The sequence below is a fragment of the Neomonachus schauinslandi genome, chromosome 4, assembly GCF_002201575.2.
Source record: "Neomonachus schauinslandi chromosome 4, ASM220157v2, whole genome shotgun sequence".
NCBI classification, from domain to species: domain Eukaryota; kingdom Metazoa; phylum Chordata; class Mammalia; order Carnivora; family Phocidae; genus Neomonachus; species Neomonachus schauinslandi.
In genome coordinates, this window is record NC_058406.1 from 26,520,077 (window position 1) to 26,641,972 (window position 121,896).

The 121,896-nt window shown below is 36.6% G+C and overlaps 1 protein-coding gene and 1 non-coding gene across 2 annotated transcripts; one reads left to right on the forward strand and one right to left on the reverse strand.

Annotated features, from left to right (window-relative positions):
- The first annotated feature begins 36,619 nt into the window (after positions 1 to 36,619).
- On the forward strand, positions 36,620 to 121,511 carry ZMYM4 (zinc finger MYM-type containing 4). Its single transcript, XM_021683687.2, has 29 exons — positions 36,620 to 36,653; positions 59,214 to 59,738; positions 61,422 to 61,483; positions 61,835 to 62,005; positions 68,827 to 68,911; positions 69,161 to 69,416; positions 75,042 to 75,216; positions 75,330 to 75,542; positions 78,165 to 78,315; positions 78,814 to 78,929; positions 79,496 to 79,771; positions 79,946 to 80,096; positions 81,058 to 81,230; positions 82,208 to 82,358; positions 82,903 to 83,043; positions 83,374 to 83,411; positions 84,551 to 84,695; positions 88,481 to 88,599; positions 89,288 to 89,459; positions 97,206 to 97,259; positions 98,021 to 98,200; positions 98,572 to 98,666; positions 102,924 to 103,095; positions 103,272 to 103,367; positions 105,428 to 105,579; positions 113,504 to 113,615; positions 115,089 to 115,337; positions 117,564 to 117,693; positions 118,790 to 121,511. The coding sequence occupies exons 2-29, from the start codon at positions 59,225 to 59,227 to the stop codon at positions 118,995 to 118,997; spliced, it is 4,557 nt and encodes a 1,518-aa protein (XP_021539362.1). The 5' UTR covers positions 36,620 to 36,653; positions 59,214 to 59,224; the 3' UTR covers positions 118,998 to 121,511.
- LOC123324766 lies at positions 42,862 to 42,945 on the reverse strand. The gene has a single exon (XR_006540032.1). It is a non-coding gene; the product is annotated as a small nucleolar RNA SNORA1 (small nucleolar RNA).
- Positions 121,512 to 121,896: the final 385 nt, after the last annotated feature.

A 121,896-nucleotide genomic window follows, 5' to 3' on the forward strand; every position in this document is an offset into this window, starting at 1 on the left:
AGGATTGCAGAGTAGGAACCACTATCATTGTAGGTTTTGGCCTTGGTTCTTACCATTAACATGGTTTTTGTTTCCTTACAGATAAAATAGAAATAAAGGTCTATCTAACTTAGTAGGTTTCAGTAGGTTACTGCACAAGAAATATTAGCATACACTAGGTGGTGATTTCTAGAAGCAAAGGGGAGAGATTGGGTAGTGTCATGGAAGCCTTGGAAGTCATTGTTGGGAAGTGAATGTGAACATTACTTTTTTCTTGCCTTCCATTCTGTGTGACACTTGAATTATTTAAGAAGCAAATGTTTGCTCCAATTATTCCTTTCATTCAACCCTTTTGTTCCCCTGAAATTGACTGATGTTTTCTTTTCTTGAATTCCATTATATCATAGTAAGTTTCTTTTTTATATGATCTTCACATGGTTTTTCATAGAATTTATGTCAGAGTTGAAATATTTCTTTAAAGATAGTTACAGAAAATATGCATGCTTACTGTCCTTCAGTTTTTCTTCATGTTTGATGTCTTAACATGTAAGAGAAGTAGATATGTTCCTCACTAATTTTTATATATGGAAAATAAATTTTAATGAAACAATATCTGATCATTATGAAGAAGAAAAAAAGGGTGTCGTATCTAGTAACAAAGGAAGATTTATTTTATTTGTTTAGTTGTCATTTGTTGGAAGAAAAGAATACAGAAAGACCCCAAAATAGTTATTTTCAGGGTTGTTGTAAGTGATAAGTTATATAGAAAAAAAGCTGCTTGTTTTGTGTGAGGAGTATAACTCTGCATTTAAGAGGTTTCTAGTTGGTTACTACCTTTTTAAAACCTTTGTTACGGAAATTTAAACTATAATGTAGAACAAATAGTTCAACTAATGGTCATGTATTTGTTATTTGTTTTCTTTAACAGTCATCAACTTTCTGCCTTTTATTTTTTCATCTCAGATGTCTTTCCCTGTAATATTTTAAAGCAAATTGTAGACATATTTCATTTCACCTATTAATACTCAAAGCATGAATCTCTAACAAATGCTGTCTCTTTTTTAAAAAAATCATACTGTTACCACACTGAACAAAATCAACATGATTCCTTAATGTCACCTAATATTTGTACAACTTTGTTTCACAAAGTTAGTAGCTAAAACAAGGTTTGTGGGTTATGTCTTTTAAGCCTCTTTTAATCAGTAAATCTCCCCATTTTAAACACTGCCATTTATTTTTATTTATTTTTTTAAAAAGATTTTATTTATTTATTTGAGAGAGAGAATGAGATAGAGAGAGCATGAGAGGGGGGAGGGTCAGAGGGAGAAGCAGACTCCCTGCTGAGCAGGGAGCCCTATGCGGGACTCGATCCTGGGACTCCAGGATCATGACCTGAGCCGAAGGCAGTCGCTTAGCCAACTGAGCCACCCAGGCGCCCCACTGCCATTTATTTTTAGAAGACACTGGATGATTTGTTTTGCAGCATTTCCCACATCCTGGGCTTTGCTGCTTATATTCTAGTGTCATTGAACATGTTCCTCTACATGTTTCCTGTAACTTGTAGAAGTGTGATTAGATTCAGGTTCAATTTTTTTTTTGAAAGAATTCTTCATAGGTGGTGCTGTATTCTTCCTGTGATACCACTAGTGAATCATGTTCGTCCTTGTTCAGGTGATGTCAGCTTAATCTGTATATTTAAAAGTTCCTGTTCAGTTTTTTTTTTAAAGATTATTTATTTGAGAGAAGGAGATAGAGTGTGCAAGAGTGTGAGTGAGCGGGGGAGGGGCAGAGGAAGAGGGAGAGAGAATCTTTTTTTTTTTTTTAAGATTTTACTTACTTATTTTTCAGAGAAAGCGAGCACAAGAGCACGCATACAAGCAGGGGGAGCAGCAGGCAGAGGGAGAAGCAGTCTCCCCACTGAGCAGGGAGCCCAATGGGGGACTTGATCCCAGGACTCTGGGATCATGACCTAAGCTGAAAGCAGACACCTAACCAACTGAGCCACCCAGACTTCCCAGGAGAATCTTTTTTTTTTTTTTTTTAAGATTTTATTTATTTATCTTAGATGGATAGATAGAGCATAAGCAGGGGGAACAGCAGAGGGAGAGGGAGAAGCAGACTTTCTGCTGAGCAGGGAGCCCAATGTGGGGCTCGATCCCAGCACCCTGGGATCATGACCTGAGTTGAAGGCAGACGCTTAACTGACTGAGCCACCTAAGGCCCCCTCCCCCGCAGGAGAGAGAATCTTAAGCAGACTCCATGGTGAGCATGGAGCCTGATGTAGGGCCTAATCTCACATCCCTGAGATCAGGACCTGAGCCGAAACCAAGAGTCGGACGCTTATCCTACTGAGTTATACAGGTGCCCCTCCCCTTCAGTTTTTTACCTGAGTGGTTTTAGCGTTCATTGGTAGTTATTTCTTTTTTTTTTTTTTAAGATTATATTCCCTAAGTAACCTCTATATCCCGTGTGGGGTTTGAACCCACAACCCTGAGATCAAGAGTCGCAGGCTCCACTGAGTGAGCCAGCCACGCACCCCGATAATTATTTCTTGATTCACTATTTTATTAGGTATTATAAAATAATGGTTTCCTAAATCTTTTATTTTTCCAGTGTCTGTTATGATTATTTTGTAGAGAGCTTTCCCTTATCAACGAACAGTTGGTTTCTTTATTGCCTTGAAATATGTTAATACAACATAAAGACAAGACAGACGGAAAAAAAGGTAAATGCTTGATTCTTTTGTCATTTTTTTTTGAAGATTTTATTTATTTGAGAGAGAGTGAGAGATCCTGAGCAGTGGGGAGGGGCAGTGGGAGAAGCAGACTCCCTGCTGAGCAGGGATCCTGATGTTGGGCTCGATCTCGGGATCCTGAGCCAATAAACCCCGACTGAGCCACCCAGGTGCCCCCTCTTTTGTCATTTTTAAGAATGAGTTGAAGACTTGGAGGCCTCCACAAATGACCAATGAGGATTGTTTTTTGGAGTAAGGGGAATAAAGGTGGTATCATGATAAATCATTACAAATAGATTTTTATATTTATTGTATGTCAGTCTGTTATGCCATGTTTGGTGGGTAAAAGCCTCTTTACGTTAGCTCTTGAGTCATTTTGTCATGACTCCAGTAGTCTTTGATAACTTCCTTGTTTTCTGGTGCAGGATGAATCAGGCTCATCAGTATAATTCCTACTCCAGACCTGAAATCAGCCATTTTTCCCAGAAAGTCTGGTTCCTTTTAGTGGGAAATGGTATTTAGAGACCCTAACACTTGATCACTTTTTAGAGTCGTATCATCTTAAATTTTAGATTTAGAAGGGTTCTTTGAAATTTCTACCCGGTGTAGGAATCTGTGTCCTCTAAGTGTTTTTCACATTCATAATTAGATTCATTTGAAGACCATTTAAAAAGGTTAAATGACAAAGACTCTCATGTTGAGTATCATCTCTACTTTATGTTACTTAGAAATCTAAAATGAAACTAATAAAAGTTAAAAATAAGCTATTCATGGCAAAAGTAATTAACTGTCAGAAATCTCTGACTTTGTTTCTAGAAGCTATAATTCATACTGAGGATGTAACTGCCAAGAATCATGTATCAAAAAATCTTGTATGGGCAGATACAAAACAAAAGTTTTAACAGTTTAGAGGAACTGAAGTTCAGTTGAACTTGGTACACTTCTAGAAAAACATTATCATCTTTTACACTTTCATGGAACATTTATGGAATTTAATCATAATTGACACATAATTCATACTTCCAGAAAAAAATGTAGATTTTAAAACCTTAAAATTTAGAGACTGCATTCTTGATCACAATGCAATAAAGCTGAAATGAGTAAAGTCAATTAAAACAACCCAACCATTTGGAAATTTTAAGAACTTGTAAATAATTTTTGGGTTAAACAAGTTGAAGCTGACTTTAATTACAAACTGTTGAGAATATAAGTGAGTATGTCAGTTATACCTCAATAATCATAGTAAGAGAATGTAACAGAGCAAACCATATCACAACTTGGAATGAGAGCAGGCTATAAAGAATATATTTTGTATTAAGTGCTTTAACGTTAAAAAGAAAAGAATTGCTATTTAACTGTATGTGTTAGAACAATGAAATAAACCTGAGGAAAGCACAAGGGAATTAATAAAGTTGAAAATAAAGTGTGGGAAAAAATGAATTAAGTAGAAAATGTATGGACTGATAAAACTAGGAGCTGATTCCTTGTGAAGTGACCAATAGAGTAAACAAGTTACTGACAAGTCTAATTGAGGAAAAGAAAGGAAAACAAATAGTGTTAAGGAGAAGAAAAGCTATAATAACCATAAATAGTTTGGGGGTAATATGTTGGACTTTTTGAGGTATAATTAACTCAGTCCTTTAGATGAAATGGAAGATTTTCTGAAATAAGTTACTAAAATTGATTCAAGAGGTAGAAAACCTGGAAAGGCCAATACCATTTAAGAAATGGCCATTAATGTCAAAGAACAGTCCAAGTTTCTAATTTTTCTTTGTACCATTGAGGAATATCCATTTTCATGTTTTTAATAATATTTGCCAAAATAGAAAAGATCTTACATCAAGATGTTAATAAGACCTTGATATATTTAATATTCATTTTCTGTTAATAAAGTTTCTTTTTATAAAACTAAGAATAGAGGGTCTTTCACATAATAAAACGTGTTAGAATCCAGCAGTCACCCTTGAAATTTAGGAAGGATGCCTGCTATTATCATAATTATTTATTACTGTACTGGAAGTTCTAGGGCACAATATAGTTAGATGAGGAAAAGAAACGAGAGTTGTAAATCTTGGAAAGTTGGAGAACAAAATTATGATTATTTTTTCTGATGATACATTTATTTGCCTGGCAATCTCAAGAGTATCAGTAGAAAATATTTTAGGGCTCAGAAGTAAAAATTCAAAAATGAAAGCAATCTGGCGGAGAAGAAGAAAAATGTACTAGGATTATAACGGGATAGTAAAATGTCTAGTTACAATATTAAAATATTTTTAAAAATCCTATAAAATTTAATAACTTTGACTATAAGTAGTTGGAAAATAAAAGATTGATTCACAAAGTAATACAAAACTAAATTCCTTGGGATAAAACTAATAAATATGAGACTTGACAAGAGTTTACCTAAGGACATGGTAATTAATAATAATAATAATAGTTACAACAACAACTAATCTTTATGAGCATTGTTTTAAGTACATGTCTTGACTCCAGAAAATGACTTTATAATACAGTGTTATGCCTGAGGGTAACAGAGAGGTAAAGTACCTTGTCAAAGGTATATAGGTGCTAGAATAAGGGATAAGGGATTGGAACCCACTCAGGCTGTGTGACTCCAAACTCCAAAGAATCTGTAACCATTATGCTTTGATGGCTCTTAAAAAAAAATAAGTGATATGCCATATTCCTGGATCGGAAAATCCAATATAATAAAAATACACGTCCCATAACATTAATATTGTATCAGTCAGTAACCCAACAGGATTTTCTTTTTCTTTTTCTTTTTGATGGTGAGGAGGGTAGACTTTGAGAAAACTGATGAAGTTCATTAGGATTTATAACTATGTGAAAGCTAGCCAAAACAGTTTTGAATTAGAAGACTAATGGGAGGGGCGCCTGGGTGGATCATTCGTTAAGCGTCTGCCTTTGGCTCAGGTCGTGATCCCAGGGTCCTGGGATCGAGCCCCGCATCGGGCTTCCTGCTCGGCGGTAGGCCTGCTTCTCCCTCTCCTGTTCCCCCTGCTTGTGTTCCTGCTCTCGCTGTCTCTCTCTCTGTCAAATAAATAAAATCTTTAAAAAAAAAAAAAGAAGAAGAAGAATGGGAGAGTGGAGGAGTAGGGGAATGGTTGGGTACCTTGTTCTACAGGATCTTGAATATAATACTGCTATAGGAACACTTAAATTATTACAAATAGATTCATGTCTGTATATAAGAATATATAGAATAAAGTTATTCTTTAAATTGTGTTTGGACAGTTTCCTGGTCATTTGGGCAAAAAATAAAGTTAAATCTTTTCCTCCAGATACCAAAACAAATTTATAGGGATTGAATATATGGATATAAGAAAATGAAGCTATTCCCCAAAGGATGGGGCACCTGGGTGGCTCAGTTGATTAATTGACTGCCTTTGGCTCGGGACATGATCCCCTGTCCCAGAGCCTGCTTCTCCCTCTCCCTCTGCCTGCTGCTCCCCCTGCTTGTGTTCTCTCTCTCTCTCTCTCTGTCCAAATAAGTAAAATCTTCAAAAACAAAACAAAACAAAACCATTCCCCAAAGGAAATATAGGTGAATATAACAAACATCTTACACGGGGAATGCCTTTTTGAGCATAAACCAAAAAAAGATAATTCAAAAGAATAATAGATTTGCCTACATTGAAAATATTGTCACATTTTTAAAGAGCAAATGTGTTTGAACTATCTGATGATCAGAAGTGACTTTTCAGAAGAATGGGGTACTGGGCAGATAAAAGCAGATAACCACTTTAGGAGTCATCTTAGAATTCCTCAGGGCTCCACATCCCTAATTTCCCTCCAGTCACAATTCATGCTTCCATTCAACAAATGTTTGAGTGTCTGTTATGTACAAGGAACCATTGTAGGAACTGAGGATACAGTAATGAATAAAATGGAGAGCATTTCTGTTCTTACAGAGTTTATATTCTGTTGATGGGAAAGAGAACTGTTAAATAATGAATGTAGAGCATTTAAAATGGAACACTACTATAGAGAAACATAAAGCAGAGAAAGAGGATACATTGTGCTATGGTGGAAGGGGCATTGCCATTTTAAATAGGGTCATTTAAGCAGAAATCTGAAGGAAATGAGAAAGCCATCATGTGGGTATCTAAGAGTAGGCAAATCCCAGGTAGAGGTAACAACAAGGCTAATGGTTGTAAGGCAGGTGAATGCTGTGTATATTTTATGAACAGCAAAGAGGTGGTAGCTGAAGGTGGGTGAGCAAGGTAGTGAGTGGTAGGAGATGCGATCAGGGAGATAACAAAATAGAGAGGGTCTTTTAAGCTGTTGTAGTGACTGTAGTATACATTGTTGGATGTTTCACAGCATCCCTGGCCTCTACCCACTAGATGTCAGTGCAGCTCCCCAGTTGTGATAACCAAAAATACCTCCAGATACCACCAGATTTTCTAGATTTGGGGGGCAGAATTGCCCCTGCTTGAAAGCCACTGTTCTACCTTATAGCTGTAGTCCCTTTTGGGAAGGCTTGGAGAAAGATTTATGGTGTGTACTTGTGGTAATGGTGCAGAGCCCTCCTTCAGGTGGACTCAGCCTCTCCTCCATCACAAGAGGCCGTGGGTCTGTGACTTGACCAGGTCTGGAAACTGGGCAAATGTCTGTGACTTTCACTGTGATGACTCAAATCGGTTTTGGGCCACCAGATTTAGACATTTTCTGTTATATAGATTAAACTGCCCATCTATTTCATTCCTAGGAACATCGTGATCAATTAGCCACTGCCAAAGATCCCTGCGGGCCAAAGCATTCTGATTGCCGGTACGTCCCTGCTGCCCTTATCTCTGGAGTGAAGTGCTGCCCCTTGGCCTCTGCTGCTTTGGGATCCCATCATCCTCAGTGAAATCAGGGAACCCACCTCAGTGGTGAAATTCCCTGCAGTCATAACTGACTTAAAAAAGAGAGCAGCCACACAGCTTTCCAATATGTGGTGCTTCCCTCACTAATTATAGTGTCTTCTGGGCCTTCTCAGGGAATGCAGTTGGGTAGTAGGTGTATAGTTTGCGGAGGATAAATCCACTTAATATTCCTGTCTCCCTGAGCCTTTGGATTTCCTCTTCCACATAATGCCTGTGAAACTTTAGTATCTTAACCTCATTAAATATTCACTGTCATTGTTAGAATAATTTTGATTTGCATTTCCTTAATGATTACAGCTATATTGTTGAGTATGTTTCCGTCAACAAGTGTGCTATTAGAGGTTCAGCAACTTCAGCTGCATAAGTTATCACATCAAATTCAGAATCTGTAGAAGCTCACTCATATTAATGAATTCTAACCTCCTTGGTCTAATACCTGTATTAGCATCTGTTTTCAACACACATCCCCCAGGTTTTTTCCTTTACATATTAACACAATTTTGGCATATTTTAGTGTATAAGCTGTTTTCTCTTGGGTCCTCTGTGTACCTGTTCCTCTATAACATGCTGAAATTTGAACCTAGTTAGGGGTCTAGCGTCAATAGGGTTGATTGTAGTTGGTCTTGAGGAGAATGAGCATCCTCCTTCAAGTCATTTGCTGAACATACAATATTACAGGACTTTCAAGCAAAGGAAAGTTTCTGTCTTTAGATACAGAAGGGTAGGTTACTGCCACTGGAGGTTTGAAATTATTTTTTTCATTCTGATTCAACCACATGTTCCCATTTCAAGTTTCAGGGTCCCATATATTTTCCTAGTCATTGCTCTTACTTTCACATGAGAAACTTGGTGAAACTATGAATTCATCTAATGTTATCATTCAGCTATTTGCACAATAAAATTTTGCCTTTGATTTTTAGCAATATCAACCTGTAGTTATAAGAATTAAGAGATTTTTTTTTTTTTTTTTTTATATGACAGAGATAGACACAGCGAGAGAGGGAACACAAGCAGGGGGAGTGGAGGAGGGAGAAGCAGGCTTCCTGCGGAGCAGGGAGCCCGATGCGGGGCTCGATCCCAGGACCCTGGGATCATGACCCAAGCTGAAGGCAGACATTTAACCATCTGAGCCACCCAGGCGCCCCAAGAGATTTTTTTAATACCGCATAAAAGTGGTTTTTTTCAGACTGTGATTTAATCTGATAGTTCATGGATTTGAACTTGTTTTCCTGTGTACTTGTTCAAGAGCACACAGAGAATCCATCTCATGTAACAGACCTTATAGTTATCACTGCTGCCTTAACAGTCAAGTACAACAGCCACTTGGGGTCCCAAGGCACTTGCTTCAGTTGGCACTTTATCACCGTCAACCACATCAACCATAGCTTGATAATTGCGATGCCACTGCATGCCAGGGATTACTAGTATCCTATTTCCTGTGTAAGCCAGAGGGCACAACCAAGCCAATATCCAGATCCCATCTTTGTAGGTCTGTTTACTGTGACCACTACCAGTATCAATTCTATATCAGTCAGATGTCAGAAACCACACAGTAATTTGAACAGGGTAAGTTTTAATAGAGTTTTTTTTTTTTTTTAAAGATTTTATTTATTTATTTGAGAGAGAGAATGAGATAGAGAGCATGAGAGGGGGGAGGGTCAGAGGGAGAAGCAGACTCCCTGCTGAGCAGGGAGCCCGATGCAGGACTCGATCCTGGGACTCCAGGATCATGACCTGAGCCGAAGGCAGTCGCCCAACCAACTGAGCCACCCAGGCGCCCTGAACAGGGTAAGTTTAATATAAAGAATTATTGGGCGCCTGGGTGGCTCAGTTGGTTAGGCGACTGCCTTCGGCTCGGGTCGTGATCCTGGAGTCCCGGGATCGAGTCCCGCATCGGGCTCCCTGCTCGGCAGGGAATCTGCTTCTGCCTCTGACCCTCCTCCCTCTCATGCTCTCTGTCTCTCATTCTCTCTGTCTCAAATAAATAAATAAAATCTTTAAAAAAAAAAAAAAAAGAATTATTAACCAGTAACAGAGAAGTAACCCTAAGGGGGAAAGAGAACTGACCCTCTTTTTTTTTTTTTTTTTTTTTTTTAAAAATTTTATTTATTTATTTGAGACAGAGAGAATGAGATACAGAGAGCATGAGAGGGAGGAGGGTCAGAGGGAGAAGCAGACTCCCTGCCGAGCAGGGAGCCCGATGCGGGACTCGATCCAGGGACTCCAGGATCATGACCTGAGCCGAAGGCAGTCGCTTAACCAACTGAGCCACCCAGGCGCCCGGGAAAGAGAACTTTAAAGCATACACAGTAGTAGGTAGAGGGAGCAGCTACTACTTCTAGGGCTGAGGCACAGTAGCAGGGATAGAACAGATTTGGAAGATGCCCCATTTTCTAACTTCAAGGCTGAAATTCAGATCTTGTTGAAGAGGGTTGGGTCACACTGGATGATGGAGAAGTTTGAGGTGCCACAGATTTTTGCTGTCAAGCAGGAAACCCCCTTTTGGGGTGCTGAGAAAAGTCACTAGGCAGCTTTTTTCTGAACCTGGCTGAGAAGCCAGCTGGGACCGTGGCATAATTCTCTGGGAAGTGTCTGGCCTGTAGGAGTGCTGCTGAAACTTGGTGAGCTGCCCTCAGGGGTGCTGACAGAATTTCTGGGAAACTACCCATGGGGTTGTGTATGTGTCACTGAGACTTGATGGGAAATTGGTGCCTGGGGAGAGGGCCACTGGATCTTTTGCACACCTCTGTCCTCCACTGAAACCAGCAGATTAGAGCACACTAATGGGAAGAGAACTCACTTCTGTCTGGAGTATTCATCCAGTGCCATCTGCTGACAAAGGTTAACATTTTGTCAGCTGGCAGAGAAGAAATGTTTATAGGTACCAGCTTCATTAACACAAAGCAGGGTAGAGAGAAGTGGATTTGGAGTTGAGAGGCAATATGTTTATAATTGCTACATTCAGATATTTACATTTCTAGTACTCTTCATTCTTTTGGGTAGACCCTGATTTCCATGTGGTGTCATTTTTTTTCTTGACAAATATACCTTCAATATTTGTTTGATGGTGATGAATTCTTCCATCTGAAGAAGGTACATCTGAAAAATCCTTTATTTTGCCTCTTAACCAGTAACAGAGAAGTAACCCTAAGGGGGAAAGAGATAAATAAAATAGTTGTAGAAAATACATAAACTTATCATCTTAAAAAATAAAATAGTTGTAGAAAATACATAAACTTACCATCTTATAAGTGCACAGTTTAGTGATAATAAATACATTTGTAATGTTGTGCAGCCATCTGCACTTTTCTTGTAAAATTGAAACACTATACCCATTAAGTGATAATCCATATTCCCACCTACCCCCAATCTTTGGCAACTACCATTCTACTTTCTGTCTCTCTTTCATTTAGTATAATCTCCTCAAGTTGCATCTGTGTTGTACCATGTTAGTGTTTTTATCATGAGAGGGTGTTATATTTTGTCACATGCTTTTTCTGCATCAGGTGTGAGACAATCATGTATTTTTTTTCCCTTCATTCTGTTAATGTGTATTGTGTTGATTCATTTTCATATGTTGAAACATCCTTGCATTCTAGGAATAAATTCTACTTGATCATGGGGTGTAAGTTTGAGAAAGATTGGTATTTTTCTTTATTTTGTAGTGCCAATGAAGCTGTCAAGTCCAGGACTTTTCTTTTTCAAAGAGAATTTTGTTTACTGATTCAGTCTTCTTACTAGTTACAGGTCTATTCAGGCTTTCTATATCTTCATTATCTTTTTATTTATTTAAGGATTTATTTATTTGAGAGAGAGAGAGAGAATGAGCATGGGGAGGGGGAGAGGCCGAGGGGGAGGGACAGGGACAGGCAGACTCCCTCCTGAACTCAGAGCCCCACGAGGGGTTGATCCCAGGACCCTGAGATCATGACTTGCGCTGAAGTCAGATGCTTAACTGACTGAGCCACCCAGGTGCCCCTATTTCTTCATAATTTAGTTTTGGTAGGTTTTGTGTTTCTAGGAAATTGTCCATTTCATCTAGGTTATCCAATTTGGTGGTGTAAAATTATTCATAGTACTCTATTATAGTTCTCTTCATTTCTGTAGAACCAGTAATGTCTTCGCTTTTGTTTTTTATTTTAGTAATTCAAGCATTTTCTTCTCTTTTTTCTTAGTCTCTACAGAGCTAAAGTTTTATCAATTTTGTTGATATTTAAAAATACCAGCTTTTGGTTCCATTAATTTTTCTTTGTTCTTTTTCTGTTCTCTATTTTTATAATTTCTTATACAATCTTTTTTATTTCCTTTCCGCTGCCTGCTTTGGGTTTAGTTATTTTTCTCGTTCCATAAGTTGTAATGTTACATTGTTGATAGGAGATCTTCTTTATTTTCCCTCTTCTTTATTTATGGTAGGTAAGTGTTATAGCTGTAAATTTTTTCCTTAGCATTGCTTTTGCTGCATCCCATAAGTTTTGTTATGTTGTATTTTTGCTTTCATTTGTCTCAAGTGTTTTCTGATTTGCCTTGTGATTTCTGTTTTGGTCCTTTGCTTGCTTAAGAGGGTATTAATTTACACAAATTTGTGAATTTTCCCATTTTACTTCTATTACTGATTTTTAATTTCATCCTGTTGTGGTTGGAGAGGATATTTTGTATGATATCTGTGTTTTTAAGTCTGTTGAGACTTTTTTTTTAAAGATTTTTAAAATTTATTTATTTGACAGAAAGCGAGCACAGATAGGCAGAGTAGCAGGCAGAGGGAGAGGCAGGCTCCCCACTGAGCAAGGAGCCAGATGTGGGGCTCCATCCCAGGACCCTGGGATCATGACCTGAGCCGAAGGCAGTTTCTTTTTTTTTAAAGATTTTATTTATTTATTTGAGAGAGAGAGAATGAGAGACAGAGAGCACGAGAAGGAAGAGGGCAGAGGGAGAAGCAGACCCCCTGCTGAGCAGAGAGCCCGATGCGGGACTCGATCCTGGACTCCAGGATCATGACCTGAGCCGAAGGCAGTCGCTTAACCAACTGAGCCACCCAGGCGCCCCCGAAGGCAGTTTCTTAACCAACTGAGCCACCCAGGCGCCCCGAGACCTTTTTTTCTTTTTAAATATTTATTTATTTCAGAGAAAGCAAGGGGGAGTGAGCATGAGTGGGAGGGGCAGAGAGAGGGAGAGAGACGTTCAACCAGACTTCACGCTGAGCACAAGAGCCCTACTCGGGGCTCGATCCTATGACCCTGAGATCACGACCTGAGCTGAAACCAAGAGTCAGACACTTAACCGACTGTGCCACCCAGGCAGTCCAGTCTGTTGAGACTTAATTGTGGCCTAACATATGGTCTGTCCTGGAAAATATCCCACATGCACTTGAAAAGAATATATATGCTGATGTCATTCGGTAGAGTGTTTTGTATATGTCTATTAGGTCTAGTTGGTTTATTGTGTTGTTAAATTCTTCATTTTCTTATCTGTCTCCTGTATGGTTGTTCTATCCAATATCGAGAGTGGGGTATTGAAGTATCTAATTATTGTAGAACTATTTCTGTCCTTAATTCTGTCAGTTTTAGCTTAATATATTTAATATATTTTGATGGTTTGTCATTAGGTATGTAAATGTTTATATTTGCTATATCTTGCTGTATCAGACTGTTTTATTCATATATAATGTCATTTGGCAACCTTTGAGGTTCAGGCTATCTTGAACAATGTTAGTGTAGCCAGCTCTGCTCTCTTTTGGTTAGTATTTGCATGGAATATCTTCTCCTGTTCTTTTACTTTCATCTTATCTATCTTTGGATCTAAAGTGATTCTCTTGAAGACAGCATAAGTTGGATTATGCCTTTTTTTGTTTTGTTTTTAAAGATTTCATTTATTTATCAGAGAGAGAGAGAGAGAGCGTGCTAGAGAGCACAAGCAGGGGGAGAGTAGGCAGAGGGAGAAGCAGGCTCCCCACCTAGCAAGGAGCCCAGTATGGGACTCCATCCCAGGACCCTGGGATCATGACCTGAGCCAAAGGCAGACGTTTAACCAACTGAGCCACCCAGGCATCCCTGGATTATGTCTTTTTATTAATTCTGCTGATCTGTGTTTTGATTGGAGAGTTTTAAGAACTTTAATTACTGATAAGGAGGGACTTCTGTCATTTTGCTAATTGTTTTCTATATGTTTTATAGCTTTTTTGTTCCTCATTTCATGCATTACTTTTTTGTTAGATATTTTTTGTAGTGAGATGTTTAAACTCCTTTCTCATTTTATACTCTGTATATTCTAGAGCTATATTCTTTGTGGTTACCCTGGGGATTGCATTTAACATCTGAAAGTTACAACACTAATTTGAATTTATACCAGCTTAATGTCAGTAACATAGAGTAACTGCTTTTTTCTAACTCCAACCCTACCCTTTTGGTTATTGATATCACAGACTTAAATCTTTATACATTGTATGCCCCAAAACATGAGGTAGGCGTTCTTTAGATTGCATTAGTCTCTTAAATCCTGTAGAAAACAACATTTGGAATTACAAAACAAAGTTAGAATAATACTAGCTTTCATTTTTTGATTTTTTGGGAAAGTTTTTATTTATTAGAGAGAGCTTATGAATCAGGGAGGGGGCAGAGGAAGTGGCAGAGGGAGAGGAAGACTCCCCACTGAGCAAGGAGCCTGAGATCATGACCTGAGCTGAAGGCAGATGCTTAACCAGTTGAGCCACCCAGGTGCCCCAGTACTAGCTTTTACAGTTGCCATGTATTTACCTTCACTGAGATCCTCTTTTCTTCATATGGCTTTGAATTACTGTTTACTGTCTTTTCATTTCACACTGCTGGACACCCTTGAGCATTCTTTATCTGAGAATGTCTTAACTTCTCCCTAACTTTTGAGGGACAGTTTTGCCAGATATTGGAATCTTGTTTGACTATTCCTTTTTTTTTTAAGATTTTACTTATTTATGAGAGAGAGAGAAAACAAGCAGGGGGAAGGGGCAGAGGGAGAGGGTGAAGCAGGCTCCCTGCTGAGCAGGGAGCCCAACACGGGGCTCGATCCCAGGACTCTGGGATCAAGACCTGAGTTGAAGGCAGATGCTTAACTGACTGAGCCACCCAGGCACCCCTGATTATTTCTTCTTTTAGTACTTTGAATATATTAGCTCACTGGTTTTTGGCTTCCAGCATTTCTGATGAGAAACCTGCGCATATACTTCTTGAGGATCCATTTTATGTGAATCATTGCTTTCTTGCTACTTTCAAGATTTTTTGTCTGTGGCTATCCAAAGTGTCTGTGTGAATTTCTTTGAATTCGTCTTATGTGAGGTTTGTGGATATTTATATTCATGTCTTTCATCAAGTTTGGGGAAGTTTTCAGTTTATTATTTTTTTAAAATATTCTCCCTGCCCCTTTCTCTCTCTCTTCTTCTGGGACTCCCACGATGTGTATGTTGGTCTGCTTGTTTGTGTCCCTCGGGTACCTAACTCTGTTAATTTTGTTTCTGTCATTTTTCTTTTTGTTCCTTAAACTTGGTAATTTTCATTGTCCTATCTTCAAGTTTGCTGATTATTTCTTCTGCCTGCTCCTATCTGTCTTTAAATCTCTCTAGTGAATTTTTCATTTCAGTTACTGTACTTTTCATCTCCAGAATTTCTTTTTGGTTGCCTTATAGGCTTTTTTTAATCTGTGGATATTTCTACTTTGTTTATTATTATTATTTTTTATATCTATATTACATCTTTTATTTCAGATTATGAGGAATTTACATTTTTTGAAAAGATTTTATTTTATCCACTTGACACAGAGAGAGAGAGAGAGAGAGAGAGAGAAGGCACAAGCAGGGAGAGTGGCAGAGGGAGAGGGAGAAGCAGGCTCCCCACTCAGGCTCCCAACATGGGGTTTGATCCCAGGACTCTGGGATCATGACCTGAGCTGAAGTAAGATGTTTAACTGACTGAGCCACTCAGACGCCCCTCTACTTTGTTTATACATTGTTTTCTTGACTTTCTGTGTATCTTCCTTTACTTCTTCGAGCATCTTTTTTTTTTTTTTTTAAAGATTTCATTTATTTATTTATTTGACAGAGAGAGACACATCAAGAGAGGGAACACAAGCAGGGGGAGTGGGAGAGGGAGAAGCAGGCTTCCTGCCAAGCAGGGAGCCCGGGCAGACGCTTAACTGACTGAGCCACCCAGGCGTCCCTTCTTTGAGCATCTTTAAGACAGTTACTCTAATGTCTTTGTTTAGTAGGTCTACCATCAGGTCTTTTTCAGGAATAGTTCCTGTTTATGTTTTTCCTTTGTATGGGCCGTGTTTTCCTGTTATTTGTGATTTTTGTTGTTGTTGAAAACTGGACATTTCAGTCTAATAATCAGAATCTCCCCTTCTTCAGAATTTTAAAAAATATTTCGTTATTTTGATTGTTGTAGACTGTCTTTGTAGTTAGGATCAGCCTGAGGTGTCAATTTAAGTTCTTCTCAGATCTTTTCTCAGTCACTGCTTTTCCCTGGATATGGATGGTGAGTTTCTAATTTCTTCTGTATGTGCAGTTGCTTTTGAATGTCCTACTCTTTTTAATGTCTGGCTCCCAAAGGGGACAAAAGAAAAAAAATGAAAGGGAGGGGAAGGATACTGGGCAGAAGGGGAGGGGCCTGTAGCAATGGGGGTTGGTGCAACCAAAATGGCCACTGTGATCAGAAGCAGCAATGAGGAATTAGGGCACAGATCCCCAATACTTGGAGGACCAGATCATTTTTGCCCACCCTAGCTCTCACAAGCTGCTTCTGGAAGGTATGTTCAGCTGCCTGCCCTGTAGTTGGAGATGGAGGATGGATAGCTGCTACCCTGCTAAGAGCTGAAATTGACCCAAAATTTCCCTTACAAACCTACCCCCTAGAAGTTGCATGCTTTCAATGGACTCTAGAGTTCCAAAAACAGTTATGTAAGATAGATTATGCCTGTGTCATTGTGGTCTAGATGGGGAGACAGAATCCTGGTGCTTTCCTACTCTTCCGTCATCTCAGAATCTTAATAAAGTTGACCTTTGAACAACATGGGTTTGAACTTCATGGGTCCACTTATACTCAGGTGTTTTTTTTTGTAAGATTTTATTTATTTTTGAGGGAGAGAGCATGCGAGTGCAAGCACATGAGTGGGGGGGAGGGGCAGAGGGAGAAGCAGACACCCACAGAGTAGGGAGCCTGATGCAAACTTGATCCCAGGACCCTACGATCATGATCTGAGCTGAAGGCAGTTGCTTAACTGAGCCACTCGGGTGCCCTATACTCAGATTTTATCTGATAACACTGTACAGTACTGTAAATGAAATTTCTTTTCCTAATTTTCTTAGTAATGTTTTATCTAGCTTACTTCACTGTAAGAATATATAGTATATAATACATTTAATATACAAAATATGTATTAATGGACTGTTAATGTTTTCTGTAAGGCTTGCAGTATAGTCAGCTATTCGTAGTTAAGTTTTTGGGGAGTCAGAAGGTATGCGTGTGTGTGTGTTTTAAGCTTTATCTATTTTGAGAGAGAGAGAGCACGTGTGGGAGTAGGAGCAGAGGGAGAGAATCTTTCAGGCAGACTCCCCGCTGAGCAAGGAGCCCATGTAAGGCCATCCCACAGCCCATAAGATCATGACCCAAACCGAAACCAAGAGTTGGATGGTTTTAACAAACTGAGCCACCCAGGTGCCCCTATCTGTGGATTTTTGACTGGGGGTGGGGTCAGTGCCCCAACCCCCATGTTGTTCAAGAGTCAGCTGTATTTGTTAGTAAATTTTGAGAGAGATTGGTTGTGAGAGAGAGTTGGGGAAGGGGATTGCAGCTGCCTGCTATTATGATTAACTTTACACTTGGAAATCTCAGAATACTCTGCAATGTTCTCATTTACTCATTTCCACATAGTACTATTAGAGAACTGTATTGGAGTGGCATATTTTTAGCTTAATTAAGTATATTGTGGTTATTTTTGAATATTTTATTTTTATTCTAAAGACAACAGTCATTGTAGATGATTTGAAAGATTTAAAAAAGTATAAAGATAAAACTCTTGTAATATTATTACTCAGTGTATTTATAATTATGTGTATATTTATCTTTCATGCGTATATGTATTTTATTTTAGAGATGAACACATGGTAGCTTAAATTCTTTTGTTCATGTTTGGTGTATAGTTGTATATAAACACAAGTATCGATTCCTATAAGCACCACCACAAATAGGATTAATAACAATTCTGTTGCTCCAAGAAATTCCTACATGTTATCCCTTTGTTGTCATATTCTCCATTCCCTCCTAACCACTGGCAACCACAGTTTTATTTTCTGTCACTGTAGTTTTGTCTTTTTGAGAATGTCATAAATGGACTCAATGGTATTTTTAACATTTTGAGACTGGCTTCTTAGAATCAATACTTTATCACTTCTTGGAACTTTGGATCCCACCGTATAGGTTGTTATACCCTTTCCCTTTATGTTGTTGCCATCTCATATATACACAACAAATCTGTATCATATAATGTTTTTACATTCAGCTGTCAGACATATAAAATAAAGGGTATAAGAATGGATTGTATTTATAAATAGTTATATTTATTTATTTATTTTAAAGATTTTTTTTTTAAAAGATTTTATTTATTTATTTGAGAGAGAGAGAATGAGAGAGAGCACATGAGAGGGGGGAGGGTCAGAGATAGAAGCAGGCTCCTCGCTGAGCAGGGAGCCCGATGCGGGACTCGATCCAGGGACTCCAGGATCATGACCTGAGCCGAAGGCAGTCGCTTAACCAACTGAGTCACCCAGGCGCCCCTCTTTTAAAGATTTTATTTATTTATTTGACAGAGAGAGATACAGTGAGAGAGGGAACACAAGCAGGGGGAGTGGGAGAGGGAGAAGCAGGCTTCCCGCTGAGCAGGGAGCCCGATGTGGGGCTCGATCCCAGGACCCTGGGATCATGACCTGAGCCGAAGGCAGACGCTTAACGACTGAGCCACCCAGGCGCTCCAATAGTTATATTTATTTAGATCGTTATCAATTCTTTAAGAAAGGTTTTTTATAAGAAAATTTAGAATATTCTAAATTTCAAATGTTCACTAAAGGGTATTTTCATTGTATGTAGCTGTGTGGGTTGACATTTCTTTCAGCACTTTAAAAGTGTTTTCTTCTGGGGCACCTGGGTGGCTCATTCAGTTGGGCGTCTGGCTGTTGATTTTGGCTCAGGTCATGATCTCAGGGTCATGGGATCGACCTTTGTGTTGGGCTGTGCCCTCAATACGGAGTTGGCTTATCCCTGTCCTCTTCCTTGCCCCACTTGCACGTGCTCTCACAAATTTTCTCTCAAAGAAAAAAAGAAAGAAAATCTTAAAAAAAATGTTTTTTTCTTTCTTTTGTGGCATCCAAGATTTCTGATGAGAAACCTGCAATGATAAGTAATACGTCATTTTTCTCTGGCTGTTTTAAAGATTTTTTCTTTGTCTTTAGTTTTCAGCAATTTCATTATGAGTACCTTGGTTTGGATGTGTTTAGATTTATCCTATTTGGGAATTTGCTTAGCTTGTATTTGCAGATATGTATCTTTTTTCCAAATTTGGAAAGTTTTTGGCCATTCTTTCTTTTTTTTTTTTTTTAAAGATTTTATTTATTTATTTGAGAGAGAGAGAGCACAAGAGGGGGGAGCGGGAGAGGGAGAAGTAGACTCCCTGCCGAGCAGGGAGCCCGATGTGGGACTCGATCCAGGGACTCCAGGATCATGACCTGAGCCGAAGGCAGTCGCTTAACCAACTGAGCCACCTAGGCGCCCGGCCATTATTTCTTTAAGTACTTTTTCCACACTACAGTTTTTCTCTCCTTTTGGGACTCTGCTTACATGAATGTTACTCTTTTTGATATTGTCATGTGGGTTTCTGAGGCTCCGTTCATTTTCTTTTTTTGAGATTTATTTATTTATTTTAGAGAGAGAGAGCATGAGTGGGAGGGGCAGAGAGAAAGAATCTCAAGCAGATTCTGCACCAAGCATGGAGCCCAATGTGTGATCACAACCTGAGCTGAAACTAAGAGCTGGGGCTCAACCGACATTGCCACCCAGGTGCCTCTCATTTTTTTTTTAAATATTTTTTTTCTCTTGTTCAGATTAGGTAGTTTCTATTACTGTATTTTCACAATTCTTTCCTCTCTATCTCTGTTTTGCTCTTGAACCCATGACTGAGTTTTCTTTAGTTTATTACCATTTTTTAAAAAAGATTTTATGTATTTGAGAGACAGAGACAGAGATAGCAACAGAGAGCACAAACGGGGAGGAGAGGGAGAAGCAGCCTCCACGCTGAGCAGGGAGCCTCACGTGGGGCTCGATCCCAGGACTCTGGGATCATGACCTGAGTTGAAGGCAGATGCTTAACTGACTGAGCTACCCAGGTGCCCCACCTTTTTTTTTTTTTTTTATTGTAAAATATACATAACATAAAATTCACTTTGACCTTTTTTAAGTGCGTAGTTTATTTTTTTATTTTTTATTTTTTTTTTTAAAGATTTTTATTTATTTATTTGAGAGAGAGAGAATGAGAGAGAGCAAGCACATGAGAGGGGGGAGGGTCAGAGGGAGAAGCAGACTCCCCGCCGAGCAGGGAGCCTGACGCGGAACTCGATCCAGGGACTCCAGGATCATGACGTGAGCCGAAGGCAGTCGCTTAACCAACTGAGCCACCCAGGCGCCCTAAGTGCGTAGTTTATTGCATTAATCGCTTCCAATTATTATAGAGCCACTGTCATCTCAAAGACTATTTCAGGGGTGCCTGGGTGGCTCAGTCAGTTATGTTTCTGCCTTCAGCTCAGGTCATGATCCCAGGGTCCTGGGATCAAACCCCATGTCTGGCTCCCTGCTTAGCAGGGAGTCTGCTTCTCCTGCCCCTCTCCCTGTTCATACTCTCTCTCAAATAAATAAATAAAATCTTTAAAAAAAGAAGACCATTTCATCATCCAGACTGAACTATGTGCCTGTTAAATAATAACTACCCATTATCCCATGACCCCAGCCCTTGGTAACCATTCATTGATTTTTTTCTTTTTCTTCTTTGGTGTTTTAATTTTTTAGTTCTAAAATTTCGGTCTGGTTCTTGATTCTATTTTTTTGTTGCGACTTTGTCTATTAGCTTTTTTTTTTTTTTTTTAAAGATTTTATTCATTTATTTGACAGAGAGAGACACAGCGAGAGAGGGGACACAAGCAGGGGGAGTGGGAGAGGGAGAAGCAGGCTTCCCGCTGAGCAAGGAGCCCGATGTGGGACTCGATCCCAGGACCCCGGGACCATGACCTGAGCCGAAGGCAGACGCTTAAGGACTGAGCCACTCAGGCGCCCAGTTTTTTTTTTTTTAAGAGTTACTGATTTATTTTAGAGAAAGAGCACGAGAGTGATGGACAGAGGGAAAGGGAGAAAGGGAATCTCAAGCAGACTCTGTGCAAAGCCTGACGTAGGGCTCGATCTCATGACTCTGAGATCATGACCTGAGCTGAAATCAAGAGTCGGACGCTTAACTGACTGAGTCACCCAGGTGCCCCAACATCTGCCATTTTAATCATTATTAAGTTTATAGTTCAGAGGCATTAAGTATATTCATATTGTTGTGCAAAGATCACCACCATCTCCAGAACTTTCTACCTTATTCTTTGTAAAGTCTGCATAGAATTCTATAGTATAATGTGTATTAATAAATCATTTAATCATTTCTCTGTAGAGGGACTTTTTTCTAATATTTCATTGTTGAAAATAATGTGGCAGTTGATGTCCATCCTGTGTTTTAAAGGCACAGGAACAATTCTAGAGGTTAGATCTGTAAAGATGATGTGTGTGGGGGTGCTTGGGTGGCTCAGTTGGTTAAGTGTCTGCTTTGTGGTCAGGTCATGATCCCAGGGTCCTGGGATCGAGTTGCACATCGGGCTCCCCACTCAGCAAGTTTGCTTCTCCCTCTACCCTTCCCCCCGCTCATGCTTTCTCTCTCTCTATCTCAAATAAATAAAATCTTTTTAAAAAAAGGTGTGTGTGCTTAAGATAAAAAAGCTTTACTATATTATCACTTGTTGCCATTTCCTTTTTAAAAAGTTATATTAAAAATGTATGTTAGGGGCGCTTGGGTGGCTCATTCGTTAAGCGTCTGCCTTCGGCTCAGGTCATGATCCCGGGGTCCTGGGATCGAGCCCCGCATTGTGCTCCCTGCTCCGTGGGGAAGCCTGCTTCTCCCTCTCCCACTCTGCTTGTGTTCCCGCTCTCACTGTGTCTCTCTCTGTCAAATAAATAAAATCTTATTTATTTATTTGACAGAGAGAGAGAACGAGAGCAGGAACACAAGCAAGGGGAGAAGAAGCAGGCTTCCCCGCGGAGCAGGGAGCCCGGAGCAGGGAGCCCGATGCGGGGCTTGATCCCAGGATCCCAGGATCATGACCTGAGCCGAAGGCAGGCGCTTAACGACTGAGCCACCCAGGCGCCCCATATAAATAAAAATCTTAAAAAAAAAAAAGTATGTTATATATTAAATGTACATATAATTTATCAAGGCTTAAAATTTTATTTTCTGTTTATTAAAGTGATACATGATTATTTAAGAATTTGAATATTGTAGAACTATTTATGATTCAGATTGTATATATTAATTCTTATGTATATATATGTGCAATTTAGGTATATATAATTGGTCTATTCTTGGTTTCAAGAGGTATGTTTCAGGTCTGTGTGGATCCTTTAAGAAAATGAGCAGCTAATCTTTAAATAATTCCAAAATAGCAGTTGTAAACATTTCATCAGTTAAGCATTTAGAGATATATATTTGAGTGTATCCAGTTTCTATACCTAGGAAAGCAATTTACTAGATTGCTTATAACTAATTTATATGTATTATGCCTTTTCCTGTCCTTTAGAAAGAGATAGCATGTATGTATTCAGTAAAATGTTCATTCAAAAAGATGAATAACTCTTGTATAAAGTACATGATCCAGGAATACTAAATTTTCATATTTGTTAGATATTTTTTAATTGCTTTCCTGTTTGTTGGTATGTTAGATTATCTGGGGTTAATGTAACATGACGCTATAAATCAGGTTGAAAACTAAGAACTATGAAAATTTAGTTAGGAATTATTTTTTAGTGACAATTTTTTTTAAGCTTTTATTTTTTTCAGGTAATCTCTACACCCAGTGTGGGATTTGAAACTCACAACCCTGAGATCAAGAGTTTTATGCTTTACTGACTGAGTCAGCCAAGTGCCTCTATGTTTTATTTTATTTTTATTAGAGAGAGGGAGAGAGAGAGAAGGGAGGGGCTGAAGGATCGGGAGAGAGAGAAATCTAAGCAGGCTCTCCACTCACAGCACAGAGCCCAACATGGGGCTCAGTCTCACAACCCTGAGATCATGACCTAATCTGAAATGAATCAAACGCTTAACCGAATGAGCCACCCAGGCACCCCTAGGTGTCCCTATTTTTTAGTGACATTTTAAGTTTGATCTTTCTGGCCTCTACCTATATTATCTTGTGTAATGTATTAAATGTTATACTAAAATACAATTACATACAATCTTACTACTACACATTAATTGTAGTTTGGAAAAAAAAATCACAGAATTTAGATTTTGATACTGTCTTCCATGATCAGAAAAGTTAATGGGATATCTCTAAGGGAATAAATATTTTAATTACAATTAAGACTGAACTGACTGGGCTTGCTTTTAAGTTATTCTTTAAATAGAAGTACTTTTTGATTTTTGGTTACTTCTACAAGACACACTCTCTTAAGAAATTTTAAATACTTAAATTGTATTTTCTCTCAATATATATCCACAACAGTCATTATTGGACAGTGATGAATACATTGACTACTAGTATAGTAGGGTGCCACTGCCTAAGGGACCAGAATTGATTTTGCACCCTTAGTGCAAATGTCAGCACAGTAAAAATACAAATAATGTCTTAGTATTATGGCAAAAATAGTTTTCACTTTGGTAACTCCTGAAACGGTCATGGGACCCCTAAGGAACAACTATTTCTGGGTTTTTCTTCTTTTTTAAATGTTTCTTACATGGTTGCAGATCTTTACAGGCTGAGTAATCTTTGCTTTCTGTCTTTATTTCATAGATATTTTGAAGCTAGATATCAGTTGGCTCTTCAACTTTTTGTCAGTATATATGATTTTGGGGATTTCTTTGGATTGATTTTTGTGTTTTTGGTTTCTGGCACTTTGCCTCTTGATTAAAGTCAGGGTTATGAGGTTTTTATTTTTACCTTAGATAATTGAAGAAACCCTTTATTTGTTGTAAGTTTTATAATTTACAAGTTCATATTTGCTGTAGATTTTAGGAAGAACTGAAAATATTTGCCTTGAGTAACATAGATTTTTTTGAATTTTATTTATTTTTTTCATCATAGATTTTATTATAAATGTTTCTGGTTTTCCAAACTTATAACAAATTTATACATTATGTTGGAGTATTAAACTTGGTGATAAAAGTGCAGTTTAATTGTTCCAGACTTATTATAAAGAATCATGGGAACACATGTTTTCCTCCTTCATAAGTTCATGTGTAAGGGTAAATATAGCATTCTGTACATTCACATTGAAAGGGAGACATTATCCACTTATTCCAAATGACTTTTTCCATTTTAAGTCTGGATAGCTTAATTTTCCTCTTAGTTGTTATGAAAAGAAGTCATGAAAGAAGTCATTTTAAGGTGATAGCTTTTCACAATTGAATATGATTTTGTTTGAAGCTGTTTTCACAGCAGTGACTAAAAATCTATATTTGGTAATAGATTTTGACTTTTATTTCTTTTATTTTTAATAGGTTTTTATAGCTATGTGAACAGATTATTTCCATAAAAATATTAAACGTAAATTTAACACTCAAATGATACATTCTGTGATTTCTTTTTTTTTTTTTTTACCCTAGAAGTTTGCACCTCTTAGTCCTCTTCAGGTATTTTGTCCCCCGTCTAGCCTCTCCCCACTCTGGTAACCAGCAGTTTCCTATATCTGTGAGGCTGTTTCTCTTTTATTTTGTTTGTTTTGATTTTTAGATTCCACATCATACAGTATTTGTCTTTTTCTGTCTGACTTACTTCACTTAGTGTAATACCCTCTAGGTCCATCCATGTTATCACAGTTGACAGAATTTCAGTCTTTTTTGGGTGGGAGGGGTTAAAGATTATTTATTTATTTATTTATTTTAGGGAGAGAGAGAGAGAGAGAGTGAGCCTGAGAGTGGGGAGAGAGGGGGGGAAAGAATCTCAGGCAGACTCCACGTTGAGGGCAGAGCCTGCAGTCCTGACCCTGAGATCATGACCTGAGCTGAAATCAAGAGTCAGACCCTTAGCTGACTGAGCCATGGAGGCACCCCAAGATTTCATTCTTTTTATGGCTGTGTGATATTCCAGTGTGTATATGTGTGTGTATATTTAATGTATTCACACACACACCCACATCTTTATCCATATTCATCTGTCAGTGGACATTAGGTTGCTTCCGTGTCTTGGCTATTGTAAATAATGCTGCAGTAAACATAGGCGTGCATATATTTCTTTGGAGTTGTGTTCTCATTTTCTTTGGGTAAATACCCAGAAGTAGAATTGCTGAATTATATGGTATTTCTACTTTGAATTTTTTGAGGAACCTCCATATTTTAATTCCAGTGTAGTTAATGTATTCATTTCAGGTATACATTGTAGTGACCAACAATTCCATATATTACTCAGTGTTTATCAAGATTAAGTGTACTCTTAATCCCATTCAGATATTTTACGCATCCTGCACCCACTTCCCTTCTGGTAACCATCTGTTTGTTCTCTGTAGTTAAGTCTATTTTTTGGCTTCTTGCTCCCCCCCCTTTCTTTTTTTTTTCATTTGTTTTGTTTCTTAAGTTCCACGTATCTGTGAAATTACACGATATTTGTCTTTCTCTGATTAGCTTATTTTGCTTAGCATTATACTCTCTATATCCATTTATGTTGTTGCCGATGGCAAGATTCCATTCTTTTTTATGGCTGAATAATATTCCATTGTGTTCATCTATATAGATTTAGATATAGGTACATATATAGATACACACAAACACATACCACATCTTTATCCATTCATCTATTGATGGATGCTTAGGTTGCCTCCATAATTTGGCTATTGTAAATAATGCTGCAATAAACATAGGGGTGTATATATTCTTCTGAATTTGTATTTTTGTAAGAGCCGCCATACTTTTTTTCATAATGGTTGTATCAATTTCCATTTCTTTTTTTTCTTCCATTTCCATTTCTTTTTTTTTTTTTTTAAAGATTTTTATTTGTTTATTTGACAGAGAGAGACACAGCGAGAGAGGTAACAAGCAGGGGGAGTGGGAGAGGGAGAAGCAGGTTTCCCACTGAGCAGGGAGCCTGATGCGGGGCTTGATCCCAGGACCCTGGGATCATGACCTGAGCCGAAGGCAGATGCTTAACCACTGAGCCACCCAGGTGCCCCTTCCATTTACATTTCTACTGACAGTGTACAAGGGTTCTTTTTTCTCTGTGTCCTTGCCATCACTTGTTATTTTCTGTATTTTGGTAATAACAAATCTGACAGATATGAGGTGATATATTGTGGTTTTGATTTGCATTTCCCTGATGATTGGTGGTGTTGACCATGTTTTCATGTGTCTGTTGGCCATCTGTATGTGTTCTTTCAAGAAGTATCTATTCATGTCTTCTGCCTATTTTTAAATTTTTTCTTTTTTCATATTAGGTCGTGTAAGACCTATATATATTTTAGATGTTAACTCTTTGTCAGATGTATGATTTGCAAATATCTTCTCCCATTTGGTAGGTTGCCTTTTCATTTTGTTGATGGTTTCCTTTGCTTTGCAAATGCTTTTTAGTTTGATGTATATCCATTTATTTTACCTTTCGTTGCCCCTGTCTGAGGAGACTGACCCCCAAAAATATTGCTAAGACTGATGTCAAAGAGCTTACTCTCTATTTTCCTTCTAGTAGTTTTAGGTCTTACATTCAAGTCTTTAATGCATTTTGAATATGGTATAAGATAGTGGTCCGGTTTAATTCTTTTACATGTAGTTGTCTACTTTTCCCAACACCACTAATTGGTAAGTGTGAATCTTTAATAATACATTTCTTCTTTCTTTTTTTAGATTTTGTTTATTTATTAGAGAGAGAGAGAGAGAGCGAGCAAGCATGAGGGAGAGCATGAGCAGGGGAGAAGGGCAAAGAGAGAGGGAGAAGCAGACTCCCTGCTGAACAGGGAGCCTGACACAGGGCTCAATCCCATGACCCTGGATCATGACCTGAGCTAAGGCAGAAGCTTAACCGACTGAGCCACCTAGGCTCTTTCCTTTTTCTTTTTTTTAAAGCTGTATTATTTATTTACTTTTACTTTTACTTTTTTTTTAAAGTAAGCTCTATACCCAACATGGGGCTTGAACTCGCAACTCTGAGATCAGGAGTTGCATGCTCTGCTGACTGAGGGAGCCAGGCACTCCTAATAATACCTTTTTTTTTTTTTTTTTTTTAAGAGGTAGGGAGGGGCAGAGAGAGAGAATCCTAAGCACGGAGTCTGACGTGGGGCTTGATCTCACAACCTGAGATCATGACCTGAGCTGAAATCAAGAGTTGGACACTTAACTGACTGAACCACCCAGGTGCCCTACCTAATAAAACATTTCTTTTTTTTTTTTTTTAAGATTTTATTTATTTATTTGAGAGAGAAAGTGAGAGACAGAGAGAAGAGAGCGCCCGAGCAGGGGAATCAGTGGGCAGAGGGAGAGGGAGAAGCAGGCTCTCCACTGAGTGCGGAGCCCAATGTGGGACTCGATCCTGGGACCCTGGGATTATGACCTGAGTTGAAGGCAGACGCTTAACCGACTGAGCCACCCAGGTGCCCTAATAAAACATTTCTAATGGCTGAGTTCAGTATATTTCTGAACTTAAAATTGATTCAGTTGCTTCATTTTATAGCAACTGATAGCATTTAAGAAACGTTTCTAAACCAGAGCACCTGGGTGACTCAGTTGGTTAAGTGTCTGCCTTTGGCTCAGGTCATGATCCCGGCTGGGGTCCTGGGTTCGAGCCCCACATCAGGCTCCCTACTTAGTAGGGAGCCTGCTTGTCCCTCTCCCTCTGCCTACTTCTGCTTGTGCTCTCTCTGTCAAATAAAGTCTTAAAAAAAAAAAAGAAACATTACTAATAAAGAATGCTGACAGCACATGAAATATGAATCAGAAATGCTAGGTATACCTACTGTAAGTTGATAATCTTGTTTTGATGGAGAAATCAAGCCTATTTAATTCTTAGTTCCTGTCAAAGTAATTTCAGTGGGAATAATTACTTTAATTAACTTTACATAAATTTTGCAATGAACAGAAATGTTAAAAGTAGATGGATATGATTCCTTTTTAAATTTTTATTTATTTTAAAAGATTTATTTTTTTTAGAGAGAGAGGGCTCAAGCATGAGCACATTTGAGTTGGGGGAGGAGCAGCAGGAGAGAATCATCAAGCAGCCTCCCCCCTGAGTGGGGAGCCCAATACAGGGCTTGATCCCAAGACCCATGAGATAATGACCTGAGCCAAAACCAGGAGTCGGACCCTTAACCGACTGAGCAACCTAGGCACCCCTGATAAGATTCCATTTTAAAAGAAGAGTTGTTAACGTCTTAAAAAATCAGTTAGTTAGGAAATGCCCTTATGGAGAGAGAATGAGATCTAATTTTATTGTATCTTTATCAAGTTTTCATTCTCCATTACACCAATTTGAGTTCTTAGTTTATGCCTCACTTGAAGTGAATTGTGAGCATCAAGTTTCAAAGTTTGGAGAGAACTTTTAAGAGTTATAGACCAATTTCGGGCGCCTGGGTGGCTCAGTCGATTAAGCGTCTGCCTTCGGCTCAGGTCATGATCCCAGGGTCCTGGGATCGAGTCCCGCATCGGGCTCCCTGCTCGGCGGGGAGCCTGCTTCTCCCTCTCCCACTCCCCCTGCTTGTGTTCCCTCTCTTGCTGTATCTCTCTCTGTTAAATATAAAAAAAAAAAAATTATAGACCAATTTCATTAATTATATGGGTTGAAGAATTTGAGACCCCAAAGAGTTAAGTTTCTTGCTTAAGGTCTATTAGTAAATTAGTAGCAGATCAGTGACTAGAATGGAAAAATACTGATGTTTATGGTCTTTTTTGAGACCTATCACATATTTGACAGCAAATATTTTCCACATTTAAGTACTTTTTTCTTTGTGTAGTCAGTCCTCACTTTGCTTGAAGTTCTGTTGCCACGGTTTTGTTAAGTAATACCAGTCCCTTAACAACACATTTCAGATGTCATTTACTATGGTATGTGAACTCTCAGTTATTGTGTAGTGCATAAACTTCTATGCTAGCTCTTCAGTTCACAAATCAGTAGGTAATTAATAGATGTCCATTATGGTCAATGACTGGTCATGTTACTCCTCTCAAAGTCTGTTGGAGATTGGTCACTGTGTGTCTGTTATTCAGTTCTTGCATAGACAGCAAAGGATGTAGTTGTGTTACTTCCTTGTCTTCTAATGGTAAATCTGTGTGGCATTTTACAAAACTGGGAAATCAAAGCGGAGAGTTGACCAACCAAGATGGAAGTGCAGCAAAGAAATGAAAAGTGATAACAGTAGATTTGAAAATTTGGATGTCATAGATGATTTGAAAACAGTGACAGGTAAGTGAAGATAGGATAAGAGCTAGTCCTATATGAAGGTATAGTATGAACTGTATTGGAAGAATATAAAAAACAAGGTAAAATCGCTTTAACATCATTAAGTTTAAATTGTAATAGGAACTTAATCAGTTTGGCTAACATTCATTAGTGTTGAAGTTACTTGCTGCATGAAAGAAAACTTAGTACAAGGAGACTGAAGAACTTTTTATTGCCAGTGAAGGATGGTTTCTTTTCAGAGTCAGCAGGGATTAAGCTTCTAGAGCAAATAGGGATGATGTGCAAACTTCACACCCAGATTCCAAAGATGAATTGAGCGAGTAATTATGATCATCAACAATTTAATATGGGATAGGTCTGTTTTGGAATGCAAGCCCATCAATAACAATGTGATGAAAGATAACAGTGGTCATAAAGGGAACATTATTCAAATGAAGCCCAAGGAACTTACAGTAAAGGTGAATTTATCAGCATGAATGAGGAAAGTCATTGTGATAGAAAGGATGAAGATGTTCCAGGGGAAGTGACTCCAGCAAAAATTCCACATTAAAGAAATTCTTGGAAATACTTGACAAGACTGAAAGGACAAAGAGGTAAAATGTAAGCTGAACCAAACTTTGAACAGATGAAGAGAGTTTGCCAAGGCATAGAAAACATCCTTATTCTGTGTCATAAGTTATATGAGAAAAATGAGAAGGCAAGAACTCCCTACTCTTGGTAAGTATTTTTAGAAAAAAATAGAACACTCTGATTTTCAATGTTTCTTCTGTTTTAAATTATAAAATAGTAAATATTAATCACAGAATACTTACCATTTTCCTATGCATTTATAATTGACAGTTAAAAAGTCTTAAATGTTTTTAAATGTTATGATAGAAATTTTAAAGTTCACAGAACAATTGTGGGGTTTTTTCCGTTTGATTAATGAGATTGCTCAGTTTCAGCTTGCAGGGTCTTTTTCATGGTTCTGCACTGCAGTTCAAAGTGAGTACTGCCTTTATAAATGTTTTTTCCATTACAGATTTGTTACATTTTCTAACTTGATAAAATGACTAAAAAGATCATTGGTATGAACAAATTTGAAAGTATAAGTAAGGGATATTTAAATTGGAATAATAATGGGGAAAGACAAGCATTACCGTTTGGGGTTGAAGGAAAGAGATTAGACATTTAATTTCGAGTGGTCTGTTGCAAGCATAAAAAGCATTTTGAAGTTTCTGCTTAATCTTTGAGATGCTTGTAATTTTTATTTTTATTTTAAAGATCTTATTTGAGAGAGAGTGAGAGAGCATGTGCATGCACAGAGGGGGAGGGAGAGGGACAAGCAGACTCTGTGCTGAGCGCAGAGCCCGATGTGGGCCAGATCCCGGGATCCTGAGATCATGACCTGAGCCAAAACCAAGAATTGGACGCTGAACTGACTGAGCTACCCAGGCACACTTATTCTTGTAATTTTTAAAGTTACATTCTTTGGATGTTCAAGTTTTTATTATAAAAAAGCTTTAAATTACTTTATTTTTTTAAAGATTTTATTTACTTATTTGAGACAGAGAGAGAAAGAGAGCGTGCACAAGTTGGGGGGAGGGGCAGAGGAAGAGGGAGAAGCAGACCTCCCCTCTGAGCAGGGAGCCTCATGTGAGGCTGTATCCCAGGACCCGGAGATCATGATCTGGGCCGAAGGTAGTCGCTCAACCAACTGAGCCACCCAGGCACCCCAGTAAATAGAATCTTTATTGATCCAGGATCCAAGAAATTTCTAATTGTAATTTTTTTTATTTTCAGGTGGGTGTGGGTGGTAGTGCTCACCAATTCACAGTATATTTGGATTTTTTCCCTCCTTCCAGGGTTAGGGAACTTGAGTATTTTGTTTTATAACTAAAAATGTACTTTATCCCCAGTGCTTAATTTTTGGAATGCAGGGGGCTGAGTCATTTGCCTAGAAGCTTTCCTCTTATTCTAAGCAGTGAATATATTTTTACAAATGAAATGTTGTAGTGAACCCTGATTTTTATTTTTTATTTATTTTTTATTTATTTTTATTTTTAAAGATTTTGTTTATTTGAGAGAGAGCATGAGAGAGGGGAAGTCAGAGGGAGAAGCAGACTCCCTGCTGAGCAGGGAGCCCGATGCGGGACTCGATCCTGGGACTCCAGGATCATGACCTGAGCCGAAGGCAGTCGCTTAACCAACTGAGCCACCCAGGCACCCGTGAACCCTGATTTTTAAAGCAAGGGAAGATAACTTTTAGTAGTGTGGTAATAATAGCTTGCATTTATTGTGTATTTATAGTTTGCTAAGCACCATGCTTAGTACTTTCATTTAATCATCCTGGCAATCCTGGGAAGTAGGTATCACTATTTTCATATGTTACTGATGAGGAAATTTAAGGCTAAAAGTTGCATAGCTGGTAAGTGGCAGAGTTGGATTCAAACTCAGGTGATCTGAGACTGGAGCCCATGCTCTTAACTAATTTGTTGTCATACTTCTTAAAGTTATAACAATTATAAGTTTATGTATGTAACAGTTACATGTTTTGAAGTTAATGGGTGGAACCCATGAGACTGTTTTGACAAAAATGAACTGGTATGTTTTGTCTATGAGAGTGTTTTGACAATTAAAAATGAACTGATATGTTTTGTCTTAAATCAGTATCCACACTTGTTTATTTTAAAAATCTTTACTTTTGGTTTCATAATATTGAGAAAATCCCTGCATATACTAATAGTTATTACAGACTCTTAAAAATTAAATTGGGTTGGCTTTTAAATTCAGTTAAATCTTTTTTTTTTTTTTTAAAGATTTTATTTATTTATTTGACAGAGAGACACAGCGAGAGAGGGAACACAAGCAGGGGGAGTGGGAGAGGGAGAAGCAGGCTTCCTGCCGAGCAGGGAGCCCGATGTGGGGCTCGATCCCAGGACCCTGGGATCATGACCTGAGCCGAAGGCAGACGCTTAACGACTGAGCCACCCAGGCGCCCCAAATTCAGTTAAATCTTTATGAAACTTGAGGGATGACTAGTAAGACATTAATTTCATAGCTAAATTTGTAACTGCTTATACTCATTTCTTACTTATAAATGTCCAAAAGGTTGGACAAGAAGCACTCAGACATGTTTAGTAAAACCATTATATTATCACCAAACTAAGTGTTACTTATAAATTTTTGTCACCCAATGGTTGAGATTATAGGCCACACAGGTGTTCTGGAGTGTTGCCTGTCATTTAATTGAGAGCATTGTTAGTGTTACCTGCTTGCACATTGTTGAGCAGCCACACAATTCAGTAGTTTTTAGTATTTTATAGTTGTGCAACCACAGTTTTAGAACATTTTCATCACCTGAGAAAGAAGTCCTGTACCCAGATCTAGTACAAAATTATAATAAGAAAGTATGGGACTGGCACAGAAATAGAAACATAGATCAATAGAGCAGAAGAGAGAGCCCAGAAATAAGCCCATGCTTATATGGTCAATTAATCTACAACAAAGGAGGCAAGAAGGGAAAAAACAGTCTCTTCAGTAAGTGGTAGGAAAACTGGACAGCTACATACAAAAAATGAAACTGGACCACTTTCTTATACCATACACAAAAAATAATTTCAAAATGCATTAAGGACCTGAATGTGAGACCTGAAACCATAAAACTCCTAGAAGAAAATATAAACAGTAATCTCTTTGGCTTTGACCTTAGCAGCATTTTTCTGGATGTGTCTCTTCAGGCAAGGGAAATAAAAGCAAAAATAGAATACACCAAAATGAAAAGTTTTTGCACAGTGAAGAAACCAAAAAAATGAAAAGGCAACCTAATGAATGGGAGAAGGCATTTGCAAATGATAAACCTGATAAAAGGGTTAATATCTCAAATATGTAATGAACTTACACAACAACATGAAAAAGAACCAAATAATTCGATTAAAAATGGATAGAGGACCTGAACATACATTTTTCCAAAGAAGACATACAAATGGCTAACCAGACCCATGAAAAAATGTGCAATATCACTAATCATCATGGAGATAGAAATCAAGATCACAATGAGAAATCACCTCACATCTGTCAGAATGGCTGAAGTAAAGAACACAAGAAACGAGTGTTGGTGAGGATGTGGAGAAAAAAGAACCCTTGTTCACTGTTGGGAATGTAAATTGGTACAGCCACAGGAAATCATCTGTATAGAGGTTCCTCAAAAAATTAAAAATAGAAATACCATGTGATCCAGTAATTCCACTACTGGGTCTTTACCCAGAGAAAATGAAAACACTAATTTGAGAAGATATATGCACCCTTGTTTATTGTGGCATTATTTACAGGAGCAACCTTAATGTCCATGACTAGATGAATGGATAAAGAAAATGTATATATACACAATGGAATGTTATTCAGTCATAGAAAAGAATGAGATCTTGCCATTTGTGACAACATGGATGACCCTAGAGAGTATTATGCTAAGTGAAATAAGTCAGAAAAAGACAAAAACAAAATGATTTCACTTGTATGTGGAATCTCATAAAACAAATGAACAAGCAAAAAGGAGAACCAGACCCATAAGTACAGAGAACAAACTGGTGGTTGTCAGAGGGGTGGTGGTGGGCATAAAGCAGTCAAGGGAAATGGGAGGTACAGGCTTCCAGTAATGAGTAAGTCATGGGGATGAAAAGTACAGCATAGGGAATATAGTCAATGGTATTTCAATAGTGTCATATTAGTGACATATGGTAGCAACACTTCCGGTGAGCGTAGCGTAATGTATAACATACAGAGTTGTTGAATCACTATGTTGTACACCTGAAACTAATATAACATTGTGTGTCAACTATACTTCAATTAAAAAAAAAAAAAAAAGCATTCCTACTCATTAGCAATCCTCCTGTCTTTCTTTTCAGCTTTAGGCAAACAAATCCATTTTGTCCCTATGGTTTTGAAATGTTTATCAGTCTCAAAAAAAAGGGACTTGGTGGATGATACTGTATATTGTAAACAAACTTGTTAGTTGTTTGGCATCAGTGGCAGTATTTTCAGTCTTTGTTTTTTTGTTTGCTGTATGGGAGGGAGGGAAGGAGAGGTAAGAAAACAAAGGTTTTGTTTTTGAACCATAGAGAAGAAAATTGTAGAATTTTTGCCAAACAAGTGTCTTCTGAAGTGTCTTCTCATGTTCTTCCCATCTAGGTTTTTTCATTTCTTCTGAGTCATAATCAGTTGCTATTGTTTCTTGTGCCCAGTATAATTTTAATTAATGTATTTCATTTCCATTTTGTTAAGTATTTTTCATAATAAAATTTGTGTGGTCTAAGTTCTTTTTTTTCTTTTTGAACATGAAAATCATTGATCTTTTGTGTCCCATCTTGCAGAGAAGTGTGATGTCAGCCTGATTCTTGTTTCTTATAGAACAGAGAAACTGTTAGGAGACTAAATCACAATACTATATTATCCCGTCAGTTTTATAATCAGCTCACAAAGTGAAATGGTACATAATCCAAATTACCTTAGAAAATCTTAAGTTACCCATAAAGTATAGACATGTCACCATGGGTAATGTCACTACTATGTTTTATCTTTTCTTACATCATTGAGCAAGATTGTACTTTGGTTGTGCATGCAAAGTGTACAGGGGTAGTAGTGTACAAAATGTATCTTATCTTTAAACATTTGGATCCCCTTCGGTGCACACAAGTACTTTCGTTGTTTGGCTTGCCGAGTCATATGTCCCATTTCTGTTTTATTTTGGGGCATAACTCATTGGGTAGTTGGTAGGTGGAGTGGCCTTTACTATTTCTTTCCTTTCTTTTTCACGTTTATATAGTTGAGTTCAGTTATGTTAAATGTGTTTTATGAGTCACCTACACTATAATTCTTTTTACTCCTCTGCTCTTTTCTTTTGGAATTCTGATATTTCACCAGGATGTATCTTTTTCCATCTCCTCTTTGGTATTTAGTAGGCCCATTCAATCTCAAATATTTGTATTTTCTGTTCGGGAAAATTTTCTTCTATTATTTCACCTTTCCATTATTCTCCCTTTTGGGGATGCCTTTGAGTTTGCTCTTAGACCTACTGCTTCAGTCTTTCCATGTCATCATGTAGGCTGTCTTTTCTAGCTCTTTGACTTTATGTTGTTTTTGAAACAGAACTTTATCACTAGGCTTTCCAATAAAATTTTAATTTTGCAGTCATTTTCTTGTTTCCAAATATTCCCTCGTCTCCTTTTCGTGGTTGTTTTTAGTTTTTTTATGTCATAGAAGTTTCCTTTCTGTAAATTAATTGTTTTCCTTCTAGGGTGGTGGTTCTGTTTATTCACCTTGAGCCTTCTCCTTCACATAGTTATTTCAGAAACCTGGGATCATTGGTTGTCTCTTCACATTTATACATATCAGATACTATTGATTACTACAGCCAGCTGTTGTCTTTCCTCTGTAGTTGCATAAGTATCTAGGTAGTTCTTTTTTTCTGCAAAGTTTCTCACTTGAATGGGGAGACACACTCTGGGTTTTATTGGGCAAGGTTTATCAAAAGCAGCCTTCCTTGTGTTCTTGCCTCATTGATGAATAGTAGGAAGAAAAACAAGAGGCTGGAATGCTCATAGTTGCCAAAAGGAGGAGACCTTTACAGACTAAAGTGGACCATGCGAGTGTCTTTAGCTTCTGGGTAGAGTTGTCTTTGCTGTGGTTCGCCCCTCACCCCGGTCTCTGTTAGTTATTTTTATATATATCCCTTTGTAAAAAAAAAATTTCTACACCCAACATGGGGCTGGAACTCACAACCCGGAGATCAAGAGTTGCATGCTTCACCCTTGAGTGAGCCCCACCCCTTGCATCTCTGTCTTAAAGATCCAAAATTACCTCAGACTTGGCTCTGCTTCTGTCTTAGGCCCTAACATACTGAAATAGGAGCATCCCTGTAACATGGCTAACTCATCTGCAGAGCAGCAGATTTCTGGCCAAGCAAAACCTATTTGATGCTGATTGTTCTGTTTAATTTTGGTTAGAGGTTTTAAGTAGTTATCAGTGTTAGTTAGTTCTCCATAAGTGTGGCTGTCATTATAACTGTACACGACTGTATGTATCTTGTGACTTAAAAGTAATTTAAAAACAAGTTTTTTATATGAGGGCATGTATTTATCTATTTTTGGTTTGGGGGTTTTCACATGAGGATTTCTTTTATTAGTTCTAAATTATATTTTACTCTGGCAGCGTTTTGTTTATGTTGTGAATTTGTATACTTTGTATTGAAAATTACAGCTTTTGGGGGAGTGAGGAGGGATACCAGAAAGTATGATAGAATGTGACAATAATGTTATTTTTCTCTTTCCTTTTTTGCTTTTTCAGTTTGAGCAGAAAACTGGTGCAGTTTTTGATGAAATTGTAGAGAACTGTAAGTACCACTTTAGAAAAAAACCAGTCATGTCTTTAAATAGATAATAATTGAGTCTAGATAGAGCATTTATCTGTAACAGTGTTTAGTTAGGGCCTGTTAATATGATGGTACAATTTGATTTAGTTTAGATCTCATCACCCTGTTAGTATCTTCAGCAAATTAATCTTAATTATAAGAGTTATACTTTTTTTTAGTAAGCATTTTGTTCTCACGGTTATTAATGTTGAAATAAAGCCATGCTTTGTGTATGTATGAATCATATAGAAGCTTATACTTACTATTCAGTAAAGGTTTCTACTTTGTTTACAGGGTCTCTTAATTTTCTGTTTATATTCTTTCTGCATTACATGATTCTCTTAGGAAAAAAACCCAACTTTGTTTTTTAGGATTATAAAAGTAATACATTCAATTTTACAGTATAAAAATGAAAAAAGCAGAAAATGAAAGCCTTTGTCTTTATTATTCTCTAAAAATAATCAGTTTTAAAAGTTTAAATATATCTTTCCAGACTTTTTTTCTGTGAATATATATAGATCTATATATGGTGGATGGGGATTTTTATATGTCTGTAGGGATCATATGGTAGGTACTGTTCTTGCTTTTTTCATTCAACTGCCTAAACGTCTTTCTATGTTGGTGGATTTTGGCCTATTCTATCCTTTCTGATGGCTACTTGGTATTTTATTGTATGGCTGTATTATAATTTAACCAACTTACTCTTTTATGTATGTGTATTTTATTTTCAGTTTTTCATTATTACAAACAATATTGAGTATATGTATTCCTATACACATTTTTGTCTACTTGTTGAAGTAGACAAAGGGAGTGTATCCTTTTCTGTAGAATAAATTCTTTTTTTTTTTTTTTAAGATTTTTACTTACTTATTTGAGAGAGAGAGAATGAGAGAGCACATGAGAGGGGGGAGGGTCAGAGGGAGAAGCAGGCTCCCCGCCGAGCAGGGAGCCCGATGCGGGACTCGATCCAGGGACTCCAGGATCATGACCTGAGCCGAAGGCAGTCGCTTAACCAACTGAGCCACCCAGGCGCCCTGTAGAATAAATTCTAAGAATAGAACTCATGAATCATCAAAGGATGTTTGTGTTCTTATGAGGATAAATTTTGTTATCTAGAGTTACTGAGTCAAGGAGAATATGCATTTTTTTTTTCTGAAGGTAACTTCCATTAGTAGGATCTGTGAGTACCTTCTTTCTCTTTGGAATTAGTTTGTTAATATTTTTGAGAGATAAGCATTTTTTAAGACTACATAGTGAGAGGTAACTAACTCTCCGGATCTTTAGTGGTTTTGGAATAATCTGGAAGCTCATTCATTCATGTCTAGTCTGGGCTTTGAGGGCACAAAAACTGGGACTGCCAGCTTGAGCACCTGTACATGCTCTCCCTGTTGCCTTGCCTTCCTCATAGCATGGCAGCCTCAGGGTAGTCAGCCTTTTTTTCATGGTGGCTCAGGCTCCAAGCAGGAGTAATTCATTGAATAAGGCAAAAGCTGCATCTTCTCTGACCTATGTTCAAAAGTCACACAGCATCACTTCCACCACATTCTTTTGGCTACGAGGGAGTCAGTCACAAGCCTGCTCAGATTTAGGAGAAAAGTATATTCAGACCTCACTTCTTGATAGAAGGGTCAAAGTCACATTGTAGACCACCATGTAGATGGGAGATACTGTTGCAGCCATATTTGGAAAATACAGTCTGCCTTCACAGCATATAATGCTGTCATAGGATATTTTATTGTGTATCACAAGATGGCTTTAAAAAAATTCATCCTTTAGGTCTGTATTTGGATCTTCATAACATTAACTACTTCCTGTAATACAGAAACAGACTGATGAATCTGATCATATATGATTTTTTACAAGTAACGTTTTGTCTTTTCACTTAGTCTTTCCTTTTTTTTTTTAATGCTTTTTCAAAAAAATATTTTATTTTATTGGAGAGAAAGAGCACGAAAGAGAGCACAAGTGGAGGGAGGGGGCAGAGGGAGAGGGAGAAGCAGATGCCCTGCTGAGCAGGGAGCCTGATGGGGTGCTCCATCCCAGGACCCTGGGATCTTGACCTGAGCCAAAGGCAGACGGTTAATCGACTGAGCCACCCAGGTGCCCCAGTCTTTCATATCATTGTCCCTATCCCCGCACCCCACCTACAGCTTTGTAGGTAGTCTTCCATTTTTTTCTCCACTGCTTCTAAAATCATTATATGCATAAATGTATACAGATATATATATATATGTAAGGGTTTTGAAGCTTTTTTATTTTTTGTTCAACAGGTAGGATCATCATATACCTAAGATTTTTCTACCTAGCTTCACTCATTCAGGAGTACTTCATGATATTCTTCCACCTCAACTGGGATAGCTCCAATATAGTATAATGTCCCATGGTTTAGATGTACAAGTCATCATTTGCCCTGTTAGGCATTGATATTATTTTAGTTTTTTACCATGATAAACGATGATACATTAAAAATCCCTTAAGAATGTCCTTAAATGGAGCGCCTGGGTGGCTCAGTCGGTTAAGCGTCTGCCTTCGGCTCAGGTCATGATCCCAGGGTCCTGGGATCGAGCCCCGCATCAGGCTCCCTGCTTGGCAGGAAGCCTGCTTCTCCCTCTCCCACTCCCCCTGCTGTGTTCCCTCTCTCGCTGTGTCTCTCTCTGTCAAATAAATAAATCTTAAAAGAAAAAATAATAATGTCCTTATATGGATTAAAAAAAAATGTCCTTATATACTAGTAGTTTTATATGTATACGTAGATTACAACGAGTGGGTATTGTTCAGTAAAGGGTATGTGTAATTTTAATAGATGTTGCTAGCCTACTTTTCAAAATTTGAATGCCTTACATTTCCATCAGAAATGTATAAGAATACCCCGTCATCCCATTAATGTATATTGTAGCTCTTCTTCAGGTTTGGCAATCTGATGGATATGAAATAGCACAGTGTTAACTTTATCCTGCATTTTCTTAACTCCTATTGAATTTGAATTTAAGCAGTTTTTAATAAGTTCAACATTTGGACTGGCTCCTCTGTATTGTCTAGTTATAAATATTTTTTAAATGAATACTCTTTTCCCATTTCTTAAAGTTTTTTCATGACAATTTGTAGGCTTTTAAATTTTATTTTTAAAAATATTCTTTTTTGGGCGCCTGGGTGGCTCAGTTGGTTAGGCGACTGCCTTCGGCTCAGATCATGATCCTGGAGTCCCTGGATCGAGTCCCGCATCGGGCTTCCTGCTCAGCGGGGGGTCTGCTTCTCCCTCTGACCCTCTTCCCCCTCGTGCTGTCTCTCATTCTCTCTTTCTCAAATAAATAAATAAAATCTTTAAAAAAAAAAAAAGCCTGGTGCACCTGGGTGGCTCAGTCAGTTGAGCGTCTGACTCTTGATTTCAGCTAAGGTCATGATCTCAGGGTCCTGAGATCAAGCCCCACATCATCAGGGCTCCATGCTCAGCATGGAGTCCGCTTGAGAATCCCTCACTCCCTCTCCCTTTGCCCCTGCCCCTGCTTGTATGTGCACACGTGCGCTCTAAATACATAAAATCTTTTTAAAAAAATAAAATTTAGGGATGCCTGGATGGCTCAGTCGGTTGGGCGTCTGCCTTCAGCTTGGGTCATGATCCCAGGGTCCTGGGGATCAAATCCTACATCAAGCTCCTTGCTCAGTGGGGAGTCTGCTTCTCCCTCTGCCTGCTGTTACACCCGTTTGTTTTCTCTCTCTGACAAATAAAGAAAATCTTAAAAAAAAAAGAATTTTTTTTTTAAAGATTTATTATTTATTTGAGAGAGAATGAGAGAGAGCCAAGCACATGAGAGGGGGGAGGGTCAGAGGGAGAAGCTTTTTAAATTCTGTAATAGTAGTTGCTAAGGTGAGTCATAGTAGGCATAGTAAAGGATAAATCTGAAAGAAGATTCAGGTATACTTTTAAAAAGATAAGACAATCATTCATTCAGAAAATTTAACTTTTAAAATATATGATCTAATGTTCTTTTAATAATGGAGTAGGGGTTTTTGATTTCCTTTGTTTCCTTTTGTTTGTGTCAGCTTTTCCTAAACAAATGTATTTTTAAAAATATTTATTTATTTATCTATTTATTTATTTATGAGCTAGAGCATGCAAAAGAGAGAGCGAACACAAGCAGGGGGGAGGGGATAGAGGGAGAAGCAGACTTCCTGCCGAGCAGGGAGCCGGATGTGGGACTTGATCCCAGGACCCTGGGATCATGACCCGAGCTGAAGTTGGCTCAACTGACTGAGCCACCCAGGTGCCCCTAAACAAATGTTTTTAATATAAAAAATTTGGTTTTTTTACCATCACAGTTTTCAGTCTTGGTTAAAAAAGTTTTCCTTACCCTTTGAATATATGCTATCCTAGTTTCTTGGAGTATTTAGAAAAAATTTTTTTTTTAAAGATTTTATTTATTTTTTAGAGAGCGAGCGAGAGAGAAACAGCGTGAGAGGGGAGAGGGTCAGAGGGAGAAGCAGGCTCCCCGCTGAGCGGGGAGCCCGATGTGGGACTCAATCCCAGGACCCTGGGATCATGACCTGAGCCGAAGGCAGACGCTTAACCATCTGAGCCACCCAGGCGCCCTAGAAAATATTTTTATAAAATATTAAATACAAAAGTATTTATAACATGTGAACTATATTAAAAATAAAACCCTTGGCTTCACCACCCAGCTTTTATTTATTTTTTTATTATTTATTATTTATTTATTTATATTTAAAGATTCTATTTATTTATTTGACAGAGACACAGCGAGAGAGGGAACACAAGCAGGGGGAATGGGAGAGGGAGAAGCAGGCTTCCTGCTGAGCAGGGAGCCCGATGCGGGGCTCGATCCCAGGACCCTGGGATCATGACCTGAGCCGAAGGCAGACGCTTAACGACTGAGGCACCCAGGCGCCCCACCACCCAGCTTTTAAAAAATGTGCCACATCGTGCCTTTCATGCCAATCCCTCAGTCCCATTTTGTTCTCTCCAAATAGCTATTATCCTGGATTTTGCTTATTTCCTCGATTTTCTTATACTTTTTACCACCTCTGCATTATTAATCAAGATATTCTTTAGTTTTGCTTGTTTATGGACTTTGTATTGTTTTTGAATTAAACTGTATATGTTACCACTTTCTTTTTATTATATATTCCTGATACTTGACTATACTGTTGCATGTAGCTCTCATTCATTTATCACTGATGTGTATTTATTCATTAAATACATTACAATTTTTATTTATTTTTATTTTTATTTTATATTTTTTCCTAAACAGCTTTTCCTAAACAATTATAATTGTTTAGGAAATAAATAAATAAATAAATAAAGATTTTATTTATTTATTTGACAGAGAGATAGAGCCAGAGAATACAAGCGGGAGGAATGGCAGAGGGAGAAGGAGAAGGAGAAGCAGGTTCCCCGCTGAGCAGGGAGCCCGATGTGGGGCTCGATCCCAGGTCCCTGGGATCATGACCCAAGCTGAAGGCAGACGCTTAACCGACTGAGCCACCCAGACGGCCCAATTTTTATTTATTTTTAAAAAGTTGTGGTAAAAAAACCATAATATAAAATTTACCATCTTAATTCTTTAAAGATTTATTTATTTATTTATTTATTTATTTATTTATTTATTTATTTATTTAGGGAGAGAGAAAGAGAGCATGTGTGTGAGTGGCCGGGGGTGGCTGGGAGGGGCAGAGGGAGAGTGAGAGACAGAATCCTCAAGCAGGCTCCCCGCTGTGTGCAGAGCCAGAGGTGGGGCTCAGTCCCAGGACCCTGAGATCATGACCAGAGCTGAAGCCAAGAGTCACCAAGAGTTGGCTCTTGGTGGCTGCTCAACCAAGCGAGCCACCCAGGCGCCACTCATCTTAATTATTTTTAAATGTATAATTCAGTATTTTAAGACTGAGCCACCCAGGCACCTTTAAAATAGCCCCTTCAAAAAGAACTTTTGTTCAAACCACAGTTGTAAAAGTCGGTCTAGTTCTTTCGGTTGGGTTTCTTTGATCTCCACTCAAATATGAACATACTTAAAGATTGCCCACCTGTAATATTTGGGATCCAATTTCTTTATTTTAGGACTCGAAGTCAAATTGTAGGAAGTACATTGATTGCTATTTTAGGCAAGTGGTCTAAAATTATTATTCTTTGTTTCTGATATTGAAAGGTCTTGTTACTCTACTCCATTAGCATAGCAGAAAATATTACAGGTCTCATTGTTACCACTGCAATAAATTTGCTGTGATGGAAGCATAACCTGTGTCTCAGTGTAGTCATAGGTCATCCTGTTTCTATTGCAACAACTTAGCTGTGCATTCCTGGCAGGTATGTAAAGGAATTAATGTGTTTGTCTCTAATAAAACTGTGGACACTGAATTTTGAATTTCACATAATTTTCCATGTGTCAGGAAATTTTCTTTTTCTTTTTTTTTTTTAAACCATTTAAAAATGTGAAAAGCATTCTTAGCTCATAGGTTGAACAGAAATACTCCCCCCAAAAAACAGGTGGCTTCTGGATTTGGCATGCAGACACAGTTTACCTACTCTTGCTCTAGAGTATATATGGGAAGGTGATTTCTCAGGCCTAGGCTGTGTATGTTGTGTATAGTCTCAACTTTATCAGAAATGCAAAATTTATTTTCCTAAGTAGTTTATCTATTTACACTTACACCATTGTGGTTAGAGTTTTTTTCACTGTACATCTGGCCAACACGTGATATTATCAGACTTTTAAATTTTGTCAATATGGTAGGTATAACATGGAATCAATAATTTTTAAAAATCTGCATTTCCATGATTAATAATTTAGTTGAATTTTTTCATGTTTATTAGCTGTTTCTGATTCCTCTTTGGCAAAATGTCTGTTTAATTAAATCTGTTGCCCACTTGCTATTCGGTTGTTGTCTTTTCTTAACTGAATTGTAGAAGTTTTCTAAATATCCTTAAGAAAAATTCATCACTTATAGTTATTGCAAATAACTTCTAATTCATAACTTGTCTTTTAAAGTTTTTGCATAAGCAGAAGTTAATTTTAATATAGTTGAATCATAGTAAATGTATGAGTCTTTTCCTTTATGTTTGCTTTTTAAAAAAAGTTTTCTTTAGGAAAAGCTTATCTAGGCTGAGATCAGAAAGACCTTATATATTATTTCCTGAAATGTTCATTGATTTTATCTTTCACATGTAGCTCTTGAATTATCTTAGATTTAATTGTTTATATAGCTTGGGTTACGGATCTTACTTTGTTTTTTTTCATAATGCTAACAAATTGTCTCACCACCATTTATCAAGTAGTATTTCCTTTTCCTGGTGATCTAAACCTACTCTGTAACGTGTATCTGGGCTTTTTTCCACATTTTCAGTTGGGCTATTTGTTTATTTCTGGGCCAGTACCATGTTGTTTTAATTAATTTGATGTACAGTGAGTCTTGATAATCTGATAGTTCACATCCCAGAAAATTGTTCTTTAGGAATATTTTGCCTATTCTTGCCAGTGTTCATTTTAGAAGTACTTTGCCAAGTTCCTAACAAAACAAAATAAAATAACAAAATCTTGTTGGGAATTGATTAGAATTTTCCTGAGTCTATAGATCAACAGAGAATTTGTATGTATGTAATATTGAATCTTCTATCTATGAACTTGGTATGTCTTCCATTTATTTAAATCTTTAATGCTTTTCAGTAACATTTTATGATCTATAAAGGATTTTCTTGTAAGCTTTTTATGTTTTAGCATTTAATGAAATTTATTTTTGGATGTAGGATAAGATTAGGGTTCATTTTTTTTCCAGATGAGTATCTTATGCTACCGCATGTTAAAAAATTCATCTTTTCATCTAAATAGTTGATGTTTTTGTCACTGAACTGAATTGGCACTGAGATATATTTAAGTTCTATATATGTGGGAGTCTCTTTTTGGAAATTGTTTAAAATTCTGTTAATATTTGTATATTTACAAAATTATATATTACTAAATATTAATATTTCTATACCAGTGTCATTGGTTTTATTTGTATGTATTTTTTTTTTTTTAAGATTTTATTTGTCAGAGAGATAGAGAGCACAATCAGGGGGAGTGGCAGGCAGAGGGAGAGGGAGAAGCAGGCTCCCCGCTGAGCATGGAGCCCGATGTGGGACTCGATCCCAGGACCCTGGGATCATGACCTGAGCCGAAGGCAGTCGCTTAACCGACTGAGCCACCCAGGCGCCCCTATTTGTATGTATTATTATAAGAAATATTTTATTACTATATTATTACTATGTATGTATTAGCTTTTGGGTATATACGTTTTTCTACTATGTTAAGCCATTGCCTTAGTTTTATCTTTTTTTAATTTAATTTAATTTTATTTATTTTTGTAAGTAGGTTCCATGCCCATTGTGGAGCCCAAGGAGGGGCTTGCCTCATGACCCCGAGATCAGTACTTGAGCTGAAACCAAGAGTGGGATGCTTAACCAAGTGAGCCACCCAAGTGCCCCATCTTTTGTGTTATTTTAATTTTTTTTAAAGGGGGAGGTTAGAGGAAGAGGGAAAGAGAATCTCAAGCAAGCTCTATGGCTAGCACTGAGCCCAAAGTGGGTCTCCATCTCATGAACCTGAAATCATGACCTGAGCAGAAACCAAGAGTTGGCTGCTTAGCCAACTGCACCACCCAGGAACCCCTAAAAATCTAATAGTCTTTTAAAATTTGAGTATGTAGTTATCCGTACATGAAACCATATCAACTAAAAATATTTCATTTCTTTTTCCCAGTGACTGCTCAAATTATATAATTTATTATTTTTGCTAAAACTTGTAGGATTACATTAAATGATAATCATGGTAGTTGTCATCATTGATTAATTTGTGAGTCCCAGTTAATTAGTTCTCATATTTTGTTATTTAGGGCTAATTATTGTTAGTTTTTGTCACATAGGCTTAGGCTTTATTACATTTTTTTTTTTTTTTTTAAAGATTTTATTTATTTATTTGAGAGAGAGAATGAGAGAGAGCACATGAGAGGGGGGAGGGTCAGAGGGAGAAGCAGACTCCCTGCGGAGCAGGGAGCCCGATGCGGGACTCGATCCTGGGACTCCAGGATCACGACCTGAGCCGAAGGCAGTCGCTTAACCGACTGAGCCACCCAGGCGCGCTACATTTTTTTATATATTCCCAGTTTACCTTGTGGAATGGCTGAAGAATATTGGTATTTATATATTCCTGGATTCCATTTGTTAATATTTTGTTAAAATGGATAAAGTTTGTTTACACGTGGAGTTACAGCTTTATTAAATGTTTTCTAGAATTCAGGTAAATATTTAGGCTTGGAGATTTCTTGGTGTGAGATTTTAAGTTATGAATTAAATTTTTCAAACAGAATGTAAAGTTTTTCTTTTATGTTTCATCTTTTGTCAGTTCTGGTAAGTTTTATTTTTCAAGTAGTTTGTCCATTTCATTTAAGTGGTCTTTTTGTCTTTCAATTTGAGGCAGTTTAGTGGGAAGGACAGTGGCTTCTAATTGTGGTTTTAATTTGCATTTCCCTGCTAATGATGTGGCACATCTTTTTAATGTGTGTATCGGTCATTCTTAAATGTTCTTTTGTGAAGTGTCTGTTCAAATCATTGCCCATTTTTAAGTTTGGTTGTCTTTTTGTTATTAGGTTGTAAGGATTCTTATATATTTTGGATGCACATCTCCTGTTGTATAGATCAATAGACTGAAATAGATGGGGCTATCTATGTCCATCTATCTGTAGCTGTCTATAAATCTCTTCATATCCATCCATCCATCCATTCTGTGGCTTGGCTTTTCATGATCTGAGTGGTGTCCTTGAAAAGCAGTTTTTAATTTTGATGAAAAAACTCCTCATTTTATTATTATTACTATATTTTTGTGGTCTGTGTTCTTTGTGTTCTAAGAAACCTATCCAAGATCATGAATATTTATACTTTTTTTTCCCTAGAAACTTGATGGTTTTAGCCTTAGCTTTTATAATTAGGTTCATCATCCACTTCAACTTAGTTTTTGTATATAGTGTAATGTAAGAGTCAAATATATAATTTTGTGTGTGGATATCTAGCTGAATCAACACCATTTATTGAAAAAGATTATTCTTTCTGATTGATTTACCTTGGTACTTTTGTTGAAAATCAGTTGATCTGCATGTTGGGTCAATTTCTGGACTCATTATGTTCTGTGGATCTGTATGTCTATTCTTAGGGTGATACCACACTGTCTTGATTACTTTAATTTTATATTAAATCAGGTATTCTAAGTCATATTTTTCAAAGTTTTACTGTTCTAGATCTTTTTTTTTTTTTTAAAGATTTTATTTGTTTATTTGAGAGAGAGAGAGCATGAACAGGGGGAGGGGTGGGGGGAGGGGGAAAGGCGGGCTCCCTGCTCAGATCATGACCTGAGCGAAGTAAGCGACTGAGCCATTCAGGCATGCCCCATTCCAGCTCTATTCTTAAACATTGTTTTGTCTGTGGAAGTCCTTTGCATTTACATATATATTTTGGAATTAACATATAAATTTATACAGATAAGCCACTGGGACTTTGATTGGAATTACATTATCTGTAGATTAATTTGGGGGAGAATTGACATCTTAAATATATTCAATCTTCTTACTTAGGTCTTCTCTAAATGTCTAAATAATTTCTAGATTATTAATTAAGTTTCTAAATAATCTTGTACTTTTTAGTCTATAGATTTTGCACATATTTTATAAAATTTAATATCCCTTTATATATTTTTCTGTCTTTCCAGTATTTTGCCTGGATATTTTGTTTGTGGATAAATTTATGGACAGCTTTCCCCCACGGAGATAGCCTTCCTTCCTAAGTCAGTGAATAATCATCCTTTCTTTGCTTACTTGAAATGTATTATAATGATGGAAAATTCTTTTTTCTGATTTCCAAATGACCTTTATTATCTTTGTAGATATATTACCTCCGTTTGAGGACTTTCTCTTCTCTTTATTGTTTGCTCATTTTGTCAAATGATTTCTCTTTACTGAGATGGTCATGTTTTTTTCTTTTATTGTGTTATGTGGTGAACTGACTTATTTCAGTACTAAACCCACCTTGCATTCATGGGATAAATCCTACTTTGTTGTGATCTATTATTTGTTTTATATATTTTATATATGTTCTATATATTTTCAGTTTGCTAATATTTTAAGTATATTAGTCTTGTAAGCACCTATGTTTATGAAGGATATTGGTATAAAGTTCTTTTTTTTTTTTTTTTAAGATTTTATTTATTGAGAGAGAGAGATTGTGAGCTGGGGAGGAGCAGAGGGAGAGGGACAAGCAGACTCCATGCTGAGCGTGGAGCCCCATGCAGCACTTGATCCCACAGTGCTGAGATCATGACTTGAGCCGAAATCAAGAGTCAGATGCTTAACCGACTGAGCCACCCAGGCTCTGTAAGTTCTCTTTTGTAATGTCTTTCTTTGGTTCTGGTTGCAGAGTAATACTGGCCTCATAAAATTAGTTAGGAAGTATTCCTTTCTCTTATCTTTACTGGAAGAATTTCATGTAAGATGGGTATTATATTTCTTTAAATGTTTAATTTACTAGTAAAGTTATTTGGGCCTGGTGCTATTTGGATTTTCTTTTTCTTCTGTTTCTAGTTTGGCAGTTTGCACCATTCAGGGCATTTCCTATAAGTCAGCATAGTTGAATAGAACTTTGCATGATGAGGGAAATGTTCTGTATGTACACTATTAGAGTATCCACTAGCTACTCGTGACAGTTGAGATTTGAAATGTCATGAGTGCAAAACTGAAGTTTTAATTTAATTTAAATGGACATAGGTGGCTGGTGGCTTCCTCTATTGGACAGTGAAGATCTAAGCTGGCGAATTTATTTCCATAAAGTTCTTAATTTTTAAATGTGTTGTCATTCAGTTCATAGCATTTTAAAATTTATTCTTAATTAAGTTGTTTATAATATATTTTTAGAGATTTTATTTGAGAGAGTGTGTGCGAGAGCATGAGCAGGGGGAGGGGCAGAGGGAGAAGCAGACTCCTCCCTGAGCAGGGAGCCCACTGCAGAACTCCATCCCAGGACCCTCGGATCATAACCTGAGCCGAAGGCAGATGCTTAACCAACTGTGACACCCAGGTGCCCCTGTTTATAATATTTTCTCACTTTATTTTTAGTCTCTATGAAATCTTCACTACTGTACCTTTCATTCCTGATACTAGTAATTTTGTGTTCTCTGTCTCTCAACTTTCTTCATATTAATTTTTTATTAACATTTAATTGTGAAATACACATAAACTGAAATTTACCATCTTAGTTTTGTTTTTTGTTTTGTTTTGTTTTTTGAGAGAGAGAGAGAATCTTAAGCAGGCTCCATTCTCAGCACGCGAACCTGATGTGGGGCTCGATCTCACAACCCTGAGATCATCACCTGAGCCGAAATCAAGAGTTGGATGCTTTACCGACTGAGCCACCCAGGCACCCCTACCTAGATCTTAGCCATTTTTAAGTGTACAATTCAATAACGTTAAGTACGCTGGCATTGTTGTGCAACCAATCTCCATAATATTTTCCATCTTGCAAAACTGAAACGATACCTGTTAAATAATAACTCCCCATTCCTCTTGCCTCCAGCTGTGTCACCCACTCTTCTCCTTTCAGTCTATGACTTTGACTACTCCGGGTACCTCATATAAATGGAATCATACTATGTATATGTTTTTATGACTGGCTTGTTTCACTTAACTTAATTTCCTCAAGGTTCATCCACGTTGTAGCTTGTGCCAGAATTTCCTTCTTTTGCAATTAGTAGAATTGGTGTCTCTTGTGTTTAATGAGTTCATAAGAGTAACAGAGTGAAATTATTATAATTTTACTGATGCCATTGAGGTAAAAAAATGGAAGTTACTCTGTACAGTTTTATAGTTCTTAAAATGATTATTTTAACATTGTAATTTTTTCTGGCTATAAGGGGTAGGAGAAAAAATGAGGTTCAGGACCTGAACAGATCCTTGTTTATCTCAATATAAAGGGATATCAGCTGATTCTGGTGTGGCAAGAAGGGAGAGAAGATGAATAATATAACCATGTTGCAGAAGTTTTGGAATTAGAAGGAAGAATAGCAGGAATGTATAACTATAGAATGGAACACAGCTGGATCTCTTTCCTCATATCTCTGTGGCATTGTGCTTCTGGTATTATTGGCATAAATTACTTTTATTATTTTTTAAAAATTTCATTTTATTCTGCTTCCAAAAATAATATGCTCTGAAATACTGAAATATTATAAAAACATGTAAGCGTTTTACTTCATTAAAATGTATGATATTCTGTTATAGTGATGTGTTTTAGTTTTTTTTTTTTTTTTTAAGATTTTATTTATTTATTTGACAGAGACAGAGATAGCAACAGCAGTAACACAAGCAGGGGGAGTGGGAGAGAGAGAAACAGGCTTCCTGCCGGGCAGGGAACCTGATGCAGGGGCTCAATTCCAGGACCCTGGGATCATGACCTGAGCCATAGGCAGATGCTTACCTGACTGAACCAACCCGGCGCCTCAATTTTTTTTTAAAGAGAGAGAGTGTGTGAGGGTGGGGAGGGGCAGAGAGAGAGAGAAAGAATCTTTAGCAAACTGTGTTGAGTGGGAGCCTGATGCGAGGCTCGATCTCACTACCCTGAGATCATGACCTGAGCCGAAATCAAGATTCAGTCATTCAGTGGACAGAGCCACCCACGCACCCCTGAATGTATCAATTTGTAGATATTGCTGCTTTCTTGATCATTATTTTTAGAGCACTATAAATATCCATGAACATTCAAAAAGTAGTCTATTGTCTTTAGTTGTCCTTAGTGAAGAAGAAATGGTTGTTTTATAAGGTGTTTTATAATGTGCTTTAAAATCACATTTTTTTTACCTTAATACTGTACAGAGTAGACTATTTGATAATATGTAACTAATTTCTCTCAGAAGTATTTCAAATGTCAGCATTTTTTAGTCACCTTTTAGTAATAAAATCTTTTAATTATAAAATCAAATTGTTCTGAATATTCCCCTGGTTCAAACTATTTTTTTTTCCTATGGGAACAAATAAAAGCAAAAGTTAGTGAAAGTAAGTTCTGTGAATCTCACCTACGAGTCTCCTTATTGAATGTTTAGAGGTTACAATGGCATACTTGAATAGTTCCACAATAACAACACATAATCAAATGAAAACAAGAAAAGAGAGCTGTAATCTTTAGTTGGGACTTCTTGAGGAAACTCATTCATCTTCATTAGGACTTAACGTAGATTGTTGGTGATTGATCTGGCTTCAGTAAATGGTTCATATCTGGTATGGTAGGACATTCATTGGTTCATCTTTGTTGGTAGAAGATTCAGTGGGCTGGGTACTAGTGGGGTGTTTTGTGGAAGAAATTTAACCATCTGATAAGAAGTTTGACTTGATGAATCTAAAGATTGCTTTCAACCTCTGGGTGCAGTGATTTATTATCTGCATAGTTTGTTTATGCCTGGTCCATAAAAAAACTAGAGCCTGTTACTCAAAGTGTGGTCTCTGGATCAACAATATTAGCATCACCAGGGAGTATGTTAGAACTCAAATTCTGGCTCTCATCCTTGACCTACAGAACCAGAATCTTTGGGGGGTGATGTGGAACTCAGGTGTTGTGGAACTCAGGTATCTATTTCCAATAAGCTCACCAAGAGATTCTGATGGCCAGTAATCATTGATTAAACATTGTTTTAGCTCAGTGATCCTCAAGCATTACTCTGCATTAGAAGCAAAATTTTCTAGGGGTGCTTGTTTTTATTTTGTTTTTAAATTCTTTAAAGAGAGAGAAAATTTACATATAACATTGCATTAGTTTTAGATGTACAACATATTGTTTTGCTTTATGTATGTATTGTAAAATGATTACAGCAATAAGTTAACATCCATTGCCAGTTATTTATTTGAAACACCGATAGAAATATATTTTACATGGAGACCTACGTGTGTACAAGCGTTTTTTATAGTATTACTTACTGTCACTCTGAATGTTGTACTTTATTTTCTATTCTAGCCTTTTTTTTTTTTTTTTTAAGTCATCTCCACGCCCAACATGGGGCTTGAACTCACAACCCTGACATCAAGAGTCATATGCTCTACTCACTGAGCCAGCCAGGTGCTTCTTCTATCCTAGCCTATTAAAAAACAATTTCCTGGCTCTGGTTCACTAATGGGCAATAGTGGGGCAATACCTGCAGGTTGAAAGAACACTGGATTGTTGTATTCTAATTATTATCCCATGTCCATGGAAAGTTTTCTGTTGGTTACCGGTCTGTTAATAGCCAAGATTGGTTTTCAGCTTAGGATCATATATATGAATTACCATTCTTTCTATTACTGTAAGTGTACCCTAATGAGAATCAGGATCTGTCAATAAGGGCAGAAGCTAGAATGACTGTTGAAAAGCAGCTAGTAGTTTCAGACAAAGCCACATAAATTCAGCTGTTGATGAATTGCATGTTTACGAAGAGTCAGTTATTTCCAAACCCATTTCTTTTAGTTGTACTTGTCATTGTAATTATATGATTTTAATTGTTTTTACACTAATGAAATTTACTCTGAAAAGCGAGTTGTTTCTGTGAATAATTTGAATACTTTGGAAAAACTTAGTTGGTAAGTCAGTAAAAATATGGAAGTGCAAATGTCTTTATTTTGTTATTCCACTTTAAAGAAACCAAAATTGCAATCATGAACTTTGTGTTATGGGTGGGACTTGCAAGAAGGAACTCAAATTTACATGCACCTTTTGCAAGTCTTGGTTGATCATCAAATGATTGGCCAATGTGTCTTTATAGATCCCAAATAAAAATAATTGTTTTATTTTTTAATGATTCCTGGCTTTATTGGATTTTAACTGTTAAACTACATTCTTGATCTTATAGTTCAGTAAGGCTTTTATTACTAAGGAAATTGTATTTTATTGAGTAACAATCATCTCTTAGAAATATCTCAGTGACAAAATGCTAATTTAACCTTTTATTTAAAATGAACCAAGATTACCTCGTTTTAACCTTTTGTTACCTGTTTTACATTCTTCAGTTTGTTTTGTTTTCTTTTGATTTTTTTTAATATAAGAGAGAAAAGCAACCTCAGAATTGTTAGAGAACCATGATTTCTAAAGTTAAAATTATAATTAATCTTACTTTATTTCTGAAAATTATGCTTTGATTAAAAGCAAAAATATATGAAGGCATTAAGTAATACATTGGCAAAGAAAGTAACAGCCCTTTTGTAATGTTCATTTATGTGTTTATTGGATTTCTTAGTTCATTTTAAGGTACGTTGATTCTTAGGTAGAAATATCAGTATACCTCTTAAAGCAGAGATTAAGCAGGAAGACCAGGAATAAAAACTGACCTGGCATCATGAAATTTACTTGCAGTATCAAACAAAAATATTGTACTTAAATTGCTTAAAATAACTTTCATTCTCCTTTCACTAAGTTTTACAACTTACTTCCATTTAACACATGTACTCCTTTCATCCTTTACAAAGGAAGTTTATGTACTGATCACATCCTCTGCTGCCCATAGATTTTCCTTCTGAACTCATTAGTTATTCCCTCTTTATTGGATCATTCCCATGGGCATACTGCAAGCTGTAATATTCTTAAAAAAAAACCAAAAATACAACTCACCAGAAAGTAAAAAAATAACAAGGAAAAAACAAAAACAAAAATACGAAGTCAGAAAAAGTCTTCCCTGCAGATTATAATCCAGTTTCTGCTTATTTTCTTTAATTTAGAGCAAAATTCTTTTGGAGAGTTGTCTGTGCTTAAGGTTCCCCACTTCTGTCTTCTCCGTCTCTGTTGGGATCACCCCACTCCAGCTTGTACACTCATTTTTCCACTGATAAAGCTCTTGTCAAGTTAGAAGTTCATTTCCACTTTACCAGTATTAATAATCATTCCCAATCTTCATTTTATGTGTTATCTCAACAGCATTTGTTACGGTTGGCCACTCCTTTCTTGTTGAAATACTGTCCTTCACTTAGTTTCTTTGACATCAGTCACCTAGTTTTCCTCTTGCCTCATTGGCTGTTGCATCTTAGTTCCTTTTCCTGATTCCTTCTTTCTACCAGATTTCCAAATGTTGAAGAGGACTCTTTAGCTCTTTTCCATCCATAGTAAATAAATTTGCTACGTGTTCTCATCTAGTCCCATTAATTTTAAGTACCATCTCTTCACTGATTCCCAAATATATATGTCATTTCTTGGCAAGAGTCTCTTTAATTCCTTTTTAATGTATCTCCAGTTGAAGATTTAATAAAGTTCTCAAAATTAACAGGCCCAAGACCAAGTTACCCCTTCCTGTCTGTTCCTCCTTTAGTGTTCTCATCTCAAGAAATGATACCCTGTTGTGTTAACCTTTGCTTCTTTCATATCCAGCTTCTTATATACCGGGAGATGCCACTAACCTTTAAAACATACCCAAATCTGGGGCGCCTGGGTGGCTCAGTCGTTAAGCGTCTGCCTTTCGCTCAGGTCATGATCCCAGGGTCCTGGGATTGAGCCCTGCATCAGGCTCCCTGCTTAGCAGGAAGCCTGCTTCTCCCTCTCCCACTCCCCCTGCTTGTGTTCCCTCTCTCGCTGTATCTCTCACTGTCAAATAAATAAAATCTTTAAAAAATAAATAAATAAAAATGAAAAAATAAAACCTACCCAAATCTGACTGTTTCTCCCCACATTCACCATTACTATCCTGGTCTTAGTCACCAGTTTTTCCTTGGATTATTGCAGTAGTCTCCTAACTGTTCTTCCTGCTTCTGTTCTTCATTCCCTGTAACATTTAACAGCCTTAAAGAAGTCATACAGAAGCTAGGGTGATCCTTGTAAAATATAAATCATGTTAATCCCTCTTCAGGATCTTTTAATGACTTCCTTTCACACTTGAATATATTGTATTTTTTCCTGTGGTCTGCAAATTCATAATAGACCTATCCTCTGGCTTTTTCTCTCTTCTCATTTTTTAGTACTCTTCCTCTCACTCATTTGGTTCCAGCCATATGGTCCTTGCTTTTCCTAACATATGCCAAGCATGTTCACAGTGTCTAACAGCTAGCAGTCTTCCATGAGAAATTTATGCTTTCAAGTGTTTCACTAGCTTCTGTGATCCCCAAATAAATGTAGTGTCATGTTTTGTTCTGTAGATTTAGGCTCTGAAAAACAGAAGCTATTTCTTTTGATTATTTGGGCCTCAAGGATGAGTAGAATTCTTGTCCAGTTAATTACATAGCTTAATATAACTAGTACTTACGTTTTAACCTCATAAAGATTTGTTTAGCCTACAGATTTCTTGGGTGATAACTAGCAAAATTTCAAATTCAAATTAGATGCTTTGTTAGAAATTGCTGTCTCTGAGGAAACTTTAAATCTCAAGTGCATTTTCAAATAAGGATAAAAAATTTGTTTTTAATAAATGATAGATACATGTGCTTCAAAATTCAAAAGATACAAAAGGTGTGCTTTGAAAAGTTGGTGTTTCTGTTTTCTAGCTACCCAATTATGATATTCATAGAAAACCAATGAAAGATATTTTTATGTATAAATAATTATATACACACATAATTTTTTGAAAAATATATCAGTGATAGCCTAATGTGTATATATATTTGTCACTTAGATATTTTTACTTAATTAACCTGGGAAACTCATACAAAGCTACCTCGTTCTGTTTATGACCACATAATATAATATTGTAGGTATGTATTATAATTAATTTAGCCTCATTGATGAATAGATAGGCTGTTTCCAGTCTTTGCTGCTATAAATGTTTTTTCATAGTACTCTTACAAGATTATATCTATAGGACTAATAAAACATTATGTTAACTGTACTGGAATTAAAAAATGAATAAAGATTATATCTGTAGGATAAAATCTTAGAAGTTGAAATGCTGACTCAAAGGTATGTGTATTTAAAGTATCATAAATATCGCCTGGTTCTTTATTAGGATTGTACTAGTTTATACTCCTACCAATTTGACTGTAGCAGTTGGCAAACTTTTTCTTTCAAGGGCCAGATAGTAAATATTTTAGGCTTTGCAGCTCACATATGGTCTATGTCACAAACTCTTCTTCGTATATATTTTTTGGCTTTGGGCCAGTGTCTGGCAGCTTTGTCCTATATCATAGCTGCCAGGCTGTTATCAAAACCTTTTGTCATTACCAACTTGCTATGTGAACATGGTATCTCATTGAATTATTAATTTGCATTTCACTTATAAGCATAGCTCATCCTTCATGTTTCCTTTCCTGTGAAATGTTCATTCAAATCCTTTTATATGTGTATTTGGTTGTTTGTATTTTTATTGAGGTATAAGAATCAATCTTTTATTCATTAGAGAAATGACCCTTTGTCATAGAATATATGATAAAGTCTTTTCAACCAGTTTATCTTTAATCTTTTGGTTTGCTTTGTGTTTTCTTCTCCTTAGGAATTTTTTTTTTTTTTAGGATTTATTTATTTTAGAGAGAGAGCGAGATAGTACATGAGTGGGAGGAGGGGCACAGGGAGAGGGAGAGAGAGAAGCAGAGCATGGAGCCCGACGTGGGGATCAATCCCATGACCGTGAGATCATGACTGGAGCCGAAATCAAGAGTTGGACGCTCAACCAATTGAGCCACCCAGGCACCCCTAGGAATTTTTTCGTCACATTTGATCTGTTATTGTTTTACTCAATAAAGTAGTCTTTTATTCTAGATTTTATGTCATTTTTAGAAAGGCTTTTCCTCAGTTTAAGACTTAAAATAATTTTTCCATTTTTTTATATTAGTATTATGTTTTTTTTTTAAGATTTTATTTATTAGAGTGAGAGTGAGAGCACTCGTGAGAGAGCACAGTGGGGGGAGTGGAAGGTACGGGAGAAGCGGGGAGTGGAAGGTACGGGAGAAGCAGACTCCCTGCTGTGCAGGGAGCCTGACATGGGACTTGATCCCAGGACCCTGGGATCATGACCTGAGCTACCCAGGCGCCACCTTAAATACATCTGGAAATTATTTTGACAGGAGTTAAGGATCCCCTTTTTCCAAATGGTACCCTTTTCTCCCAATACCATATCCTGAAGTTAAATGTAGTGATTTTGGAAGTTCCTTGCAGTATTACTTTTTACTGTTGACTTCTCATGTACTAATAGAATTTAGATTAAGCTGCTGACCACATGAAATGCATATTCTTTCATCATTAACAGTTACTGAGCATGTGCTATGTGGTCTGGTACTAAGGATAAAATCTTGAGAAGGCTCTAATACCCCTGGCCTTCAGTTACTTATAGTCTGGTGGATTTATCACACCATATGTATGTGTGTGTTTTAATACCCTACTTCTGTATTCATATTTTTCCCTAATTCTTTCTTACTATGAGAATTTTCAAGTAAATAGAATAATTGAAAGAATAGTACATTTAATATCTATAATGTTGTGCATGCTCTTTCATCCCTCCCTGCTGCTCTCTGTAGTATATATGTGGAAGTAAGTTGTAGACATTCCTAGGATTTTAGCATCTGTTGTTTGATTATTATTTAATTAAGTAAAATTATGATTTTCTAATTTTATTATTTCCTCCGTTTGTCTGTTTTTCTAGTTCTGAGGAGGGGGAACCATAGCTATCTTATAATCATTTCATCCCTAGAACTTAGTGCAGTTCTTACCACAGAGTCGTTTCCTCATAAATATGTGATGAATGAATGAGTACTTTAGGCAGTGGGAAACTGTTGAAGGATTTCAAGGGGAAGGTATAATATGGAATGATTTATGGTTTAGAAAGATAATTCGGTGTCTTTATGGAGGAGGGTAACTTGAGGACTGTTTTTATTTGGACTTTGTATCAGTTCGGACTTGACTGTAAGTAATCCAACTCAAACCAACTTAAACAAAAAGAATTTATCCTGGATCATGGAATCCAAGGAATGATTTGAAGAACCAGCCTCATGAAGGCTTTATTTGGGCTTCGGGAACAAATAAAAACAAGGCTGTTGGTACCATGAATATTTTGTCTTTGCTTCATTCTGTTTTTATTAGGTCCAGTTTGCTTGCTCATGGATCAGTTAATGTAGTTTAGGGATAGGGCTTGCAAGAATATGGTTGCTTCCTAGATGTTCATGTAGATGTCTACAGTAAGAGATGTGGAGTGTTGGAGTGGTGCCATGTGGAGAAGATTAGAGACATATTAAGTAGTACAGTTGGCAGAATTTGTCCAGAGGGAAGGAGAATTGGACTGATTCTCTTTTCATGAGCAAACTGCTGGCTTGGTGATGATGTTGATCAAGTGATGGAAATACAAGAAGAGTATGCTTGGAGTGGAACATGATGGGCTTGGTTTTAGAAGTACTAAGTTGGAGATCCCTAGGGACTTAGAGGAGCTAGGTGAATGTGGAGATCTGAATCTAGGAAGAAAGGTCTAAGCTAAAGTGCTTAGGAGGTTCACAGCAAAGGTGAAAGCTATAGTGGTGAGTTAAACAGTCCCGAATGTATAAAATGAGAAGAGAACTGGCATATTGAGAGCATCAACAGAGGAAGAGGTAATATGAAATAAATTAATAGACTAGTTAGAAAGATAGGAAGAAGTATAGTGTCATAGAAACTAAAAGCCTTTATTCCAGGAGGGATACGCCACCTAAGGATTGAAAAAAATCAGTTGGATTTGATCATTAGGAAATCACTGAAAATCTTAATGAGAGCAGTTCCAATGCGAAGTTGGGACCCAGGTTGCATTAAGTTCAAAGGATTAATGACTGGGAGATGAAGTAGAAACAAACCATTGTAGGCTTTTTCTCTAGAGGTTTGACTGTGAAGGAGAGGTGAATGAGGGCTGGGGAAACAAATAAGGGCCGGGAGGTTTTTTTGTTTTATTTTGGAATGAGAGAGATGTGAACATGTAGTTTCAAACAGTAAATAGTTTTTAAATTTATTGTGGCTTGGATAAATTTTATTCTCTATGTTTAAATATTTACCATTGTAAACATTAACTGCTGTCTTTATTAGAGTTAGACCAGAGACAGTGAGACTTAAGACAAGAGACTTGGGTTCTAATCTCACTTCCCCAGAATAATCACTATAATAATTAAAATTATCACTTATATTCCCTTCTGTGTGTCAGTCACTGTGTTAAAAGGCCTTTTATACATACTATCATTAATCCTCACCACAAATTAATCTCTAAGGTGAGTATTATACTGTTTGATAGATAAACCTGAGAGCTTACTTCTCAGGATCACATAGATTTTTAGTGATCACACTATGGTTCCAACATAGATATGTCTGATTCTGAAGTTGGTACTTTTTTTCTGTATCACATTGCCTCCTTTCTAACCTAATATAGCTTATCAAGTTTTAGGTCCCTGTTTCCTTATCTGTCACATTGGATAGTCATATCTGTCACACCTGTATCAAAGTACTAATTGAATAGTGTGCTATTATTTTCTATATTTTGTTTGAAAAGAAAAATTATATATTTGGTTAAGTACCAGACAGACCTTATAAATGTGGTCATCTTTAGCACTATCGTTTGTCTAAACAGTATTTTACTTTTTAAGGTGGTGGTATCATGGATACAGAAATGTCTGAAGATATAGACCACAACTTAACTCCTACCCTTGACAGCATGTCTTATGGAATGCCGAATCAAACAGGATCTGAAAATTCATTGCTGGATGAAGATGATTATTTTTTGAACTCTGGGGATCTTGCAGGAATTCCAGTCGTTGGTAGTGACAATGAGGATGAACAGGATTTTAGTTCAAAGGACAATCTTGTTTCTTCAATTCATACTGATGATAGCTTGGAAGTAGAGAGAAGAGTCACACAGCATGAATCAGACAATGAAAATGAAATACAGATTCAAAATAAATTAAAAAAAGACTTTCCTAAACAGTTTGATCAGGTTTCTGTCTTTAAGTCAATACGGAAAGATTTTAGTCTAGTAAGAGAAAACAGCAAAGAGACATTTTCTGGAAAGGAGAAAAATAGAGACCTAACTTATCATGAACGTGAAAAACGGTTGGATAAACCCCATAAAGAGTTGGATTCAAGGTTGAAAAGCAGTTTTTTTGATAAAGCAGGTAATAATTGTTGGAATAGAGCCATAAAACACAGTAAATAACGTACTGATAATAACATAGCTTTTATTACTTGTGATGCTAAGCGAAATATGAACAGTTAAATTCATTGTAAGCTTGTCATTTTTCTTTTATCCTTGTTCTTTGCAGAGTGACTGAATTTCTCCCAGTAACTTTTGGTAATGGTAAAAATGATTGAAAAATAGCTCTAAACCTCATTTCTCCCTCCCCTGGTTGCAATATTTTGATGAGAAGGCAAGATACTCAAGTCACCTGTTCATTTTCTTTGGTTGAACATTGGAACCTGAAGTTGGATTTAACTTCTTTGTGCTGTAAGCACTAATTCAAACTGCTGTCCCACAAATTAGTCCAACTTAGGGAGGGTTTTTCTATTTGATAACATTTCTATTTTATGTTTTAGAAATTTCTTGAGGCCCCCTCTTGAGCCTCTTTGCCCAGTGTACCCCATACTGTAGCTCCAGTTCCATTCTTGAGTATGTCACATATTTTCTTATTTCTTTGCCTTCTTTTCCCCCTGCGATTCCATTTGTCTGTATGTCCTTTTCTTTCTTTGTATATATGCTTGTGAAAGTTCTTCTAGCCAACAGTGCCTAACTCATAAACCTCTTCTACTCTGTAGTCATCCCTAACGTCTCTACATGAAGAATGAATTGTTTATCTATATTTCCATAGCATTTTGTTTATACTTCATTGTTTGTAGTTCTTACAGTATTATACTTCTGTATTTGTTTTGCCTTACTTACCAGCGTAGGAGTTTATTGAGGACCAGATTGTATCTTATTCATCTTTGTATTCTTGGGGCCTAACCTGGTGCAGTGAAAATAGTAATATTTTAATAAATGTTTAATAGATGTGAAGGAAAGCAAGGTATAATATAGCAAACCTTATATTTTTTCTGACAATGCTGGGAAAATATGGTAGAAAGAACAAATCAGTATTATTAAAAAGAACAGTTAGTTTACATATCTATTATGTACCAGGCTATACAAGGTATACTATATTTTTCAATACATATTATTCAATATATATTTTTGATATCCCTACATGGGATAAATTATGAGGGTATTTATCCTCAAGGAACATAATGTCTAGTAGTAGAAGGGGTAAATCAAGTAGTAGAAGTGTGAGTGACCAGTGGAATAGCATAAGATTTAATTTATAATTAAAGACAATGGTAGAATTTGTCATAGGGCCATACAAGAAGATTTCTTTCAAAGAATTGAAACAGTGTTTTTGGTATTCTTAGAAAAAAGCTGATTTTTAACTCAGTGGCCAGAGAAGGTTTATGGAGGAGAGGTGGATTTTGAACTGAGCAGAATCTGGAAGACCATATAGGGATTAAGATAGATAAAGGGGCCTTGGAATGGTATAAGCAGAAATGGGGAAGAAAAAACACAAGTAGTTTTCAGAGCGTAGTGACTAAAGTAACCACTTTATTTAGGTTTGAGCAAGGAAAGTGTAAGGTGAGGCTAAAAGTAAGGTGGGGCCAGACTTTTATTTGAGTGAAACTATCTTTTGGGTATTTTTTTGGGACCCATTTCACTCTAATAAGCATCTTTATTGGACAAGAGAGGTGATTATCAAATGATAGCTTTTTAGGTCACTCTTTATAAGATTTGTTATTCATATACATGTGTTTGTTTTGTTTTTTTTTTCTTTCAATAGCTAATCAAGTTGAAGAAACATTACATACCCATTTACCACAAACCCCAGAAACAAACTTTAGGGTAAGTTTTCAGTGTGTATGTAGATTGCTGTAACTGTGGCAAGTGTCAAAGTTTTCTTTATGTCATTTTCTAAACTGTAACTATATGTGTTAGGTAGAGTACTGATTTTTTTTTAAAATTTGCTTTATTATTTGGTAAGGACATCTTTGAAGGTGTTCTGAGAAGCCTCAGCTCTTAGTTTCTTTATTGTATTTGATATTTAGACATAGATCACTTTTACTTTAGGCGTAGGGACTCTAATGAATAGCCATAGAGTTCTTCATTTCCAATGAGCTTATCTTTGGGTATTGAACCTGAAGAGGAATAATTTTTAAATCTGAATATTTATTAATCCTTTATATTGTGTTTTAGGATTCCAGCTATCCATTTGCCAATAAAGAATCCATTGGTTCGGAACTGGGGAATTCCTTTGCATCAAATATTAGAATTAAAGAAGAACCTTTGGATGATGAGTATGACAAAGCAATGGCACCACAGCAGGGACTACTAGACAAAATTAAAGATGAACCTGACAATGCTCAAGTAAACATTTCACCTTTCCTTTCCCCCTTCTTTTTTGTTCCACACATGAATTACTCATTTGAGAGAGGAAGTTCTTGATTAAGAAGTAAAGTAGTTTGTTGACAGTGTGAGAGTAGACTCTTAATGAAGGTTGAGGTAATTTGAATTATCTTGTGAGAGTAATGCTAAGGAATCAAGAATTATATGAAACTTTTCCTGAGTAGTGATTTAGGCCTTTAATCCACTTTGTTCTTTAATACCACTGTTCTGTGATTTTTACAATTTCAGTGCAAGACTAGGGAAAGTGAGTCTTTAAGGATCTGAGATTGATACAGCAGACATGGTTGTAGGTTTACGGTTGTTCATGAGTTTATGTTGTGATTGAGTTTATATAAGGTAGTAATAAGCCTTTTGCAGTTATTGCTAATGAAGTACACACTCTGTATGGATTTAAGGATTTTGGGGGGGAGGAATTAATGGACAGGTTATCTTTGAAAGAGTTAATTGATTGAAGAACCAGTTTATTTGATCAGTGGGTCGAAGGTAGAGGCGGCTTTGATAGGTGAAATGGGATTCCAAATTTTGGATCTGTAATTAATCAGGGTATCAAGTTCTGCTATTTCAAGATTGCTCTGGAGGTAAAAGTTCCAGAGATCCCATAACTGAAGTCCTGAAATCAGTGAAGATATCCATGTAGTTAATGATATTACAGTAGTTGAAATGGAAGAAAAAAGTTCTTTCAGGTGCAGTAATCATTTTGGAGTATACCAAGGGGACTGAGGGATGAGTGCACGAAGTCAGCAGTTATTTGAGGGTGCCTATGTTTTACACAGATGGCATGAATTCAGATGCTGAGAAGTAAAGATAGCATGAATTAGTTATTTCTCTGAAATTACATTTGATCTGGAGAAAGGTTATCTTCCCACATGTTTCTATTGTTTTGGAGGGCTGAGAATGTGAGACTTCTGTAGAAGAGGGTCTTTCATTCAGATGTCTGTGAGCACAGTTTCTCAACCTTGGCACTATTGACATTTGGGGCCAGATAATTCTTTGTTGCGAGGGGCTGTTCTGGGCATTGTAGTATGTTTAGCAGCGTCCTTGGCCTCTACCTACTTGATACTGATAGCACCTCCACCCCCCAGTGTCTCCAGACATTGCCATATGTCCTGTGGGGGGGGGGGGTGGGCAAAACTGCTGTTCAGAACCACTGTTTTATAGTAAGGAGATGGAGGAATAGATACTTTGTATGAATCAGATTGATACTCAGTTAAGCAGGAATTTCTTGGTGCTCAGTGGAAGGTAGCTGTATAGGGTGGTAGTGATGATAAAGCTTTAGGAGCTGGATGGTTATGGGTGTGGTGGCAACACAGAAGATGGCAAAGTAAGAATATGAAAATAGTTAAATACAAGGTAGATTGAAAGCATGCTAAATGTACTGATAACTTAGGAAAAGTTCATGTGGCACTGTATGCTTCAGAAGACCACAAACATATCTGTATACAGGGAAGATTTCCTGTCTCTTTACATGCCCTAATGTGGACATGGGAAATTCATAAGAAATCATAATACTGGCAGGGATCCAAAGGCATCACTCTTTCTCTGTATGTGAACCAGTGGCACTTTCTTTAGGATGGAAAGGCAGTTATAGCAAAGACAAAATAAATACCTTCAGGGAAGAGGGCATCAGGAAGGATTATTTGTATTACTTTTTTTTAAAAAACATTCAGTGGTTCCAGTGGTTGGGGAATACCAATAGGATGGAATTGTTAGAAACACCTGCATTTTTATACACTATTCAGAGTGTACTAATGTGTTACAAAATGCCGAATATGAGGTTTCATCATGATTACAGGAAAGAACTTCTCAAAGGCACCTGATTGATTGGACTCTTCGGAACCAAGCAGGAATGTGTATAGGTCCTGGGCATAAGGTCCAGAGGCATTCTTTACCCTGACACTACAACTGAGGCAGTCCCAGCATGTGAGTGGATAAACCTAGGTTTTCTCTAAGAAATCCTTTCTCTTATTACCACATCAATTCTGTAGGATCAGATCTTTTATAATTCTTCTAGAAATCCCTCCAGGGACCTTCTGTTAAACTATAGATACCTGGTCTTTCTTTTCTTTTACCTCTTTCCTTCATTTTCCTTTCCCCTTCCATTTCCCTCCCCTCTTCCTCTCCCTTCTTCATTGTCCTGTTCTTTTAAGGTATTTCTCTACCATGACCATTGGAAACCTGTATTTTTGCTGTTCAATACTGCCTAATGCTTTATCACTCTTACTCATTTCCCATAGACTGGAAAAGGGAGTTCCAGTGTATTATTTCAATAGTCTCTAAAACAGTACTGTTAACATAACTTTCATAAAATACTGATAGGTTTAACAGTTGTGGTCAGGCTTTACTTTTGACTATCAATCTCCAGTAGTCTAACTTTTCTCATGATTTAATAAGATCATAGCTTTAGCTCATTGCCCCTTTGTCAAACCTCTTTTGGATTTTCTCTTTGCTTAACTTGTAGTTTTGCTTTCTGCTCACTTCCTAATTCTCCTTTTTACACAATTCATTTTGGTGTCAATTTCGTTACTTTCCATACTTTCTTTACTTTCAAAAGCACCTAAGTGTTGAAATTTGTGCATATATATTTAAAGACTTCTACCCATTTGTTCTTGATTATTTCTTCAGTTATGATTTTCTGGGTTCACCAGTTGCCATCCTCCTGCCTCTGTTATTGGCCTTATATCATTTGGCCTTCCAGTTTCATTTCTTTATTCAGATCCCCATTGCATGTTACTATATTTTCTGTAATATTTTTACAGGTATAGATGCTCTTATGTGTACTATGTTGTTTTGTCTTTTTTACATAAGATGGCCATAGTAGGTGATATTAACTCCATTTGTAGATGAGGGAACTGAGGTTCATAAAGGTTAAGTTAGTTACCCAAGGCCATGTGGCCAGGAAGGAGCCCCTATGGGGCCATAATCAAGGTCTTATTAATATCAGTGACAATCTTTATATAAATAAAAGTTGTTTCCTTTTTTAAAATGCCTAGAGAAGATTTTAAAATAGAAACTTTAAAGAGCCAGGGACCTCACTTTTCCTTTTCCCCTTTTCTATAGGTCCTAAAAGTTTGAAATTCAGTGAATACTACATTAAAGCCATGGTTTTTTCCTCCTTTTTGTTCATAACAAAAGAGCCAATTTTAATCTCGTTAAAGTAAATGAATTAGGATGGGAAAGCAGTTGTCACAGTAATGAGTCATATAGTTTTAGAAAGTGGAGTGCGATAATTAAATGTTGGGGCTTTCTTTAGGTATGTCAGATTAACTTAGCCAAAGGGTCTGGGTTCTTTGTTTCTATAATACTATCTTGGGGTACTGATATGGGTCTTCCTTTAAGAAGGTAAAGCTATTGATAAAGGAGTTTTGTTTTGTTTTGTTTTGTTTTGACACCTGCTTTTCTGCTTCTGAAGGTCTTTGAGTCATCAGATTTTCACTTCTCAAGTTATTAGTCATTGTTTATAATTAAATGTTTGTAAAGTTAGTCATTATTGGGGGTTACTGGCAGAAACATGATTCTGCCTTGAAGGCATTCTGGGGTGTATAAGTAGAGTACTTAAGATACATACTTATTTTACTATGTTACAGAAGTAATAGGTACTTGAGGCTTAAGGAAAAATCAGAAGTTTGGAATAATTGTCATAAACAGTGAGAAAAGGAGCTGACTGGAGACCATTAAAGTATGCCAATGAGTATTGATTTTGGGGGGAGTTTTCTGAGATGAAAAAAAATTTTTTTTTACTTGAAGTTTGCTTTAATATATAACGTAGGAATGTCAGGATGAGTCAATAATAGGAAATCTTTTAATACATAACTTCAACTGGTCAAATAAGACTGTATGAATAGATATGTAGATGCAAAAAGACATCTCATGTAATTTACTATGCATTTCTTATAATAGATACTCTTAATCATGGTAAGGAAATATCTGCTTCAGATTAATATCAATCATTAAATTTAAGAGTAAAATGATGGAATCCTGTTAATGATTACTAAACACAAATTACTGGCGTCAGCATTATTATTAAACTCTTGGATTTTCGACCTAGTACATGTTAAAGAAATTAGAAGAAATAGTGGAAAAGGGGAGACAAAATTATCATCATTTGCTAGTAAGGATCTTTATTAGAGAATTAAGAGAATTCATGAAAGTTCAGTGAAGTAGTTAATTGAATTTTAGTTATATAAAAGAGCAATATTTCTGTAAATCATTGTTTCTCAGATAATATGAAAATATATAGTATTCCTTTTGGCAAAGCAACTTTAAAAAGTACTTATGTCAGATAAAAGACAATTTGATAGAATGGAGAGACTTTTTAAATGTAAGGTGTCAGTGATTCCTAAATTAAGATCGAGTTTCGATACAATTCTGATGAAAATATCAGTAGGTTCTGATGTTTTGAAGAATAGGCATGTACACACACAAACATTACACATGTGTTCTAAAAAATAGTTTGATAGTGGCGGACTATTAAATGGTTAAACCTGTCACAATTAGGTTTATTAGGATAGTGTGATATCCTAAAATGAGGCTGATAATGGGGCGCCTGGCTGGCTCAGTTGGTAGTGTGTGCGACTCTTGATCTCGGGGTCGTGAGTTTGAGCCCCATGTTGGGGGTAGAGTTTACTTAAAAAAAAAAAAAATTAGGCTGATAATGATACAGAATAGATTGCCACAGAGACATTTTTAAACAATTTGGTATGTTAACAGTGAATGGAAGGAATTCAGTAATTATTCAGAGAAAGGGAAAAAATGCCCTTTAAACCTCAAAGTAAATAAATCCCAGGTGGATTAAATTAGGGCTTGGCAAATTATCAGCAGCACGCCAAATCCAGACTGCTTTCTGTGTTTCTGTTTTGTTTTTGTTTTTTTGTACACTGTTCTTGTAAATAAGTTTTATTGGATCATTGCCACATTCATTCATTTATATATTATCTATGGATGCTTTTGGTCTATCTATGGATGCTTTTGGTCTACCAGGGCAGAGTTGAGTAGTTTGTGGTAGTATGGCCTCCAAAATTGAAAATATTTAGTATCTGGCCCTTTTCAGATAAAGTTTGCTGACCTCTGGATTAAAGGACTATATTAAAAACAATGAAACCATTTTCTTAGCATTTTATTGTGGAAGTACAACTTTATGAGAAATCAAAGAAATCACAAAGGTAAAAACTAGATTTTTGGCATAGAAATGGAAACTTCAGTACATAAAAAAATTATAAAAGTAAATATTGAAAAAATGTTGGTAACGTGCTACAAAAGTTCATATTGGTACATTATAATATAAGTGGATATTACAAAAAGAATTGCAGATTGAGACAACTGGGGAAAGACTTTTAAATGGCTTTTTACACAAATTGCTAGAATAAATCTAATTAGAAGTTAAAAAAAAAAACTGTCATTGTGTATCAGGAACATTGACTGTATACCTTTTTACCTAGTAATATCACTTCAAGAATCCTTCATTTAGAACATAATGCTAAGTATGAGAGTATGAGTTCACAGAGATGTTCATCATGGTATTTCTGATTATACCAAATGTTGGGAAACAAGTGGACTGACATTGGGTTATGGTTATATATTCTCAGTGTCATGCAGGACCATTAAATTGGAGACTGAGGCCAAAGGAAAAATCAGTAATACCGATCCTGTCTTTTTATATAAGTTTTCTTGTTTTGTTCATCATGGATTGTACATTTAAAAAAATACTGCATTAAAATATTGTCTTGATTACTGAGATTTTTGGTACCTTAATTTTGTGCCTGAGGCAAGTGCCTCACTCACCTCATCCCAGTCTCATCCCTGTGTAATCTGATATGTCTATTAAATAATATATCTATCAATATTTCTCAAACGTGAGTAATGGACCAGATACCTCTTACCACAAAAAAAAAGGGGTTATGTTGGAGTTGTCTGAGAATTCCAAGATTAAGAGGTCTGCTGGGGTTTTGCAAGTTTCAATGTAATAAACAATGAATGAAAATAAAAGTTAAATCTGCCACTTACAGATTTCACAGTGAAATAATATAATTGTAAAAACAAATAACAGCACTGAAAACTTGTAGTATAACTCAGTTATATGTGGTTATTCATGATGAAAAATATGTTTATATTTGCTAAAAAAGTCATTGAAATAAATACACAGTTTTCAAAAATATTCTCTTAGAATTCTCAGACTCCCTAGAATATATCTGTAGACCTCAGGGATTCTTTGAATCCAGTTTATAAAACACCAATGTAATAATAGGCAAATGTTCAGTTGACTCAGTGATCAAGAAATCATTTTTATTAGAATGATATATTCAGTTTAATTACAACTATGTAGAAAAATAAAGCCTCTGAATACAGGAGGGGAAAAGACTGGAAAGAAATATACCAAAAGAATAACAGTGGTGGTTTTGGTGTGATGGAAACATGAGTAGAATTTTTTCCTTATTTCTACCTGTCTAAACTTTGTATAGTGTGTATTACTTTTATAATAAACAGCAACTTAACATACTGTAATAGTAAGAATTTTCAAAAATAATTTAAATATCTGGTAGTGCTACAGGCTAATTAGGTGGCTACTTTCATTTTTTACCTCTTAATTTTTCAGCATATGCAAACCTATTATACCCTTATTGCAATTACCATTTGCTTGCTTTATTTCTTATTAATGGTAATGTAGTATGAACATTTTCTCTGCCTTGTGTAGCCAAAGTAAAATGTATTGAATGTCTGGATTTCTTTAGACACATTGTATTAATTCTTTTCTATAAGTATTTATTTATTTATTTTCTTTTTTAAAGGAGTATAGTCATGGCCAACAGCAAAAAACTCAAGAAGGGGAATTGAAAATTAGTGCTGTCTTTTCAGTCAGTGGCAGTCCTCTTGGTAAGAAACAGAACTGAGTAAATGCATCATGTTTGTTTATTCTGACCAGTAGGATGAAAGGAAGTATCTACTTGTATTAGTAAACTAGGCAGTTCTCTGCCCATTTAGAATGGCTTTAATTATATATTGCATAATTAGTTTTGGGTTTCAACACTGGTTCTAGGAGAGAAAGAAGGATATATATCCTTAAAATTCAGACAAATAATAAAACATTTTTTCTTTTACCTTTTTTTTTTTTTTTTTTTAAAGCTCCACAGTTGACTACTGGCTTTCAGCCTTCACTGGCGTCATCTGGCATGAATAAAATGCTTCCTTCAGTTCCAGCCACAGCTGTCCGAGTTTCCTGTTCTGGTTGTAAAAAAATCCTCCAGAAGGGGCAAACTGCTTATCAGAGGAAAGGGTCTACTCAGCTTTTCTGCTCCACGCTGTGCCTCACTGGATATACAGTTCCACCTGCCCGCCCACCACCGCCTCCCACCAAGAAGACTTGTTCAAGTTGCTCAAAGTATAGCAGAATTCTAAATTATCTTCTTTGTTTCCTTTTAAAGTACTCTGTCCTTATCTGTGTATTGTTTAATTTTCTACATTTCCATGTTTATTGAGAAGTCCCACAGCATGTTGCTGCTCTCAGGTTTTCCTTTTTTTTTAAAGATTTATTTATTTGAGAGAGAGCAAGCGGGAGGGAGGGGAAGAGGGAGAGGAAGAAAGAGAATCTCAAGCAGACTTCCCGATGAGCATGGAGCCTGATATTGAGGGGCTTGCTCTCCCGACCCTGAGATCATGTCTTGAACCAAAATCAAGAGTTGGGTGCTCAACTGACTGATCCACCTAGGCACCCCTCTCAGTTTTTCTGAATACTAGGTGCTCAGCTTATTTTAACTGCAAATAATGTCCTTTTATATATTAAGAGATGTTTTTGAAACAAGCCTTTCCATCCTTGTTAGTTGAGATGCTTTTATCTTAGAGATAATAGATACTTAAATCCACAAATATTTAAAGTTAATGTATCTTGTTATCTAATTGGAATTCATTTAAAACTAAACCTTTAAAAGGACTCCAGTGTATATATTTTTTTATCTTCTCAGTATCTCTGAACTACCTCAGAGGTTCCATTTTAGTGTTGAAAATCGAAAGAATATGACCTTAGACCTTGATAAGGTCTTTCTGATATATTTGAAGAATATGAATTCATTTTGTTTGATTTGATATGGTGATTGTTAGAAACTGCTTAAATAAGTCAGAGAAAGATGAATAATGTTCTTGTTCTGAAACACTTTGGCCTCTATTATTAAGCTATTCAAACCACAGTTTAATAGTTCAGATATTTGTATTTATAGTTCCTCACATGAATCCTTCCCTTTTCTCTGTCTGGAAAGGGAAGAAGGTGCTCCCTCTTCTGGTTTAGTTGGAAAAAGGCATTTTAGAGACTTGAAAGAAATTTGAACGTGGTTAGAAGTCTTTCTGGTAGTTACGTGGCTTCCTTTTATGTTTCATGTTTGATTTAGTGAAAATAGACTTCTTTATTTATAATGTTTGAATTATAAAACATACTTTTAAAAGTGTGTACTTCATTTCTATATTCTCATATATTCATTATCAGATTCTAAGATTAAATCAACATGAAAATTATGATTTTTATAGGTTTTTTTTCTGTTTTGCCATGAGATAATTTCATATAATAACTTCCTCTTACACTTCTTTATTTAATTCTACTTTAGTGATTGGCACTTTCTAAAATTTCAGTTTTATTTCTTCTTTCATAATAATAGTCACAGATATTTTCAGAGATATATCAGTGAATTTTAAAATGACCGTAGAAAACTCACAGAAGTTTTAAAATGTGTGCCCTCTTTCTGTCTGTGTTTTTAAAGTCTTGTCCATACATATTATTCTTTTCATCTAAATTTATTATATCCCTTTGGTTTGCCTAGCGTTATCTGGAGATAGGTCATTTTCACCTACGTGTCATGTCTTATCCATCTTGATCATATGTAGCTCAGTTAGCCTTTAAGATTACATTTGTCTTTTGTTATGTTTGGTCTTATCCATAAATCTTCCATGTTTTCAGCCTGTCATTCCTTGACTCTTAACTCTTCTACATCTTCATTCATTCACTTATTCTACTTAACTGTTCTACCTCTTCATTCATTCACTTATCTATTATCCTTTTTTCACCCCTGTTCTTTTCCATTTGCCTCTCACTGTTCTCTATCAGGTATTCCTTACCTGCATGTCTCCTCTGCCTTTTCTTCCCCATTTTCTTTCTTTTCTCCCCTTCTCATTTTATAAGATCTCTTTTCTGTTGCTGCTCAGCCCTCAACCCCTGATCAGTCTTTTTTTTTTTTTTTTTTTTTTTTTTTTTTTTTTTTTTTTTTTTTTTTAAAGATTTTATTTATTTATTCATGAGAGACAGAGAGAGAGAGAGAGAGGCAGAGGGAGAAGCAGGCTCCCAAGGAGCAGGGAGCCCGATGCGGGACTCGATCCCAGGACCCTGGGATCACGACCTGAGCCGAAGGCAGACGCCCAACCATCTGAGCCACCCAGGCGCCCACAGTCTTGATTTTCCTTGCATTCTGTTTTACTTCCTGAACTACTCTTTCATCTCCTTTTTACCACTTTACCTTTCCTTCCCTTGTTTTCCTTTTTTTTTTTTTCTGTTCAACACGGGCTTGAACTCACGACCTTGAGATAGAGACCTGAGCTGAGATCAAAAATTGGATGCTTAGGGACGCCTGGGTTGCTCAGTCTGTTAAGCGACTGCCTTCAGCTCAGGTTGTGATCCCAGGGTCTTGGAATTTAGTCCCGCATTGGGCTCCTTGCTCAGCAGGGAGCCTGCTTCTCCCTCTGTCTGCTGCTCCCTCTGCCTGTGCTCTCTGACAAATAAATAAATAAAATCTTTTTTTTTTTTTAAAGATTTTATTTATTTATTTGACAGAGACAGAGATAGCGAGAGCAGTAACACAAGCAGGGGGAGTGGGAGAGAGAGAAACAGACTTCCTGCCGGGCAGGGAGCCTGATGTGGGGCTCGATCCCAGGACCCTGGGATGATGACCTGAGCCGAAGGCAGACGCTTAACGACTGAGCCACCCAGGCGCCCTAAATAAATAAAATCTTAAAAAAAAAAAATAATCGGACGCTTAACTGACTGAGCCACGCAGGCCCCCCTGTTTTCCTCTTATTTACACAGTCATTACAGCAGTTTGGGATAGTCTGGTTTATCTGACTATAAAATTGTTCAATTGGATCGATCGTACCTTAAATATAAGGAAATTGGATTCAAAAAAGTTAAAAGATTTCCTCAGTGTCACATAGCTGGTTAATTTTGCTAACACCCCGCCCCCTGGCCCCCATAGAGTCCATATAATCAAACAGGTTTGATTTGTAAGTTAATCCCTTGAAGGATCCCAAGAAGGATTTCAATTTAATTTGAATGGGTGGAGGTAGAAAAGATTTCCTTCCTGATAGCCAGTATGTTTATAGACCAGTAGAAATATAGCAGCAGCACTTAGGTTACAAGAAACTCAGTAGCTATTTGAAGTAACAGTTTTATTTTTCTTAATCTTTTATTAACCATATCTCTTAACATCTTGAATTTAACCTAAACTCTAAGTATATTTTGGCTAATTATCATTTAATTTTCAGGTTTCTTTAGTTATAAGGACCTAACACTGTTTTTAAAAATCTTTTTCAAATCCTCCGGAAAAGAGGTAATTTGGAGGATAAATTTTTAAATACTATTAGAAAGATCAGATTACTTGATATAATGATACTCAAAGAAGTAACTATTTCAGGATTGTCTGTATCATTTCTGAAGTTTTACTATTTGGAATCAGATATAATGTACAATAAGATGTAACGTAGTTGGATGCTAGGCATACTGAGGGGAGTGAGACATATACCTACTTTTATTCTTCCTTGCCTTGATCCATGCTGCACCCCAACCCTTATCTCCTTAACCTTCTAGGAAGCTCCTATTTAAGATACAGCTAAAATGTCACCTGTTGGGTAGCCTTTCATGTCACATAGTGTCTGAAATAATTGTTTCTTCATTTCTGTTTCTATTGTACGTTATGCTTTTTCATAATGATTTCACTTTTATATATTAAGGATGCTTCTGTTATGGTATTTTATATGTCATTTGTCTTTTTGTCCCAATATACTGTGAGCTCCTGGAGTGCGTGCTTGTACCATATTGTGACACAGGGTATAGCTAGTGCCTGGCTCAATATAAGTGCTCAATAGATACTTCTATAAATGAAATATATTAAAACCTAGGGACACCTGGGTGGCTCAGTTGGTTAAAGCGTCTGCCTTCAGCTCAGGTCATGATCCCAGGGTCCTGGGATCAAGCCTCACGTCGGGGTCCCTGCTAAATGGGGAGCCTGCTTCTCCCTCTCCCTCTGCCCCTCCCCCTGCTCGTGTTTTTTCTCTTTTTCTCTCTCTCTGTCAAATAAATAAAATCTTTTTAAAAAAACCCTAATTAAAAAATAACTGGGGCGCCTGGGTGGCTGAGTTGGTTAAGCGTCTGCCTTCGGCTCAGGTCATGATCGCAGGGTCCTGGGATCGAGTTGCGCATCGGGCTCCCTGCTCAGCAGAAAGTTTGCTTCTCCCTCTGCCTGCTGCTTCCCCTGCTTGTGCTCTCTCTTTCTCTCTGTTATACAAATAAATAAAATCTTTAAAAAATAAAAATAAAAATAACTGAAGGCAAAAACAAATGCAGAACGTAGAAGAGCCTAGAGCTACTAAGTATAGAAGATGATGTATGGAGTTATGTATTATAGCATATGAGGTGTTCCTTGTGATGATTATTATGTTTACTATTATCTTTTATTGAAGCAGAGATATTTGTAATCTTTTCTAAAAAGTACTCTATTAGTGTAATCTGTTTAAGATGCAAGAATGAGTATAATGGTTTATATACTATTATGTGGTGTGTACTCATGGGAGGGAGACAACATTTAGAAAATTTCCATAAAGGCATTTTTTTCCCATTGGCTTTTTTTTTTTTTTTTTTTTTTAAGAGAAACAGTGAGTGTGAGCATGAGCCAGGGAGGGGCAGAGGGAGAGGGAGAGGGAGAATCTCAAGCAGGCTCCATGCTCAGCCCAGAGCTCACCTTGGGGCTTGATTTCATGACCCTGAGATCATGACCTGAGCCGAAATCAAGAGTTGGTCGCTTAACCAGGAGCCCCTTCCATTGGCTTTTGAAATGGTTTATACTTAAACAATTTAATAAACTGCTATATGGGAACACTGGTTTGGGGGTAGGATAAGGTGTAGAGTGGTAAGGGGCCTTAGAAGTGTTTTAATCTTCATTGTCTTTGCTACTCATGCTTGCAAATTAAATTATTTAAAAATAGAAGTACTCGATTTTGTATAACTATGCTAGAGTATACACAGTGTGGCTTGAAATGTATTTTTACATTTATTTATTAACGATTTTATTTTTAAGTAATTTCTACACCCAGCATGGGGCTCTCTCTCACAGTCCTAAGGTTAATAGTCTCATGCTCCACCAACTGAGCCAGCCAGGTGCCCCTGTATTTTTACTTTTAAAAGATGGTGTTTTTAAATTTTTTCAAGTGTAATATATTTTTAAAGAATATTTTGAAGATATGGAAGAGCCTAAAGAAGAAAATTAACGTCTCTTATCATCCTACCTATTAGAGATAATGAATAAAACTGCTTCATGTATATCCTTTTAGTCTTGAAACACAGTATACTAATTCTCCCAACAGTTCTATGAAGTAAGCCATGTCTTAGTTCTGTTTATAGAACAGAACTTAAGGATCAGAGCAATTTATCCGTTTACCCAGGAAAACCTATGTGTTCTTATTTAAATATCAGTGCCGTTTCCATACATACATATATAATTGTCTCTGTTTTATTTATTTATTTTAAAGATTAGAGAGAGAGAGCACGAGCGGGGAGGAGTGGGAGAAGCAGGCTCCCCGCTGAGCTGGGAGCCCGATATAGGGCTTGATCCCAGAACCCTGGGATCATGACCTGAGCTGAAGGCAGACACCTAACCAACTGAGCCACTCAGGCGCCCCTGTTTTATTTATTTTTAGTGACAAAAAGGAAAAATACAAATGATACTGTGGCTTATTTTATTTTTGTTATCATTTTTAGAGATATTTTAAATCCAAAGGATGTGATCAGTGCCCAGTTTGAAAATAGCACCACTAGTAAAGATTTCTGCAGTCAGTCATGTCTGTCAACGTACGAACTGAAAAGGAAACCTGTTGTCACCATAAATACGAACAGCATTTCAACCAAATGCAGCATGTGTCAGAAGAATGCTGTTGTAAGTCATCTTACTTTTGGGCGGGAGGTTCAGGGAGATCTAATGTTTGTGCTTAGAAGAACAGCTTTTAATGGTCTCTGCTTGTTGTTGGTGTGTTGTTTTTTAATTCCTAGATTCGACATGAAGTTAATTACCAGAATGTGGTACATAAACTTTGCAGTGATGCCTGCTTCTCGAAGTTTCGCTCTGCCAACAACCTCACCATGAACTGTTGTGAGAACTGTGGGGGCTACTGTTACAGTGGCTCTGGGCAGTGCCACATGCTTCAGATTGAGGGCCAGTCTAAGAAGTTTTGTAGCTCAGCGTGTGTCACAGCATATAAGCAGGTACATGACTGTATTTAACCCCAGTGTCTTTGTTCCTTTCAGGAGGATCTACTTGTTTTGGTAGAACTTATTTATGAAAATATTGTCATAAAAATACTAAGAAGTTATTTTTTTTTAAGATTTCATTTATTTGTCAGAGGGAGAGAGAGAGATAAGATGTTATTATTAGCTTAATATTTTTACATATAAATAGTACTTGTCAAATGAATGTGTATTAAAAACCCACTTGTAGAGTTTTATAAGTAGCGTATTTTTCTCTTCATACATTTGAAATACATGCTTTTAGGGCATGGCATTTATATTTCAAATATGATTCATGTTTTTTAACAATATTTTGAAAATGCACAAAGAAGAAAAATAATGCATCTCCCAGAGATACCCAGTCTCATCTTTTTGGTGAATAGTTTTCTTTGAAATATATTTTTGGTTTGCATATAAGGGTATACTTTTTTATTTGATAAGGTAAGGTCACAAGTTACATATATATTCTTGCCATGAAATCCATATAGTTGAAATTGCAATTCAGGCAATAAAAATCTTACAATTAATTGTTTTTAAGAGGTTTTTCCTTTTCTTCATGAAATAGGAAAAATAAATGTAGGTTATATGTTATTTTGTGAATTGATGAGGTTTATAGAAGATGAATCACTTGAATGCTGTATGACAAATGTCTGTTAGGCAGTTTCATTTTTACTATATTTGTATTTTGTTAGTAAATTTTGATCACAAATTAGATTTTAAAATTCGTAAGTCCAAAGGAATATTTTTAATTTTACAGTGCCTTCCTGTTTCAGTACATTAGCTGATCATTCTTTTCCTTAAATTAGTGAATCTTTATACAGTCTAACAAGATTCATGAATGTGATGTCATTTGAGAAATTTCTTTTAATGTATTCTTTTTTAAAATTTTTTTAATTTTTTAAAAGATTTTATTTATTTATTTACTTGAGAGAGAGAGAGAGAGAGAAACAGCATGAGAGGGGATAGGGTCAGAGGGAGAAGCAGGCTCTCCGCCGAGCTGGGAGCCCGATGTGGGACTCCATCCCAGGACTCCGGGATCATGACCTGAGCCGAAGGCAGTCGTTTAACCAACTGAGCCACCCAGGCGCCCCTTTTAACGTATTCTTAATACTTTGCAGTGATTTTGGAATTTTCAATATTATACATTGTTTCCATTTATTTCTTGTTATTATGAAGCACATTAAAGGGGTTTAGCTTTACTATTTATTCCTTCCTCTAGAAACACCTTGGTTTTACCCTCACAGGGAGAAAAAAAGACAGTATCTTCATGAGCTTATCCTTGTCCAAAAGACTTTTCTTGATACTGTTCAAGTACTAAAAGTTACTTGGATTCAGTCCATTGAAAGATGGTTCATATTCTGCAAGAGAAGGAGAAATAGGTTGAATCATCTTAATTTTAAATTATTTATTGTTTTTAATTTAGCCAATATCTATAAATTTTTCACATATTAATATGTACTATAGTGTAGAGAAAGAACGTGAATTTAGAAGTAAAGCAGATCTTTGTTTGATTCCTTGACTTTCTATTCAAATAGAATTTTACCTGGGGAAAGCTGTTAAACTCCCTGGGTCCATTTTCTTATCTGTGAATGGATATTATACTACTACTGTTACTGAGATGTTGTTAGGATTATGTGAAGTAAGAATGAGAAAGCACCTACTATAGAAACTGGCATATTGAAGATGGTCATATCTGCTGCTTTCTTTCCTTCGTCATATATAATTCATTAACAAACATTAGATGTAATTCCTGCTTTGAGGGGCTACTGTCTCCTGGGGGAGATAGACCTACAACTAACTGAGTAGAGATGGTATGATGGAAGTATTATGATACAGCAGGGCACAGATCAGTTCTACTTGATAGGACAAGATGAAACTATCAGCAGAATCTTCACAGAGGTAATGGATACTGGATATACTTCATAGGTTATCCTAAATGTGCTGCTGAATCCCTAATTTTGTGGGAACTTAAGATAAGAGACTCATTGATTGCTTATATTTAGACACTTGTGATATCCACAGTTTGCTCCAACTTTATTGCTTACTTGCTTATTGCTTTGTGTGCTTTGTTGTTATTAGTGGTAGAATATTTGGTAGTGAATTTTCTAATTGTATTCTCTTGAATTCACATTTTATTGCCATATATAGCACCTTTTGTTGGGGGGGGGTTCTTCTAATTTTTAGCATAGTGTAAGAGCATGAATTCCCTGTTGTGTAATTTTTTTAAATTCCATTTTTAAAACTATAGTTACAATCAATTAATAGATCCCCAAATTAATTGCCAGGTTGTAGTCAGCATTATTTTTTAATGAAATAGAATAGAATGGGAAATATAAACATGCATCACATGTTATCATAATTTATATTGTTTCATGAAACTTTCTCAGTTTTATATACATATATGTGTAATACACAAACAAAACTTCAGAAATATGTACTGGGTCACTTTGTAAAATTTATTTCTTACTGAGGATTGTAATCATAAAAGTTTGAAAGCCACTAATTTAAAATATTTCAACAGTGTTAAGTATAAACATTTCAAAGAATTATGCTTTTACTTATAATTTGGTAAAAATGAATGTTATTTTATTCTCTTAATAGAAATCAGCCAAAATTACACCATGTGCGCTTTGCAAATCATTGAGATCCTCAGCAGAAATGATTGAAAATACCAATAGCTTGGGAAAGACAGAGCTTTTCTGTTCTGTTAATTGCTTATCTGCTTACAGAGTTAAAATGGTTACTTCTGCAGGTAATACTGGTTTCATAAACTATATAAGTAATAATAGTTGACAAAAGTTATGGTTATTGCTTTTTTGTATAGTATAGATTTTTGTCCAAATATAATTGATTTTTAAGGCAAATTTAAAATATTTCAGATCTGTGTTGTAAAATACCACCTCTTGCCTTGATTGCTTAAGTTATGTTTATTTATTTGCTTGCCTATTTGTGCATTCCCCTTTTCCAAAAAAATTTCATACGGCTTCTTTAATATATCTTTTTATCCACACCTGATTTATTTCCATATTCATTTACTTTGTAGTTTCAGGGTAGACTGTGCCTACTTTAAATTAAAAGAAGTATTATTAATGTTAAGTTAGTTTTTGTTTGTATGTGACGTGATTTAGTTTCAGTTCCTGCAACTTGACCTGGCCCTTGAATTTTCATATATTGGATACTTACTTATTTTCTCAAACATTTGTGAACATTTGTATATATTACTCATTAGTTTTTATTTTGATTTGCTTAGGTGTACAAGTGCAGTGTAACAGTTGTAAAACCTCAGCAATCCCTCAGTATCACCTCGCCATGTCCGATGGAAGTATACGCAACTTCTGTAGCTACAGCTGTGTTGTCGCGTTCCAGGTACGGCGTCAAAAATCTTCCTCTGTTCCAGTCAGTGAGGTGCCTACTATGTAGTGTGTAAACTTGGTAGGTGTTTGCTCCTGCCCCGATTGCTTACACTTCTATCTCAGTCTTGTTAAACGTGGATTCTTTGACTTTTGCTGTATTTGGAGGATTGTCATTTAATTGCCTCCTGTAACATTAAGTGGAATTGTTATTACCCAGATTATCTATTGGGAGGATATTATTTTTAAAGGAGGTTTTTCGTTTGGGGCCCTGGCTGGCTCAGTCAATAGGGCGAACCACTCTTGATCTTGGGATTGTGTGTTTGAGCCCCATGTTGCACAGAGATTACTTTTAAAAAAAGTTAAAAAAATTAAATAAAAAAGGAGATCATTAAATTATTTTAGTTTTTGGGTATAAGAGACACTGCACATTCACTTATAAGCTGCTCAAAGGTAGGGAGTTCTGCTTGTTCACAGGTGTATCTTACGTACCTCGAACTGTGCTTGTCAAACTTAGGCACTCAGTGCTTATTTGTTTGGACAAATGATTACATTGATCATTTTGTTTGTTTCATTTTTCAGAATTTGTTCAACAAACCAACAGGAATGAATTCTTCAGTAGTGCCCTTGTCTCAGGGCCAAGTAATTGTAAGCATCCCCACAAGTTCAACAGTATCAGCAGGAGGGGGGAACACCTCTGCTGTTTCTCCCACCTCCATCAGTAGCTCTGCTGCAGCTGGTCTCCAGCGACTTGCTGCCCAGTCCCAGCACGTTGGGTTCGCACGAAGTGTTGTGAAACTCAAGTGTCAGCACTGTAACCGCCTTTTTGCCACAAAACCAGAACTTCTTGACTATAAGGTAAAGTATAGGATCATGGTAAAGGGTTTGGGTATAAAATGGTCTATCTATAAAATCATTTCTGGCTTTTCATCTCTCAAAATTACACTACTTGTTTTGAAAGTAGGAGGGAATAAGGATTTCCAAAAGATAAACCAAATGTTTAATTAGTACTTGATGATTATTTCTTTACAGGGTAAAATGTTTCAGTTCTGTGGCAAGAATTGTTCTGATGAATATAAGAAAATAAATAATGTAATGGCAATGTGTGAATATTGTAAAATTGAGAAAATTGTAAAGGAGACTGTGCGATTCTCAGGTGCTGACAAGTCATTCTGTAGTGAAGGTAAAGGCAAGATCATTTTACCTACTGAGCATGTTGGTCCTTTTAAAAGTAACTGATGATTTAAGCTGTTACTATTTATCTAGTTTATCCTTTGTGTATAACAACAAAGTCTTTTGTTTACACTTGGTTTGCTTTTTTTTTTCCTGAGTTAGTCCTTCATATCATATAGATGTCAAAATGAAGGAAAAGATCGTTGAACTGTATTACAGAAGATGGTGATATGAAAAACATACCATGTTCTTAGATTGATAGGGATGTTGTAGTTATTGCACCTTTTTTAAAGATATATTTATTTATTAGGTGGGGGAGGGGCAGAGGGAAAGGAAGAGGGAGAGAATCTTAAGCAGACTCCCTGCTGAGTGTGAAGCCTGCTGTGGGGCTCCATACCTGGACCCTGAGATCACGGCTGGAGCCAAAACCAGAAGTCGGACACTTAACTGACTGAGCCACCCTGGCGCCCCTATTGCATCTTATTTCTAAAGAGAACTGTTTAAATTTTGGTAGCATCCTAAGATTTTACTTCTGTTGTTTTAAACAGACATGTTTCTGAATAGGCAAATCAATGTGAGGTAGATTGTCTTCTTTATTTAGATGACTATTTTGTATGTTTTGTTTTATTCTAAAGCTGTACACAATTGGCCTCCTAGACTAGTGGCTTTCAAACCTTTTGACCACAACACAAAAGATCATTGTGACCCAGTATGTTATCACCCCCCCAAGTAAAATAAAAGTTTTATGAAACAAAGCTGGCTTTTATTATGTGTGATGCATTGTAATATTTTCTGTCCTGTCTTATTTTATTTAAAAAAAGAAAATGATAGAATAGATCCTTTAAATTGATCTCTTGATCTACTAATTGCTAAGGATCCAAGTGTGAAAACATTGTCACAGGGCATTTAAGTTTAAAGATGTAGATACTTAATATTTTTTCTCATGTTAATTTTATCTTTCCTGTTTTTAGGTTGCAAATTGCTTTATAAACATGACTTGGCAAAACGCTGGGGAAATCACTGTAAAATGTGCAGTTATTGTTTACAGACATCTCCCAAATTGGTACAGAATAATTTGGGGGGGAAAGTAGAAGAGTTCTGTTGTGAAGAATGCATGTCCAAATACACAGTTCTGTTCTATCAGGTAAATATAATCCACATTCCTGGGGTTTTTCAAGTTAGGGCATACATTACTCCGTTTTATTCTCCAATGTAGTATGAAGGGCAGTTTAGTGATTTAAAACTTTTAAGTATTAAATGTGTTATGTAAAAAAAAAAAAGTATTATGTCCTCTTGCAGTATTAATAAAAGATTTTTTTTTTTTTAAAGATTTTATTTATTTATTTGAGACAGAGAGAATGAGAGAGACAGAGAGCACATGAGAGGGGGAGGGTCAGAGGGAGAAGCAGGCTCCCTGCCGAGCAGGGAGCCCGATGCGGGACTCGATCCAGGGACTCCAGGATCATGACCTGAGCCGAAGGCAGTCGCTTAACCAACTGAGCCACCCAGGCGCCCATTAATAAAAGATTTAAGAAGACTTTAATGTCACTGAAGTTATGTTCTTTTTTTTTTTTTTTTAAGATTTTATTTATTTATTTGATAGCGCAAGTAGGAGAGTGGCAGGCAGAGGGAGAGGGAGAAGTAGGCTCTCCACTGAGCAGGGAGCCCGACGTGGGGCTCGATCCCAGTATCCTGGGATCATGACCTGAGCCAAAGGCAGATGCTTAACCAATTGAGCCACGCAGGCGTCCCTTCTTTTTGTTTTTAATTTCCGTATAGAAGATCTGTTAGTCTTAAGACCTCAAAGTATTTAAAATTAGCATTTTATTAATTTATTATTTAACTAAAATGAATTTGTCTTCAGAAGTTTTTGAAGAATATAGGTCTTATTTTCATTTCACTGTGTTTTTAAATTACTCTTTATTGACATCTATAATGTGACTTTTAATGTTTAGTATAAATGATAAAAAATGATATTTACCATTTTAGGGTGGTTAACCTTCATTGTTGTGTTCTAGATTCTAAGTTAATTTCCTCACTTGTCATTTGTGTACTGCTTTCATTCTCTCAGGCCACAGATAATTTGTTTTTTACTCCTTTACCATCTTATTTCATTTTTAGATGGCCAAATGTGATGGTTGTAAGCGACAGGGTAAACTCAGTGAGTCCTTGAAATGGCGAGGAGAAATTAAACATTTCTGTAACCTGCTTTGTATCTTGATGTTCTGTAATCAGCAGAGTATGTGTGACCCACCTTCACAAAACAATGCAGGTAAAATTAAACTTTACAGTCTTTATCAGTGCCAAGGACCAACTACTGTTCTACAGATTGGGAACTTTAAACAGTTGTTAATAATTTCATGAAACGCAAATTCGCAAATTTCATTCTGTTCAAATGGCATTAACATTTAAATCCCTTTTTTGTTTAACATCAAAATGAGTTTATTATGTTTTCTCTGAGCGTATTGAATTAAACTCTGTAAGAACTATGGGAAAGAATGGCAGTTAATGTTTGTAATTGGGTATATACACCTTGATTTCCTTAAAAAAGGATTTGAGAGTAAAACAAAGGACATAGAATCGAAATCACATGGCCTTTTAAATATACCACATGCATAGTTATACAAGAGAAAGTACATGGAATACTTTTATGTTTCACTAATTAAAAGAATAAAAAAAAAGCCCAGTTAATCCTAAAGTGATTCTTTGCTCTAACAGAATTTAACCTTACTAAAAGCATTGTTTAACCTCCTTGAGATGTTGGTTTCTTTGTATGTGCATATAAATTAAAAGGTTTTTTTATTTTTGTTTATTAGCAAGTATTTCCATGGTGCCAGCTGCTTCAGCAGGGCCCCCGTCTCTAAGAAAGGATTCAACTCCAGTTATAGCTAATGTAGTATCATTAGCCAGTGCTCCTGCTGCTCAGCCCACAGTGAATTCTAACAGTGTCTTACAAGGTATGTCTGAGTTTAAAGCATTTATCTAGCCTTTTGACGTTGAATACAGTCGGTCTGTATCTTTTTTTTCAATCAGTGATCATTTTCATATGTTTGACACACTTATATTATGAGGGGTGGCTCCTTGTGGGCTGCTGGGCATTAAACAATGTTTTTATCACTTCCCGGTCTCTTGTTTTCATGTGACACTTTACATGTAGTTTTCCTGTGAATTAAGATAATTCATGTTTTTATTACGAGATTTTCTGTCTGTCGTTCCACCATCAGCTTTAAATGCTACTGTTTAAATAATTGTGTAAGATCCTAAATATTTATTTTAATTTATATCAGGTGCAGTTCCAACAGTAACAGCAAAAATCATTGGCGATGTAAGTTTTATTCTTTTAACTGGTATTGCCACTGTATTTATTTTCCAATTTTATACGTATGAATATGTCTGTTAATTTTTCCTGCTTATTCTTTGTTACATAAAATAAATTTTATAAGCTCATTTAATCTTTGGGAACAAGATTCTGGTTATTCTGGTTATTTAATTAGGTCTTTTATGTGCTTTGATTTCTTTGAATGGTTGCTGTCTGTGTAGTTACTGAAGGCAGTTTTTGTTTGGTTTAGTTTAGTTTTGTTTTTTTAGTTTAGCTTTAGAGAATTAAATTTTATAGAATTCAGGCAAAAAGGTATTTGGGGTGTTTCGTAATATAGTCAGATTGTAAATGAAATATTTATAAAAAATTTTGTTTGTTTTCCACCCAGTGCAGATTATCCTTAAATAAGCATTCTTGTTTCTTCACTCAGTATTTTTTTGTTTTGTCTCTTAAAAGAAGAAAAAAATAAATACGAGAAAAACTTACAACTAGAACAGTGGCATTTCTTTTTTTTTTTTTTTTTAAAGATTTTATTTATTTATTTGACAGAGAGAGACACAGCGAGAGAGGGAACACAAGCAGGGGGAGTAGGAGAGGGAGAAGCAGGCCTCCCTGTGGAGCAGGGAACCCGATGCGGGGCTCGATCCCAGGGTCCCGGACCACGACCTGAGCCGAAGGCAGACGCTTAACGACTGAGCCACCCAGGCGCCCCAACAGTGGCATTTCTAAAGTGTTTTCTGGTCTCTGGGATAACTTTCATACCTTTTTTTTTTCAAGTTACTTAAGTGATCATAAGTTATTTCTAGTTATCTTGAAACAAAGTCTTCTAAGACTCATCTCAGAAAATAACAGTTCTCGTTTTAAACATAGCCAACATTGTTACTGACCAACAGTATCTTAGAATAGAAATAGCATTTGTCTTGTTAAATAGAACTGTTAATTAGATACATTCAGAGTCAGTATATAGTTATCAGACTATTTTATTACTATTGCTATTTTAGGAATATTGTATTTCTTACATATTTAGTAAGTTCTTTGTCTTCCATGTAATTCCAATATAGTATTTCTTTTGAAATTATAATATTTCTTATAATTAATGATAAGCTTTTGAAAACCTCTTCGGTTTCTGATTTTTTTTTAACTAGGCAAGTACACAAACAGATGCCCTGAAACTGCCACCTTCCCAGCCCCCAAGACTTTTGAAGAATAAAGCTTTATTGTGCAAACCCATCACACAGACTAAAGCCACCTCTTGCAAACCACATACCCAAAACAAAGAATGCCAGACAGGTATGTTCCTTGCACTTTCTTCCTTTAATGTTTTTTTTTTTTAGGAAAGGAATGTGAGAGCTGTTTACATTAATTGAGTGCCTGCTATTTCCTGGGTTATGTGTTTCGTTGTTTATATACATTGCCCACTTTTGTTCTCACAACTTCCTGTGAGTTAGGTATTTTCACCCTCTGAGAATTAAATTATGGCAAAGAGAGGGTTTTAATTTATAATACCATACTGTGAATACTTCATTTTCTTTTGTTATTAATGACAGTGTAATTTTATGGAATAAACCTAGACTTTGGAATTATGTAGACAGGGTCTTAATTAAGAAGAATTGTTGTTGTTGTTTAAGATTTTATTTATTTATTTGAGAGAGAGAGAGAAAATGAGGGGGGGAGGGGCAGAGGGAGAAGGGGAAGCAGACTCCCCGCTGAGTAGGAAGTCTGAAGCAGGGCTCCATCCCAGGACCCTGGGATCACGATGTGAGCTGAAGACAGCCACTTAACCAACTGAGCCACCTAGGCACCCTGAGGAACTGTTGTTTTGTAGAGCATCCTTAGGTTTGAACTTTTTCACCCTCTGTTTCAAATAAAGTCAGATTTTTGTGCAAGAGGGCTTTCTTTTTTTTTTTTTAAGATTTTATTTATTTATTTGAGAGACAGAATGAGAGAGAGAGCACATGAGAGGGGGGAGGGTCAGAGGGAGAAGCAGACTCCCTGCTGAGCAGGGAGTCCGATGTGGGACTCGATCCTGGGACTCCAGGATCATGACCTGAGCCGAAGGCAGTCGCTCAACCAACTGAGCCACCCAGGCGCCCGCAAGAGGGCTTTCTTAAGAATGGCCTCTCCCCCCAGGCAAAATTTCTGAGCTACATTTCTGGATTCTGAGCGTGGTGCTATCCTCTGGTTTTCTCAGTTTGCCTCTCCTGGCATGGAATCTCTGCCCTGCAAAGTCATCAGGATGATGGTGATTGGGACCCAGTATTCTTGGCCTACCATTCCTGCAGTAGGGCCTCTACTCTATAGGTGGCAACTGGGTGAAGAAAGGGAGACCCCAGCCTGTCAGCTATACTCACCAGGAAATTATCCTCTTCACTTTAGAGTTGGAGGGGATGAGAAATGATGGTGGCCAGTCCCCCTGGTGAGGTATGGTAACCCTTGCTTGGCAGCTGAAGAAAGAGGAGCCCACTCTTCCTGGCTACACCTACCCAGAGGGGAGCTTCTGTCAAGCTGGCTGAGGGTGAATGGAGCAGGTTGTGGATCAAATGTCATAGTCTCCCAGGGGAGGGACAGAAAGAGAGGGAGAAAGATAGACTCTTTTTTTTTTTTTTTAAGATTTTATTTATTTATTTGACAAAGAGAGACACAGCGAGAGAGGGAACACAGCAGGGGGTGTGGGAGAGGGAAAAGCAGGCTTCCCACCGAGCAGGGAGCCTGATGTGGGGCTCGATCCCAGGACCCTGGGATCATGACCTGAGCCAAAGGCAGATGCTTAACGACTGAGCCACCCATGTGCCCCAGAAAGATAGAATCTTAATCAGGCTCTACGCTGAGTCAGACATGGGGCTTGATCTCACGACCCTGAGATCATAACCTGAGATTCAGACACTTAGCCACCTGAGCCATCCAGGCACCCGGAAAGTCTCAGAATGCTTAAACCAGGAAGTAATCCTAGATTCCTAGATCTGGAAGGTTATCCTGGATCTGGAACGTTATCCTGTAGGTCAGTGCTTCCCAAACATTAATATGCATATGAAGTACTTCGGAATTTTATTAAGTACATTGTAATTTAGTGGGGTCTGAGGTTTTGCATTTCTTAAAGGTCCCATGGACCACATTGACTAGTAATGCTGTAGATGACTTTGGCCTATATTTGTATTGTATTAATAATGGCTAATTTAGTATTATGTAGCTTTGTTATCAGATATCTCTAATCAGGTGATTTGGGTTTCTTTGTTTTTGAGTATAGTTGACACACAATGTTACATTAGTTTCAGGTGTACAACTTAGTGGTTTGACAAGTTTATACATTATGCTATGTTCCCCACAAGTGTAGCTACCATCTGTCCCATCACATTGTTCTTAGAGTATCACTGACTGTATTACTTTTGCTCTGCTCTTTGTTCCTGTGACTTACTCATTCCATAACTGGAGCCATGTTTCTCCTTCTCCCCTTCACCCACTTTGCCCAGCCCCCTATCTGCAGGTAAATTTTTTTTTTTAAATGTCCACTGGACCATGGTAAAATTGATCCCGCCTCTGACCCTACTCAGCTTGTCAGCTTTTCACTTCTTGTCACTAGCATCACTTTTCTCCTACGTTAATGGTTTTATAATCTTCTAGGGTATTTTTCTGGCACATAGAAAGGACTCTGTAGGATACCTATTAAATAATTGAATGCATTCTCCATCCTTCTCACTTTTTCCCTACTCATATTTAGGTTTCTAAGTTCCGTTTCATCTTTTAGTACCTTAGAACATCTGCTTGTATATATTCATTCTTTTTTGTAGGTATCATAACCACCCTGGTCCCTGTATTCATCATCTTAGTTCTACACATTGCAGTTGCCACCTACTTTTACACTTGATATACTTTTTATTCCACGCTAAAAGGGCCTCCAAATTAAATTAAACTTTTTTAAAAAAGATTTTATTTATTTATTGAGAGAGAGTGTGTGCGTGCGTGTGCCCAAGTGAGGGGAGGGCAGAGTGGGAGGGAGAGGGAGAGCGAGAATCCTCAAGCAAATTCCATGCTACCATGGAGCCTGACACGAGGCTCCATCTCATGACCCTAAGATCATGACCTGGCAAAAACCAAGAGTTGGATGCTCAACGGACTTGAGCCACCCAGGCACCCCCAAATTAAGCTTTTTATATGATATTTTCATCATATTACTTTGTGCTAACCGATCTGTAGTAGCTCCACACTATCTACTAGAAATGATTTTTAAAAGTTCATTATAGCCTCATGAAAATGGCCCTTCTACCTATTTAATCTCCTCCTTAACATTCTTTTCTTACTCATGTTATCAGTTTTCTATAGCCCTCTTCTAAGATTACTGTTCCAATTCTTTCTATTCATTAATCCAAATTATATCCTTCATTCACTGTATCCTCATATCATTGATCATTGTTGTGTTGCCCAATTATTATCACTGCTATCTTCAGATCTTTCTTTACTACTACTTCAGTTATTTCTCCTTCTGTGGACTCAGAGTGTCAAAGATTACACTTATTTTGAACTATAAGTCTGTGTGATTTATTTTTTATTTTTATTTTTTTAAGATTGTATTTATTTGAGGGCGCCTGGGTGGCTCAGTTGGTTAAGCGACTGCCTTCGGCTCAGGTCATGATCCTGGAGTCCCTGGATCGAGTCCCGCATCGGGCTCCCTGCTCGGCAGGGAGCCTGCTTCTCCCTCTGACCCTCCCCTCTCTCATGTGCTCTCTGTCTCTCTCATTCTCTCTGTCTCAAATAAATAAATAAAATCTTTAAAAAAAAAAAAAAGATTGTATTTATTTGAGAGCACAAGCTGGGGGGAGAGGGAAAGGGAGAAGCAGACTCCCCGCTGAACAGGGAGCCTGATGTGGGACTTGATTCCAGGACCCTGGGATCATGACCTGAGCCAAAGGCAGACGCCTAACGAACTGACCCACCCAGGCGACCCAAGTCTTTGTGTTTAAAAAATTTTTTTAAAATTATAATCCTTTTGAACTATAAATCTCTGTTGCTTTAAAAAAAATTCTGTTATTAAAATGTTTCTAACCCTCTTTGTTTTTTGCGATTTTTTGTTCCCTCATTAGAAGACACTCCAAGTCAGCCCCAGATCATTGTTGTGCCAGTTCCCGTGCCAGTGTTTGTGCCCATACCTCTTCATCTTTATACTCAGTATGCACCAGTCCCATTTGGAATACCAGTTCCAGTGAGTAATCATTTTAGAGATTAAGGCTGATTTAGTGAATGTTTTCCTCAACTAAGATGTTAGAGTGCCATAAAGAAAAACTCTTCACTTGTTGGTAAAATATTCCTGACTATGGTTGGTTATTATCATATTACTGTATTTTTTAATATGGAGTATATGAAGGACTGCTTCTGTTTTACCCTGCCTTCTCAGAGAATGCTGTGATGTAGCCTGTTTATAATGTTTCGTATACAGTAAACCACTCAAATAGGAAAAGATCAGAAACTGTGTGTATGTGCTAAAATTGTAGATTCTAGCAAGGGTGAGAAAGTAAAAACTGTGATTTACATTATTCTTTTTCTTAGAAATGTATTCATTTTTTTATTGGAAATATATTTTTCCTTGGTGAATTCTTAAGGAAAATAGTTAGGTGAAACTGAAAATGTTAAGCAAGAATATAATCAGAAACAAAAATATGTTAGATAATTATTCTTTTAGACAATCACATTTTGTTGATTGTTTAGAAAAAGCACTTAACTGAATTTTGATTCAGATGGCTGTGGTTTTATAAAAACAAACTAGCAAGACTGTTTTAATCATTAGTAATAGAAATACCTGAATTTGTTCATTATTTTAGTACTTAAATCATCTCACAAATAATAGTTTTGATGACAGACATATTCCCCAGAAACTGTCCTTGGTCTTTCAGATGCCTGTCCCTATGCTTATTCCATCCTCAATGGATAATGAAGATAAAGTCACCGAGAGTATTGAAGACATTAAGGAGAAGCTTCCTTCACATCCATTTGAAGCTGATCTCCTTGAGATGGCAGAAATGATTGCAGAAGATGAAGAGAAGGAGAAGACTCTATCCCAGGGAGGTTGGTATAATTTTAAAGTAAAGAAAGAAAAAAATACACTTAAAAATATTTGGGTAACTCAGGTAATATTAAGTATTGGATAATCAGGTATTTCTAAAAGCTTTATTTGTGTTTAAATATCAAGTGTATGGAATTGTTAAATTTGATACCTCTGAAAGTCCTATCCTTTTTTTTAAAATTTTTTATTGTTAATCACCATTCATTACATCATTAGTTTTAGATGTAGTGTTCCATGATTCATTGTTTGTGCATAACACCCAGTGCTCCATGCAGAACGTGCCCTCTTTAATACCCATCACCAGGCTAACTCATCCTCCCACCCCCCTCCCCTGTAGAACCCTCAGTTTGTTTTTCAGAGTCCATCGTCTCTCATGGTTCGTCTCCCCATCCGATTTCCCCCCCTTCATTCTTCCCTTCCTGCTGTCTTCTTCTTTTTTTTTTTTTCTTAACATATATTGCATTATTTGTTTCAGAGGTACAGATCTGAGATGCAACAGTCTTGCACAATTCACAGCGCTTACCAGAGCACATACCCTCCCCAGTGTCTATCACCCAGTCACCCCATCCCCCCCCCCCCCCCCCCACTCCAGCAACCCTCAGTTTGTTTCCTGAGATTAAGAATTCCTCTTATCAGTGAGGTCATATGATACATGTCTTTCTCTGATTGACTTATTTCACTCAGCATAATACCCTTCAGTTCCATCCACGTCGTTGCAAATGGCAAGGTCTCATTCCTTTTGATGGCTGCATAATATTCCATGGTATATATATACCACATCTTCTTTATCCATTCATCTGTCGATGGACATCTTGGCTCTTTCCACAGTTTGGCTATTGTGGACATTGCTGCTGTAAACATCGGGGTGCACGTACCCCTTCAGATCCCTACATTTGTATCTTTGGGGTAAATACCCAGTAGTGCAATTGCTGGATCGTATGGTAGCTCTATTTTCAACATTTTGAGGAACCTCCATACTGTTTTCCAGAGTGGCTGCACCAGCCTGCATTCCCACCAACAGTGTAGGAGGGTTCCCCTTTCTCTGCATCCCTGCCACAACATCTGTCATTTCCTGACTTGTTAATTTTAGCCCTTCTGACTGGTGTGAGGTGGTATCTCATTGAGGTTTTGATTTGGATTTCCCTGATGCCGAGTGATATTGAGCACTTTTTCATGTGTCTGTTGGCCCTTTGGATGTCTTCTTTGGAAAAATGTCTGTTCATGTCTTCTGCCCATTTCTTGATTGGATTCTTTGTTCTTTGGGTGTTGAGTTTGATGAGTTCTTTATAGATTTTGGATACTAGCCCTTTATCTGATATGTCATTTGCAAATATCTTCTCCCATTCTGTCAGTTGTCTTTTGGTTTTGTTGACTGTTTCTTTTGCTGTGTGCAGAAGCTTTTTATGTTGATGAAGTCCCAATACTTCATTTTTGCCATTGCTTCCCTTGCCTTTGGCGATGTTTCTAGGAAGAAGTTGCTGCGGCTGAGGTCGAAGAGGTTGCTGCCTGTGTTCTCCTTTAGGATTTTGATGGACTCCTGTCTCACATTTAGGTCTTTCAACCATTTTGAGTCTATTTTTGCGTGTGGTGTAAGGAAATGGTCCAGTTTCATTCTTCTGCATGTGGCTGTCCAATTTTCCCAACCATTTGTTGAACAGACTTTTTTCCATTGGACATTCTTTCCTGCTTTGTCAAAGATTAGTTGACCATAGAGTTGAGGGTCCATTTCTGGGCTCTCTATTCTGTTCCATTGTTCTATGTGTCTGTTTTTGTGCCAGTACCATACTGTCTTGATGATGACAGCTTTGTAATAGAGCTGGAAGTCTGGAATTGTGATGCCGCCAGCTTTGCTTTTCTTTTTCAACATTCCTCTGGCTCTTCACAGTCTTTTCTGGTTCCATACAAATTTTAGGATTATTTGTTCCATTTCTTTGAAAAAAGTGGATGGTATTTTGATGGGGATTGCATTGAATGTGTAGATTGCTCTAGGTAGCATTGACATCTTCACAGTATTTGTTCTTCCAATCCATGAGCATGGAACGTTTTTCCATTTCTTTGTGTCTTCCTCAATTTCTTTCATGAGTATTTTATAGTTTGCTGAGTACAGATCCTTTGCCTCTTTGGTTAGATTTATTCCTAGGTATCTTACGGTTTTGGGTGCAATTGTAAATGGGATCGACTCCTTAATTTCTCTTTCTTCTGTCTTGTTGTTGGTGTATAGGAATGCCACTGACTTCTGTGCATTGATTTTATATCCTACCACTTTACTGAATTCCTGTATGAGTTCTAGCAGTTTTGGGGTAGAGTCTTTTGGGTGTTCCACATAAAGTATCATATCATCTGCAAAGAGTGAGAGTTTGACTTCTTCTTTGCTGATTTGGATGCCTTTTATTTCTTTTGTTGTCTGATTGCTGAGGCTAGGACTTCTAGTACTATGTTGAGTAGCAGTGGTGATAGTGGACATCCCTGCCGTGTTCCTGACCTTAGGGGGAAAGCTCTCAGTTTTTTCCCATTGAGAATGATATTCGCTGTAGGTTTTTCATAGATGGCTTTTATGATATTGAGGTATGGACCCTCTATCCCTATACTCTGATGAGTTTTGATCAAGAAAGGATGTTGTACTTTGTCAGATGCTTTTTCTGCATCTATTGAGAGGATCATGTGATTCTTGTTCTTTCTTTTGTTAATGTATTGTATCACGTTGATTGATTTGTGGATGTTGAACCATCCTTGCAGCCCAGGGATAAATCCCACTTGGTCGTGGTGAATAATCCTTTTAATGTACTGTTGGATCCTATTGGCTAGTATTTTGGTGAGAATTTTTGCATCCATGGTCATCAGGGATATTGGTCTGTAATTCTCCTTTTTGATGGGGTCTTTGTCTCGTTTTGGGATCAAGGTAATGGTGGCCTCATAAAATGAGTTTGGAAGTTTTCCTTCCATTTCTATTTTTTGGAACAGTTTCAGAAGAATGGGTATTAATTCTTCTTTAAATGTTTGGTAGAATTCCCCTGGGAAGCCATCTGGCCCTGGGCTTTTGTTTGTTGGGAGATTTTTGATGACTGCTTCAATTTCTTTAGTGGTTATAGGTCTGTTCAGGTTTTCTGTTTCTTCCTGGTTCAGTTTTGGTAGTTGATCTCTAGGAATGCATCCATTTCTTCCAGGTTATCTAATTTGCTGGCATAGAGTTGCTCATAATATGTTCTTACAATTGTTTGTATTTCTTTGGTGTTGGTTGTGATCTCTCCTCTTTCATTCATGATTTTGTTGATTTGGGTCATTTCTCTTTTCTTTTTGATAAGTCTGGCCAGGGATTTATCAATCTTACTAATTCTTTCAAAGAACCAGCTCCTAGTTTCGTTGATCTGTTTTACTGTTCTTTTAGTTTCTATTTCATTGATTTCTGCTCTGATCTTTATTATTTCTCTTCTCCTGCTGGGTTTAGGCTTTATTTGCTGTTCTTTCTCCAGCTCCTTTAGGTGTAGGGTTAGGTTGTATACTTGAGACCTTTCTTGTTTCTTGAGAAAGGCTTGTATTGCTATATACTTTCCTCTTAGGACTGCCTTTGCTGCATCCCAAAGATTTTGAACAGTTGTATTTTCATTTTCATTTGTTTCCATGAATTTTTTAAATTCTTCTTTAATTTCCTGGTTGACCCATTCATTCTTTAGTAGGATGCTCTTTAGCCTCCATGTATTTGAGTTCTTTCCAACTTTCCTCTTGTGATTGAGTTCTAGTTTCAAAGCATTGTGGTCTGAAAATACGCAGCGAATGATCCCAGTCTTTTGGTACCAGTTGATACCTGATTTATGACCTAGGATGTGATCGTTTCTGGAGAATGTTCCATGGGCACTAGAGAAGAATGTGTATTCCGTTGCTTTGGGATGGAATGTTCTGAATATGTCTGTGACGTCCATTTGGTCCAGTGTGTCATTTAAAGTCTTTATTTCCTTGATCTTTTGCTGAGATGATCTGTCCATTTCAGTGAGGGGGGTGTTAAAATCCCCTACTATTATTTTATTGTTGTCGGTGTGTTTCTTTGCTTTTGTTATTAATTGGCTTATATAAGTGGCTGCTCCCGTGTTAGGGGCATAGGTATTTACAATTGTTAGATCTTCTTGTTGGATAGACCCTTTAAGTAGGATATAGTGTCCTTCCTCATCTCTTATTACAGTCTTTGGTTTAAAATCTAATTTGTCTGATATAAGGATTGCCACCCCAGCTTTCTTTGGTGTCCATTAGCATGTTAAATGGTTTTCCACCCCCTCACTTTCAATCTGGAGGTGTCTTTGGGTCTAAAATGAGTCTCTTGCAGACAGCATATCGATGGGTCTTTTTTTTTCAATCCAATCTGATTGGGGCATTTAGCCCATTTACATTCAGGGTAACTATTGAAAGATATGAATTTAGTGCCATTGTATTGCCTGTAAGGTGACTGTTACAGTGTATTGTCTGTGTTCCTTTCTGGTCTATGTTGCTTTTAGGCTCTCTCTTTGCTTAGAGGACCCCTTTCAATATTTCTTGTAGGGCTGGTTTCGTGTTTGCAAATTCCTTTAGTTTTTGTTTGTCCTGGAAGCTTTTTATCTCTCTTTCTATTTTCAATGACAGCCTAGCTGGATATAGTATTCTTGGCTGCATATTTTTCTCATTTAGTGCTCTGAATATATCCTGCCAGTCCTTTCTGGCCTGTCAGGTCTCTGTGGATAGGTCTGTTGCCAGTCTAATGTTTCTACCCTTGTAGGTTACAGATCTCTTGTCCTGAGCTGCTTTCAGGATTTTCTCTTTGTGTCTGAGACTCGTAAGTTTTACTAGTAGATATCAGGGTGTTGACCTATTTTTATTGATTTTGAGAGGGGTTCTCTGTGCTTCCTGGATTTTGATGCCTGTTTCCCTCCCCAAATTAGGGAAGTTCTCTGCTGTAATTTGCTCCAATATACCTTCTGCCCTCTCTCTCTTTCTTCTTCTTCTGGGATCCCAATTATTCTAATGTTTCGTCTTATGGTATTGCTTATCTCTCGAATTCTGCCCTCGTGATCCAGTAGTTGTTTATCTCTCTTTTTCTCAGCTTCTTTATTTTCCATCATTTGGTCTTCTATATCACTGATTCTCTCTTCTGCCTCATTTATCCTAGCAGTTAGCACCCCCATATTTGATTGCACCTCATTAATAGCCTTTTTGATTTCGACTTGGTTAGATTTTAGTTCTTTTATTTCTCCAGAAAGGGTTTCTCTGATAACTTCCATGCTTTTTTCAAGCCCAGCTAGTATCTTTAAAGTGATGATTCTGAACTCTAGATCCGACATCGTACTAATGTCCATAGGTCCCTGGCAGTTGGTACTACCTCTTGTTCTTTTTGTTGAGGTGATTTTTTTCTGTCTTGTCATTTTGTCCAGAGGAGAATAGATTAATGAGAGAACAAAATGCTAACAGGGTAACAACGTCCCCAGAAAATATACTCTAAACAAATCAGAAAAGACCTGAAGCAGGGGGAAAAGAAAGGGAAAAAGAGAAAAAAGAAAAAAAGACAAAAGATAAAGATAAAAACAAACAAAAACAGAACAAAACAAAAAAAACAGAATATGATCAAATACGATCAGGCTGGTACATAGATCAGTGCCACACACTAGATTTTGGGTATATTTTGGTCTGTTAGAAGAAAATGCCTCCCAAAATTTTAAAGAAAGAAAAACTTATACAAAAATAAGGGTTGATATGATGAAGGGATGGAATATGACTGTAAAGATGGAAATTATAAAAAATTTTATAAAAGGAATTGATAAGAAGTTGTTTGAAAAAAGAAAGAAGAGGGTTTAAAAAAAAAAGGAAAAAAAAAGGGAGAGAATATGATCAGGCAGGAGAGTAGAAAAAAACCATACACTAGAGTTTTAGGGTATATTTTGATCTGTTAGAAGAAACTGTCAAAAATTTTAAATAGAGAACAACTTATATATATATGCCAAAAATACGGGTAACTACTATGAAGGAATAGAATATGGCTCTAAAAATGAAAAATAAAAATGTTTTTTAAAAAAGGGATTGATAAGGTGTTGGTTGAAAAAGGGAAAAAGAAAAATTTAAAAAAAGACAGTTAAGAAAAAAATTAACTTTGAAAGACTAAAGAATCATGGAAAAAAGCCATGGATTCTATGTGCATTATTCCCCTAGCGCTGGAGTTCTGCCGTTCTCATTGATGGGTAAACTTGGTCTTGGCTGGCTGTTCTCGCTGATCTTCTGGGGGAGGGGCCTGTTGCCGTGGTTCCCAAATGTCTTTGCCAGTCCTGTCCTTTTTTAAAACTAAGTATTAATATTCTATTTTTAGTTCTTAATCATTCTAGAAAAATAATCTGTAAATCCATTTTCATGATTATGTTTTGGCTTTATTCCTATATTCAAAGCATGATCCCTATTTAAGACTTCTGTTGTATAATAATCAGCATGTTGAAAGAAGGCAAATAGAGCCTTAGGATGGAAAACTGTTTGGCTCAAGATAACCTATAGATAAATCCTGTGCTATGAGGGTAGAATATCGATAAGAGCAGTAGTTACGTGCTTACCATACCCTAGACATGTCCTAAATGCACTGTGTGCATCACCTCATTTAACCTTTACAGCAGCCCTGTGCGGTGGATATTGTTTATTTTAAACTCATTTTGGAAAATAGGATATCATACTTGCCCTGGTTATGCAATCAGGAAGTGATGGAACCAGAAGTTGAATTCAGTCTGTCTGACTCCAAAGCAAATGACAGTAACCAGAAGTTGCAGGTACATATCCAGAAAGGTTTCTAGCCTTAATTAGTACCTCCTTGATATGGGGGTATAAGAAGAGATAGAGAAAATGGTGTTTGGATAGTTGAAATACATGAAGGCCTTTTCCTATATCACTGAGGAGCCAGGAAATTATTTTTTCCTGACAAATGTTTTCTTTTTTTCAGTGATGGTTTTTACAAAGCTAGCCTCTGGGTTTAGGATTTTGCATAATAAATGCTAGATGATTTTCAGAACACTGTAGCATTTGGAAAAAATGTCTGCTTTCCTCTTGTGTTGCATTAAGTTTTAAAATCATATATATCCTGAGAGATGCATAAAAAGGTTATTTTCCCACTGTTTCTGGTCTCATTTTGCTCTCTAGTATATAATCTCATAATTCTGACCCATTTGTATGTGGAATTTAATGTCTTAGAATATTTCCCCCGTGCTTGATCTTCTAATTTCTGATACTTAGTTTAGAAGTTTAAGCAATTCCTGATAATAAACCTCATTTTAAGTTGGCATCTCCATTCACATTGTTAACATTTTTCAGGTGCTTCCTCTGTACAAATATTGTAACTTTGCCTTAACCTAAAAATTGAATCAGACTGAAAAAACTTTCAAACCTAACCTGCAAGATAGATAGTTGTAATCATATTTGTCAATTTGTAAATAAATTGTTCGTGTGTGTGTGTGTATGTGTTTTCATGGTAAAAAAAAATTTCAGAAAGCACAGGAGTGTAAAATAAATGTCTCTCTTGACCTGACTTCTCTCATACTGCTACCTGGAAGTTTAACTACTGTTACAGTCATAATTTGTTTAATTTCATTTACCACTAATGCCTAGTTTTATTAATGAATCATTCTTTCTGCATATGAAGGCTATTTTCTTAGCATTCCCTAGTATGATTCATTTATATATGCAGTCATTTTATTTGAGATGCAGTTTGCTTTGTGTATACATGTAAGTTTTTAAATGTATACTTTTTTTTTCTTTAGGATCCCAAACTTCTGAACAGGAACTCTTTCTAGACACCAAGATTTTTGAAAAAGGTTTGTAATTCGACATATATTTCAGATCTTAGAAATAGTATCCTTGGGGTGCCGAGGATGGGATGGAGCTGGTGTCAGGTTTCCTGCTCAGCAGGGAGTCCGCTTCTCCATCTTCCCCTATCCCTCCCCCTGCTCGGGTTCTCTCTCTCTCTCATAAATATATAAAACCTTTTTTTTTTTTAATTTTACTTATTTATTTAACAGAGAGAGACATAGTGAGAGAGGGAACATAAGCAGGGGGAGTGGGAGAGGGAGATGCAGGCCTCCCGAGGAGCAGGGAGCCCGATGCAGGGCTCGATCCCAGGACCCTGGGATCATGACCTGAGCTGAAGGCAGATGCTTAACGACTGAGCCACCCAGGCGCCCCGATATATAAAATCCTTACAAAAAAAAAAAAGAAAGAAATACTATCCTCAGTTATTAATACAAACACACAAAGTATTAGTATCCTTGGATTTAATATTTGTAATTTTAGCTATTTGTAGGGGGTATCAGGTGTTTATGTATGCTAATATGTAATGAGAATAATAAAAGTTACCTCAGATACTGGTTTTAAAGATTAATTGAAATAATGCTTTAAAGTGTATACCAAGAATATGAAGCCAGTTTTATGAGGCTGGTGAAGAAGTCTTTCATTCTTTAGTGTGCCTAGTTAAATCGGCAGTCATCTCGGTTTTGTTATCCCAGGGTTCAGGAAGGTTTCTCAGCGCAAATAGAGTCTGTCTTATTTTGAGCGTATGTTTGTTTTCTGTCTGTTTCAGACCAAGGAAGTACATACAGTGGTGACCTTGAATCAGAGGCAGTATCTACTCCACATAGCTGGGAGGAAGAGTTGAATCATTATGCCTTAAAGTCAAATGCTGTGCAAGAGGCTGATTCAGACTTGAAGCAGCTCTCAAAAGGAGAAACTGAGCAGGATCTGGAAGCAGATTTTCCATCCGGTTTGTGCCACATAAAATACTCTTGATTTTAGAAGATTGGTATAACTCTGAATTGACATTATGAAGTAGATATACAGTGTGATAATCTAGGGCACAAATGATGCCCACCTTTGAAGGTTAAATAATAAGTAGTTAATTTTGTGTTGTGTTTAACCTTTCCCATAGTAACCATGTAGGAGGTTTCCTTGATTTTTAATGAAGTTTTTAAGTGCTGTATCCTTTGTTTTTCTTAAGAATATAAATAAAGTTATTTTATTATGAACAAAATAATTAATATAGTGATGATTACCTGATGTTTCCTCCCCCAGTCTGTTTTTATATAAATCTGTGAGTTATTTACCTCAATTTATGCTTTCTGCTGATTATTATAGAATCCTTTGACCCACTGAATAAAGGACAGGGAATCCAGGCACGTTCCCGAACAAGACGACGGCACAGAGATGGCTTCCCTCAGCCTAGACGAAGAGTAAGCAGTAGATTAATTTTTCTAGCATTTTCTTTCCTTCGGTGTGTCTTGGTTCTTGATGTTTACAAAACTCTGTAATGGGCAGGGTCACAGAATTCCATACATTGTTTTACCCAGCCTTGTACTTTTTTTTTTTTTTTAAGATTTTATTTATTTATTTGACAGAGATAGCAAGAGCAGGAACACAAGCAGGGGGAGTGGGAGAGGGAGAAGCAGGCTTCCCGCCAGCAAGGAGCCCGATGTGGGACTCGATCCCAGGACCCTGGGATCATGACCTGAGCCGAAAGCAGACGCTTAATGACTGAGCCACCCAGGCGCCCACAGCCTTGTACTTTTGTGCCTTTATTTCTGTTTCTTATAATCAAGAACCATATCTTTTGAATATTTTAAAGGGATATGTAAACCTCGATGTTTTGATAATAGAGGTACTGAGATAAGTCTTCCAGCATAGCACATGGCAGATGCTTAGTATGTGGTTATTATTATGTAGCTGTTCAATGTTTGTTGTGATTGTCATCATTTGGGTCATAGTTATATAAGCCTTTTCCAGCTATTAGAAGGGTAACCACAAAAATTTACAGTTTACTGGTGGATAGTTTGTTACTCATTTGTGTTACAGTAAGTCATCCAGGACTTACTGGGGACTGATAGCTAGGAGCATGTACTGACTTATGGCCCAGGTTTCAGCCATTCAGATACAAGAAAGGGTAGCGTTCCTGCCACTCCAGAATAGTATATGACACAACACCTGTGTATGTTCCACATAATCATGCCATCTTTATGAATTTATAAAATTTTGTAAATGTATTTGTACTATATTTGATGAACTCAAAATAATAATATATGGCAGACAGCTGTTGTTGAAAAAAAAGACTATTACCTTTTACTTTGTTTCTTTTAGCATGGTCTTTTTCTTGTTTTTATAATTGAGGGTGTTTTATTGTTTTACTTTAAAAAGCTTTTTATAATCCTCGTTGTACACTTTTTTTTAAGTCTCTAAATTTAGCTTTTTTTATATATTATAATGAGGTTTATTTTATATAATATAGTATAATAGTGAAATTCATGTGGACTGTTTTTCATATTGACAGGACTTTCCCGTACTAAAAACTAAAAGAATAATAGCCTTATTTAAAAAAAATTATCTCTATTGAATTATAATTACATGCAAAAATTCATAAATTTTAAGTGTAAAATTTGATGAGCTTCACCAAATATATTCAGTATGTAATTACCACCACAACCATAGCACTTCCACTGTCCCAAAAGCTCCCTCATGACCTTTTGCAGTCAGTCTTCTCTAGCTCCTGATAACCACCAATCTGCTTTGCAGATTGATGCAAAATGGTACTGCTTTGCCTTTTCTAAAATTTCATATAAATGGAATTATGTAATTTGTAGTCTTCCCTGTTTGGCTTCTTTAACTTAGCATAATGTTTTGGAGATTTATCTATGTTGTTTCATGTATCAGTAGGCCATTCATTCCTTTTTATTTCTGAGTAGCATTTCATTGTATGGACAAACCGAATTTGTTTAACAGTTGATGGAAATTTGGGTTATTTCCAGGTTTGGGCTGTTTCAAATACAGCTGCTATGAACATTCTAGATATAAATCTCTGTGTGAACATATAATTTCATTTGAGGAAAAATATGCAGACGTGGGATTGCTAGGTTTTATAGTAAAGATTTTATTTATTTTAGAGAGAGAGTGAAAAAGCAGAAGCCGGGGGAAGGGCAGAGGGAGAGGAGAAAATCTCAAGCAGGTACCGTGCTGAGAGTGTTCCCCAGTGCCGGGCTTGATCTCACGACCCTGAAATCATGACCTGAGCCAAAATCAAGAGTTGGATGCTTAACCAACTGAGCCACCCAGGCACCCTGAGATTTCTTTTTCTATATTGATTTTATGTACTGTGATTTTGCTCAACTAAAGTCTAGGATTTTCTACCTAGACAATCCTGTTATTTGTGAATAAAGATTGTTCTACTTTTTCCTTTCCAATCTTAATGCACTTTTTTTTTTAATGTATTGCACTAGCTAGGATTCTTTTTTTTTTTTTAGATTTTTTATTTATTTGACAGAGAGAGACACAGCGAGAGAGGGAACACAAGCAGGGGGAGTGGCAGAGGGAGAAGCAGGCTTCCCGCGGAGCAGGGAGCCTGATGTGGGGCTCGATCCCAGGACCCTGGGATCATGACCTGAGCCGAAGGCAGCCGCTTAACTGACTGAGCCACCCAGGTGCCCCTAGGATTCTTTTATGTATTGTACTAGCTTCAGTACAACGTTGAGTATTAGTGATGAGAGCGGATCTTCGTGCCTATTCTCAGTCGTAGGGCAAGTGTTCAGTCTTGCAGTATTAACTATGATATTACTTGTATGTTTCTTGTGGAGGGCCCCTATCAGGCAGGAAGTTCTCTTCTATTTTTAATTTGCTGAGAATTTTTATCATGATTTGTGTTGAATTTGTCAGGTGGCTCTCTTGCATCTATTGAGATGCTCATTTGGTTTTTTCTTTCTCAGTCTATTAAAATGATGACATACATTAATTCTTAAAATGGTAAACTAACTTTGCATTCATGGGATGAATCTTACTTTCTTCTGATGTATTTAGTCTTTTATCTATTGCTGGATTCAGTTTGCTAGTATATTGTTAAGGTTTTATAAATGTCTCTGTTGAAGAGAGAGTGATCTGTAGTCTTCTTGTAATGACTGTCTGGCCTTGTTCTCAGGATAATGGTAACATTTGTACAGTGAGTTAGTGTTTACTCCCTTTTTATTTTCTAAAATAGAATTTATATAATTTAACTGGTGGGTCTGTAGGGGTTTTGTAGGAAAGTTTTAAACTATGAATTAAATGTTTATGGCTGTTTAGGTTATCTCTTCTAGAGCAAGCTTTGTTAGTTTGTGTCTTTTAGGAAATTTGTTCATTTTATCTGCCTTGTCAAGTTTATTGGCATGACAGCATTCTCTTAACTATCCTTTTAATGTCTCTAGGATCAGGTATTGGTAATTTAATGTTTTCTCTCTTTTTTTCCTGATCATTCTAGCTAGAAGTGTATTTTTTTTTATCTTTTAAAAGAACCAGCTTTTTAACTTTATTAATTTTTCTCTATCCTTTTTTCATTGATTTTTGTTCTTATTTTTATTATTTCTTTAATTTTCCTTACTTTGGGTTTTATTTCATTTAGTTTTTTGGTTGGGGGTAGACAGAGAGAAAGATAGGCAGGCATAGGGAGAGGGAGAGAGAGAATCCCAAACAGGCAAGCAGGCTCCATGCCCAGTGCGGGGTCGGATGTGGGGCTTGATCTCACGACCCCGAGATCATGACCTGAGCTGAAATCAAGAGTTGGATGCTTAACTGACTGAGCCACCCAGACACCCCTCTTACTTTGGGTTTTAATGTGGTCTGCTCTTTCTAGTTTTCTTAAAGCTTTGATTCTTGATTTTAGACTTTTATTTTTCATAGAAGCATTTTAATACTATAAATGTCATTGTAAGCTTTAGCACTGTGGGAAAAAATGTTTTCATTTTCACTGAAGTTTCAAAATATTTTCTAATTGCATTTGTGGTTTCTTCTTTGACCATGGGTATTTATAAATGTGTTGTTTAATTTCCAATTTTTGAGGATTTTCTTTTTTTTTTTTTTTAAGATTTTATTTATTTGACAGAGAGAGACACAGCGAGAGAGGGAACACAAGCAGGGAGAGTGGGAGAGGGAGAAGCAGGCTTCCTTCGGAGCACGGAGCCTGATGCAGGGCTCGATCCCAGGACTCTGGGATCATGACCTGAGCCGAAGGCAGATGCTTAATGACTGCGCCACCCAGGCACCCCAATTTTTGAGGATTTTTTTAACATCATTTCATTATTGGTTTCTAGTTTAATTTGATTGTAGGTAGAGAATTTATGGGGGCTTGTTTTGGATCCCAGAATGGATCTGCTCGTATGTTCCATGAAATAGACCTGAGTGGTAATAACTGTTATTCATACTTCATAGGGTGGGTTCAGTTTCTGGAACATAGTGAGTACTCTAATGTTAGTAATTATTAGAGTTCTGCATTTCAACTCTCTCCTTTTTTTTTCTTTACTATATGGATTGGATTAACCCCTAAAACTCTTTTTAGCTTTAAGAACTCTGCATATTTAGGATCTAATAATAAATTGTGTATTCTGTAAATTTATTCCCTTCTTTCTTTGAGAACTATGTTTCTTAAAGATTCAGAACTAAATTTTATATTCTGTGAATTTTTGGAATTCTTACAGGGACGGAAGAAGTCTATAGTGGCTGTGGAGCCCAGAAGTCTTATTCAAGGAGCCTTTCAGGGATGTTCAGTGTCTGGGATGACACTGAAATACATGTACGGGGTAAATGCCTGGAAGAACTGGGTTCAGTGGAAAAATGCCAAGGAAGAGCAGGGGGATCTGAAATGTGGCGGTAAATACACAGCATGAATTTGTGTCTTGATTGAGGGGGTTGGGGGTATATAATTCAAGTCATCAATCTACACAAAAGGGATACATATTAGGTCAAAAATTGCATAAAACTTTGGTTTTGGTGTTAAATTTTCCTCCATTTTTATTTAAAGTTTTAATTTCTTCTCTCCTTGTCAGGTATTGAACATGCTGCATCTAGCCCATGTTCTGACCCTTTAGGAAGTGCTCAAGACCATGCAGTCTCTCAAGAATCCTCAGAGCCAGGCTGTAGAGGTAAAATCATTTCTCTTTGTAGTCTGAATTCTCTGAATCACTTTTTAATATTATTGCCAATTTTAAATTTGTAAATGGGAATATTTAAGATTATTTAAAAATTGGAGTCTTATGGTAAAAGAGAGAAATTAATATCCTACTCTGAATTACAAAGATCTTGTTATGAAGGTAAGGTTGTATGGGCATGAATTTGTTACGCAAATACGAGGAATTGTATTCCTTCCTCTAACATTATGCGGGTGACTCAAATCTGTATTCTTGAGCCCTGTATCTGTAACATGGAATCCATTGTGACACTTCTGCTGTTGGTGGTGGTGTTAAGAAAAATTTTACCTGAAAAAGCCTTGCCTCTTCTGTAGGAATTTTTCCTAATAATAAGCTCTGTGAGACTGGGTGCCAGGAAATTTGGGACCCAATAAGCAATTCATATAGAGCAGCAGTGTTTAATTTTAGAGCCTACTTTTTTTCCCCCCTCTGGTTTTGAAGTTCTTTTTCTAAACTTTTGTTTTCAGTTTTTATTTTCCTTTCTTATTATCTGTGTCTTATGTGAGATACTTACTATAATCTTTGTGGAATGAGATAGGGCAGGAATGGATGAGTATGTCCTTGTCACTAGATACTTTGCATCTTTCCAACTATACCTTCTTTCTAACAATCAGGTAATTGCATGCACTCTTGGCTTCACCTCAGTCTACCCTGCTGGCTTTTGGGTACATGTCACTCTCCTTATTGGAGCAGTTAGTAGCTGCTGTGGTCTGTGACTGATGCACTGAATTCGTGCAGATCAAGTGTAATCTCTGCTGAGTGATAAAAATATACTTCTTTTAGGGAGGTTTATTAGGCCCTTTATGTCCCAGTTTGAGCCAACGCACTCTTTGTTTTAAAGAAGGAAGAGGGATAGGGAGAATGGAGAGGTAATATTATATTAGACTACCAGGCCTAAATGCAGTAGCCACAGGGGATGCCTACTCATTTCTGCTATTCATTCATCCAAAAAGTACTGAATTTATGTACCAGGTATGTACCATGCATGGTGATTAGGTACTTTGGTGAAAAGGTCAAACATGGTCCTTGCCCTTCTGAACCACCACTTACCTTTTAAAAAACTAAATCAGGGGAACTCGAGTGTATCTTTGAAAACATGCAACCTTATCTAAATGCAGAGGAGCAGTGACTAGAAAAAGAGTACTTTCATTCTAATCTGAATTGAAGTAGGATCTCTACTGGAGTAGTTTCTCTACATATCAAATTGTAGGATCTCTACAAATCAAATTGGGTCGCTCTCCTGGTAAAATCAATTCAGTTCTTAGTTGTCTTCAAAGCCTTAATATGCTAGTTGAGATTTACCACCATTTGCCTTCATCTACCCTTCTTGATTTTTTCCTGTATATCTGAGTCCCCTCAATCTTTTCATTTTTCTGTATTCCAGCATTTCTAAGGGCATGAAGATGTTACATGTTACTTGAAGTGTTCTTTATTCAAATAAATCGGAGTTAGAGAAGGTTAAACAGCATTTTTATGCAGTTATTCTCAGAACCGTTAATAAACCTTTTATGTATCATTGTGAATTCTTTAGATGCAGATATAGTATGCTGCTGTTTTCTAAATTTATCAGATCTTAGAAACCCAGTTTTCTCCAGCTCTCATATTACTAGTACTTTGTGGAATATGCTTCGGGAAGTATTTTTATATCCTTAGATTGCAATTCTTTATTCGTTTGTTTAATTCTTCTTCACCTTTCAAGGTCTGGCATTAGTGTCACATCCTCCAGAATCTCACCTGACCCTTCCCTGTCTGATAGATGTTCCTCATTTGCTTTCCTAGAATCCTTCTTAAACTAAACCCCTGTCACAGCACCTGTTACACATGGTGCACTGCATTGTTTTTATTTCTTTAACTGAAAAGGCCTTCAGATCGGGATTTATTTGTAATCCATGTATTCACCAGTGTACACTATAATGTCTGAGCCCACAGTAGTAGTCAGTGTTGTTCAGTGACTAAAGTAATGTTACTGTGTTTCTTATAAGTTAATATTTCAGATGTTTTCTACCTTTCCATAGTCCGTTCTATCAAGCTGAAGGAAGATATTCTGTCCTGCACTTTTGCTGAGTTGAGTTTGGGTTTATGCCAGTTTATCCAAGAAGTGCGGAGACCAAATGGTGAAAAATATGATCCAGACAGTATCTTATACTTGTGCCTTGGAATTCAGCAGGTATCAAATTCAGTAATTGTTCTAAAATGTATTGCATTTTTAATAATTCTGATAGATCTTGTGATTCAAGCTGAAAATTATAGTGTATATGGTGGTTTGGTATTGCTTTTATACTCTGTTCTTAATGAACCACTGCCCCTGATTTAAAAGTCTTGATCATATAGCCTTCCATAAGCCAAATTGAGACTGTTAGTAGAATAACAGAAATTCAGGGTGGTGCATTTTATTGTTCTATGGACAAAAAAGGCAAAAATAGCAAAGTCACAAAAAGTGACAGAGGTGACTGTGTGTGTATATATGTACTTATGTAAATCATGTAGTCTTATTTAAAATTTTCTAAATGCACATTAAAATAACAGACATGGGGCACCTGGGTGGCTCAATCAGGTAAGAGTCTGCCTTCGGCTCAGGTCATGATTCCAGGGTTCTGGGATTAAGACCAATGTCGGATTCCCTGCTTAGCGGGGAGTCTGCTTCTCCCTCTCCCCGCTTGTGTGCTCTCTTCTCTCTCAAATAAAGAAATAAAGTCTTTAAAAAAATAAAATAAAATGACATACGATTATTTGTCTATCACATTAGCAAAAAATATTTATAACACTTATTGTTGATACGAATTCTGTGAAGGGGATTTGCCTTCATAGCTGGTGGTAATTAGTACACACTTCTAGAAAGCAGTTTTGGGCATGTGTTTCAGTAATATTTTTGAATGTTCATACTCTTTTGCCAGTAATTCACTTTTTGGGAGTCTGACAAAGCTAATACTCTGAAATTCAGACATCATTTGCACAAAATTGGAAATAACTTCAATGCCCACCAGAGTGTTATGTTTAAGTAAATTATAATATATTTATAAACTTGTATATTATGTAGCCAATAAAAATTGTTTACAAAGTAACTTCTAGTAACGTGTAAAATACTAATACTAAAGCATTAAATAAAATGAGAATATGAATTCTATGTGCATCAGTATATGTTAACATATAATGATTTTAAAAACCAGTCCTATAAATATGTAATAAAATGAAATGCATCAAAATATGTTGATAGTGGTTATCATCTTGGGTGGTAGTGCTCTGGATGTTGTTGATTTTTCTTTTCTCTATTTGCGAAATTCTCTTCCATTTGTATGGTGGGGGGGGTGTTCTTTTATTTAGGCATTTATTCCTAAAGTTTTGTTTTTTAATTATAAAAGTAGTATGTGTTCAGTGTAACTGTTAAAAACAGTAAGTTGAAGGCATATACGGACAGTTTTCTCTCCTTCATTCCCAGTCTCTGAAATAACCAGTGTTGCAGTATCTGTCCTTCTGTGTCATACACATATGCGTGTGTATAGATGTTTTAGATGTGTATAGTTGTTTTGCTTAGTTTTTAGCAAAATGGGGCTGATACCATATACATTTTTTTGCAGCTTACTTTTCTCAATCTGTGTATCCCTCCAGGTGAACATAAAATCAAATTCCTTCCTTCCTTTATTTATTTATTTATTTATTTTATTTTTTAAAAAATATTTTATTTATTTGAGAGAGAGAGAATGAGAGAGAGCGAGTACATGAGAGGGGGGAGGGTCAGAGGGAGAAGCAGACTCCCTGCCGAGCAGGGAGCCTGATGCGGGACTCGATCCAGGGACTCCAGGATCATGACCTGAGCCGAAGGCAGTCGCTTAACCACCTGAGCCACCCAGGCACCCCAAATTCCTTCCTTTATAAAGGAAAGCTGCGTAATATTGCAGAATACGAATATACCAATTTTTCACCCTTTTTTCTTTTAAGTATTCACGTTACTCCCCCCCTTAGTCTTAATACAGTGGTTTAGTAAATATTTTATTTGAGTGCCTGATGAACTGATGCTTTTATTTTTAGGTTAAAGCATATATAGATTTTTCTTTCTTTTTTTTTTAGGATTTTATTTATTTATTTAAGAGATTGAGAGAGAGCATGGGCAGGGGGAGGGGCAGAGGGAGAAGGAGAAGCAGACTCCCTGCTGAACAGGAAGCCAGAGGTGGTGGTGCTTGATCCCAGTACCCTTGAATCATGACCCGAGCTGAAGGCGGATGCTTAACCGACTGAGCCACCCCAGGCACCTGCATATATAGATTTTTTAAATTTTAAGATATTTTCATTTTACTTTCCAGAACGGTTAATTTACAGCTTTACCAGAAGTATTATGAGTGCCCATTTCTTGGATTCTCCTCTTTATAATGTTTATTATTCTGATGGTCTGATGGCTTAAAAAAAAGGCATCTGGTGGCTCCAATTTGTATTTTCCAATTTTTATAAAGTAGAATGTCTTTTTATGCTTTTGGTCATTTGGATTTTTCCTTTCTATTTGTAGGATCTCTTTTATATTGGGGATAAGAACTCTGATGTAAATGCTTGAAATAAATTTTTCCAGTATATTTTTGTTTTCCAGTTTTTGTTTATATATTTGCCATTCAAAAATTTTTCTTTTTTACATAGTTTAATAATATGCATTTATTTCCCTTTAAAATTCCTGGTTTTTCTGTGTTGCGTAGGATGGTCTTCCTATTTAAGTATTTAAATTCTCATAGATTTCTTTCTTAAATATTTGGGGTTTTTTTTAAGATTATCTTTAATACATCTGAAATTCATTTTTGTACATGATACAAGTGTATTTCTGATGAGTAAGATTTGTGATGGGTATCTAGTTATGCAAGCAGCATTCGTTTTCCCCAGAGTCAAAAGAGTACTTTCGTTATTTAATTATTGTTCCCACTATATTTTGATTCAGTTTCTTGATTGTAAAAGATATATATATTTTTTAAATTTTATTTATTTATTTGACACAGAGAGAGACAGTGAGAGAGGGAACACAAGCAGGGAGAGTGGGAGAGGGAGAAGCAGGCTTCCCGCTGAGCAGGGAGCCTGATGTGGGGCTCGATCCCAGGACCCTGGGACCATGACCTGAACCGAAGGCAGATGCTTAATGACTGAGCCACCCAGGCGCCCCTTTTATAGGTTCTTTCAACCAAAATTTATCGCCACGCATGCATTTTGGTTAGGTAAAAATTGTGAAGATTCTAAGCACACTTCCTGTACTTTTAGAGTTTATGATATTACGGATCTAAAGAGCATTTTCTAATTTTATCAATGCAGATGTCAAGAAGTGTGGTAGTGATTCCTATTCTGATTTGAGTATAATCAAACGTCATTGCTGTGATTTCAGTAAAAAACATTGGACTGCTTTACATACCAAATACTCTGCCACCTATAAAATATACTCTAATTTGTGAGACAAATCAGAAACTTAGAGTTTTTTCTAGTATATTTATCATATTGTTATATTAATAAAACTATTAAAAAGGCTATAATTTAATAAATATTCAGCTGATTGTTTTAGAAAGTAAATATTATGAACATTTTATCGATTTTGACAAAAAGTAACTTTTCCTTAACTGTAAAGAATTTTAAAAGGTTACTTATGTTGACATCTCAAATGTGCTTCCTCTTTTCTTTTTTTTCTGATTATAAAAATAATTATGCTTATTGTAAAGAATTTTAAAAATACATAAAAATGTAAAGAAATAAACTCAACTGTAATGTCAATACCTGGACCACCATTGTTAACATTAGCCAAGAAGGGGATAATTGACAAAAGAAATAAATAGGCAAGTAACAAAGAAAATCAACAGATAGCTAACAGGCAGAATGTACCAGGAATGCCTAATAGTCATTTGCTGTGTATGCTGTGTATTAATATAAGCTTATTTCATATATTAACTCATTTATTTGTTAGTGCGCCCCTCTGATGTATAAGGACTATCATCATCACCATTTTCTGCTAGGCACAGTGAGTGAAAATCTTGCCTGAAGTCCCCAAGGTAGTAATTGGCAGGGCCAGAATGTGAATCCAGATGGTTTATTTTCAGAGCCTGTTCTTATGATCACTGTGGTGGACCGCCTCTCTAATATGAATGGTACTCAGCTATAACTAAGGAAGAATTTCACCCATTAGGCTGATTGAAAATTGAACGGTTGAGGGGGGCCTGAGTGGTTCAGTCATTAAGCATCTGCCTTCAGCTCAGGTCACGATCCCAGGGTCCTTGGATCGAGCCCTGCATCGGGCTCCCTGCTCCGCAGGAAGCCTGCTTCTCCCTCTCCCACTCACCCTGCTTGTGTTCCCTCTCTCACTGTGTCTCTGTCAAATAAATAAATAAAATCTTTAAAAAAAGAAAAGAAAAGAAAATTGAACAATTGAGAAGTTTGATAATACCAAGTATTAGTGAAGACGTAACATTTTTCTTGTGTGGAGGCTTTTTCAGAGGGCAAGTTGATGTGACTTTTAAAACTTTAAATGCATGTAGGGGTGTCTGGCTGGTTCAGTCAGCGGAGTGTGTGACTCTTGTCTCGGGGTTGTGAGTTAAAGCCCCATGTTGAGTGTAGAGATTACTTAAAAATACTTAAAAAAAAAAAACAACTTTTAAATGCATATAGATTCATCAGTCTAGTAAATCCATTGATCAGTATTTTTCCCCAAAGAAATGCACGCACATGTATATAGAAAGACATGTATTTTCATTGTAACATTGTTTTTAACAACAAAAAATTGGAAGCCATCTATGTGTTCATCAAAATAGTAATGGTTCAGTCATCTGTAGTGTGTCTGTACTATTGAATACCATATAGTAGTTAAAAAACAATGGATTGCTCTTATACATATTTACATGGAAAACTCTTAGAGACATATATTTTTAAAGTAGTGTAGTGCAATATTTACATTATGATAAAATACACACATCATAAAACTAACCATTTTAAAGTGTACAATTCAGTGGCATTAAGTACATTCAGGATGTTGTACAATCGTCATCACTATGTTGCTCTAGAACTTTAATACCCTAAATGGAAATCTCATACCCATTAAGTAGCCACTCCCTATTACCTCCTCCATTTAGTCCCTGGCAACCATAAATCTGCTTTCTACCTCTATGGATTTGCCTATTCTGGATATTTCATATAAGTAGAATTATACAATTTTATATGGCCTTTTGTGTCCAGCCTCTTTCAACATAGGGTTCACGTATGTTGTAGCATGAATCAGTACTTCATTCCTTTTATGTCTGAATTATTTAATTCTTGGATATACCACATTTTGTTTATCCACTCATCTGTTCATGGACATTTGAGTGGTTTCTACCTTTTGGCTATCATGAAAAGTGAATGATACTGTGAACGTTCATGTACAGGATTTTGTTTGAAGGCCTGTTTTCAATTCTTTTGGGTCTTATGCCTGTAAGTGGAATCACAGGGTCATATGGTAACTCTATGATTAGCTTGTTGAGAAACCAACAAACCCTTTTCCACAGTGGCTGCACCGTTTTACATTCCCAGCAACAATGTATGAGGGTTCTATTTATCTCCATATCCTTGCCAACATTTGTTAATTTCCTTTTTTCTTAATAGTCATCTGATGGATATGAAGTGATATCTCACTGTAGTTTTGATTTGCATTTCCCTAATGACTAAAGGTCATTGAGCATTTTTTCATGTACTTGTTGGCCATTTGTTTATATCCTCTTTGGATAAATATTTAAAACCTTTGTTCCATTTCTAAATTGGGTTGTTTGTCTTTTTGTTGTTGAGTTGTAGGATTTCTTTATATATTTTGGATATTAAACTCTTTATCAGACATGTGATTTGCAAATATTTTTTCTTAGTTTCTGGGTTTTCTTTTCACTCTCTTGTTAGTGTACTTTGATGCACAAAAGTTTTGAATTTTGATGAAGTTCAATTTATTTTTTCTGTTTTTTTGTGCTTTTGGTGTTTTATCTAAGAATGCATTGTCAAATTCAAGTTCATGAAGATTTACCCGTATGTCTTCTTTTAAGAGTTTTATGGTTTTAGCTCTTATGTTTAGGTCATTGATCCATTTTGTATTCATTTTTTTATCTCATGTAAGGTAGGGATACCTGTGAGTTAGGGATAATTGTTTATGTAGATAGCCAGTTTTCCCACCACTATTTGTTGAAGAGACTGTTCTTTCTCCATTGAATGGTCTTGACATCCTTGTTGAAAATCATTTGATATGTGTTTATTTGACATGTGTTTATTTTGGACTCTCAATTCTAATACATTTGTCTGTATGGTTATTCATATAGCAGTACACACTGTTTTGATTACTGTAGCTTTGTACTAAATTTTGAAATAGGGAAGTGTGATTCTTCAAGATTAACTTGGCGATTCAAGGTTCCTTGCAATTCCATATGAATTTGAGTATTGGCTTTTTCCTTTCTGGGGGGAAAAAAAAGCCATTGAGATTTTGAGAATTGCACTCAGTCTGTAGGTTGCTTTGGGCAGTATTGCCATTTTAACAGTATTCTCTTCAGATCCATGAATGAGATGTTTTTCTTAAGTATTCTTTAATTTGTTAGCGTTCATTTTTTTTGTAGCTTTAAGTGTGTAAGTCATGTACCTCCTTGGTTCAATTTATTCTTAAGTATTCTTTCAGATACGATTGTAAATAGAATTGTTTTCTTAATTTCCTTTTTGTATTGTTCTTTGCAATTGATTTTTGTGCTGCTTGTATCCTGTAACTTCGCTGAATTCATTTATTAACTCTAATAACAATTTTGTGTGTGTGTGGCTGTATGTATTCTTTAGAATTTTCTATATATAGGCTCATGTCATTTATAAGTAGAGATAGTTTTACTCCTGAGGACCTTTCCTATTTGAATACCTTTTATTTGTTTTTAAGGCCTGGTTACTCTGGCTAGGACTTCAAGTACGATGTTAAATGGAAGTGGCAAGAACAGGCAATTTTGTCTTGTTCCTGGTCTAAGGGGGAAAATGGTTTTTAAAACATGTATTTTACATGTACTCATATGTTTGAGTAAAGGTATAAAACTCAACTCTGTATTTCTAATGTGTAGTGAGTTGGAGTATGTCATTCTTCACTTTTTCTGTATTTTAACTTTTTTTCCATAATGAGGATATAATATTTTTAGGTTGTGAAAATAACTTTATTAAAAGAAGAAAAAGGCGAATACTTCTCAACAGTAAAACTGTGATCTAGCAGTGTCATGAATTGCCTTTGAAGAAGCCTATAAAAATGCATGTATGAAATGGCATATAATTTTTATTAGCCAGAACAGATGTAACTAGAAAAAAATTTTTCTCCCAAGCCATACATTGGATAGAAAAGCAGAAAACCAAAATAGCCATAGATAAATAAATTAAAAAATACCAAATCTTAAAAACAGCAAAAGAGTTTTGGCATATAAGTATACCTTGTGTTATTCTGTAAGTGCTCATTTTATTTCCCTGAGTGATTTCATCTACCTGCCCTGTAACCTCAAGATGTTTTTTAGCAGTACTTACCCAGGCTGTTTCTTGTTTCCCATTCTGTGATATGATTCTTGATGGCTATAATTAGCATAGTTTTAAATCCTATAATTAGACTTGAACTTTTTGAAGGCTGGGTTGAGAGCTGTGGTTTAAAACTTGGGTATCCTCAGGTCACCTGACACTAGCTAACTGTATTATTTCAGGAAGTGATCTTGTAACTAGGCTAAAAAACCAAAAACTTCTGAGAGCACATTTGCATTTAGATCCTGGGAATTTGAAAAATGATTTGGAACATACAAATTAGAAGCAATTTTTTAGTATATCAGTTTCATGAACTGAGTAAAAGGTACTTATTTATTAATAATTATTCTGTATCATCCATGTTTTAAAAAAGAAATAGAAAATTTTACCTTGCAAGCTCAGTGCTTGAGGTATTGACAGTTCATATGAAAAGGACCTTAGAGCTTGAATTCTGGTATTTTAAGATGTATCCTTAAAAAATGGTTCACAATGTTAAGGGCAAAAATTAAGGGTAAACTTTATTCCTTAAAATAATTTTTAAAAAACCCAAAACTTTTGTTTTCTTTGTATCAACATATATGTTTCCATTTTTTCTCTTGTAGTACCTGTTTGAAAATGGTAGAATAGATAACATTTTTACTGAGCCCTATTCCAGATTTATGATTGAACTTACCAAACTCTTGAAAATATGGGAACCTACAATACTTCCTAATGGTAGGATGCTTATCTTTTATTTTGATTCTTTTCATGATATGCCTTCCTAAATTGCTTAATTTTTATGATTATCTTTTTATAAATTGTTCACTTATATTTCTGTCTTGATTTATAGCATATTTGGACTTTTGAGGAGAAAAATCTTAGGCTTATTACTGATTTTAGTAAAATTATAACTTCCATACAGTGTATGTATAGATACTAACAGAAATAAAAAACAACTGGAAGTTGTATTTACTTTTTAGAAGCCATTTTTGGTCTGGTAGTGTTGGTGAGGTTGCACACTGTACCAACAACTGACACATACTTTACTTCTAGATTGTACCTACTAGCAGTGGACTTTGACTAGTTCATTATCAATACCCTGTACTGGTTGTTACAAGAGTTAAATCTTCATCCTTGAATTTATCTTTGACCATACGTTGTTGGACACCTCCCTGATATACTCCTGGTCTTAGGCTCCTAGGCTGTGAGCGGAGAGGTTGAATGTGATGTTCAGGAATTTGTGCCCCTTTCTTTTGGGCTAGAGAGCACCTTTGAAGCATTCTGAGCAGTGTGGTGGCTTGATGCATTTAGCATCCAAAGAAGAGACAAGGGAGATAAAATTGGAAGTAATAAATTCATATTTTTGGTTAGTCTCCCAAGAATAGAATGCATAAGCAGGAACAAAGAGGATTGGTGAGAGAACATAAGGAAGGACCTGCATTTAAGGGCTGTCATGAGGAATGTGCGCTTAAAGGTGTACTCATCTTAATTCTTCTGCAGGACACCTGCTTTTCAAGAATAATCCCATATAAGTCATCACAGTAATCACTCTTAATATAAATTTAAAATAAGATGGGGTGTGAAGGAGGGAGGGAGCTAGCTGCCTTCTAATGATTTGAGCTAAAATGAAACTGAACCAGTTAACTGTAAGCATAATGATCTCAAACAGGAGGAGTCTACAAACTGCTTGATTTGGCCTGCTGCCTGTTTCTGTATAGTCCATGAGTTACAAATGGTTGGGAAAAAAATCTAAAGAAGAGTAATATTTTGTGGCAAATGAAAATTATATGAAATTTAAATTTGTGTGTATAAGTAAACTTTATTGGTACACAGCCACACCTGTTTGTTTCTGTATTGTCTGTGGCTCCTTATCTTCAATAACAACAAAGTTGTTCAGAGCCTCTGTGGCCCACAGTACTTGAAATATTTACCATCTGGCTCTTTATAGAAAAAGTTTGCCAAACCCTGGTCTAAAATAACAATGGATTAAAACTGTGTCAGGGGATTGCTCACAGTGTCTGCTTCAGTGGAGTCATCTGCTCTTTCTTTGCGGTGCCTTTTCTGGTTTTCCATATAAGGAAGAGGGGGAAAGATGGTAACAATGGGTCATTTCCTTTATATCTTCCTGTCTGAGAATTTGAGAAATTACTTGGTCCTGTTTAGCAGGAGCTTAGTACTGTTAACTGCTTTCCCCCTTCTTCGGTGCAGGTTACATGTTCTCTCGCATTGAAGAGGAGCATTTGTGGGAGTGCAAACAGCTGGGCGCTTACTCACCAATCGTCCTCTTGAACACCCTCCTTTTCTTCAATACCAAATACTTTCAACTCAAGAATGTTACTGAGCACTTGAAGCTTTCCTTTGCCCACGTGATGAGACGGACCAGGACTCTGAAGTATAGCACCAAGATGACGTATCTGAGGTTCTTCCCACCTTTACAAAAGCAGGAGTCAGAACCAGGTGTGTGGTGGAGTTTGTGAGATTTCTATTTGAAGCCCGGTTAGTATACAAATAGAGACTTAACCACAGAAGGGTAACTGTAAATTCGAGACATGAAAGAGTATAGCTTTAGATTAATATGTAGATGCTTTTTTATTGCCGGGCTAGGTTATAGGTTTGCCACAAAATGAGAGCAATCACTTGCTTCACTGTACTTTTATTGGCTTTTAAATTAGAAAGTCTGATTTAATTGGTCCAGGAGTGGAGCCCAAATAAATCTGCGTTGTAAAACTTCCCAGGAAATTTAAACATACAGCTAAAAATGAGAATCACTGATTTAGACGCAATAGATCGGCCAATCGCTATTTAAAAGGAACCTGTCTAATTTTTAAATCTACTGTTTCTAAATCTTTTTTTTTTTTTTGACCAGACCACCTCTTTTTAGTTAACATTAACTGTCAATTTCTGAAGAAACTTAAAAGCTGGCCTAGAGTATGCAGATGGTGTTTGACTTAATTTTTCAACTTTACAGTTGTGAAAAAGCGATATGCACGCATTCAGTAGAAACTGTACTTTGTGGACTTTTGGTATTTTCTTGGGCTAGTGGAATGCTGGGCAACAACAGTCTGCAGCTCCCAGTTAGCCCCGGGATCATGAGGGTAGACAACCCATATGTTTACAGCCATTCTGCACCCAGTCATCTTTTTTACTTTCCAGTATGGTATTTAATCAATGACATGAAGTAGTCAACAATACTTTATTATAAAATAGGCTTTGTGTTAGAGGATTTTGCCCAACTGTGGGGCTATGTAAGTGTTTTGAGCATGTTTAAGCTATGATGTTCGCTAAGTTACATGTATTAAATGCATTTTTGGTCATCGTACGTCAAGGAAGATCTGTATTGCTTTTGTACACGGTGGAATAATATCAGCAGTCACAATTTTCTTAGAAGGCTTATGGTCTTAACATTCCTAAAACAGCCTATTAAATAATAGTTTGTTTTTAACATTTAAAAAACTAACATATTATGGAACTAGAAATCAAACATATTAATTTTGACCAAAATTTTAAGTTCTAAAATTCCCAAAATCAAGTTGTTACTTCCTTGGGATAAGAGTGAAATATGTATTTTTTGAAAGCGAGAATTTAAAAATTACTGAAACTTAAAATTACTTAAAAATTCTCTCAGTTGCTCCTTTTCTTTAGAAAATGTAACACCGTTGTGCTTTTTCACCCCATGACTATGTCCTCTCTCCTTTATTTTGTTCGTATATAGCCCACTTTGTGCTCTTAACTGATGTTAATTGGGGGAAGGGAGAGGCAATCAGGTAACATTTCCCTGTTTTCTGATGAGGTGCTTTCAAGACTGGTAGTAAGTTCAGCTTCTTTTCTGAATGAAGGAGTCTTTATATTTAGGTATCCTCTAAATAGAAGACTGGGGTGAATTTTAAGTAATAACTAATGCAGGAAGCTGGGGAAAATTCTTTGCTACCTATTAAGAGCAGCTGTAAGAAAAGAAGAAAACCTTTTTCGTCAGGTTTGCAGCAGATCCACCACCCACTATTATTCTCTTGAAGCCTGAAGGGAGAAAGTGGGAAAGAAACAGCCCTACTTTCCATGTCTTCACCCTAGTTTCTTTTTGATAACTCTTGGCTTCTGCAAAATTCTGTTGGTGAAAAAGGGCTTGCCCTTTTCTTATCAAACGGTCAACTTTACTGAGAATTTCTTTTCCCAACAAAGATTCCATTTCTCATAATACTGTGACAGATAAAAGAAACTTGACCAAATGCCCGGTGGACACTGATGACCCACAGTAAAAGTATTTTCAGGTAAAAAGGTGACAACTTCTCTCTTGATCTCTCCTGTAGAAGAGCACTTAGAACCCTTTTTTTTTTCCCTTCTTTATCTTGCTGTGGCTTCAGATGTACCTGATGAAATTTCATAACAAAGTCAGGTTCAGAATTAGGACCTAACTCTTCCAGTACCATGCTTTTTGCCATGCTGCACCCACTTTGGTGAGCAGGGGGACATAAATTTGACAGAACAGGGACTTCAATTTGTTCAGTCCTATTAAGCAGTACTTAAAATACTGCCTAGGACCTCCATAGGTGCTCAGTCAGTCCTTGTGGGATGAGTGAGTGAACGGGAGAAGGGAGTGACAGTTCTTACTGGCAACAAAGCTCTGGGTGTCTTGAGACTGGAAGAAAAGATTTTTCTAATCTTCTGATTATTATTTCCCATCTCAAGATAAACTAACTGTTGGCAAAAGGAAACGAAATGAAGATGACGAGGTTCCGGTGGGTGTGGAGATGGCAGAGAATACTGACAACCCACTACGATGCCCAGTCCGACTTTATGAGTTTTACCTATCAAAATGGTAAGCAGCCTTCTTCTGGACTAGATTCAGCACACTTCAAAAAGTAGTTAACATGTTTTGGATTTCAGATGCTTAAGTATCAGAAATACAACTTTAGACAAGGATGTACCTTTAATCTCCTTTTGTCCCTGTTTTCGTATCTGCCTGGATTTTGGACCCTCAAACAAACTGCTTTTTCTTGATAATTATTTTTCTGAAAATCTCTTCAAAAGCAAGAATCACAGCTATTGTTTAATCTTTACAACTGTTGCTCAACCTTTATGTGATAACTAAACTGTGGTGATTTTACTGTATTACATAGGAAAAATTTTAGAGTAGAGGTTGTACTGCTAAACCTATAAATAGAAAAACAATTTACTTATTTATTTATTTTTTAAAAAGATTTTATTTGACAGAGAGAAACACAGCGAGAGAGGGAACACAAGCAGGGGGGAATGGGAGAGGGAGAAGCAGGCTTCCCACTGAGCAGGGAGCCCAATGCGGGGCTCGATCCCAGGACTCTGGGATCATGACCTGAGCCGAAGGCAGATGCTTAACAACTGAGCCACCCAGGTGCCCCGAAAAACAATTTATTTTTAAAGACTTTGTATTTTTTGAGTGGTCTTTCTGTTACAGAAACTTTAAAGACTTTAGAGTTGTAAGAGCCACACTAAAGTACTTTTTTCTCCAAGAAATATAGTGACTGGGTTTGCCCCATGGTAATGTGTATTGAGTGCTCTTGGGGATCATTCCAGGGCATTGGGTGCTGAGGATATGTGGTTCTCAGCCATAGTGTCAAATATGAGTTGAATTTTTTCTTGCTCCTAATAATGTTTTAAATACTAAAGTTTGTGAACAACTTATACTTTGTCTTCTATTAACATTATACTCACCTCCGGTGAGTGGAGGAGGAAAAAATGTGCAGTTACAGATTGCACCTGGGGCGGAATGCCTTTAAACTTATCTCCCTGGGTGCGTTGCTTATCTATGACATTAGTCACAGTAGGGAAAAAGGTGAGAGCCACTATATTAAAGAGTAGTTACGTATTTCCTATACTTTCTGATCCCCAATTTCCTTAGTTTCTTTCTTTCTTTCTTTTTTTTCTCCTGTGGATAGTTCTGAAAGTGTGAAGCAGAGGAATGATGTGTTTTACCTGCAACCCGAGCGCTCCTGTGTTCCGAATAGCCCCATGTGGTACTCCACATTCCCGATAGACCCTGGGACCCTGGACACCATGTTAACACGTATTCTCATGGTGAGGGAGGTACATGAAGAACTTGCCAAAGCCAAATCAGAAGACTCTGATGTTGAATTATCAGATTAAAGTGGAAGTGGGGTTCCTATTTTCATACACATGGGTATGCACCAAACTGTGAATGCATCCAGCTTTGGAAAACGATGTACAAGTACAAGTCCTCTTGACTTGATTATAAGATAATGGAAAACAGATGACTCGTGAACCACAGTGTGGATGTACAAATGAAAATTGAAGGAAAGAATATGAACTGAGAAATGTTGTTCTTTGGCAGTGATATAGTTCTTAGACATCTTCAGAATGACTAACCAATTTCTCTGAGTGGTGCATAATCTTATTTTGTTTGGGAATAACAAATTGTGAATATTTTTAAGGAAAACTGTTGTATAAAACTCTACCATAGTAACCTTAGACCTTAGAGAGGTAGCTTTGGAATAAAACCTTGGCTGCAGTAGGCTACTTGGGCAAGCCCTATGTGCACGTCAGGGGAGAAATCAGTGCAGAGCTAAGAGTGACATCAGATGAGGACTGTGGGACCCAGACTTGAAGACCCAATAAAAATACTCAACTTTTTTTTAAAAGGTAGAGAGTGAAGTCTTGATTTTGATTTTCACTGCCAAGCCAATTCTGTGAAGGATAGAAGCCTCTGGTGCTTTTGCCATGGGCCCCTCACATCAGGGAAAAAGGCCTTCACTGCTGTTCACACAGTAATGTGTCCCTTAAACTTTCTGGGTCTTGCCTTCTCAGCTGTGGGTCTGGATTTGGGTAAATTGAGGTAAAGGGGCTGAAACTCCACGAACTGATTATGCACACAGAAAAATCTGTGGAGCCCATTAGACCCCAAGTGTCTTGAAATGTTTGTAGAAAACCCACTAAAATGCCCACTTCTCTGGGTGTCAGCCTTTATTGCTGCTGTCTCATAGCATGAGCTGTGGTACACAGAAATGGGGGTTCTCCTTTTGTTTTCATTTTATCCCCAAATGGCAGCTTTTCTCTCATTGTTTTATCTTCCTCTTCCCCCAAATCCTCTTATTTTGCCTTTGCACCAGTTTCTGGAGGCCCTTGTCATTTCAAAAAGAATAGTCTCTCTCCTTACTCTGGCAAACCTGTGGGTGATTCCACAAAGACACAGTATTACTTAGCTATCAGAATTATGATAGAAAAGGTCCTAGTATGTTCCTATAAAGCATTTGGAAGATGATCTTGTTGCCCTAAGAAACTTGAAAATACGGATTCTGGGGTTAGGATATAAAGACACTGACTGTCTTGCATATCATATCCACAGCAGGTCTTATAGCATTATTCCAAACTCTAGCTGTTTTAGTAGTTCTATGAGGATTGCAAGTCATAGGTGTGTTTGGCATATCAATCCATCTCCCTCATCTCCATTCTCAGTTTCTCCCCCCAGAAAATTTTACTCAATCTTATGATGTTGGCCAATCACAGAACTTCTTTAGCTGAGGTGAATTTGACCCATTTGTAATAGAAATGAGAGAAGTCCAAAAAGCCTCTGAGAAATTTTAACCTTGAAAGACTTTTCAATATGTCCCATTTTTAGATGCGGGTGGCAGGTGTTTTGGTTTTTTAAAATAAATGAAAGTCATTTAAGTACAATAAAAATTTAAAAGTAGGCCTTTTGACATTGTGTACTTGATGGTTCTGTCCCTCTGCTGTAACAAATTTCATTTTGGTTACCAGGAACTGTGTGAAAGAAGTAAATCTGCCCCAATTCTGTATGATTAATTCCATCTGTGTTTGTCATTTCTGACTGGAAAACTTCTTACATTCAGATCTTGTTTGATATGGAGGAAAAACAACTGGATTGTCTGATAAGTCTGCCAATAAACTATCCAGAAACATCAGTTGTAATAGCCCCCACTATACAGATTTTATGGTTTGTATAAACACTAACATTTCCCCTTCTGTAGTTGTATCAAGAACAAATATTGTTGGCATAGTAGATACATTGTTAGAAAACACCAGAGAGAAAAAAAGAAATCTGTATCTTTTAACTGAGAACAGCTAATACCCAGGTCAATAGCTGTCAGGACTTCAATTGCATGTTAGTCCACAGAGTTGTCCAGACCCTAAATTAATTCGTAAAAGAAAATCTTGATTAATTATTGGTCATTCTTCATAAGCGTAGCTGTTGATATGTGTGTCAGACTATTTGCTTTTTAAAATTTTATTAAAATTATGTAAAATTGCATTTTTATTTCCAGGGGAGAAAAAAAACATCAAACAAACAAGCGAAACATCTAAATTATTCTTTCTGTTCTTTTTTTTTTTTTAATGACTTTTGGGTTTTCCCCTTGCAGAAACCACAGAAATATTCCCTTAGAATAAAATAGTATATTTGTATTTGATGGGTGAGTTATTCCTTTTCTTTGTCTTGAACAAATTTTAAATATTTTTTTTTCTGTTTAATCTTATGGGTATGAGCCAACAGATGGTATATTACAAAGAAGTAGCAGTTTTCAGGAAATAAATTATTTGGTTTTTACTTAGTCCAGTAAACATATTGTTTCATTGCAAAGTCTTTTCACTTGTTTTCTTTTTTCCATCAAAAGACTTGTTCCCATTTTTAGTGGATTAATTATATTCAAAGCCCTGAAAGCTTAGAAATACCAGGTATATCACATACATGTTTCATTTCAGGCCAACTTTTTTGCATCAGTTCACCTTGAATGATTTTGAAATTGTAAGACTGGGATAAAGAACATATATCCATTCTTAAGGATAAATACATACTTAATTTGGAAATGTGAGACTAAGTGGCATTTTCCTTCGACTCTAGCACTACCTTGGTATTGTGCAACTCACTTTCAATTCCACATGGATTGTTTTATCTACTGCCTTTTGGCATTCCTAATTTTGTAAAACAGGAGTTTTCCAAGAAGTCTAAAGTAAAATGAATTTCTGTGTATGAATCCCAGTTTTCTATTAAATTCAGAATTTAGTTTTCCAT

What these genes read in the sequence shown, in the direction of transcription:
- ZMYM4 (XM_021683687.2), top strand. Translation starts at nt 59,225, where the DNA reads ATGGATACAGAAATGTCTGAAGATATAGACCACAACTTAACTCCTACC. An exon ending in TGTGTCAGAAGAATGCTGTT is followed by an intron (nt 75,217 to 75,329) that starts GTAAGTCATCTT and finishes TTTAATTCCTAG; the next exon opens with ATTCGACATGAAGTTAATTA. An exon ending in TCCCTCAGCCTAGACGAAGA is followed by an intron (nt 98,667 to 102,923) that starts GTAAGCAGTAGA and finishes GAATTCTTACAG; the next exon opens with GGACGGAAGAAGTCTATAGT.